Raw genomic sequence first — 141,211 nt, forward strand, 5'->3', positions numbered from 1 at the left:
AAACTTGAGTAAAGCTAAAAACAAAAACAAAAAAAGTATTTTTTTTCCAGGTAACACAGCTAATTATTTTCTTCATGATCATCACCTACCCGGGAGTTGATAATAAACACACGCACAGTTTTTATAGGAAACTGACCTTGCACAATGTGAAGACAAATATTGGCAAACACCACATCTCAAGTTATATTCTAAGAAATCATACAAGCTGTAATATTTCATAAAGTTGTTTATTCTTGTTATTAAAACTTGGACTCAAGTAATCCGGGTTATTCTGGAAAAAGCACCTTGTTTGCAGGGATCACTTAATCATCCTTTTCTACAATCACCTCTCCATGAAGCACCTTTCTTCTTTGGCGTAACATGTGAAAATAGAGTTGTGGAAACACTGATTGAAAAAAAAGAAAACAAAAGAAGGTATTGTTGAAAATTATTCATACTAGAAAGTTCTTCCCAGTAGCAAGCTTCGAGGGCAAGCACATCATCCACCACCTCGGCCTTCCCAAATATTCACAGAGCTCGGGGAAAGAGTAGAAATGTGGGCCTCCACATACCATATGCCTACATGTTTTACAGGCTCACCTCCTTTGATTGCATTTTTTACACATTGAAGGTCTGTGGTAACCTCACCTCGAGCGAGTCTGTTGGCACCATTTTTCCAACAGCATCTGCTCATTTTGTGCCCCTGTGCCACATTTTGGTAATTCTCACAAGACTTCAACCTTTCTCATTATTATTATTATTATCGTACTTGTCATGGCCATCTGTGATCAGTGGTTAGGACTCGCTGAAAGCTCAGCTGACGGGGAGCATGTTCTAGCAACAAGGTATTTTTAAATTAAGATGTGAACATTGATGCTATTGCACACTTAACAGACTACAGCATAATGCAAACCTAACTTTGGTATGCACTGGGAAACCAAAAAATTCATCTGACTCACTTCATGGCAGTAATAGCTTTACGGCAGTGGCCTGGAACTGGACCCACAGTATCTCCAGGGTATGGCTGTAAAGCCATGAACTGCTGGGGATTCTGGAGCAAAGTTAAATATCTTGATAAATGTACCTTTGTAATGACCTGGAAGGCCACGTTTGAATTTAGAACTCTGTAACTCTTTGGAATCCTGTGCTAGAACGTTCCAGCACAAGGAAAACTGCCCCCACCTGGCCCCCTTTTCTCTGGTCCACTGGCTATCCTGTACCACTCGGGGTCTCGTGAACATGTATGGACATCTACGCCCACACGACCCAACTGTATCCATACCCTTCATACACAGCTGCCCTTCGGCCACCCCTTGATCTCAGGACTGTTTTCACTGGTGACATGGTTTATCCCTCAGGAGAACAGACTGGGGAAGAGGCCTATCCGTGCAGTCCCTAGGTGCATGCACACTCAGCACCACTTGGGTCACAAATTCCATGATCCCAGGTTTCTAGAAAGCGGTCTAGAAGGGGAGGGGAGGCCTGTGTGGAGAATGATCAGTGGAGGGCCAGAACGCCGAGAGCAGAAGCCTCTCTTGGTTGGGTATATGGCTATTCTGCTATATACACATTTATGTATATGTATTAAGTCCGTTAGACAAAGGGTCATCTGCCCTTCCAAATTTGAAGAATTACTTTTAGCTCATTTGAACCAGGGCTTTTAAACCATAGTGTAAATGTTAGTGGGTATACAAATTAACATCAGCTATAAACAACATAAATATTTGTAAAAACATCTCTGAAAACGATGAACTGAATTATTAAAATCAATTAACTAACGACAAAAAAAAAAGCTTTGAATATCTTGCTCAGGCAACTTTAGTTAACTATTTTTAGAACTTAGCCCACATAGAAGAAAAATACACAACGGATTTTATTCTTTTTAATTTAGGTATCACCCATCTTGATAAATGTAATCATCGTATCATACCCAGGGGCCTGAACATATTCAGGTAAAATATACTTAAACCTAACTGACCAGTTATTGAAAATACTTCTATCACATTCTGAGTAGTGTAGTGGAAGGGCAGGCTTGAGTTCAAACCCTAGCCTTATTTACTACCTGGGTGATTTGTAAGCCATGTCTGTAATGTCCTCATTGCGATGTCCTCCAATCTGTAATGTCATTATTGAAAAATGAGAGTAGCACTTCTTTTGAGTACTATTCGCAGGACTGTTAATACAGTCAATGAACAAAGTAAAACTAGCTGTATTACAGCTAATATTAACGATCCAGTGGAAAACATCCCCCTGGCTGACGGATGCTCCAGCAAGTGGGACCCTCACGGAACCATCAGCATCGCGAACGGAGCTCCTAGTGACACGGGCCAGAGTCTACGTCTCTCAGGACACCACTAAACACACAACCAACAGTTACTAGTTTGATGGTTTCCAGCCATGACCTGTTGGGCCTCGGGTTTCTGTGGAGATGCCTCCGCAGTTACAAGGAAGAGGAGGACCCAATTCCCAAACCTGTAACTAGGATATAAACGGAAGCAGGCCGTGGCCTGCGCCAGGCATGGTGCCATTCACCAGACGCTGCGGAAGCAGAGGGCGCACACGGGTGCCGCAGACATTCCATCCCTCAGCCCTCCCGAACGGCCACTGGTGGATAATCTGATGACAGTTAGGCCCAACTGACAGAAGATGAGGGGAATAAATGCACTGTGTGACCATCAAGTCAATGCCAATTTTGAAAAAGTTTCAAAGTTAGAGGCCTCAAGGGGCTGGCCAAGTTTTATGTGCACCCCCATTACATAAAATATTTTATATCGTGTTGATGCAGATTTTAGATGCTATAAACTCTGCTTATTTCCTTGGCTCCCTCATGGACTTTAGAGTCTCTAATTTTATTGAGAAAAGTAAATAATGGTCTTGTTTTACTTGTGTATTTCCTGCTGGTGACTATCAAAATTTGACCGAAAAACATTAACCCTGTGGGTATTTACATGAAGTGAGTAAAGCCTCACCAATTCACTGCAACCTACTGAAAGGGGACAAGAAATTAGTGAAGAGGCTGAATTATTCAAAATATTTTAATGGGGCACCTAGATGGCTCAGTCTGTTAAGCATCCAAGTCTTGATTTCAACTTAGGTCATGATCTTGAAGTTCATGGGTTCAAGCCCCACTTTGGGCTCTCTGCTGTCAGTGCAGAGCCCGCTTGGGATTCTCCCTCCCTCCCTCAGCTCCTCTCCCGCTCGTGCATGCTTGCACTCTCTCTCTCTCAAAAATAAATAAAGATTAAAAAAAATATTTTTAAAAAAGCACCTTCGTTATTTTCTAGTACATAGAGCGACACACACAAGACTAAAAAGTAATCTTGAATAACTTTTCCAAGTATATGCTCGAGGAATAGATAGAAATGACCCGACATTTTCTTGGATAAAATGTTTCTCTTCAGAGAAATAATTCTAAATGCTGGCAAATAGTTCACTGATGGGGGCTCTATCTTTTCTTTAAAAAGAAAAAAAGTCGTATTAAGCTTCTCTTTAAATGATTTTGAGAAGGCAGTCATTTGTGTATCAATTTACCTACCTTTTTCCTTATAACTAGGAAACAGTCTTTTTTGACTCACTCACTCTTCAATTATTTAAAATTATGAATTTTAAATGTGGGGTTGAACAGAAGTTTTGATGTATTTGTAAGCCATTATGCTGCCTTGCTTATTAAGCTAGCATATCATGATACTTTACAAAAACTTTCACAGCATCTGCTAAACCAAAGTACTAATAACCACATACTTACGTGGTATATATGAGGCCATGGTTATAAGAAGAAAATAATAGTAGTCAAAAGAGACATTGTATTTATTAGGAAGCCTTATTGAAAACATTCCTGTCTTCTTCACGTAGGGTAAGGCAGCATATATTGTAAGAAGTTCACCAGCAACTCCAACAGGGTATAAGATGATAAAAAAATTGTATCTGGAGAAAAGAAAGACCTCAAGGAATTATTTTTCTAGGGCAATGACTGGATTTGACATCATCATTCTTTTGCTACTACTGTCTTTAAACCTAAAAATTCATCCTGCACATAGTTACAATGCCCCTCACGGGTTAGTTTTCTCTACTTTAATTATTTGCTTATAAATGTAATGATCTTCCTTTTTTCTCATAGCAGTTTCCATTTTAAGATGGCAAGATCTTAATAAAATAAGAAGTCAACTTATTTTACAGTACTGAAATAATGGTATACATGTTAAAAATATGTATGTAGTTTTGTATTGCAAAGCACGTAAGCGTTGTAAATACTATAAAGCACCTGTACGGATTATAAGGTATTGTAAAGGTAACTTCTTTGACACCTGAAATCAGAACTGAACGAGTCACTTACTGGTCAGGAGCAGTGCTTTAAAAGACCAGTTATGATCCTAACTTTACATCTACATCTTGAAATTACCAAAGGGGTTCTCTGGAGGCATTTGAAAACCCTGTTGTGGTTACTAATTAAAAGAGAATTAATTACCATTTCAGAAAACTGAAATAATACTACCTAAAGTTTCCATAACTACTAATGACTATATTGTCTAAAACTGCTTTCGTAACAAAACAAGAAAGACAAGTTGTTTCCAAAATTCCCACATTAAAGGAACAACTTGCTTAAAGCAGAACTGAGAAGGTTCTTTCCAAAACCCCAAATCACAAGCTTGTTCATTTGGGCTATGGCGGGGTCTCTAACACAGAGTAGCCAGCCGTCACTTCCACCTGCAGTGAGAGAAACATTCTGCAAGTGTCTGCGGGCCTCCAGCAGAAAGAGCAGCAAAGACCCAAGGCGACAACATTTCTCCATTAAAGAAAATCATTTTTCTCCAAGGCAGTTACCACAGAAAATAAAGGTCAAAATCTCGGTGGAAAAAGAAAGAAATCAAATCAATCCATATTTTATTTAATCATGTTGTTGGCATTAATATTTGTAGAGAAAAGTTAAAATCATCAGCATGACAGGAAACTGGTGATACCAAGTACGCCAAGGGCATACAAGGCTAAGAGATGGGAGAGGAACAGAATTATTTGCCAAAATAAACCAAGTGGTGAAAGAAAAGACCAATGATCCTTTTACTGTCCCTGTTTATCCCCTCCTTGCCTTGGATATATCATCTGCTTTCTTACTAGTCTTTGTAATTTGTATATTATTTAAATCACTCTTTTCCAGTCTTAATGTCCTAACTCAATTTAAAATCATATAACTGAACATTTTATAAGCCCTTCTCCAGTAAAACGTTCAAACTTATTTACGTGGTTCTTAAACTTTATGTGACTCTCCAATGAGTTTTTTGGAAGCATTGTTCTTCAACAACAACAAAAAACCCTATCAATCCTAGAGTGAACTAGTTTAAGGCCTTCGGCCACTGATTATTTTTAATGTAATGAGAAAGAATTATGTCATTTACTTTCTTTGCACTTTAAAAAGACTGCACATCACCAATTCTCTAAGTTCGGATGGCAGCATGAGAAATTTAACTCCTTATTGAGAAAAAGATATAATGCCTCCTTTAAAATTCCCAATTGGCACCTAAAATTTTTTTTGAAGGGAATGCATTTTCAAAATTAAAGTGGAAATTAACATAAAAACAACAATATACAAGTACCTATTCAGTGGACTTTTCTAGGAACACTTCTAACACATAAACAGCATCAAAGTATATTCAAACTGTCAGAGTAGGCCGGCTACTTATAAATAAGAAGCCATTCTTAAAGTGGAACTTTTATTTGAGAACAGAAGCTTCAACATTTGAACATAAATACAAATATTATTTTAGGTTTTTTAATGAGGTTGGCAAATACGCCTGGGAACTTAAGATTTTTGACATGAAATAAAATGATTCGTGATTACGGTTAACTGACATGTATCATGCTAACATGGACATTTCAAAGCTGAAAGATTTTATAGTACCTGGTTTAACATTAATGCAATTGAGGAAGGATTTCTGAACAGCAAATTTAAACATGCAATGGCAGAGCTTTGAACTTTTCTAGAAATTCGACACATGCAAAATGCATTCTAAAAGGCAGACAGACAAAACATTTAAGACATGTGCCTTTCACAAACAAACTGTATAAATATGGCAAGTGAAGAAACTATCTCATGAATTAGTATTTTCGAAGGTGCCAGAAGTCTGGAGGACTGGGATCGTGCAAGATGGCACTGAGGTATATTCTAGGATTAGTCTGGTGACACTCCAACCCGCCAACTGTGTGAAAGGCCCAACTGCTCAAAGCGGAAGAATGTTCAGTTACAGTAAGAATAAAACCAACAAACATACATCCATGGGAGCACAACCCTCTTACGATAGACAATATGTTTAAGTTCAAATGACAATTTTGAAGCATTTTCAAGAAACAAAATGGGTCAGCCACAAATGTCTAAAAGGAGCTGGGGCACATAAAAAAAAGTGTGAAAGAATATAAATCCAGTTAACGGTGAGTATCATGACAGAGGGGTATTATAAACAATTTAAAAGGTTTTTTTCCTTTATTTTTGATTTTTTATATATTCAACAGTTCATTATATTTGAACATGTGTAATACAGGAGTTAGGAAAAAGGAGTAACTACTTAAAAAAAAGTGTTAGGCTTTTAATATACGGGGATCAAAATCAAATCTGACGCTAGTTGTATGCTTACTTTCAAACTAGTTAGGAATGTGTTACTATAAATATCAGGGTTTTAAAAAATAGAAATAAGGGCACCTGGGTGGCTCAGTCGGTTAAGCATCTGACTTTGGTTCAGGTCATGATCTCATGGTTCATGGGTTCGAGCCCCACGTCGGGCTCTGTGCTGACAGCTAGGGGCCTGGAGCCTGCCTCGGATTCTGTGTCTCCCTCACTCTCTGCCCCTCACCCACTCATACTCTGTCTCTCTCTCTCAAAAATAAATAAACAAAAAAAACCTTTTTTATATAAAAAACAAAAATATGGGGGCACCTGTGTGGCTCAGTCACTTAAGTGTCTGACTCTTGATTTTGGCTCAGGCCATGATCTCACAGTTTGTGGGATCGAGCCTGAAGCTGGGCTCTGCACTGACAGCACAGAACCGGGAGCCTGCTTCGGATGCTGTGTCTCCCTCTCTTTCTACCCCTCCCCTGCTTATCTCTGTCTCTCAAATATTATAAATACATAAATAAATAAACATCAAAAAAAATTTTTTTAAATAGATATATGGATATAGCATTGTTTATGATAGCTCAAAGCAGGCCTTCTACTATTAGCAAACTGGAAATTATCTAAATTCTAGCAACAGAGAACTGGCCAGTCATACTACGGAATACTGCCCAGCATTAAGAGTTACAGCTAGATCTAAATATTCCTGTTTTGACTTAAAAAACAAAACAAAACAAAACAAAAACTCCAAGATATAAAAAGCAAATACAATGTCATTCTACTTCTGTTTTTAGAAACTCACATTTGAGTGTTCACATTTTCGTTAACATGAAAAAGTCTGGATGGGTACACTGCAAACATCTTCCCTCCAGAGGAAGCGAGCTCATGAGGTAGGTATAAGCAGGAACTTTCCGTGTTGATTCTACATACTTTGTACTTTTGAGTTTTTTACAACGAAAACATACTACTTCTGTTGTTTAACAGAAAATGTAAAGGATGCAAATATCGCCAAACTCTTGTACCCTACCTATGGAGAACAGACATAGAGGGGAACAGACGTATCTGGGATAGATCTCTTTCACTCCAGTTGTCCTTCCCACCATCTGGCATTTCACATATCTGTGAGTGGTTTCATTTTTTGTCTCCTAGGTCATGAGAGGACAGAGTTTTTCTTGTGTTCAAACCTGCATCTCAGGTATGGAGGACACACACAACACGTGTTACTCTTGTAGCAACTGTAAGTATGACACAGGGAAGGAAAAAAACAAATCTACGCTGGCTGGTATGATTTGTTCTCCAAAGAGCAGTCTTGTTTTTATAATAACTTTGTAAAATATCAGGTGCTCAAAGAATTCAAACTTAAAAAAAAAAAAACATAAAAGTTGTTGCTTTAGGATAGACATATTTAGAACCCTTGAAATATAAATTTTGTCACATTCCAAATAATACAGTTTAGGTAAGTATGACCTTTAAAAATTTCTGTCTCTGCTACTTAAAACGTACCAAAGAAGCTGACATTATAGGGGCACCTGGGTGGCTCAGTCCGTTAAGCATCCAACTCTTGATTTCGGATGAGGTCATAATCTCACAGTTTGGGAGTGTGAGCCCTGCATCGGGCTCTGCACTGGCAGCATGGAGCCTGCCTGCGATTCTCTCTCTCCCTCTCCCTACCCCTCCCCTGCTTGAGCTCTCTCTCTCTCTCAAAATAAATAAATAAACATTAAAAAAAAAGAAGTTGACATTGTATATATAAGATCCTAAAAATTATGGATGCCAGATTACTAAAATAATTTAAATCATTCAGACAAAAGGCCATATTTGTGGCACTGTGTTTATTTAATAAAATTCAAAAAACTGTACATTTTGCTTTTAAAGAAAAATAAATGGCCAATTCAGGTTATTTAAGGATACTGATATAATTTGCCCTGCATTGATTTTACTCCAAATATATGTCAATATGATTTTTCTCTGATCATTAAGTTAAGCCTTTAGAATGCAAGTTATTATACGGCTAACAGCCAAACAGCATCCTGGCATCACGGGGCTAAGGCACAAATTTCGGTTCGCTGATGTTAGCACACAAAATGCACATGCACAGGGCTGTGAGCAGTTAAACCGCAAGACATCGCCACCTGGCCCATTTAATGAAGTATGGCAAGTGGTCGAGAAGACTGAATGTGTAGAAGGAATAGCGAGTGATCTCTGTCACAGTCCACGCGACCAGAAAAAGCACCACGCTCTCCTCATTCTGGATCTGCAGAATCACAGAGAAATCCACAGTGTCGTTTCACCTTGAACATTTTCCTCCGTGAAGAGATTTCATTTTAGTTATTTACTATGTGTCTTTTATCGCATTGGAACGTTAGGGGTAGACCGAGGCAAGACAGCAAACTTCAGGCAGTCCCCATTACATAATCCCGTTATGATACACAACGCGACCGCATCCGGGGCGGGGGAAGAGTCAAATCTCTACTGCTTTCTCTTCCTCAGCCCTCATTCCAGCCGCTGACCGAACCACCCGAGGACGACATCACCCCCTCAAAACCAGCATGGGAACGATCTGACGCTCCAACTTTCCGGCGGTCACCTGATGACCCATCCTCCTGCAGCCCTGGCCCCTGCATCCGCCCCCCCGTTTCCTGCTTCCACCACTGTAATTCGGGGCTCTTCTCCCATCCAGACTCCCGTAACAGCCTCCCAGATACCCGTTCCACTCTACTCTCTTCGTGGATGGAAGTTTTCTCTCAAAAGCAAAACAAACAAAAACACATTTGGAAGTAGCTCATCTGTGACTTACAGGCTTCTTGGGCTCCCCATTGCTTCACAGGAGAAAGGGATAAAATCCTACCCCCTGTGCATGGTGATCAAGGTGTTTTTTACAATCTGAGCTCAGAAGTCTCTCCAACTTAACCTGCAATCTCTCAACACTCCACTACTACCTCTACCTCTCTCTCTCTCTCTCTCTCTCGTGATACCAATTTTGTATTATTTCCAGAACATGTTCTGAACATTTACATCTTAACACATCCCTCCATGAGAATGCTACTTACTCACTTATTGGCTCCCATAGAAAACCGTGTCATCCTTTAAGATCCAGCTACATCACGCCCTCTGGAAAACTTTTCCCAAACCCTTCCTTTCACCCCAAGCAGGTATTTGTCTACCTTCCTTGCTCAGATCTGTATCATAACACTTGCCAATTGGTTTTAAAGTCTGTCTGCCTAACCCTTGTGTATCCCTCACTGTGCTATTTATACACTCCTTCCTCAGGGAAGCCTTCCTTCCCCTCCATAGGTCAGACTAAGTCCCCAAGTATATTGTAATATAATGCACTCGTCTTGTTTCAAAGCACTAACACTAATATAATGAAACCATTACAGCTGACCCCTGCACAACGTGGGGGTTAGGGGCACCAACGCCCCCTGTGTAGTCAAGAAGCCTGTGTGTGTATAACTTTTGACTCCCCCAAAGCTTAGCTACTAAAAGCTTACTGGTGACCAGAAGCCTTACTGATAACATACAAACAGTTGATGAACACATTTGTATATCATATGTATTATATACTGTATTCTGACAAGAAAGTGAGCTAGAGAAAAGAAGACCCTATTAAGAAAAACTTAAGAGAAAATACACTGACAGTACTTTAGTATATTTGTCCAAAAAAAAAAAAAATCTGCGTATGAGTGAACACATGCAGTTAAATCGCATGTTGTTCAAGGTCAGCTGTATTTGCACATCTACTTGTCTACCATCTCTCCCAGCTACAGGCTCCACAAGGCAGGAACTGTACTTTTATTATGAACAGCCAGGTCCCCAGCACAGTCCCAGGCACAGAACAGATGTGTAGTCGGTATTTCTCAAATGATTCCACATCTGTATGACCACACCCCCACTTCCCAACAGCCAGGATGCATGACAGCTGGGACCGCCCCGTCCGTATTTGTAAATCCGGACATTAGCACAGTGTCAAGTGCATACAAGGCACTCAATAAATGTTGGCTAAGTTAATTAAAGAGTGGTGGAAAGGTGCCAGTGGGAAACTAATGTTGGAGATAATTAAATAGTAATATTCAGGCAGAGATCCTTTGGAGGATAAAAGAGAGCAGATGGGTCTTTTTTCTCTTGGGGGAGAGCAACCTGTTAGATTCTTTAACTTCTCTACAGTAACGTTGGCCATCCCATCTTGTCCTTCTTTCTCCTTGGTCTTCAGATTCTTTGTAGTTCTGGCCCAGCTCTTACATTCGCTCACTGTCTGGAATAGTCTCTCTTTTATTTTGTTAATGTTGGACTCCTGCTTTTAAACTGCATGGCAATCTGGATAAAAGGTCTGGCTCTCCATACGGCAGGCAGTCATTGCTAAGTGCATGGCGGGCACTGGCAAGGGCCCAGGTGGACTGAGTAAGGTGTGTGAAAGACACCGGTCGGAAGGGCTAACGTGCAGAGTGGTGAGAGGGCAGAAGGGCAGTGATCTGTCCCCATGCGGATGGGGGCCAGTAAGTCTGGCAGGCAAGGGAAGGGAGTTACGGTATCATTTCAAGCAGACTAGGGACAAGAAAGGCATCTCAGGAATGGAAAGGAGGCCAGAGATCTGTCCTCAAGTAGACAGGAGACGCTGGCGGCTGTCAGAAGGTCAGAAGGGTCCATCTGGGAAATGTTTCTGTCATGGGTTTATAAGGCCCAGTGTCTTGACATAGTGAGCATGGTGTTTGTTTGTCTAAAAGGGTTTAAGCCATTAATTAGATTTAGGTCTGTCTCCTGTCATGCCTCAGTAAATAATATGCTAATTTCCCCTAAGTTCCTCAGCCCTTCCAACTTTCATTTTGCCTTCCCCATTTGCTCAGATCTACAGAACTGCATTTGCTTTTTTATGCCTGTTGCTACACCACCCCATGGTGAATGAGAAACAATAAACTGTTGACACTGATGACTTCAATACAGGATCAAAGACAATACGCATCAATAGGAAATAGAATTTTCAGTTCGTTATTTGACAGAATATGAATATTAATTTTAAAAGCTGAGAAACATCAGAGAGTAGACTGTGGACATAAATATTTAGTTTTGCTTGTGTTACAAGGTCATTCTACTAATGCACTAAGTTAATGGACAATCACACTTAAATCCAAACCCAGCCCTTTTCTGTCTAGTGGTTCTGTTTCCTGAAATACAGCAATGTTAATATGTTAGACTCCTATTAATAAAAAGCTTTTCTACAGGCTCCTGAAGAGAACACGTTAGCATCACTTACCGGTTTTATACTGTGAGTAATGAGCCACACCATAAAGATTCTTGAACTCACTTGGACCCCAGCCACAATCACAGAAGTAGGTACAATTCCTTAAAGAGAAAAACAAGTCAGGGGTGCCTGGGTGGCTCAGTTGGTTAAGCATCTGAATTCGGCCCAGGTCACCATCTTGCAGTTTGTGATTTTGAGCCCCACAAGGGGCCCTGCGCTGATAACAGAGAGCCGGCTTGGGATCCTCTGTCCCCCTCTCTCTCTGCCCCTCCCCGGCTCTCACACTCTCCCTCTCCCAAAAATAAACATTAAAAAAACAAAAACAAGTCAACTGCTGCCCTGGAGGCAATTTATACCAACAATAAAAATTAAATCAGAAACTCACCAATTAAACAGTGGACTATCTGTAAACAAATAAAAAAAAAAACCACAAGTCAATAGCATGCAACATAAAATAAATCCCTGTGAACACTGGTTTTCTACAAATCCGTAGGTGGTATGTCATCAGCAAAATAAGACTGGCTTTGCTCAACAAACGATTTTTCAAATAAATATTACAACAACAGAAAAACAACATCATAGGAAACTTACCTCAAGCAAGGCAAATGTCTGGAAAAATTTAAGCGTCTTCTGAATACTTTTATATAAACCTTTGTGTGTTCCTTTTTCCATATAAAAACGTACCATGGCAATAGCTAGAACCAACCACCTAGAAGAAATAAAAGTATTTTATAAAGTTCTAACAAAATGAATACCACTGAGCTTCCTACAAGGAAATGGTGTAATTTAGAGTAACGATATATATGTTTTATTACGTCCTCAGTTCATTATTGTTTTTAACAAAACCCACAGGAAGAAATGACATTGTTTTCATATGGGCTCTTCAAGGGGATGTACACACATACTGGAGACCAACAAGACTCAAATGTCAAACAATATCCAGTTCGTGTTTGGTTTCAGCAGATAAACTGACACACTGAAGAAATTGGCTTTATGTACCAAGTGAGGTTATTGCCAAGCATTTCATAATTATAGAAATATGTCTCAAGGTAAAAAGCTGTGAGTATAAGCACATCCTTACACAATATACAGTATATACTTATATGTAAGTATTAGTAAAAATCTTTCATAATAATTATGTTTTTAACATTCTTATTTATTTTTGAGAGAGACAGATTGTGAGCGGGTGGGGGTGAGGGGCAGAGCAGAGACACAGACAGAGAGGCACAGAATCCGAAGCAGGCTCCAGGCTCCGAGCTGTCAGCACAGAGCCTGATGCGGGGCTCGAACTCACGAACTGTGAAATCATAACCTGAGCTGAAGTCGGACACTTAACTGATTGAGCCACCCGTTAAAAACAACTGTTGGGCCACTCAAGACATACATACAGAAGGCCATATTATGGGCCTGCCTTGAAAGAATTTGCTTTACAAAAAGGACAAAATACACATGCCTTCCCTTTTCAACTTGCATTTGTACATGAAACAGAGGTTCTGTGCTGTGAATCAAGGGTACTTCAAACACAAGCTACACCTGAGGAGACCAGCATTCTCACCCTATGCCCAATCTGCTAGAGACACTCATGAGAGTTAATTTTTTTTCCAGTTCCCCTCACAATTACAAGAGCACGTTTAGGTTTGAAAAAGTTGCACCATCTATAACTTTTTAAAATCTTTACTAACACACCCATGGAAATGAGTATTTAAAAACCCCAGGCTTCTAATTCAGTGGTCTCCAAAGTGTCTAGTTAAATGGGTTTGTGAATGACAACATTTTGATACGGTTTTAACTTTTTAATTTAAGAACACTCATAAAATGGACAAACGGCTTAAAGGTTCCCGCAAAGAAACTACTGGTTGAATATGATGAACATGGGCAACAAGGTCAACAGAAGAAGATGGCGGCGGGCACTTCCACTCCGGGCACTCATATTCCTCCTCAGCACACACCAGGCGAAAGCAGAGGTGTTCCTATGACAAGAAGTCAGGTAAAGTCTGGAACTATCAGCGAGACCTTCAAAATGGGGAACTGTTAATGATAACAGTGATGATAATGGTAAACTTTCAGAATGCTTTCATGTTCTAGACAATATTCTAAATGCATGTTTAACATACTAATATTTCATCCTCACAAAAGCCTTGTGAGGTAGGGACTGCTATTAACCTATTTTAATGCTGAGGAAATAGGCAGAAAAGGTCACAGAGCCAGGCAGCTGGGATGTAAACCCATCGCTGAGCTCAGAGTCTATGCTCTTGAACCACGATGCTATACTGGTCTGGCTCTAGGTAGATACTGTGTCTTGGGATACTAGTTAATCACAATATTTCATATACTTAAGTTACAAGTAAATTTTAAAATGTATACGAAGAGGGGTGGCCTGGGTGGCTCAGTTGGTTGAGTGTCCTACTCTTGGTTTCGGCTCAGGTCATAATCTCATGGTTTGTGAGTTTGAGCCCCACATTGGGCTCTGTGCTGGCAGCATGGAGCCTGCTTGGGATTCTCTCTTTCCTTCTCTCTCTGCCCCTCCCCTGCTCACGCTGTCTCTGCCTCTCTCAAATAAATAAATAAACTTAAAATAAATAACTTATTTATTTAAATAACAAACTTAACAAAAGTTATAAGGAGAATTATGCTCAAATATTTTCACTGATAGTAGTGTACTATCAAAAAGGTTGGAAGGCCACTGTTGTAGATGAGATAGTCACCAGGCAGAGATGTCAAGTGACTTACCCTAAGTATTAAGGTCAGGGGTCTAGTTAGACATAGAACCCTTGAGGTCTCCTAATCCCCCATGCTATTCTGTCTCCACAATACCTCAGCTTTCCTATATTCAACTGATGGCTTCATCCCATAGTGAACCAATGTTGAATTCGGTGCTGGGCTAATCTGGGTGATGTTTTAGGTGCCTTCCAGGTTTAAAATGTTATGATTTCATTATCTCCAATTCTAAGTCCCTATATACTAACAATAAGAAAACAAACAGCTTAGTAAAATATTTAAATTTACATTTTCCATCCACTGTCCTTTTTTTTCTTTAGGAAAATCCAAATTAGATTTTTATAAAAGATCATTCTGAGACGTAATTACTAACGTACCAAAACATTCATCCAAGGATTCGTTTAGATGGCAAGTTCTCTATGATGTTAAATAGCATGATATAAAAAGCCCTGGGTAAGAACTTGGTAACAAATTCTACTGTTGTTCCATAGGTGGCAGTATTGTACCACCTAGTGTGGTATTAGAACACCAATAACTAACTTGTTTGAAATAAAAAAAAAAAAAAATTAATACTCTGGGTGGGGTTAGAAAGGACCACCTCTCATCTATTTTTCAGTCAATATGGCCAAGAGCTAATCCGACCTAATCAGTGCTCACTTTCTAAGCCCACCATCACAAGGGAGTGATAATCAAAGTCTCCCATAAAGGCCCTACATTTAACTAACTGTGGACTTCCTATATTCACTGGTTTAGTAATTGCGATTCAAAGAAAAAAAAAATTCAAAAGCGATTAGAGCCTCTGCAACTGGGAATTCTTTTCCGGAAAGTTCTGTTTTTAAAAAATATGCTAGACCTACTGATTACCCAAATATGAACCCAGATAGATATGCTGAGTCCTTGAGAAAAATACTCATTTTGTGAAATATACAAACATGTGCTCTATATGTAGGAGATTGCTTCATTCATTTCTTTATCCATTCATCTTCACATTCAGCACTTGTTGCTAAGCCAGGGAGAGTGCTATATGCTGGGAAATTAGAAATACATAAGACATAGGCCTTGCCTCAAGAAACATTTAAATTAGTAAGTGGAGAAAACAAAACAACGCTGTAACAGGAGGTATGTGCCATAACTCACTCAACACACGGCCTTCTCACCATGCCAGTATGCTACCATGACCCTGAAAAATCTTATCTAAGGAGTTCTTCTGCTTCTGGTGCTTCGTTTTCTACCGAGATTTCTTGGAGACAACCTGCTCCGTAAGGAACTTGGTTACCTAAACCTGCATCTTCTTTTCTTATTTCAATACTTCTTTCAAAATTTTAATTATGAACAACTTCAAATATATACAACAATACAGAAAATGGTATAACGAACCCCCGTGTGCCCACTGTCCAGCTTCCATCGTTATCTTACGGACAATCCTGTATTATCCAAACCTCTATTCACTTCTCTCCTCACCATCCCCCTCCCTCATTATTTTAAAGGAACTCTAATAGATTCTATAGTTTGATTCATAATAAAAGGATTGCTTTCAATAAACATTACCATAATACCATCATCCCATGTGAAAAATTTTAACGATAACATCTTAGATCACAAAATGTAGAGTCAGGATACAAATTTCCTCAATTGTCTCTCAACTTTAAAAAATCATGATTGAAAAAAGGTTCGTAATTAGTTGCTTTGTCTTTCATGATTTATTTAATCTATAGGCTTCCTCTCCCTTCCTCTATCCACTCATTTCTCCCTCTCTTTCTTGTGAAACTTGTCTGTTGAGGACACCGAGTGGTTTATTCTGCAGAGTCATCCTACATCTGGGTTTTGCTAATCACACACCCACGTGCCATTTATTACGTTCTTCTGTCCCCTGTATTCCCTGTTGACAGTTCCAGGGGCTTGATCAGACAGATTCACACTGGAGGCTAATTTCTAAGTTATGCTGTGCCCTTCCCTAAAGAGCACATAATTCGTGGCTGTCCCTCTTGTCTGTAATGTTAGCAGTCATTGCTGATCATTGCCCAGATCCATTAGTTCAGCAGTTATGGGGAAGTGATGATATTCTAATTTTATCATTTCTTCTTGACACCTCCTATAAAGTAGCCATTTGGAGACTTGCGCCCCTGGGCTTTGACACATTGTTCATTGACACCACTAAACTTCCTTTCCTAAACTAAAATGAAACTTTTATTTCCCAGCCAACACGTGTGTCAACTTACTGCACGTAGATACTCATGCCAATGGAATTAAGCTGAAAGGTTCACAAAAGAAAAAAAAAACACAGATAAACTAGACACTGTCAAGATTAAGGCCTTCCACTCTTTGAGAGACACTGTGAGGAGAATGAAAAACCAAGCCACAACTAGGAGAAAGTATTTGAAACATATATTGGAGAAAAGACTTCTATCCATACTATATTAAAAAAAAATCTTGGAATTCAGTAATGGAAAATTAAACAACATCATTAAAAAAGTAGGTATAAGGGGCGCTTGGGTGGCTCAGTCAGTTAAGCGTCCAACTCTGGCTCAGGTCATGATCTCGCGGTTTGTGAGTTTTTGTGAGTTCAAGCTCCGCGTCAGGCTCTGTGCTGACAGCTCAGAGCCTGGAGCCTGCTTCGGATTCTGTGTCTCCCTCTCTCACTCTGCCCCTCCTCTGCTCTCTCTCAAAAATAAATAAACATTTAAAAAAAATTTTTAAAAACAGGCGTAAGATTTGAACAGACACTATTACCAAAAAAGATATACAATTGGTAAGTAAATGCATGAAAAGATGTTCCATGTCATTAGTCACTAGGGAAATGCAAAATAAAATCACATTGCGATAACACAATACACCCATTAGAATGTCTAAAATTACAATGACTGACCCTAACAAGTGTTGGTGAGGATGTACAGAAGCTGGAACTCTCATTCATTGCCCATCAGGATGTAAAATGGTACAATCACTCCCGAAAAGTTTGGCAGTCCCATATGACCCAGTCATTCCACCCACAGGTATCCACCCATGAAAAATGAAAGCGTATGTTCAAAGACTTGTGCATGAATGCTCATGGTAGCGTCACAGCCAAAAACTGGGAAGAACCGAAATGTCCATCAACAGATGAATGGATCAACAATTTGTGGTAGATCCATTGTATGGGATAAAATATATGTCTGTTACTTAACATTTGTGGAAATGGATATGCCTGAACTGTGGGTTTGGTACTCTAATAACTCACACAATTTATACTCTGAAACTATCTTAAATAGTTTCTCTTTCTGTGTCGAACACCCCGCTGATCATATCCATGATCTTTTTATTCCTTGTAATACTCTCACAAAGTAGTTGTGTTGTTCCAATTTACAGATAAGAAAACTTAGGGGCAGAGAGGTTAAGTAACTTATCTGAGGCTACCTGGCTAAAAAGGAGAGAAGCACAGCCTTTAACCAACACCTTATTGTGCTATTTACAGGTTAAAACCTAAATATGTTAGCAAGGTGTTTAAGGCCCTGTGCAATGATCCAGGCTCCCTATCCAGTTTCATTCCTCCTCTCCCGCCCCCCCACCACACACACACACACACACACACACACACACACACACACACACACACTTCAGGCCCACTTGTTATTGCTTCAATAACATGTCTAGGAATGTCACATCTGTGTACTCTAATTCACGGTTTCCTCATCCATGCCTATGAAATCCCACTGATCTTTCAAAGCTCAGTTGAAATGCTATGATCTCCACCACAAAGCTTTCTCTGATTCCCACTACCTGTCTGACCTGTCACCTCTGCTGAGCACCTATTTCACTGTCTTTTATTGCAATATATAAATGCCCCAGGTTACACTTCTTCAAGGACAGAGCTTAAAATATTTATCTCATGTCTCTCATTTGACCAAGGAAAAGGCACTTAACATGCCTGGGCTCAAAAGTCCTGAAAAGGAAAACAAAACAAAACAAAACCAGAGAGAGAGAGAGAGAGAGAGAGAGAGAGAGAGAGAGAGAGAGAGAGAGAGAATACATCCACTTCTCTGGTCAAGTATCTATTATGAACAAGTACCATAAAAATCCTCACATCCTTTAAAGGTGTAATTCTACTCCTGGGAACTCATCTGAAGCTACTGACTTAACAGAAACAAAAGCAAATTGTCATTAGGAGAATGATTTAAGCCATTATACACTCTGATGGAACCATGAAAGAATATATTTATGAAAACCACACAGAAATATCTAGTAGAATATTACGTGAAAATAAACTATATAATAGAGCAGATACTATAACCACAATGCTCTATAAGATGCATTTTGGAGCTTACACTGTAATGGGGAGGGGGGAGAGATAATGGACAATAACAACAAGCCGAATTAGTAAAATACGCTATACAGTTATACGGCAATAAGTGCAATGAGAAAAATCAGGCATGCAAGAGGAATAATAGCATAATGGGGACATGTGCTATTTGAATGAAGATAGCTAGGAAAGGCATCCCTGAAAATGGAGATTTGAATGAAATTCTGAAGGAAATTAGATACTCACATGAAAGCTAAGAAAAAAAACAGAAGATCGTGCTAAGCTCAGAGAATTAGGCAAGTTTTTTTTATTATTATTTTTTTTTAACGTTTATTTATTTGTGAGAGAGAGAGAGGGACAGAGTGTGAGCAGGGGAGGGGCGGAGAGAGAGGGAGACACAGAATCTGAAGCAGGCTTCAGGCTCTGAGCTGTGAGCTCAGAGGCTGACACGGGGCTGGAACTCACACACTGTGAGATCATGACCTGAGCCGAAGTCATTGGACACTTAACCGACTGAGCCATCCAGGTGTCCCTAGGCAAGTTCTTTTTTACCGTTATGTAAATACTTCTTATCTCTTTGTTGTTTTCAAAAGTATTACAAAAAATTGATGAATTTCAAAGTTCTGCTGAAAGAGAAAAACAAAATAAGTTAAATGGATAAAAAGAACCTCAGCTAACCCCTCTGCTACCCATACTATTCGACGTCTACCTTTGTGTCTCATTTTCCACACCACAACCTTATTTGCCTCTATTCCCCCGATGCCACCCTTCAATTAGATCAAGACAATATGCCAGGCTTTCCTGCACCTCATGCCTATTTCTAGACTTTATCTCACTCGAAATATCTATCCTCCATATATGCCAATCCTATTCCCTCTTCAAATCTCAATGTCTCTAGAAAGCCTGCAAAGAGTTACATGGATTATTCCATTTTGGTGTCCTTGGCTTTTAAACAGAGATGAAAATGACAAAACAACCTTCTCAATATAGGCAGGAGACAGATACAAGTTTCAGATACACAGTAATAGGCTGGGCAGGTAGGAAAGAGAGGAACGAAGTGTGAGAACACAAAGGACAACGGCATTTAATTCTGCTCCAGATGGGGTGGGAGACCTAGAAAACGTCAAAGAGGATGGCTTGACTTAGAAATCATATGAGGAATAAGGAAGATATGCAAACAGTGAACAGCCTGAGCAATAAAGGAGAGCTGTGAATATAAAAATGCATGGTGCTTTGCCAGCATTAGGAGTTAGAGTTGATTTCAAATGCCACCAAACTGGAAATGAGAATCAGAGAGCATATTGCAAAGGCCCTTGAATGACAAACAGCCTAAATCCCTTAGGTTACAGTGAGGGGTAACGGGGAGTCACCGGAGGCTTTAAACTAGTTATGTTAGTTTTAAGGTTAACCCTGTTTTCAAAAGGGAGAGTGGATTGGAAAGGGAAGGGACAGCAGACCAGTGAACCAACAGCAGGTATTCCAAAAATGTTTATTAACTGGGTGAGGCTATCACAGGAGAGAAAATTCTTTCAGCTTCCACTCTATCTAAAGACAGCAGATATAGTGGGTACTCGATTGTTCTCCAGTTGCTCTGAATATATTATTTTTCTCTTTCAAGATTATAAAGCTTACTAAAGCGTAAAGGCAAAGAAGCAGCACATCTCTGAAGTCAGACTGTCTAGGCTGAAATCCAAGTCTGACCCCTGCTGGTTGTCTGATCTTGAGCAAATGACTTAACCACTCTGTGCCTCGGTTTCCTAATCTGTCAAATGTAGTATCTCATACCCCTCACAGAATGGTAGGGGACTAAAAACGACATAGTACATCTAAAGTAACCAACACAGTATTTGGCACATAGTAAATCATCAATAAATATATGTTTCATCAACTGTATTTGGTATTCAGGATCACTCTAAACACATAATGAGCACTCAGTACTGGGTCACAGCATTTATTCTTTGTCAATACCATTTTTCTAGGAGCCCTGGAGAAAGTTTAAGATATTGAGCTTTCCCCCACACTTACATAGGTTAATACTTCACGTGCTAGTGGGAAAATCACTTCTTAAAAAGGCAATGCAATTCAGATACGGAAGAGCATTTTCTCAACAGGTCTTGAGAAGCAGTCGACACAGCAGTCACTTTGACAGCTCTCTGACGAGCGATAGTCATTGTGTAACCTTAACTTGTAAGTCACACTCCAAGCCAGAAATAAAAGTAAGTACGGGGTATCAGTCGTCAAGTACGGGGCCATAAAGATGCTGGACACGAGTGCCGCACTCTGATAAGGCAGGCTTTCTAAACTATCGTCCCAAGCAAGTAGCTCTGGGGCTCAAAAATATGAAAATCGTGGTGACATTAACAGTGAAGAAGACTCTGCCCAGCGACCTGCAGCACGAGGAAACGCACGGTGGGGGCCACCGGCCGGACAGCTCCGGGCTCGGGGGGCGGCCGGACCCGGGCGTTTCTTCAACAGCAGCAGCAGCAGCCGGTAGCGGCGCCCGGGGCGGCCGGGCCGAAGCCGCCTCCCCCGCGGGTCGGCCCCGCATTCCTGCCCGGGTCTATACTTAACCTCCGGCCCGCGCCCCGGGCCGCCGCGCCACGCCGTGCACCGTATTAGGCAATGCCGGGCGAGCAGGGCCCCGGCCCCCCCCCCCCCCCCCCCGCTCCATTCAACGCCCGCGGCCGCGGCGGCGCCCGCGCCCCTCCCCCACGGCCGCCGCCCGCGCCCCCTCCCCGCCGCCCCGCGCCCCCCCCCTCCCCGCCGCCCCGCGCCGCACGCGCCCCGCGCGCCCGGCCCGCTCGCCCCTCGCCGCCCCGCCGGCGCCCCGAGCGCTGAGCGTCCCGGGACGGCGGCGCGGGGGTGGGGGGCGGAGGGAGACGAGGGCCCCTCGCGGCGCACGTACCCCGCGGTCATGGCGATGTTGTAGAAGGTGAGCCAGACGGTGGCCAGCAAGCCGAGGCGCCTCCTCTTGCCGGGGGCCTCCCGCTCCTCGCCGGCCTCCGAGGCGCCGCCGTTGGCGCCGTCCTCCTCGCTGGACGCCATGGTGGCCGTGCACCCGGGGGAAGTGGAAGACAGGGGAAGGGGAGCGGGAGGGGGCCCGGCCGAGCGCGCCGCTGAAGCGCCGCCGCCCGCTGCCGCCGCCTCCGTCAGGCGCCCCATGTGCCGCGCGCAGGGGGCTCGGCGCCTACTGCCCTGCCGCCCGCGGGGGGAGGAGCGGGCGCCCCCCGCCGCCGCCGCCGCCCCGGCCGCCCCGCCCCCGGCCCTCGGGAGCGCGCGCGGCACGGGGGACCTGGCCGCCGGGCCTGGGAGCCCGGGCTCGGGGTCCCGCGAGCCCCCGGGTACGGTTTCGAGGCGGCCGTGTGGCTTCCGCTCCCACAGAAACCTGTCCGCTTCTCCAGCTGGGGGAACCTCCTCTTAGAGAGACGCCCCACATGTCTCGGGAGCTGGCGCCGTGTCCCTTGCTAGTGCATTTAGTCGGGACGCACGGAACACACCTGACTTGCCGTGGTCCTGCCCCGCCCAACCTTTGGGAAGGTAGTTTCTGGGCGCTGGGACGGGCACTAGGATCTTCCCGCCAAGGGCTCCTGCAAACCCTCTGAGGAAGACGCGCCCACTTGAGCCTGTTTCACTTCACTTGAGCGGGCCAGTGGGTCACGCACAGGGGGAATATAGTAGGATTGCCTCACTTGTGTGGATTCCCCTGGAGCCAGTGTTTTAAAGGCATTGACTCCAATGCAGTGCAGTGTTGGGTGTTAGAAGCTGGAGGAAAGAAGACATGACAAGATACCAAAGGAGAAAAGTCGGAGCGGATACAGGCAAGCTACAGATGCAGGGCTAAGCAGAACCTTTCCCCGCAGTAAAGAGTATCTCACTGTTCCCCACTCTATCCCTTTCCTTTTTGTATCTTCCTCCAGAGACCCGTGCTTTCTCCGAACAGCTCTTTGCTCTTTCCCCTTAAAGCACACGGTTGGGAAGGCAGGCTCTGGAGTCAGATTACTGAAATCCAAACCCCAAATTCTTGGCTCCACCAGTCTTATTAGCTTGTGGACTTGGGCACCTAAACTTCTTTATGCCTCAGTTTCCTCAATGGGAATAATTTATAAACCTGTGTCATGGGTCTTTGTGAGATACAAGTGAAATCACTCATGTAGACCACTTACAGTTGTGAAACAGGTTGAGTCACCCCAAATCGGCGTGCGATCACCATTCTGGCCACTCGGATCTTTGTTGATCCAGCGAAAGAAATTCTGGGCCGGCCTGTGGAAACGATCTGCCTGTTAGGCTGTGCTCTGGAACCTGAGCCTGGCCCCGGGCAGGGGACAACCACCAGAAGACCACAGAGCCACGGGAGTCTGGTAGCGCCTCAGGGTACGGAGTCATTCTGACACGGAGGAAAGCATGAAAGAAGTCACCAAACTAGAGAAAAGAGGACACAACCCTGTCCATCCTTGTGATCTGGCCTCTGGGCGCCCGATCTGATCCGGGCAGCACCACCGGCCTGCTTGGGAAACTTAGATACTTTTGAGGAAGACATTCCAGTAGGGGAGGAGTCTGAGATGTTTCCGGAAAGAAATAAAGGCCGGAAAATGTTCAAATTGGATGAAACTACAAACGACTGTTTTTTAAGACATTTAAATTGGAAAGGATGAAGTAAAACTATTTGCAAATGACAACATCGTATAATTAGAAAAGCCTAAGGAAAGAAAACCAGTGTAAACAAAACAAAACAAAACCTAATTGTTTTTTACCTATTAGAAGAGAAAACTGGAAATTGAAATTTAAAATAAAACCATATAATGCTCATCAGCATTCCAACGAAATATATAAGGATACATTTAACACAACGCTCAAGTCCTATACACTGAAAGCCACATAAATCACTGCCAAGAGAAATTAAAGACTTAAATAGCTATCCATGTTCACGAATTGGAAGATGACAAGGTTAAAATGTCAGTTCTCCCCAAATCCCAGCAGAATACATATATATTTTTTTCAATTTGGCAAGGTAACTCTAAAATTTATACAGAAATGCATAGGAAAAGCAATGTTGAGGCACATACATACTTGTTTTCAAGATAGCATGAAACTACAGTTTATAAGACGGCATGGTAGACATAAGGAGAGACAAATCAGTGAAAAAGAATAGAGTCCAGACCCGTAAATACGTGGTCAACTGATTTTCAACAAAGATGTCAACATGTATCTTATCAACAAATAGTGCTGAATTAACTGGATAGCCACATGGAAAAATGAACCCTGACACTTGTCTCGCACCATAGGCCAAGTATTAATTTGATATGGATCATAGACCTAGAGACAAATGCTAAAACTATAAAACTTACAGAAAAAAAAAAAAAGAATCATTGTGACCTTGGGGAAGGCAAAGATTTCTTGGATCCAATAACAAAGCATTACTCATAAAGGAAAAGAAAAGACAGATGGCACGTCATCAAAATATAAAACCTCTGTTATTTCAAAGACACCATTTAAAAGGTGAAGATTTTTACAACACACAATATCTAAAGAATCTTTACATATAATATATAAAGAATCTTACAACTCAATAATATATATACAAAGAATCTTATAAATATATATAATATATAAAGAATATATAAAGAATCTTACAACTCAATAATATAACAAACTGATTTGGGGCACCTGGGTGACTCAGTTGGTTAAGCATCCGACTCTTCAACCCAGCTCAGGTATGATTTCATGGTTCCTAGGATCAAGCCCCCATTGGGCTCTGGGCTGGCAGCATGGAGCCTGCTTGGGATTCTCTCTCTCTCCCCATCTTTGTCTGCACCTCCCCTGCTTGTGCTGTCTCTCTCTCTCTCAAAATAACTAAATAAAATACTTTTAAAAAATAACAGGGGCGCCTGGGTGGCTCAGTCAGTTAAGCATCTGACTCTTGGTTTCAGCTCAGGTCATGGTCTCACACGTTTTGTGGGTTCAAGCCCACATTGGGCCCTGTGCTGACAGTGCAGAGCCTGCTTGGGATTTTCTCTCTCTCTCTTTCTCTGCTCCTCCCCTGCTTGCTTTCTCTGTCTCTCTCGAAATGAATAAACTTCAAAAAAAATTAAAAAATAACAAACCAGGGCACCCAGGTGGCTCCGTTGGTTGAGCGTCCAACTTTGGCTCAGGTCATGATGTCGTGGTTTGTGGGTTCAAGCCCCACGTCAGGCTCTGTGCTGACAGCTCTGGAGCCTGCTTCGGATTCTGTCTTCCTCTCTGTCGCCACTCCCCTGTTCGTGCTCTCTCTCTCTAAAATAAACATTTAAAAATTAAAAAAATAATAAACTGAGTTTTTTTTAATGAACAAAAGATGTGAACAGATTCTTTGCAGAAAAGATATATAAATAACAATAGTATGCACAAAGACACCCAATCTTATTAGTCATCAGGGAAATGCAAATCAAACCCACAGTAAGGTATCACTACTATTTTAAATGTTGACAAGGATGTGGAGCAATTGGCATTCTCATACGTGGCTAAAGAGAATAACACTTGGGAAAACAGTTTGGTAATTTCTTTAAAAAGATCAACACACTCTTGGTTACCATATGACCCAACAATCTCATTACTAGTTATTTAACCAAGAGAACAAAAACAGGTCCCCACAGACTTCGACACAAACGTTCATAACAGCTTTATTCATAGTAACCCCAAACTGAAAATAATCCACATGTCCATCAACAGACAAAATAAAATAAATCACAAAGTGCTACAAGAGTTAAAGAGCCGTCAGAAAACATACCTTGTTTGGGGGATCCAAAAAGGCTTTGTGCAAGAAACCACCATTGAATACTTGAAAAATGAGGGTGATTCCGACAAATTGCAAGAGGATATTGCAGGCTGAGGGCTCACCATGAACATGGAGGCAGGACAAAACAAACCTGAGGAAAAGTGAATTGCACATTTTGACTAAACCTTAAAAATATCAGGAGAAAGAATAGAAGAAACATGTTGAGAAACACACTATTTGAAAAGGCAGCAGTGACCTTCTGAAGACTTGTGAAAAGGAAAATCATGTTAAAGAAACCTCTTTTCAAAAGATGAATTAGGCGGCAGGAGATGAAATCAATCATCTTCTAGGAGGGAAATAACAAAGGCCAAAACTAGGTTGGTGTCGTCAGTTTCAGCATGAAGACAAGAATGACTGAGGAGACTTCTTGAGACACAATAGAGTCAGGGAAAGATTTTTGTTTATTTGCTGAAGTGAAGGTGCCAGAAAACAGGGAGAGATGGTCTATGCGAAATGGGCTATTTATGAAGCAAGATCCTCTGACTGTGGGGAGATGAGAGATTAAGATAGATGGAGGAATTAGGTTTTGAAAAGAGAAAAGACACTTCTTTCTCAGGAATGAAGGAAATGGAGGTGGAGGTATTCTGAGGTAGGGAACAGAAAGTTGAGGTAGGGAACCTAATTGAAAGTGAGATGTCTTGACAGCAAAGAAGGTTTGGAAAAGCACTTAACATACAACCTTGTGTGATTTATCAAAACATCTTTGATTTTATCAATCCCTGGATTAGTCCTTGCCTTTAGGATAAAAACTGATGACTTAGCTTGATTTTAGAGCTCTCTACCATAACCTGAGCCCAAGGGAGCCAATCAAACATTATCTCTTAGTAGGTATCTGTTCCCAAAATACTGTGATCCAACTAAGCAGGTCTATTCATTGTCCGTAAACTGATCTGGATAAACTTTAATCAAATTTTGCATTCTTTTCATCCTACAAAAGTGCTATTTCCACTCTCCAAGGCTGCATTTAATACCAGTTCTTTCAAGTGGCTTTCCCTGACCACTTCAACTTATATTGAACCCTTTGTTCTTTCCCAGCTAAAACAGTTTGTGTTGATAATGCATCATTCATTTTAGCAGTAAATTATATATTGTCTTCTGTTTTTACTAAGCTTATGCTTGCATGTATTTTGTCTGGGAGCAGAATTGCATATCAGAGATCATGAACTCTATTTTTTAAAATCCTTTTCAAAGGCCAATTAGTTTTGCAATTTTTAGTAGCTTTATTGAGATATAACTGACATATAGTATAGTGCATGTATTTAAAGTGTACAACTTCATAAACTTTGACCTACGTATTGTCAATGAAACCTTGATCACAGACAAGATAGTGAACATATCCATCATCTCAAAAAGTTTCCCTGTGTTCCTTTTTCAATGTCCCCCTCCTATCACACCCCACATTGTCCCCAGGCAACCACTGATCAGCTTTCCTTCATTACAGATTAGTTTGCATTTTCACGAATTTTCTATAAATGAAATCATACATTATATACTCTTTTCTGTCTGGCTTATTTTACTCAGAATAATTATTTTGAGCAGGTCCAGCTTCATGGGCATGCAGCTTCTGCAGTCCCATGGGGTCCTGTGCTCAAAAGGGCCTGGTGCTTGATTTAATGCTGTTTTAATTGAATGCTCTTCTTTCTGTTTTGAAATTCTTAATAATTTGTGAATAAGAGGGACTATATTTTCACTTTGCACTGTGTCCCACAAATTCTGTAGCGGAACCCTAATTTGAGATTCGGGTGATGTATGTCAGTAATTCATTCTCTCATTGCTGAGCAGTATACCTCTGTATGGATATACCACAATTTATTAATCCATTCACCACGTAATTTATTTATCCATTCATGTTTAGATGTTTGGTTCTTTTTTCCCTGTTACAAATAAAGAGGCATGAACATCTGTTAACAAGTCTTTCGTGGAGATACGTTTTCATTTTTCTTAGGTATATACTTAGCAGTGCAGTGACCAGTTCACATATGTATGTCTAACTTTTTAAGAAAACTGCTAAAGTGTTTTCAAAAGTGGTTGTACTATTTTACGTTCCGAATAGCAATATTTAAGAGTTTCAGTTGCTCCATATCCTGGCCAATACTTGGTATGGTCAGTCTTCGATTTTTACATACTTTAATAGATGTGTTGTGCTGTCTTACTGTGTTTTTTTAAAGATAGTTTTATTTATTTGTCTTTAATTTAAAATTGTTTTAATTAATTTTTTTTTGAGAGAGAGAGCATGAGCAGGGGAGAGGGGTAATAGGGAGAGACAGAGAAAGAGAGTGAGAGAGAGAGAGAATCTTAAGCAAGCTTCATGCTCAGTGTGAAGCTTGACACAGGGCTTGATCCCACAACCCTGGGCATGATCCCACGACCCTGGGCATGACCTGAGCTGAAATCGAGTCAGACATTCAACCAACTGAGCCCCCCTGGTATCCCTATTTTATTGTGGTTTAAAATTTTTTTTATTAGTTTTCTTTATTTTTGAGAGGCAGAGAGAGACAGAGCACGTGTGGGGGAGGGGCAGAGAGAGAGAGGGAGACACAGAATCAGAAGCAGGCTCCAGGCTCTGAGCGGTCAGCACAAAGACTGATGTGGGGCTTGAACTCATGAACCGTGAGATCATGACCTGAGCCGAAGTTGGTCGCTCAACCATCTGAGCCACCCAGGCGCCCCTTTATTGTGGTTTTAATTTTTCATTTCCCTAGTGACTAATGGTGCTGAGCTTCTTTTCACATGCTTATTTTTCAATTGTATATTTCTTAGCTTTAGAGACTTTTCAAATCTATTCCCCATTTTCTTAGTGGTAAGTTTTGAGAGTACTTTATAAATTCTGGATATAAGTCTTTTATCAGATATATGATGGGCTAATATTTTCTCCCATTTATGGTTTGCTTTTCATTCTCGTAACAGTGTCTTTCAAACACTACAAAGTTTTAACTTTGACAGGGTTCTATTTACCAAGTTTTTTCTTTGATTGTGTTTTTTGGGGTCATATCTAAGAATCTTTGCCTGACCCAAGGTCACAAGAGACTTTGTGCAGTTTTGTTGTGGAAGATTAGCAGTTTGAAATTCTACAGTTAAGCTTTTAATCTACTTTGAGTTAATTTTTGTATATGGTGTAAGATATAGATTGAAGTTCATATTTTTGCTTATTGATAATGTTCAGCACCATTTATTGAGAATCTATCCTTTCTCCACTGAGTTGCCTTTGTACCTTTGTCAAAAATGTGTTGTCTATATATGTATAGTTATATTTCTGAAATGTCTGTTCAGTTCCATAGATTTGTCTATCCTTACACAAGTACCATATTATCTTGCCTAGCATAGCTCTTTAATTATTATCATAGCTTTATAACAAATCTTAAAATCAGATAGAGTTAGTGACAGTGTTAGTGATGTTAGTGATCTGTCATGCATGTCTTTAGCATTTAGTGATAAAATCTGACTAGGCTTGGTGTGGTTATTTCAATAGGATAAAGGGCAATGATATCATTAATGGGAAGTGATATCCTTTTTTTTTTAAATTTTTTTTTCAACGTTTTTATTTATTTTTGGGACAGAGAGAGACAGAGCATGAACGGGGGAGGGGCAGAGAGAGAGGGAGACACAGAATCGGAAACAGGCTCCAGGCTCCGAGCCATCAGCCCAGAGCCTGACGCGGGGCTCGAACTCAAGGACCGCGAGATCGTGACCTGGCTGAAGTCGGACGCTTAACCGACTGCGCCACCCAGGCACCCCAATGATATCCTTAATTCAAGAGAAAAAAGAATTTCAAATTTTAACCAGTTTTTCTATTTGTAGGTATCACAATAGGAATGGCTACAAGAGGGAAGAAGGTAGTTGGATTCAAGAGTAGAGTATTTGTAAAGCACTACCTAAGTGAGTAATGAATGGAAGGATAGTTAAAAGCAAATACAAAGAAAGAGAATGAGAACTGAAATGTGAAGAATGAGAAACCTCTTCAACACAGAGGTATTAATGTAGAAAATGATAAATTGAGCAATGTAGTTTGGATGGAATATTGGAGTTCATTTGATTTTTTTGATGTGAAAACTGAGGCATCAGTGTTGTTTGTACCTAGAGCTTACCTAGAATCTCCTCAAAAGTAGAATCAATTGTACAAACTTGGTTCTAGGCCATCAGCTGAAAGTCAAATCTTAAGTAAAATCCTTCTGTTCAATAGGTTTACTATTTTACATGAGAACTTCATTCCTGAAGAATTATTTCATACCTGACAGAACTGATCATGAAAATGAAACTAAACACATATGCTATTACAAATATTAATTATGTCAGACTAAACATAATATAAAAATAGTATTTTAATTGTTCCTTTGGGGAACATGTTCTACATATACACAGATATAGTACAGGGAACTTAGGACGAAGATGCCTTTTTTTCTTCCTATCAATGTCCCTAGACATTCTAGTTCCCAGAAATGAACTACCTTCAAAATTGGAGTCACTTGTTTTAAAAGTCTGTGCCTGATTTAAAAAAAAAAAATCTGTGTCTTACTTTAATAGGCATGAAAGCCTCTGAAAATTCTTTAAATGGTAAATGCTGGAGAGGAGCAGATTCCTTAGTGAGGATCTTTTCAAAGATCCTTCAGTATACACCAGCTGCAAACAGAGTCAGCGGAATCACCATAAACCCAGACCAGCTGGTGAGTGTTACTAATCTAGTTACCCAGTCTTGGCAGTTATTTGGTTAAAGAAAATATATGATCTTTGTAATAGGAAATGGGGCAAAAGTGGAAATGACAAGCTGAGGTATAATAAATCAAGGGAGTTTATATTTACTATAAAACTAGGGTTTGTTGTGAAAATGTTATTTATAGACCATGGCATTAGACAGATTGGTCTAATTTGCTCAAAAAGATGTTAAACGAAGAGGCAGCTGTTCCAGAATTATCTATAAGGAGAGACTGGGGCAATCTGGTTGTTGGAGAATGGGTTGAGGCCTTGGTTTTCAAACATTTTTACCTTCACTCATATTTTAAATGATACTCTGAAACTTTTCATCAAAACTATAAATTGTCATGAAGGATAAATTTCTGGTAATTAAAAAAATATTTTTTAATGTTTATTTGTTTTTTTGAGAGAGACTGAGAGAGAGCACAAGTAGGGGAAGGGCATAGAGGGAGACCCAGAATCTGAAATAGGCTCCAGGCTCTGAGCTGTCAGCACACACTCCGACGCAGGGCTTGAACTCACGAACCACAAGATCATGACCTGAGCTGATTAGACACTTAACTCACTGAGCCACCCAGGGGCCCCATTTCTGGTAATCTTCATTGCTTTATTGAGGTCTAATTAACATACAATATCTGTACATATTTAAAATGTGCAATTCAATAAGTATTGACATATATGTGCATCAATGAAACTATTACTACTCTCAAAATAATGAAAATAGCTTATCAACCTCCAACTCCCAATTTCCTCATACTCCTTTGTAATCCACAGTGAATTTATGTAGGCCTGAAATTAATTTTGTTGAAGGTTTTTAACAAGCAATTACCTTTCTTTACTAGAAAAAGATCTATTCAAGTTAACTATTTCTTTTTGAGCGTTAGTCATCTGTGCCTTTGAAGGAATTTGTCATTTCCTCTAAGTTACTCAATTTATAGGTATAAAATTCCATTATTATCCTAATATCTGTAGTGTAGTCATTTCCCTCACTCCTGAAATTGGTAATTTGTATCTTTTCATTTTCCTCATCAGTCTGACTATAGTTTTATCAGTTTTATCTCCAAAAAAACCCTAGTTTTTAGTTTTATTTTTCCTATTGTTTTCCTCTTTGATGTTTATTATTTCCTTTCTCTGCTTACTTTAGGTTTCATTTGCTATTTTTACTAGATTCTTAAAATGAAAGCTGAGATAATTGATGAGACCTTTCTTCTTTTCTAGTAAAAATGCTATATTATAAATATCCCTCTAAGTATTGCTTTAAGTGCTTTCCACAAATTTGGATAGGTTTTCATTTTCATGACATTCAAAATACTTTCTCATTTCCAGTTTTATTTCTCCTTTGACCAACGGTTATTTAGAAGGGTGTTATTTTGTTTCCAAATATTTGGTGACTTTTAAGTATTCTTCTATTATTTATTTTTAATTCAATTCCATTGTAGTCAGAGAATATACTTGTTTGACTTGAATGCTTTCAGATTTATTGAGATTTGTTTTTTGTATGTCATGGGCACTTGAAAAGAATATTCAGCTCTCGCTGGATGTGGTGTTTGATCAGTTTCAATTAGGTTAAGTTGGTTGATAGTATTGTTCCAAGTCTTTACAGCCTTACCCATTTTCTGTCTACTTGTCCTATCACTGTTGGAACAAGAGAGTTGTAATTTCCCACTATAATTGTGGAATTGTCTGTTTTTCCTTGAAGTTCCATCAGTTTTTGTTTTACGTTCTTTGAAGTTCTTTTATTATATGCAAAACCATAGAGGGATGTTCTATTATTAACCCCTTTTTCATTATAAAATGACATTCTGTATCTCTGGTAATCTCTGATATGAAACCTACTTTGTCTGATATTAATATAGATATCTCAGCTCTCTTTTGATTAGTGTTAGCATGGTATATCTTTATATGCCATGATATACTCTTATATTTAAAGGAGTTTTCTTATGCACAGCTAGCTAATTTTGTATTGAATGTTAGACATGGTGTATTTTATCTGGTCCAGTGATGGAATCTTCTGTGTTCCAGCCATGTCTCCAGTAGTCTTCCTTGCAAACTTTTTTAGCCTTGGCCCCTCTCAGCTGTTTCCTCATCTCAAGAAGACTAATGCTGTATGTGATGGCCTGAAAAATCAGTCTAGTAAGCTAGGGCAATCATAAGGCTTTCTTCATTTGTGTCCCATCTCCCACTGATCATTGCCCTTTGTTGTTTGATGTCCAGTGTCATAAGAACTGTTGTTCATACATTTTGTCCAGTTGTTCAGTTGTTTCAGGCAGGAAGATAAATCTAGCCTGTGTTACTCCATCTAGACCAAAGGTGAAGTCTGAGATCTATATTCTTTTTATTTTTTTCTTGACTTTAGTACTAACGCCACCATAATATTTACTGTAGTATGAAATGGATATTCTTGTATTGTTTATCATAGAAACACCATTTTCCTTCACCATTAGGTAAGATGTTAGCTCTAAGTTTTTCAAAGATGCCCTTTGTCAGGTTGAGAAAGGTTTCTTCTATTCTTTGCTGAGTTTTTATCACAAAGGCTTTTGAATTTCCTCAGATATTTTCCTGTGTCTATTATCTCATATGGTTTTTCTCTTACATTCTGTTAAAATGGTGAACCGTGTTGATTTTCAAAAGCTGAAGTAACTTTGTATTCCTTGGATACACTCTGGTAATGATACATTTTTGTTTCTATATGTTGCTGTAAATCTCTATTTTTAAAGAATTATTATATTATGTTAATGAAAGATATTGAAGTTTTCTTATGTCGTTTGATTTTGGTATCAGGATAATGTTGGTCTCATAAAATAAGTATGAAACTGTCCTTCATGTGTATTTTCTAAAGATTTTGTATAGATTTGAGATTATTTCTCCCTAACAAGTTTAATGAATTAGGATTAACTACTGAATTCATGGGACTGAAGATTTTTGTGGAGAGTTTTTAAGAATTTAATTTCTATTATTGATATATATCTTTTCAGGTTTGCTGTTTCTTTTTGACCCAGTTGTGACCATTTGTATCTCTCAAGGGTTTTTTGTTTTGTTTTGTTTTGTTTTTTTCCATTCAAACTATGTTCTCAAATGTATTGGCATAGAGTTTAAGAATATTCCTTTATGGGTGTTTTAATTTAATATCACTTAATTCCTGTGATGTTTTAATTACAGGATATGTAGTCGTGTTGCTTCTTTCAATCCGTATACTGGTAATTTGCATGTTCCCTCTTTATCCTTTGATCTAGGTAGAGTTTTATCCATTTTATTAACCTTTTTAGAGGCTTAAGTTTTTGGTTTTATTGATTTTCCCTTTGTGTTTTATTTCATTGGTTCCTGGTTTTATCTTTATTATTTCCTTTTTTCTAATTAGTTTGACTTCTTCTTTACCTTAAGGGATTAATGTTGGATTTTCTTTTCTATTATATAATGCTTAAAGTATTCCTCTAAACAACATAACTGCATCGCACAATTTTGACATGTTGTGTTTTCACTTTCATCCAGTTCAAAATATTTTCTGATTTTTCTGATTTTCTGATTTTTCTTTATAACTGCATGGGTCAATTTCTACATAAGTTGCAATTTTCCAGGTAACTTTGTCTTATAATCCTAAATTAATTCTGTTTTAGTCAAGGAACAAAATCTATATGATTTTATCTTTTAAATTATATGGAGTCATTTTAAGGCCCAGCACATTGTTAATGTTCAGTGTCCACTTGACAAAAATGCTTGACTTGCAGGGCCATTATAAAAGTCACTTAGGTCAAGTTAATTGATAAAGTTGAGTAATTAATGAGTAAGTAATTACTAATTTTCTATTTGTTCTATCTTTATCTGAGAGGAGTGTTGAAATAGCCAACAGATACTATGGATGTATCTATTTTTCCTTTCAGTTTTGTAAGTTTTGTTTCCTTTTTTTCCCCAAATTCTGTCATTATGTTGATACATATTTAATGCAATTATGTCTTCTTGGTTAACTGATCCCTTCATCCCTATGAAATGTCATTCATTATCCCTGGGAAGTTTCTGGTTTTCAGTTTATTTGGTCAGATATTAATACAACCAGAGATTTCTTTAGTATTTTCAAAATACATCATTTTCCATTCATTTACTTTTAACCTACCTTTGTCTTTATTTTTAAAGCAAGTTTCTTATATCATACATCATATAGTTGGATCTTGCTTTTTTTTAAATCCACTCTGACAATTTCTATATTTTAATTGGAACATTTTGATCTTTTTATATTTAGTGTAGTTATTTATATGGTTGGATTTAAACTATTTGTTTTCTATTTGTCCCATTTGGGTTTTTTTCCCTTCCTTTACTGCCTTTTAAAAAATTATTTGAATTAAAAATTTTTCATTTATTTCTATCATTGTCTATATTCTTTTGCTTTATTTTCTCTGGCGGGGGGGCTATGGCTCTAGGACTTAAGGTATGTTTTAATGTTTTTTATTTATTTTTGAGAGAGAGAGAGAAAGAGAAGAGTGTGAGCAGGGGAAGGTCAGAGAGAGAGGGAGACACAGAATCTGGGCTGTCTGCACAGACCCCAATGCAGGGCTTGAACTCATGAACTGCAAGATCATGACCTGAGCAAAGTTGGACGCTTAACTGAATGAGCTAGCCAGGTGCTTCCCCCCGCCCCCAAGGTATGTGTTTTTAACTTTTCACAATCTCTTTTCAAATAATATTTATACTTTATATGTAACATAAGGACTCTTTCAACACTACATTTCTATTTTCCTCCTGCCATCCTTTGCGCTATTTTCATTTATTTTATTTCTACCTGTGTTATCGACTCCAAAATATACAGTTGATATTTTTGTTTTCAAAGAAATTTTTAAAAAGTAGAAATATCCTTTATATTTATTCACACATGACCATTCTGATGTTCTATGAAGATTTAGATCATAGATACCATACTCCTTTTGCCTAAAATTATTTTCATTTGTACGTTTTAACACTTTTCATTGTGTAGGTCTGCTGGTGATGAGGGTTTTTTAACGTAAGTATTTATTTCACCTATATTTTTGAAAAACATTTTTGTTGACAGAATTCTAGGTTGACAATTTTAAATTTCAGGACTTTAAAGGTACTGTTCCACTGTTTTGTTTTTTTTTTTATCTTGCATGGTTTGATTAGAAGTCTACTATAATTTTTTTATTCCTTTTTATGTCTTTTTGTTTTCCACACACTTTTAAGATTTTCTCTTTATCACCGATTTTCACTAATTTGATCATGTTGTACCTTGGTGTCATTTTTTACTATTGTTAGTTATGATTGGGATTCACTCATATTCTCAGATCTGTGGAGATATAATTTTCATTAATTTAGAGGAAAATTGGACATTTGAAAAATTTTCCCCCTTTTTCTTACTTGCTATGAGACTATACACCTTGTACTTTCATATAATACTTTCATATTTTCATATACTTTCATACTGAGGTTCTGTTAATATTTTTTTGTCTTTTTCTTCTATGTACTTCAATTTGTATCCTTTCTGTTGATCTGTCTTTAAATTTCTGTATCTTTTCTTCTGCAGTGTCTAATCTGTTAATCCTGAGTTTCATCTTGGTATTATATTTTTGTAGAATTTCCATTTGCTTCTTTTTGATATCTGATAACTTTTATTTTCTCTCACTATGTTCATCTGTTTTTAAATCATTAAATTTATTGACCATAGTTATAATAGTTCTTTAAACATTTCCATGTGTTAGTTCAATTGTCTATTTAATTTCTGGATCTGTTTCTATGGACTGATTGCCCCTACTGGTTATTAGTCACATTGGACTGGGCCTTCATGTGTCCAGTAGGTTTTCTTGGAGTCTAGCCATTTTATATATTTGAATGTTGTATTTTAGAAGGGGGGGAGCATTCCTTTTAATTTCATACTTTGTTTTATCCTTCATTTAGGTCATGTCTTGATCTTTTCAAGAAGTACTATTTAAGCTTTTTTGGAGCAGATAAAGAGTAGCCTTTTCTTTCAGACTACTACCCATTACTAAGACATTACTTTTTTGTGGTTATTTATTAAATACTCAATATATTCAATTGGGTTTCTTCAGACTTTGAGAACCCAAATGCTTCCCATACTTGTACAAACTCTTGGGATTTTTCAGATTTTGGTTCCCTGGAAATAGCTTTTTCCTTGAAAGTTCCAGCATACAGCTAGACTTGTAGAGCTCTACCTGACCCATGACTAGATCAGCATTCAACCATAATCTCAAGGGGACTCCTGTGAAGATTTCTAGAGCTCTTTTTCTACATAGTACCCTCCTAGTATTCTGTCCTCCAAACTCTAGCCCCTTAGCCTACGTAAACTCAGATTTTTCTCTTTTTAATACAATAAGACTATTTGGTTCCTTTTGGGTTCCCTTTCCTATAGCGTAGTCCAGAAACTGACTCTAGGCAGAAAGCTGTAGCAATTGCAGGGCTCATGCATGTTCCCTTTTTCCTTGGGATTATAGTCTGTTGTCTCATGTTTGAAATCAATTGTTTCATATATTTTATTCAGTGTTCTGTTTGGTTATGGTAAAAAGATTAAGTCCACGTCCTGTTACTCCCTCATGGCTGATGAGCATACCATTGGAAATATGCTACTCTAATCATGACAAATTTTATTTCTTTAGTATATTTAACATGTATTTATGGGACACCTACCATGGAAATCTAGAGATAAGTAAGTCACAGACGAAAGCTATACAAACAAGTAAAATGTTACACTATTGTGGTAGCTTTCAAATATATTCCCTGAATTCTTAAATAGACCTTCCATCAAGAATTGGGTTTCGGGCACCTGGGTGGCTCAGTCAGTTAAGCATCTGACTTCGGCTCAGGTCACGATCTCACTCATGGCTCATGAGTTTGAGCCTTGTGTCAGGCTCTGTGCTGACAGCTCAGAGTCTGGAGCCTGCCCTAGATTCTGCATCTCCCTCTCTCTCTGCCCCTCTCCTGATCATGCTCTGTCTCTCTTTGTCTCTCTCTCAAAAGTAAATAGATATCTTTGAAAAAATTAAAAAAAAATTGGGTTTTATATCCTGTGCCCTTTACTATAGACATTGTGACTGTTTGTCCAATAGAATATGACTGATATGATGCTGTGCCCCTTACCTACCTCAGGTCTTCGTATCTCTTGGAATGCTTGGTCCAATATGTTGGGGGAAACCAAGGAGACACATAGAAGGTCCCATGTAGTTCTAGCTTACAGCCCCAGTGACCTAGCCAACTGCCAGCATCAATTGCCAGACATGTAAGTGCAAAAGCTTTCCAGTGATTGCAACCCCAAGGTGTAGAATCATTCCAGACTTTGAGGCACCCCTGCTGACACTGTGTGGAAGAGAAGGAATCTGTGCCTGCAGAACACTGACTACATTTCTGATTTGTAATCAAAGAAAGGATTATTGTTGCCTTAACATGACTTTGGAGTGGTTTTTATATAAAGACACCTGGAATAAATATAATACCACTAAGTGCTGTGACAGAGGTCGCCAATAACCAACTAATTAACATGTATTTATCATGTGCCTATTATTGGTCAGGTACTGAGTAGAGAAAGCCCAGAAAGGGCAGTGAAATCTGAGAAGAGGTTTAGAGAAGTTATAGAATCAGAGCGGAAAAGGCAGAAAAACTTGCTTGTTTGAAGATAGGGAAACCATGGAACATCAGAAATGTTAGAGGAGAGGCTATGAAAAAAGACTGAAGAGATGAGATACTCAGGGGCCACTTCAGTAAGGGTATACTTACTAAAGAATCAGAATTTAATCCTGAAGGTAGGAGACTACTCTGCATACCTGTAATCATGGAATTATTAATGACTATTCTCCAAACAGGAGATACTCCAAATAGCAGATACTCCAAAAGAGATTATCTCATATACAGCATTTATCCTTATGTTATTTCCAGCATACAGAATGGTACCTTGCACACATAAAGTGTTAATAAATATGTACTGAACGACTGAAGAACGGATATGAGAATTCCATAGGAATGACACAATCAGATTTGTGTGTTCGAAAAAATCATTCCAGCAGGGGTTTGGAGAATGGTTTGGAGATAGGTAGGTGTATCAGTCAACTCTGGTGCTGTAAGAAATGATCATAGATTGGGAAGCTTAAACAACAAATTTGTTTTTGGAGGCTGGAAATCTGAGATCAGGAGGCCAGCATGCTCAGGTTCTGGTGAGAACTCTGCTTCCGGCTTCCCTTCCGTGTCCTCACAAGACAGAGGAAGCTCCCTCTTGCCTATTCTTAAAAAGGGCACTAATCCCTTGGGGCACCTGGGGGCGCTCAGTCGGTTAAGCGTCCAACTTCCGCTCGGGTCATGAGCTCACGGTTCTTGAGTTCAAGCTCCGTGTCCAGCTCTGTGCTGACAGCTCAGAGCCTGGAGCCTGCTTCGGATTCTGTGTCTCCCCCTCTCTCTGCCCCTCCCCCTGCTCGCACTATCTCTCTCCCTCAAAATAAACGAAAATTTAAAAAAAATTTTTTTTAAAAAGGGCACTAATCCCATCATGAGGGCCCCACCCTCAGGACCTCATCTAAACCTAATTACTGAATTATCTACCAAAGGCTTCATCTCCAAATGCCATCACATTTGGGGGTAGGACTTTAACATGAATTTGGGTGGGATGCAAATCAGTCCGTAACAGTAAGAAAGTAGAAAAACATAGGAGGTGGATGTAATAATTCATTTAAGAGATGATGAGGGTGTGAACTAGTGTGAATAATCTTCCTGGGATATTTCTTTTCCTAAACTTTAAAATTATAGATATCCCCTGGAACAACTCCATTTGCACATTGCTATCATTTTTTACTGTAGAAGAATTTTCAATGTCACACCAAAAAGAAAAGGAACTAATATTTTAAAATTAACCACAGAATTTATTAAACCCATGTATTATAGAAATTATATGTAGTCTCTAGATTTTAAAAATTTTGGTAATCTTAAAAGTGCCAACTCCTGCAGTTTCAATGTTTTAAGGGATAACAACAGAAAGCTAACCTCAAAATACAATCCCATTTAACTTTTTATATTGGACTTTTATGTTAAGCATGACAATATTAAAATTTCTACATTTAAAAATGTCTATTATCTATAGCATATAAATTATAAAGGTCCCAAATAGCTGAAGGAATTCTTTTAGGTCGGAAGACAAGGATAATGGCATCAAGACTAACTAATTCCTTCACTATTCCCAGTGCTTTCACACACTGATGATCAAGGCTCGCACAATTTGATCACTAGCTTATTGCCAGCAACACGGCAACTCAGTCTCCTTATTGGAGCACAAAGCACGTCCAAACGCATTTTTATAAATATTTGACTTTGATGCAGGGCGATTATGATAATGTGCCCCAGATACTGCTCAGGACCTTAAGATGGACAAGCTGTCACTTGATTCTATCAGATTAGTCACCAAGAACCGGTTTTAGAGAGAATGTTCTGCTTTTCCTATCAATAGTGATGTTTTAGAAAAATTTTATACTTGCCATCATGAAACACAAACAAGCTTTCGGCACTGGCTCCTCAAGATGTTAAGAAGTGGTATTACTAATATGCTACATTTTTTACACTGTTGTTTTAACTCTTTTTCTGCTTCTGAAAGAAATAGAGGCTCATCGTGAAAATATTTGGAAAATATAACATGCACAAAGAACAAAATATCATCTCAAATCTTACCACTCAGAGACAGCCCTGTCATAATAGTCTCATGTATTTCAGGCTTTAAAAATTGGGAGTATTCTGTAATTTAACGCGTTTTTGTAACCCGCTTTTAAGAACTTATGTATCTGGATGTCTTTCTACGTAAATACACGTCTACATCATCACCTCGGACAGCTGCGGAGTTTCTACATCGTGTGTACTATGATTTGCTTGGCCAATATTAATTATAATGATTACTTACATTTATTTAGTGCTTACTACATGCTAGGCACCTAAGGGTTTGGTTTGTATTCATCCATTCCATCCTCACAACCCTATGATTGTTCCTGCTTCTCACAGATGAGAAAATAAAATTGAAGCACCAGGAGGTGATGTGATTTATATTGGGCATTTTAGTGGTGAACGACGCTTTGATATTAGAAGCCACGTTGCCACGAACACCGTTGTTCGTGTTCTTCAAGACTGTCTTTAGGATAAATTCCAAAAAGTAGAATTGCTGGGTCCAAAGGTGTTCCTACTTTTTGTAACATCCTTTCAAATAGTTCCTTTAGGAAGACTATATTAATTTAGCCTTCAGTCCCCGTCTGAATGGGCGCAAGGTATCCAGACGCTACTTGAATTTGCGTTTTTCACTTTCAGAAGTGAGATTTCATTCCCCATGGATTTTTGTAAGCCTGCCTTGCATAGTGATCCCGTCGCCGACAAGTTGGAAATATTTGTTTACACGCTACGTGTGTTAAGTGCTCTAACCGGAGGTACGATTCACATAATTCCAATTTATGCGCAAGCTGCTCTGAAGTTGGTTCCAAGTGGGACACAAAACCCCCGGAAGCTGCTTAAAATTTCTACGTGACATAAACGCAATTTGTTAAAGACTTAAAAATAAAGTTACCAAGTCAACATTCTGAGGTGCTAGGAATCCCTCATCAATTTCTAGCTCCATTTCTCAGTTGGTTTTGCTTTGGATTTTTTTTTTTTTTTTGGCTGGATCTGGGAAGCGGGGCGGGGACGGCTCTCGCAGACATTCCTAGGGCGTGAAACTGATTTTCCAATCGCCACAACTGCTCAGTGACTGCACAGTTCGTCAGGCGCGCCAACGCCCAGCGAGAAGTGCTTTCCACAGAGACTCAGAAGCCAGGCGTCCGGGGACTCCCGGGAAGGTGCCAGCGTTACCTCAGCCTCTCCGAGGGAGCCGCGCGCCCTGACACTCCCCTCTTTGAGGATTCGGGCCAATCGGTTCAGCTCACATGACTTCATCCAAGCAAGTTTCTTGTCACCTCGGGCAGCGAACTGAACTCACGGCTTTTTGACTTAGCTGACCCGCAACGAAGGAGTTTCCGTCCCCCCTCAAGAGGGACTATAAAATCATGACAACTGACTGAGCCAGGGCCGAACACGGGGTCTGGCTCAAGCCTCACGCGACCCTTTTTCTTTCTCGGTCTCTGATTCACGCCTGGGCTCGGTAGTCGTCTTCGGCGCGCCTGGAGGACCCCGTCCTCCGGAGACTCCTGGCCAAAGCAAAAGCAGAAAACACAGGCATTATTCCTACTCTCGCGCACGACCGATCGAAAGTGGGGGTCCGGGAGAGGGGACTCTTTGGTGGGGCCTGATTTGGCGGGGCAGGTTCCGGGCAGGTCCTGAGCAGGCAGCGCCGAGGTCGCCTAGGTTCCCGACAGGCTCCGCGCGGCGGGGGCCTTGCCTGCGCCTCCGCTGTTGCCGCCGCCGCCGCCGCCGCTGCCGCGGTTGCTGGGGGTCGGTGAGAGGTGGAGCTGTCGCCAAGCCCGTGGAGTCTGTCTGTGTTGCTGTTTTTGCCTGAGGAGTCTTCCTTCCGAGGTCGCTCCCCGACTCCCGTGGTGTCGAGGGGGAGTCCCTGCGGACGCCTGGGCACGCAGCGGAGATGCCTCTCTTTGCCACCAATCCCTTCGATCAGGATGTTGGTGAGTGCTTTTGCCGCTCCCTGTCCGCCCCGCGCCGGAGTGCAAGCCCACCCTGCCTGCCGTGTGCGGGTGCCCCGACCCGCTGGCCGGGGCTGAGTGCTTCTCCTTTCCCGAAGCTCCTTCTTAAAGAGTTTGGAGGAGGTTGGGGGCTTGGCTCACCCTCTTTGAAAGAAATGGGACTCAGAGAGCCTGCGAAATGGGCCTTGGACTAGCACTGTGGGTTTCACAAGAACTGCTTCTGATGTAGAGGGCCTCGGAGGAACAGCTGGTGTAGCATCTGGTGCTGGGACAGTGCTTCTGGAAGAAGAGAGTTTGAGAGCCGAGCAGTATGTCACCTAGGGTAGCATGATAAGCCCTCCAATAAAGTGTTTTCCCTGGACAAATGTTAAACGTTTGGAATAGGAGAATGTTTTGGGTTAGTTTCCTTAGGGGACTTAAAAAACATTTTTGTTGACTGTAGCGAGAGGAGAGAGCTTCTGGTGCAGGGTTGATTCTCAAAAATGTTAGGAGAGATGCAAATGGAATGCTTGGAAACGACTGAAACCGAATTTAGGACCGGAACCACTGTGCTGCATTTTTTAGCCTGGCTCTCAGTACTTTAAGAGGCGTGGAAGAGAACCTTAAATCTGAGAATGTTAATTCGTTTTGATTTTGAAATGCCTTTTTTGTTTTGTTTTTCTGTTTTCTGAATCGTTGGTCTTAGGTCCTGATCGTACCGACTCAACAGGTTAGTTTTTTGTTTGTTTCTGGTCTGAGGGTAATAATTACAGGACTTTGAGTTTCCTGGAGAAGAATTTTGGGGTGATTTGAATGCACTTAGGAACCAGTTTGGTATATAAGTGTGGAATGAAAGCAAGCCGTATACCATGACGAACTCCGTAGTAAAGAAATATAAGGACACCCTTTTAGACTTGTTTTTTATTTTTTAGTATAATTTAGTTACAAAAGGTAGGTGTTGAATTTTGCTTTTTAACTCTTCCTTAGAGTATGTCACTGAGTCTTGGAGGTTTGGGTTAAGACTAGAAAGGAGTTCACTTGGCCACTGCCTAGCTTGTAGTGAAATCATAGGCAAGTCACTTAAGCTCTCTGAGTCCCAGGGTGCTCATCTTTAAAGAGTGGAAAAACACATTATTTTTGTGATCAATGAAATAACATGTGTAGAGGGTCTACTACGGTGCCTTTCTATAGTAGTCGCCTACCAAATGATAGCTCTTTTTGGTTCCAGTTTCAATGAATGTCCTAAATCAGCAGTGGGTGGAACTTTAGAGATAGCCAATAATACTTAATAAATAATTGGAAAATCGCGTTTAATTCAGTAGGCACTTAGCACACAGTCAGATCCCTGACTCACAGTAGTTCAACTTAACGATTTTCAAATTTAGGATGGTATGATAGCGATATGCATTCAGTAGAAACTGTACTTTGAATTTTGAATTTGGATCTTTTCCCGGGAGAGCCAGATGCAGTCGGTATGATCCCCTCTCGTGATGCGAGGCAGTGGCTCCCATCTGCAGCTCCCAGTTAGCTGTGCAACCATGAGGGTAAACTCCCCGTATACTTAGAACCATTCTGCATCCTTACAACCATTCTGTTTTTCACTTTCAGTACAGTATGCAATAAATTACGTGAGATAGTCAACATTTTAGTATAAAATAGGCTTTGTATTACATGATTTTGCCCAACTGTAGGCTAATGTAAGTTTTCTGAGTACATTTAAGGTAGGCTAAGCTAAGCTGTGATGTTTGGTAGGTTAGGTATATTAAATGCATTTTTGACTTAGGATATTTTCAGCTTACTGTGGGTTGAGAGCTAACCCCTCATAAGTCTAGGAAGATCTGTATTTACAGGACACTGCCTCGGTGACATAAGAGAGTGATGAATAAGACATGGTTGCTGCTCTCAAGCAGTTTTATAACATTATTTCTAGGGCAAATTATTTCTAGGGCAAATGTTCAAAATAATTTTTTTTAAGTTTATTTATTTTGACAGAGAGAGAGAGATGGGGGAAGGGTAGGGAGGGACAGAGAGAGAATCCCAAGCAGGCTCTGTGCTGTCAAAGCAGAGCCTGAAGGAGGGCTTGAACTCACAAACCTTGAGATCATGACCTCAATCAAGAGTCAGATGCTTAACTCCTGAAACAATTTCTTAATATCTGCTTCTTTGGTTTCCAGAACTTTTATCTAGTTTTCATGGCTGTATATAATCTAGTTTTCAACTACATTCACTTTTATATCCTACTGACTTTTTGAACACACGCTTATATTGGGGTTAAACAAATTTCTTAAAGTCAGACTCTTTCCCAGTACCTTTACCACCTTATTCAAACACAGGCTCTGTCAGCCTTTATACTTTCACTTGTATTATTATGGCTTCCAAATTGCTGCACGTGCTCATGATTAGAGGCCAGCTCTGGGTCCAACTCGTTTTTGAATCATTTCCTGATTACTCTAGCGTAAAGTTTCTTAGTGACACTTGACATTGTGGACCAGATAAATGTCTTTCTTTTGCAAGCCTATCCTGTGCAATGTAGGGAAGCCTATCCTGTGCAATGGAGGATGTTTAGCAGCATGCCTGACCTCTACCCAGTAGAGACCAGTGCGCCTACCCGCCGTCCCACCCCTCCCCACACATGATTTTAAAAGTTTTCTGACATTACTAAATGTCTCCTGGGGGCACAAAATAGCTCCCAGCTGAGAACCACTCTTTCAGCCTACTGGAATCTTTGCCCTTTTCCAAACTCCTGCAATGCTTTCTGTCTTCACCAAATTATTTAGTATAAAAGATAGTTATATTCTGTACTATGTTTCTTAATTATTTTATTAGTTGCAACATATTAGGTGCCTAATGTTCAATTGAGAATGTCTCACTTGAGCTTACTAGATAGTAAGCTTCTTGAGTGTAGGAACATTCCTTTGCTCCAGGAAAGCTTACTTTTTTTTAAATTATATTTTACAGAGAGAGAGAGAATGTGTGCGGGGGAGAGGGGTGGGTTGGGGGGGGAGAGAGAGAGAGAGAGAGAGAATGAGAATCGTAAGCAGTCTCCAGTGTCCGCACGGAGCTCCACTGTGGGACTCCATCGCGTAATCACGGGATCGTGAACTGAGCTGAAATCAAGAGTTGGCTGCCCAACCGACCAAACCACCCAGGTACCCCTGGGGAAGCTTACTTTTTTTTTTTTTTAATTTTTTTTTTCAACGTTTATTTATTTTTGGGACAGAGAGAGACAGAGCATGAACGGGGGAGGGGCAGAGAGAGAGGGAGACACAGAATCGGAAACAGGCTCCAGGCTCTGAGCCATCAGCCCAGAGCCCGACGCGGGGCCCGAACCCACGGACCGCGAGATCGTGACCTGGCTGAAGTCGGACGCCTAACCGACTGCGCCACCCAGGCGCCCCGGAAGCTTACTTTTTAAAGTTAGTCCGGTTCTGTATTTGGATTAATTTGCTCCACATGATCCATATATCAAAATATCATGAAAAGTTACCTAAGGAGACCTGTCAGAGACTCCCAGTAAGTAATTCTTGGAAAGAGTCCTTTAGACTCCCATGTTAACTTTTTTACTAGTATGATATGTAGAATACTGTGTGTAGAATAAATTTAACAACATTCCTTCTTCTTTGTCCATCAATGAGTATGTGACATTAAAGTAGTCCTACTAACTCACTTGATTTAATTATAACTTAATGTTGTATTTGTACTTCTTCAAAATTAACTGTCTTTAGCTTTATTTATAAACTGAAATGGTGAATCAGAAATTCACTATCTGATTTATGTAATGTAACATTTTATACAAAGAGGCAAAATACTGGTCATAGCTTTTTCCTGGAAGAAATGCTGAAATGTGTTGTTAGAATGTGAGCTCTAAGAGGACAGAGATTTTTGGTTTGCTCAGTACTGTATCCCAAGCATGTAGGCCACTGTCTGCACTAATAAAACATTCAGCAAACATTTATTGAATAAATTAATTTTATTTTGGATGTTGTGTTTCTTGCTCAGTTCAACTGTTGAATTACAACGATAACTTATTCTATTGAGCTTTTATTTCAAAGTCCCTAGTGACTTCCATCTTGCCAAATCTAATGGTCAATTCCTAGTCTCTTTGTTGATCTCTTAATTTTTGTCTTTGATATACTTTATTCAGTTGGTTTCCAGGACACCAAACTTTTTCTAATTTGCTGCTTAGCTCCATTTTAGTCTTTTTGGCTTTTCCTTTTGTGACCTTCAAATGTTGAACCAAACTTTAGGCTCAGTTCTAGAAATTCTTTTGACATTTTTCTTCTTGCAGTCTTACTAGACAATTTAACTTAGCATTAAGAATTCAGACCTTGGGGGGCGCCTGGGTGGCTCAGTCGGTTAAGCGTCCCACTTCAGCTAAGGTCACCATCTCACAGTCTGTGAGTTCGAGCCCCGTGTCGGGCTCTGGGTTGATGGCTCAGAGCCTGGAGCCTGCTTCTGATTCTGTGTCTCCCTCTCTCTCTGCCCCTCCCCGTTCATGCTCTGTCTCTCTCTGTCTCAAAAATAAATAAACATTAAAAAAAATTTTTTAAGAATTGAGACCTTGGAACTATACTGCTTGAATTCAATTCCTAACTTTGCTGCTTACCAGCAGTGACCGTGGGCTAGTTGCTTAGATGTTCTGTGCATCAGTTTCTTTATCTTTAATATGGGCTACTGAGGTAAATGGTTCTTGGTTTTCTTACCTAAACCTTCTCTTTTCTTCATTCTTGCCTGTTTCAGTAGATGGCACCATCGATATTCCTGTCACTCATCTCTAATGTCTAGCTAGGAGTCATCATTGATTCTTCTTTTTTCACATTCCACATACATTCTGTCAGTAAGATCTTTGGCTCTACGTTAATCACTTCTCCTTTCCTTACCATTATTATCTTACTAGTCCAGTCATTGATATCTCTTTCATAGACTATGGCATGAGCCTTCTAGTTGGGCTGCACAATTGCCCCCTACAGTCAATTCTTGTACAAAAAAGTCAGTGATCTTTTAAAAATCTTAGATAATGTCATTTACTTGCTCAGAACCCTCCAGTAGCTTCCCATCGACTTACAGGGAAATGCAAATTCCTTATTGTGGGCTACATTTAGGCTCCTTCCTGTGTCTCTGATATGATTTTGATCTCCAGACTCTATCATTCTAAGCCTCTTGGGTCAGAACACTCTGAACTCTTCCCTGCCTCTGTCTCTGTATTGTGCTGTCTTTTTTGCTTACAATGCCTTCCCCCCCAATATTTGAAGATCTTGATGTCCATTACATCCTTTAAGACTGTGTTCAAATGAGTTTCGAAGAGAAGCTTTCCCTAATTACTTTCTATAAAAAAAAATCCATTTCTACCCTCTCATTCTGTTTCCTTGTTCCATTTTATTTTTCTTTATGGTATTCAACTACTTGACATTAATTGATTGTTCCCTGTATAAAATACAAACTCCACAGAATGAGAAAATTTCATTTCTAATTTTTTTTTAATGTTTATTTATTTTTAAGACAGAGACAGAGCATGAATGGGGGAGGGTCAGAGAGGGAGACACAGAATCTGAAACAGGCTCCAGGCTCTGAGCTGTCAGCACAGAGCCCGATGTAGGGCTCAAACTCACGGACTGCGAGATCATGACCTGAGCCAAAGTCGGATGCTTAACTGACTGAGCCACCCAGACGCCCCGAGAAAATTTCATTTCTATCCCTAGTATCTTAGGGACAGTATCTGATACATAGTAAGCAGTCAATAAGTATTTATCTAATAATGAAATTACTGATTTTTTTTTTTCATCTCCAGTCTTGTATTTCTATTGGGTATTTTGTTATCACCTAGAAATCAATCTATCAGAAAACTGAACTTATTTTCCAGTCTGGTTCTACCTTCATTATATGGTAAATATTTTACACTGTATTAGTTGTCTTGATTTGAAACCCTAGAGGCATCTCTGAATTATTACCCTGCCTCTTCTAAACCATATCTTTGTTTTTGTGATAGTACTTTTGCATTCCTAATCAGAGTACTTTGGACCAGTTCATATCCTATAGACTTGGACATGGTTTTAGTCTGTTTTGTTAGTCCATTCAGGATCATAAATCACAGCCAGTTTAATTTTCATAAATGTTAATGCTACATTATTCTCCTGCAGTATGGTGTGATGGAAAGACCTTGGGCTCTGGGTTTAAATGGCAGCTGCAGCATTTGCTGTTAATAAATGGGCACGGTATGGACATGAACAAGTACAGAAGCCCTCTGCGTTCACTTTCCACCTTTGTAAATAGGGATAAAAATATCTACCTCATGGAGTTGTTATTAGGAATATTTATAAAAATACATGATGTTCTGATTCTTTTTTAAAAATTTTTTTTAACATTTATTCATTTTTGAGAATGAGAGAGACAGAGCATAAGCGGGGGAGGGGCCAAAAGAGAGGGAGACATAGAATCTGAAGCAGGCTCCAGGCTCCGAGCTGTCAGCACAGGGCCTGATGTGGGGCTTGAACTCATGGACTGCGAGATCATGACCTGAGCTGAGAGCTGAAGTCGGACGCTTAACCGACTGAGCCACCCAGGTGCCCATGATATTCTGATTCTTTACTGGAAATGAATATGCTTGAAATCGGGCTTGTTCAAAATCATATTTAAACTTGCCTTAAGTATTCTTTTCTTCTGTGCTGATGACTGGTACTTCAGTTTAGTCATGTATGTCTAGATTCTTGGGAGTCATTCTTGACTTCTGTAGTTGTAATTTTCTACGTTCCAGACAACAGACACATATGATCTACTCTGTGCCAGTACACGGATCATGCCCTTAAGGATTCTGGTGTTGCTATAATCTCTGAGCTTTATCTTCCTAACAGGTCTTGAATCCACATTCATTTTCCCTCCATTCATTCTTCCCCTCCTTTCTATTCTCATTGCCACTGCTAGGGCTGGTTTGGGTCACTGAGCTCTTAGGTGAGTACATTAGCCTCCAACTGTTATCCCTGCCTCCAGTCTGTCCCCAGGAATTTTCTAGGTGGTTGATCGTGATATTTCGAAAATACAATATAATCATATGGCTCCAGTGATTATGGCATTTCAGTAAATCTACAGCTTTCACAGGAATTTGACTTTTCAGCCTAGAATGTAAAACTTGTTAGCATTTAGCTCCTTTCTTACCTCTTCATCCTCACGTTCCACTTTTGTTTCTCATGGCATGTTTCTTTGTTGGTTTTATACCACTGCTTTTTCAGGTGTGGATCCTCTGGCCTCGCATAGCCTTCTCTTCATTAGTTTTCATTAGGGTTGTTTTAAGGATATGATACATGTAAAGCACTTAACACAGTACTTGCTATAGTAAGTAATGGACAAATTTTAGCTTCTCTCATGATAAAGTTAGAAATAGCTGTGGAGCCTCTAGAGACTACTCAGATTCTAAGGGATGGGATTAGTTACTGTGAAAACATGCTTGAGGAGAAATGTGAAAATTTAGAATACAGATCTATTAAAGGTCTGATAACCACTGGGTTAAGAAATTATACTCATTGTTTCTTCTGTTTTAATTTTATTTATCCTGTAAGGTTTTCTTTGTATAGCTTTTTAGGTTTTCATTTCTATTTTGTGCTTTTCTCTGAGATGCTTCCATGCTGTTCTTTTGACGCCTACTGATTCCTTTCTGGTTAGTAGAGCTTCAGATTGCTTTCCTTGTAAACACAGTTTCTAGTGGTCATCGGGACTAGGGACATAAGATGAAACATTTTGAAAAATTGATAACCATAATCTCAAAAAGACAATAATTTCTTTAAGTCTTGCTTTTTCCATTAGCTCTTTTTGATGAACTATTACGTCTCCAAACTGATTGACCTTTTTTTCCCCCCATAGCCTGAACATGATGGGCAATCATCCTGTCAGCATTTCTTACCTCCCCAAATCTTTCATTAAATTTTCAAAAATGTTTATTTTAGAGAGAGAGAGAGAGCAAGCACACACAAGTGGGGGAGAAGGGCAGAGGAAGAGAGAGAGAATCTTAAGCAGACTCCATGCTCAGTGTGGAGCCTGACGTGGGGCTCCATCCCACGGCTCTGGGATCAAGACCTAAGCTGAAATCGGGAGTTGGACGTTCAACTGACTGAGCCACCCAGGCGCCCCGATTTAGCATAGTTCTTAAGGGCCCTAGGATTTCCATAATGATGAACGAGCATTGGCTTCAATTTAGACACCAGCTGCATTAGCCTCCAACAGGATGGTCAGCCTGTCTTTCAAAGCTTTGAAGCTAAGCATTGACTTCACTCTAGCTATGAAAGTCGGAATTGGCATCTTCTGCCATAAGGCTGTTTTGTCTACGTTGAAAATCTGTTTAGTGTAGCCACCTCCGTTATCTTAGTTACATCTTCTGGATAACTTGCTGCAGCTTAAACTTCAGCACTTGCTGTTTCACCTTGCACTTTTGTCTTATGGACATGGCTTCTTTCCTTAAACCTCATGAAAACTCTGCTATCTTCTAACTTCTGCAGCTTCCTTACCTTTATCAGCCTTAATAGAATTTGAAGAGAGGACATTCCTCGGGGTGAGGCTTTGACTTAAGGGAGTGTTGTGGCTGATTTGATACTCTCTCCAGCCACTAAAACTTTCTCCATATCAGCAATAAAGCTGCTTCAGTTTCTTATCATTTGTGTGCTGGAGTACTAGAGTAGCATTTTCAATTTCTGTCAAGAACTTTTCCTTTGCATTCACAACTTGGTTAGCTGTTTGGTTCAAGACACCTAGCTTTTGACCTTTCTCAGCTTTTGACATACCTTCCTCACTAAGTTGAATCATATCTAGTTTTTTATTTAAAGTAAGAGATGTGGCTCTTCCTGTTACTTGAATACTTAGAGGTGATTGTTGAGTTATTAATTGGCCTAATTTCAATATTTTGTGTCTCAGGGAATAGGGAGGCCCCAGAAGAGAGAGAGAGAGAGAGAGCGAGCGACGGAGAGAGGGGGGGAAGGAGGGAGAGAGATGGGGGAATGGCCATTCAGTGGACAGAACATACACATTTATCTATTAAATTCATTGTCTTACTATGGACGTGATTTGTGATGATCCAAAACAGTTAACATTTGCAACATCAAAGATCACTAATCTTTGTATTCAGGCATACCTTGAAGGTATTGTGGGCTGGGTTACAGACCACTGTAATAGAGTGAACATATCAATAAAGTGAGTCAAATGAATTTTTTTTGTTTCCTGGTGCATGTACAAGTTATGTTTATACCATACCATAGTCTATTAAATGTGCAATAGCATCACTCCTAGAAAGTAGTGCATACATCTTTTTTTTTTTACAAATTTTTTTTAATGTTTATTTTTGAGAGAGAGAGAGAGAGAGAGAGCGAGAGCAAGCAGGGGAGGGGCAGAGAGAGAGGGAGACACAGAGTCTGAAGCAGGCTCCAGGCTCTGAGCTGTCAGCACAGAGCCTGATGTGGGGCTCGAACTCAGGAACTGTGAGATCATGACCCGAGCCGAAGTTGGACACTCAACCGACTGAGTAACCCAGGCACCCCAGTGCACACATTTTAATTAAAAAGTGCTTTATTACTAAAAAATGCTCACCATCATTTGAGCTTTTAGCAAATCATAATCACTAATCACAGATCACTGTAACAAATATAATAAAGAGTTTGAAATATTGCAAGAATTATCAAAATGTGACACATGGAAAAATGGTGCTGATAGACTTGCTCGAAGCTTGGTTGTCACAAACCTTCAATTTGTAGAAAAAGCATTATCTGCAGAGTGCAATGAAGTGAAGTGCAATTAAACAAGCTTTGTATTAGGGTAAGGATAATCTGAGGATAAAGTGAGATCATTATGAAGCTTTGAATTCTTTAGAAGCAAGTCTCTGTTTTTGCTTGTCACTTTTACCTTGCCTACAAACCCTGTTTTTGTCTTAGAAAATAGTTTTGATTTTGCTGTTCACAAAACCATGTTGAATTGTTACTAATAGTTTTTGTTCATCCGATTTAAAAATATTCGCTGTTTTTGTCACTGACAAAGAACTGTGCTATTGCTCTTGTTGATTGTGAGGCAGCATCGATAAAGAATTTGAATAGTTCTAGAGTTCTGACATGGGTTGCGTTTCTGATCTGTAGAAGTTTGAGTCAGATCCTGATCCTGTTTATACATTGGAGAGTAAGAAGGTAGGTAGTTCACGAGTTTTCAGCAATCTGCTGACATACTCCTGGGTACAACTTAATTCAGAACTGTAAGATCATACTCTGTTAATGGTTATAAGCAGTTTATATTTGATCAGACATAAAAATATAATTTCTAGTTAACTATTGAAGTTTTAGTAAGTTTTTTTTTTAAGTTTATTTATTTTGAAAGAGAGAAAGAGCACGCTTGCATATGAGAAGGGAAGGGGCAGAGAGAGAGAGAGAGAGAAGGAGAGAGAGAGAATCCCAAGTAGGCTCCACACTGATGCAGAGCTTGAACTCACGAACTGAGATCATCACCTGAGCCGAAATCAAGAGTCAGATGCTTAACTGACTGAGCCACTCAGGCATCCATAAGTTAAGTTTTAATAAGCTTAGCTATTATATTTTTAAATAAGATGGTAGAATTTAAGTGTTTTCTTGTTTTTGCACTATGTTTTTAAATGCATAAATGCACTATGTTTTTTAAAAGGCTTGGCTACCAGTCAGTAAGGATGGTGAATAAATTATTTAAATACACTATCAGATCAAAGTAATGACTTGATTTCCTTTTCTAAGATGAAGTAAATATTAGACTGGAGGATATTGATCAGGATGAGTCACTCAGTTTTCTTTGGTTTCATAGGGGTTGGGGATCCATAGGGTCTGCTCAATTAGAGGAGGGTCTAATAGAGGTTGGGTCTCGCTGGGTCTCCTCAATTAGAGCAGTTCTACTTGGATTTGGTTTACAACTGAGTTTCTTCGAAGGTAAGATTTTCTTATAAAAGAATATTGAATGAGAGTGTGTGATCTTTGTCTATGTTAATGAGATGACTCAGCATGGAAGCTGGTCACTCTAGCTTAACCTTGTGATTAGATGGTTGAGACTTTGAATCATATGATATTAGCCAGATCCCCAGGGAGGAGTAGGAGGCCTGGAGATTGAGTTCCAGGAGGTGGCTTCATAACTTCGGAACGAAATGCCAATAAATGCTCTCGACACCAAATCTTGGTTGAGCCTCCTTGTTGGTGATGCACATTTATGTTCCAGGAGGATGATGTGTCCTGAGGGTACAGAGGCGTTGGGTTTGGGGTTGTTCCAGACCTTACCCTGTGCAAGAATCTCTTCACTGGCTGGTACAGATTTGTATCTGTTGTAATAAAACTGTAATCATAAGTACTTTTCTGAGTTCTGAGTTGTTACAGTGAATTAATGAACCCGAGGGGGATAATGGGAACCCTTGAATTTGTAGCCAGTTGATCAGAAGTGCATTTGACCTGGGAACCCCTTGCGCTTGTTGCTTGTGTGTGAAGTGCGGGGAAACTTGTGGAGTTCTGTGCCCACAACTCTGAACAGAACAGAAGGTAGCATCACAGTTACATTGTGGAGGGTTTCCTGTACTGAAAAGTAAAATTTGAAAATTATTGAGGTAGATGCTATTAAAGGTCTCTGTGTTTCTGTGACTTTTATGGATTCATATTGTGATTGCGTAAGCTTAGTATTTATTAATTACTTAGGCTGAGAACATGAATATTGAAAAAACTGCCCAAAATAGAAATGGTTGTTGTTTTCAAGGGATTTATAGTATATTATGTAAGCTTGAACAGTGACAGGTAAATTTGACTCAGTTATCCTCTTGGCATACCCGCAGCCCAAATGAAATTAAATAGCATTTCAACATTTGCTTTCTAAATAACCTGTTTAGTTTCCAAAGTACTGTTCATTTCTCATTCTATTTTCTTCTTTTCCCCTTTCAAACTATTTTCACATGTGGGTAGTATTCATTTTTGTCTGAAAGTCCAGCTCTGGTTAGGTTATTTATTTGCTGGAAATTTTATTGGCTTTCTGTTTCTTGAATTAAGACAAACACAACATCTTGTATTTTAGGTTTTTGAGTGATTCCAACCTTTCACAACATAGTCTCTATTGTATCTAGCCTAGATTCTTTGTTATGCTTCTCTTCTGTTTTTATAACTTCACTCTTTACTGTATTTACTGTATATTTACTATACTTAAATAGAAACAAAAGAGTTTCCTATTAATCCTGTTCTCTTCTTAGTTTCTAAGTATATCAAGAAGCCTTTCCGGTTTCTCTTTCTCTCTCCCCCCCCAGGTCTTTACCTTTTTTTAAGCTTGCTTGGGCTTTCCATTTTTTTCTGTGACACTTTTTCTGTTATCTATTTAGGTCTCTATCGGCTGGTTTCATTTCTTTTTTTAGAGTCGAAGCTACTTCAGATGGAGCCTGGCATAGATTAGAAACTTATTCCATTTTGTTGAATGTCTGTCCAAATTTTGTAATTTCCTGCAAATAAGTTACCTAACCAAGATCTCAGATGTATTAGACATTTGTATTCTTATACAAGGAATTCATTTGTGTGAATAACCTGCTTATGTTATTTTCCCTATTCGAAGTTGGTAGGATGATTAGGTATATAGGTACCCACTACTCGTTGGTGACAACTCACTGCCTGCGTCTGGTGGCAGTGACTGACTAGTAGGTGTTGCTCTATCCCTTGGGGCTGTGCTGTGGATCAGAAGTTGTAAGCCTGCAAAGAATTTGGACAGAGTTGGCTGCTTTCTCTTTTCTGCTTTAAACCAACTCTGACCTCCACCTCTCAGTAGTAGATCAAAATGGAGGAAATGAGTATCATTGTTGAACCAGGCTGCAGGGCATTGAGGGGATGTGGAGAGCAGGAATTTCACTGTCATCACCAAGACCAACCCTTGCAGGTAAGAATCTTGGTGTGGATCAGGCCTCTCACTCCTAACCCATCTTAGGTTAAAAAAAATGAAAATGTTAGTTGGGATCATGATGATGCTGTCTTTTAAACTATCTGTTCTTAAATTAGAGTGCTCCCGTCAAGACAGATTATGTCTACTTCTGTACAGATTTTGTTTCAGATTTCTTTTGAAATTTTTTCCCTCCTACATAGGCTCTTGTTTATTCTAACTTGCCTTATTCTGTTTTTTTCTCTTTTTCTTTTTTCTTTCTTTTTTTTTTTTTTGTTTTCTGTATTTGTTTTGTCTTTTCTTGTATCTTCTATGTGAGAAGATTCTCTCAGATACGTGATAATCCTTGGTTGTTTGCCCATGGTTAATACCAGAGAAATAGAAAACACTTCAGAAGCCGTAATCATGTGGTTAGGCCTTATAAACTGAACTTCATTATAGGTTGCTGTGGTATGCCATTTACTGTGGAACTTCCCTCTACCCCTTCATATCATGATCTTGAGTGTGTTTAGGTGTTTCCTCTTGGGCTGACCTGGAATCCCCAGAGAGCAGTCCTGTAAGGTGAAGGTACAAATGAAGGTGAGGGGGTAGAATAGAATAATTTCTCAGAGGGCAGATATTTGATGCAGGGCGGGGGTAGGATTCAAGACCACCCACTCCCAGCCCCCCAGGTCTAGAATTCACCAGGACTCATAGGACTCAACATAGAACAGCTACGATTTATTACAGTGAAAGGACCCAAAGTTCAGTCAGCAGAGGGAAAGGGCACATGAATGAAGTCCGGGAAAAGCAGACACAGGCTTCCTTGGGTCCTCTGCATAGGATATAGTTAATTGCCCCAGCAGTGAGTTGTGACAACATGTATGAAATGTTGCATCCAGGGACGTTCATCAGAGACTCAGTGCTTGGGCTTTTATTGGGAGCTGATCTTGTAGGCACACTCTACTTGGCACGTAACCCAAACTCCCACAAGGAAAGCAGGTATTCAGCAAAAACCATAGTGTTTGTACGTTTGTACAACCAGTTTAGACATAAGGAGTCAGTCTTCTCAGTTCTGTGAATGGTGGGAACTTTCCCTAAACCCAAGTTCCTGTACACAGACGATGCTTGTAAGCAGGCCCTTTAAAGGATACCAGTCAGGAAGGCTTCTGTGTTAAAGTCCTTTTTTCACAGCAAGTATCAGCATTCATGCAGTTGCTTAATTCATCTATTTATTAATTTTTTAAAAATGGACTTTATTTTTTAGAGTGGTTTTAGATTCACAGAAAAATTCAGCAGGTCAAGAAATTTCCTATATCCCTCCTGCCCCCACATACACACAGCCTCCCCAACTATCAGCATCTTGCAGCAAAGTGGTATATTTGTTGTAGTCTCTTAACCCACATACGCCTGTCATCATCACCCCGATTCCACAGCTTACATTAGCATTCACTTTTGGTGTTGTATCTGCCAAGGGTTTTGACAAATACATAATAACATGTGTCTACCGTTGTGCAGAGTAGTTCACTGCCCCACACAACCTGTGTGCTCCCCCCGTTTCTCTTCCCCTCCCTCCAGCTCCTGGCAACCACTGATTTTTTTTTTACTGTCTCCATAATTTTGCCTTCTTTCGAACGTCATATAGTTAAAAACATGCAGTATCTGGTTTTTTCACACTGGCTCCTTTCACTTAGTAGTACGCCTTTAAAGTTTGTTGTGTTTTTTAATGGCTCGTTAGTTCATTTTTATTTTTTACCACTGAATAATATTTCATTGTTCTAATGTACCTTATTTTATCCATTCATCTACTGAAGGATGTCATGGTTGTTTCCCAAGTTTTGGGAATTATGAATAAATCTGCTGTAAATATCCCTGAACATGGAATATCTTTCCGTTTATTTAATTCTTTGATTTCTTTCATCATAGTTTTGTAGTTTTTCTCATATAGATCTTACACGTATTCTGTAGATTTATACTCATTTTTATTTTATTATTTTTTTAATGTTTATTTGTGAGAGAGTGAGATAGAGTGTGAAAAGGGGAGGGGCAGAGAGAGAGGGAGACAGGCTCTGAGCTATCAGAAGCAGGCTCCAGGCTCTGAGCTATCAGCCCAGAGCCTGATGCGGGGCTCAAACTCATGGAACGAGAGATCATGACCTGAGCCGAAGTTAGACACGTAACCAATGACTGAGCCACCTAGGCACCCCAAGTATTTTATTTTTTTGAGTGCTAATATAAATGGTATTGTGTTTTTAATTTAAACTGACACTTGTTTGTTGCTCTTGTGTAGGAAAGCTATTGACTTTTCTGTAATTAACCTTGTATCCTACAGTTTTGCCAAAATCATTTATTATTTCTAGGAATTTTTGTTGTTGATGATGTTTTTGGATTTTCTACATAGATGAACATGTCATCTGTGAGGAAAGACAAGTTTATTTGTTCCTTCTTAATCTGAGTACTTGATGTGTGTGTGTGTGTGTGTGTGTGTGTGTGTGTGTGTGTGTATGTATGTATGTGATGTATCTGGTTTTTTTTTTTTTTTTGCATTAGCTAGGACTTCCAGTATGGTGGCAGAAACATATGGTGAGAGAAGACATCCTTGCCTTATTTCTGATCTTAGTGGTAAAGCTACTAGTGTCTCACCATGAAATATATTAACTATAGATGTTTTTGTAGATGTTCTTTATCAAGTTGAGGAAGTACCCTTTATTCCTAGTTGGCTGAGAATTTTTATCCTGAGTTGTTAGACTTTGTCAGATGCTTTTTCTGAGTTTATTGATAAGATCATGTGATTTTTTTCTTCTTTAGTTGTCAGTGAGATGGATTACATTTATTGATTTTTGAATACTGACCCAGCATTGCATACCTGGGATAAATTCCATTTGATTGTGAAGTGTAATTCTTTTTTATATATTGTTGGATTTGATTTGCTAATATCTTGTTAAGAATTTTTGCATCTATGTTCATAAGAGATTCTAGTCTATAGTTCTTTTTCCTAGTAATGTCTTTGTCTGGTTTGGTAGTAGGGTAGTATTGTTTTCATAGAATGATTTCCTGTTTCTGTCTTCCAGATGAGATTGGAGATAATTGGTATAATTTTTTCTTTAAATGTCTGGTAGAATTTAACATTAACTTCTCTGTGCCTGATGCTCTCTGTTTTGTAAGGTTATTGATTATTGGTTCAATTTTTTTTTTTTTTTTTTGGTGAGAGAGAGAGTGCAAGTGGGAGAAGGAGACACAGAATCCAGGCTCCAGGCTCTGAGCTCTGAGCCTGATGCAGGACTCGAACTCACAAACCATGAGCTCATAACCTGAGCTGAAGTTGGACACTTAACTGACTGAGCCACTCAGGCACCCCTATTGGTTCAGTTTTTTAAATGTGGTATTCAGATTGTCTTTTTTTTTGTATGTGTATACTGTGACAGATGTGTCTTTGAAGGAATTGATCCACTTTATCTGAGTTATTAAATTTGTGGGCCTAGAGTTATTCATAATTCTCATTTGTGGTTTTCCAACACTGCTGAGCAGCTCTCTGCTTCTCAGTGGATAACTGACCAGTGTCCCACTAATTTAACTCAATTCTGACACTATCTATCTGCCTGGAAATAATGTCAGATCCCACAGGTTAAGGGCTCGGTCCCACAAGACTGTCCTCACTCTCCACTTCAGATGCCAATCAAAGTCTAGGATATGACCTGTGCTTCTTACTGATTGGCTATAAATTGGAGGTTCCCATGATCCTCTCAATATTATTGAGCCATAGTAATGTTCGTATTACTTTAATGTTTGTGAGATCTGTAGTAACATCTCCTTCATTTCTGATATTAGTTATTTGTATCTTCTCTTTATTTTTTTCTTTTTCAACTATCAATTTTATTGATCTTTTCAAAGAACCAACTTTTGGTTGTATTGATTTTTCTCTATTTTCTTTTTTCAGTTTCATTGATTTCTGCTCTAATTCTTTTCTTCTGCTTACTTTGGATTTAATTTGCTCTTCTGGTTTTCTAAAGTGGAAGCTTATGTTAGTGATTTTAGATTTCTTTTTCTAATGTATGCATTCAAAGCTGTAAACTTTTCCAGTATGCATAGATTTCAACTGTATCATACGAATTTGGTATGTCGTACTTTCATTTTCATTTAGTTGAAAATATTTTAAAATTCTCTTGAGATTTCTTCCTTGACTGTGTATTACTTCGAAGCATGTTATTTAATCTCCATATATTTTGTGATTTTCTAGCTATTTTTTTTGTTAATTTTTCATTTAATTCCATTGTGGTCCTTGAGCAGACATTGTAAGATATCTAATCTTTTAACATTTATTATCGTGTGTTTTATGGCCATGCAGTATATTTTGGTGAATATTTCATGTAAGCTTGAGAAGAATGTGTATTCTGCTGTTGTTGTATAGTCTGTAGATGCCAATTATGTTCAATTGTCTGATGGTATTGTTGAATTCAACTTTGTCCTTACTGATTTTCTGCCTGTTGGATTTGTCCATTTTTTTTTTATAGAGGGCTGTTGAACTCTCCAATTATATTAGTGACTTCATTTATTTACCTTTGCAGTTCTGTTACTTTTTGACATTGTTATTTTAACATTCTGTAATTAGGCATGTACATAGTAAGGATGTTAGGTCTTTTTTGGAGAATTAAACCCTTTACCTTATGTAATGCCTCTATCCCTGGTAACTTTACTTGCTCCCAAATCTGCTCTGTCTAAAATTAATGTAGCTACTCCCACTTTCTTTTAATTGATGTTAGCATAGTATCTCTTTCTCCATCTCTTTATTTTTAATGTTTATGTGTCTTTGTATTTAAAGTGGGCTTCCAGTAGACAAAATATGTTGCATCTTGTTTTTTTTATCACTTTGATAATATTTGTATTTAGACCATTAACATTTAGACCATTAATGTGGTATTGTTGGATTAATATCTACCATATCTGTTACAGTTTTCTAGTTGTAGCCCTTGTTATTTTTTTCTATTTTTTCTTCCACTTTTTCTTTTTTTTTTTTGCCTTTTGTGACTTTAAGGCAACATTTCATATGATTCAGTCTTCTCACTTTTGTAGCATATTAATTAACTTCTATTTTTGCTATTTTTAGTGGTTGCTCTTTCAAATAACATACCACTTCACTGGTAGTGCAGGCAAGTGAAACGAATAATGAAATATTCATAGTTCCTCTCTCCTTTTCCTGATATCCTTGCTGTCATTTATTTCACTTTTATGGAAACACACATACACCCTATCCTATATCATTTTCTTCTCTCTGAAGAGCTCTTTTTTTAAACATTTTTTTTGCAAGGTGAGTTTATTGGCAACAAATTTCTTTAATGATTCTTTGAGAAAGTCTTTATTTCTGCTTTCCTCTTGAAGAATAATTTCACAGGGTACATAATAGGTTGATGGTTATTTTCTCTCATTGCTAACTATTTCACTCCATTTCCTCCTTGTTTGCAGGGTTTCTGAGATGTCAGATGTAATTCTTATGTTCACTCCTGTTTAGACAAGGTATTTTTTTCTGCTGATTTCTTTTTATATTTGTTTCTTTATCATTGATTTTTTGCAGCTTGAAAATGATATAACTAGGTGTAGTTTTTTGATATTTATTGTGCTTGGTGTTCTTGGAGCTTCCTGGACCTGTGGTTTGATGTCTGACATTGGTTTGGGGAAATGTTGAGTTGTTTTTGCTTCAAGTATTGTTTCTTTCCTCTCTGCTATTTCTTTATTTCTAATGTTTATTTTGGGGTGGGGGCTGACATGGGGCTCAAACTCACAAACCTTGAGATCATGACCTGAGCCCAAGTTGGACGTCTAATCAACTGAGCCACCAGGCACCCCTCCTCTCTGCTGTTTCAATTATGTCTACGTTTGACTTTTTGTAGTTTCCTACAGTTCTTGGATGATCTGTTGCAGGTTTTTGTTTTTTTTTTTTTTCTTCCAGTCATCTTTTTTTTTTCTCTTGCTTTTCAGTTTTGGAAGTTCTTCTTGACATATGTGCAAGTCCAGAGATTCATTCTTCAGCCATGTCCAAGTCTGCTGATGAGTCCCATCACAGGCATTCATTTCTATTAGACTGTTTTTGGTCTCTAGCATTTCTTTTTGATTCTTTCTTAGAATTTCCTTTTTTTTTTTTTTTTTTGCTTTTTTTCCATTTCTTTGCTTACAATATGTTCTTGCATATTGTCTCCTTTTTCCTTTAGAGCTCTTAGCATATTAATCAGAGCTTTTAAAATTCCTTTTCTGATAATTCCAACATTTCCTGTCATGTGTGAATCTGGTTCTAATATTTACTCTTCAAACTGTGATTTTTGTTTTATACGGTGGCTTGCTGAAAGCTAGACCAGTTGTAATGGTAAGATGTTAGGTAAGAAGAAGTGTTCTGTAGTCTGGTGGGTAGGTAGTCTTTTAAAATGAGCCTTTGCCCCTGAGGTGTGAATTTCTCCCATGCTCAGCTTTTTCTTCCCTCTTAGGTGAGAAAGGATTGCCAGATGGGCTGCAATTGGGTAATCCCCTTACAAACATGAAGGCTGGAGCAGACTGGAGTTGGGAATTTCCTTTACCCTAGGTGGGTTAATCTCTGGTAAAACACTAGTGGGTTAGGTGCTAGTTAAAATAATTAACAGGTAGGCCTTGTTAAGAAGAGAATGCTCTGGTGTATCTCACAGTGGTTATCGTCTCCCTTCCTCTGCTGAAAAATAGAAAATTTTCTCTGGTGTTCACCTTGAGATCCTGGGAGAGCTTATGGAAGTAAAATTTGCAAAAATGCAGTAACTCTCTTGTGTCCAGGCCCCTTTGGATTTTAACTCAGAATTGTGCACATTTAGCTTCTAGCAATTTGGCTGTTAAAATTTAGATCTATGGTACTGGTTTCTGGTGACGTTTCTGCTCATGGGTTTCTGCTTTGTTGTTTTTCTATGTATCCATCTATCTGTGTGTCTCAGATTTTTGGGACAGCATTTGTCCTGTGATCCCACTTCTGAGGGATCTAAGAAGAGTTGTTTTCACTTTATTTAATAGCTTTTTACTTGGTTGGTTGGAGTGGTAACTTCCAAGTTCCTTAAGTGCTGTACTGGAAACTAGAAGTAATTCCTTATTTTTGGTGCTTATGTGTCAACTGTGCCTGATGTCTCTTTATCAAGGAAACCTTTCTTTATCTTCAGAAAGCAAATCATTCATTTACTCAGGTGGGTGGGAGAGAAGTGGTTGCAAGAGCTTTCGAATAAGGAAGGCAAAGTAGGTACCTATCTACATTTCCCAGAGCATTAACCCATTCTCCCTAAGTCCTTTCTTCTCCACTGTCAGCTGTAGGCATTACCTTCTGCTACTAGGACATGACTTTTCTGAGAATTCGGTGGTGGAAAACAGGCTGGTTCTTAAGCTCTTTTGTTACTGCCAGTATATGACGCACCTTTTTTGGGTCTTCTAAGTAGGTGCCACATGCTTATATTGTTATATAGTTTTTGAGGAATTGTTGCTCATGTTTTTCTTGTCATTGTGTGTTTGCTTCAAAAATCCTTTTGCTGTAATTAAGGGAGGGAGCTTAGTGAGATGATGGACTCAATGTATAGGGTACCTCTGTTGATGATTTAATTTAGTTTGTCAAGTTTTTATTTAATGGAAAATACTCAGTTAAAGCTTGGTTTTCTTTTGTTCATTTTTCCCCCCTTCCCCATGTCAGACACGAAAATCAACAAAATCATATAATTTAATTACCTGAAACATTTTGGTAGAGATTTGTCATGTTTCTTCACTGGCAAGTAAAGCTAAGAATTATTTGATAATGAAGGTATTTCTTATTTTAGTCTTTCTGTGTGTGGAAAAGGGTAGACCTGTATGTAGTTTTTTTTATAAATAAGCATCAGTGGCCTATTTATTATATTAAGTAACAAGCAACTGAAGTGTTTATCAGGAAAATGGTTGTAATAGACAGTAAGGTGCTCCTACCCCCTTTTAAAGATGGACTTGAACATTTCATTGAACACACTCCTGGCAGCCATTCCTATTTGTTGCTGATACTTGATTTTATCACAGTTTATTAATTTGTGATCATTTACCTCTTAAAGATTTTTTAAAATGATATGTCTATGCTTTCTTTCCATAATACACAGAGAAAGCAACCAGTGAGATGAATACTGCTGAGGATTGGGGCCTCATTTTGGATATTTGTGACAAAGTCGGTCAGTCTCGCACTGGGTAAGTGTTGCAGAGTTTCAAAGGAGCTTTATTTATTCTCTTTATTAACGTGAATAAAATGAGAGCCACAAGGTAAAGCATATTACAAATTAGTTTGAGAATTTTTGGCCGGCAAGATTTGAGGAATCATCCCATTTAAGTTACTCTTTATGACCATTTAGGGTAACATGACTGGTAACAATGTTGCTATTTTAATTACCCTTGTCCATAGTTGCTTCCTGAAGTCTAGCTTTTTCCACTGATTTTTAAAACCATTAGTGATTTCTCAGCTATCAAGTTTCATGGTTATTTTTCAGTTCTTTTCTTCTTTGTCATATCTGCAACATTGCACCTAATTGAAAAGAGTGGCTATGAAAGAGAGTTTTAGGACAGTATAATCCTAAACTTTTTGGTGTAAAGCCTAATACAGAGCTTTCAATACAGCAAATGGATTAACAACTGGTATACAGATTAATAGTTTCCTTAATTCCTGGGCTAATAATGTGAGGTTATTAGTAGCCTCATTTACCCCTTTGTGCCACAAAAATACTGTCTTGTTTATGTACTTGGTTGTGAAAAATGTCAGAGAGCATTGCTGTATTATACTTGATTCTTGTGGTGCTAATCTTAACCCTCTGATGATGCTTTCTTTGGCTCTCCTTCCTTCCCTTCTAAATATATGCTTCCTTAAACTTTCTTTGATCCATTTTTTCCCTAATACTTTTTTCTTTTCTAGTACTTTTTTGTTTTAAATCTTACAACTTCTTTATATCTTTATATGGGTGACATCTCTATTTTCAGTTGTGATTTTTCTCACTCTAGCACTAGTCTTGAGGACACATCATTGTTTCTGGACATGATACTGTATAAGCTTTCATCTCAACATGTAGAAACCTGAAGTCATGTCTCTTTTTGCTTTAAACCTTTTTTCCCCTCGTTTGTTCTCTGTCTCTGTTAATGACAAGATTATTTCATTTGTTCTTAAAACCTCAGAGTCACCTCCACGTTAATATTGTTGAGAAATTCTGTCAGTCTGCCTCCATAGTATCTCTCAAAAGTGTTGATATTTTGAAGTTTCCTCAGTTAACTTCTTGAGCATAGCCAAACCAGGCAGGGGCAGTTTGTCCTCAAGGTCTTTCTACCCCTTCAGTCAAGCCCTTTTTGGCCCATAACATGCAGCCCTTGTCCCCAGAACAGCCAAGTTCCCCAAAGCGTGGCCTCCACATGTGGCCTCATCCATATCCCCTTTGTTGTTATTACATATTAGCATGCTGAGTCCTTTTCTGACCTGAGTCCTGACCCTGTTAGTTCCTTAATTTAATTGGAATTGGAGTAGCTACTGTTTGCTACGGATCTATTCCTTTTTCTCTATTTCTGTTGGTCCCATTTTACGTGAGACATTCGCTACCGTGCCTGGACTAGTGAATTAACCTTCTGATGTTTCTTTCTATTTCCATTTTTTTCTGTCCGCTTCTTATATCTCGTTACCATATAACAACTCCTCCCATGTTACTCCCCTCCCTTCTGCACTCAGTTAAGTCTGACCTCCCTCTAGGCATCTGGCTCTCTTATTTTCCATTTATTTTTCCCCTGGGTACCATTTTTTTCAACTCAAGCTTTTCAGTTGCCAGTGCTTTTCTACCTTAGTTTAATGCTTTTGGTCATTCTATTCCTTTAGTGTGAAATATTTTATTCTCCCATTTTCTGTCTCTGTGTCTCATATCCTTGCAGGCCCAATGTAGATACCATTTCTCCTAGAAGCTTTCTTTATCCCCTTTGCTGCAGATCATATCACGGTCCTGTGAATCCTCAAAACACTCTATCAAAATCACTCTTATTTTTGTTTTGTTTGTGTTGTAGTAACTTATATCTATCTGGTAGGCTTAGATTTGTAGAGTAGACAGGTCCGTGAATTTTTGTTGTGCAGAGGAAAGAAGCAGCAAGCTGAGTGGTTGAGAGCATGGACTTTGGAGTGACACTGCCTGGGTTCACATCTGAGCTCTGACCACTTTCCTTGTTTGCTATGGAGGATTAAAAATAGCATCTTCTATGTAGGGGGCAAATTGTTAGTGTGAGATTGGTTAACATGTGTAAAATGTTTATAGTCGTACCTGGCATGTGGTTAACTGGGTGCAACTTTACCTCTTTTTGATTCAAGTTCCAGTTTTCTGACAGTTTGTCCCTTAAACACTAGGTATCAACCTAGCTGCATCCCTGTATATTTTGGAGATACAAGTTTTATCTGGTATTTCAGTTACTAAGTCCCTCTTCTCTTCATTCTGTCAGTTTTCTTTTTATGTTGATAAAGATAAAATTGATATTCCATTTTGTAGTCACCTTTTATAATGGGTTAGTTGCTTGAAATGCAAAGATTAAACTCCCTGTCATTACTAGAAATATTTCATATTTTTCCAATTAAATAATTTATAATCTATCTGAAATTCTGTGTAATGTACAATGAAGCTGAAGAGATCAGTTTGTTTTTCTTCATGTTAACATTATTTTCCTAGTAACATTTATTTGTTATTCTTTCCCCTATTTTTTTCTTGTAGTGAGAACTTTTAAGTCTACTCCCTTTGCAACTTTAAAATTACGATAAAGTGTTGTAACTGTACTCTCCATGCTGTAATTGCATCCTCAGAACTTACTTGTAACTGGAACTTTGTACCTTTTGACCACCTTCACCTTCACCTCACCCCCATTCCCCACCTCTGGAAACCATGAACCTGTTCTCTATTGCTGTGAGTTCAGTTTTATTAGATGTCACATATCGGTGAGATCATATAGTATTTGTCTTTCTCTGACTTATTTCACTTAGCATAATGCCCTCAAGGTCCATCTATGTTGTCCTTATATATTTAATATGTCTTAATTTAATGGCAACCCTCTTGCACTGCTGGTGGGAATGCAAACTGGTGCAGCCGGTCTGCAAAACAGCATGGAGATTCCTCAAAAAATTAAAAATAGATCTACCCTCTGACCCAGCAATAGCACTGCTAGGAATTTACCCAAGGGATTCAGGAGTGTTGATGCATAGGGGCACTTGTACCCCAATGTTTATAGCAGCACTCGCAACAAGAGCCAAATTATGGAAAGAGCCTAAATGTCCATCAACTGATGAATGGATAAAGAAATTGTGGTTTGTTTACACAATGGAATACTACTTGGCAAGGAGAAAGAATGAAATCTGGCCATTTGCAGCAATGTGGATGGAACTGGAAGGTATCATGCTAAGTGAAGTAAGTCAGTCAGAGAAGAACAGATACCATATGTTTTCATTCATATGTGGATCTAGAGAAAGTTAACGAAGACCATGGGGGAGGGGAAGGGGAAAAAAAGTTAGAGAGAGGGAGGGAGGCAAATAATAAGAGACTTGTAAACACTGAGAATAAGGGTTGATGGGGGGTGGGAGAGAGGGGAAAGTGGGTGATGGGCATTGAGAAGGGCACCTGTTGGGATGAGCACTGGGTGTTGTGTGGAAACCAATTTGACAATAAATTATGTTAAAAAATAAATACATAAAAATAATTCATAGAATTCAAAAAAGGTCTTAGTTTGTAACTTTAAAAGCTGTGTTCCATTTGTGTGTTTTAAATATAATATCAATAGTTTAGACACATGCTCATTTTTTTTTCGTATTTATTTTAGATAGCTGTCATTATATTCCTGAATATTTCAGCTATCTTTTGGGCATTTAAAAAAAGTGTTTACGTATTTTGAGAGAGAGAGAGAGTACTAGAGCTAGCGGGAGAGGAGCAGAGAGAGAGAGGGAGACAGAATCCCAAGCAGGCTCTGTGCTGTCAGCACAATGCCTGACGTGGGGCTCGATCCCACAAAGAGATCATGACCTGAGCCACAATCAAGATATGCTTAACTGACTGAGCCACCCACACGCTCCTCTTTTGGGCATTTTAATTGACATTGTGCAATTTTTATGAATTTACTTAGGGAGTATTTTCAACTTTGCTAATTTAAACAATGAAGTGTAGCTCTGTGTGTGCTTTTTATTTTTTTGTTTATTTTTGAGAGAGAGACAGAGCACAAGTTGGGGAGGGGCAGAGAGAGCAAGGGAGACACAGAATCGGAAGCAGGCTCCTGACTCTGAGCTGTCAGCACAGAGCCCAACGCAGGGCTCAAAACCATGAACCTTGAGATTGTGACCTGAGCCGAAGTCAGACAACTGAGTCACCAACTGAGATCAACTCAGTCAACCAACTGAGCCACCCAGGCGTCCCTAGTTCTGTTTGTCCTTTCAAGTAGTCTTTTCTCCTTTCCTCTTCTCTCTTTTCCTTCCACTTGTATTTCCTCCCTTAACATTTATTTCTTTCTGATTCCTTTAAATCCTCATTAAGTTAATTTCCAAGCATTTGTTTATTTATATGAATGTAATATGTCTTCACAGCTCTCATTAATAAAGAATTGTTTGAAAAGGATTAAATAGTAATTGAGATGCTATTCTGATATTATTGAGCTTTAAAAAAATTTTCAAACTCTTAATATTTGTTCATGTGTGATTTCTCTTTAAGAATAATGTTTTATATTTATCCAGGTGCATTTCACTTTTTGTTGTAACTTGGTAATTTCATAATAGGAAGTGGTAACCATTAGGGCCACCTATTAGGACTTTTCACAGGCCCTGGGCACTTTTGCCTTCATGGGTCCATTTCTCCCTGAAAATTAATAAAACTATTTTATGACTGTGTTGTTATCAAGACAATATATTATTACACATCGAAACATTTTCTTTGCCTCAGAAGTTCATTTTTTTCCTTTTCTTTTAAAATAAAACATTTTTGTGGGCCCCTGAAATTATTGTGTTGTACCTACATGCCTAAGAAGGATTGTTACAAATTGTGTCAGATAGTCTCAGATCGACTTCGTAGTAGAAAATTATTCAAGTTCTTCTCAGGTGAGTAGTAAACTATGGGATACTTACGGTGGTGTTCATACTTCTTTTGTTTGCTTGTCTGCTTTTATTGTGTGTGGTAAAGTACATACAGTGTACCATAAAATTTATAAGTTTAACTGTTTTGTGGCATTCAGTACATTCACGTTGTTATGGGGTCAGCGTCACTATCCATCTCCAGTACTCTTTGTCATGCCCAGCTGAAACTGTTTACTAGAAAACTCCTCATAGCCCTCTCCCCCAAGCATCTGGTAACCACTTAAAATTTGTTTTTAATCTCTGAAATCATTTTGTAGTTAGTGTATATGAAGAACTTGAGATCTGGTTTACGTTTACTTTAGTTTAATCATATGTTTAGTTATGATTGCTGATGGTAGCATAAGAATATTGGATATTACTGTGGGTTGTCAGTGAGGTATTCTGGATACCTGGTTGCGCTTTACAGAAGATTGGTGTGAGAGGGGCGTTCCTGAAACTACACCCATGTGATGTGACATTTCCTGAGACAAATTTAGGTAGGGTAGGTTGAAGTAGAGGGTAGTTATGGATTGGAATGCATTTCATAAGCTTTTTTGTGTACTAGGCAACAGTCTGGATTTTTTAAGGAAGCATTGCCATTTGGTGTTAATCTAATTTTATAAAATATACAGATCTATTTAAGAGGGTGGATTTGGGGATTTGTGCAGGGAACTTGAGGGAAAGTTTTTTTTTCTGTAAGCTTTGATATTTTTATCAAAATGATTTATAACCATCAGTATATTGTAGAATTATTTAGTGCACAAATAAAATAATTTATATCAAGTCTTTCTTCCCCCACCTACCCCCCACAAATCCTTTTCTTCTTCTTCTTTTATTTTTAACCAAAAAAATCTATCTATTCAAATAGATTGCATCTATCTATTCAAATAGATGAATAGATAACTTTTCATCTATTTTAAAGTTACGGCAGTTTGGAAAATAGTTTCAAGTCTTAAGGGGAAGAAAAAGAGCTGTCGTTGTGAAATTGTCTTTAGTCAGAACTGTGACCCAGAAACACAGCTTCCAATGTTTTGAAAAATCTTCCGTAATGATTTCTCTTTTAAAAGTCCTGTTGTTCTATCCTTTAAACCATAGGTATATATGTGTGAGTGTATTTATGTGTGTTGGTTTCAGGAAATACATATGCTCGTATAAAATACATACTTTTTTTGTTTTAAGTTTATTTACTTATTTTGAGGGGAAGAGAGAGAGAGTACACAAGCAGGGGAGGGGCAGAGAGAGAGGGAAAGAATCCCAAGCAGGCTCCAAGCTGTCAGCGTGGAGCCTGATGCGGGGCTCTACCCCATGAACCATGAGATCATGACCTGAGCTGAAATCCAGTGTCGGTTGCTTAGCCGACTGAGCCATGCAGGTGTCCCTGTACTTTTTTCTTTTAAAAATAGATCTATTTTGGCTCAAAAATTAAAACTTAAAAAGATGACATTGATAAGTCTAATGGCCATCCCTGTTTTTCTCCCCATCTTCCATAGGTACCACTTTTGTTTCTTTTGTATCTTTCTGTTGTTTCTTTCCTGAAATATGAATTTATTTCCCATTTATATGTAATGAGCATATTGTATATACTATTCGACATTTTTAGTTAATTCATTAACATATCCTGGTAGCCTTAGAAATGTGTTTCTTTTAATGTTTGTTAGTAATGCATTGCTTGTTAAATAGACAAATTTAGAAATCATTTTCTAGTTTAACATCAATTTTTGATTAGTGATATGTAGAATATTTAACACACTTTAGTAATTGCTAACTAAAATTATCTAATTAACGATTGTAAATAATTGTATCAATCTCAGGAAGCCTAGTAGATGTTATTACTGTTTGCTTCATATAAGGTTATTGAAGGTTTTTTTAAGCCTGAAATGTTTGAATATGCTGGACTTAAAACCTTAAAGAACATTTTTAAAGTTTTTTCTGACTTCCTAAGATATTCACATGATTTTTAGTGTGCGGTTCCAGTGTATGAGTAAGTACTGAAAAATGCCTAGCCATTGAGGTCATATGATGGACTGAAAGGTCATTTCAGAATCAAGAGAACTTGAATGATGGTAGCAGTTTTCCTTAACATGTCTTCACATAATGAACAGCTTTTGTCTATTAGTTTTAATTGATTTGTCTATATTCTCATGTGAAAAATAAATGTGAAGGGTAGGTCTTGATTACCCCCAATAACAAGTTAAAATTAAAGTTCAGAAATTGACATCCAGATTGATTTCCGCTATTATTTTATGTCTGAACTGTTTTTGCTTGGCTTTAGACAAAGATACAGTTGACTGAATGTGGAAAACATGATACAGATTTTCTCTTTACTTGGCTAAGGGGTCTATTTAGGTAGTAAATCATTGATTTATTCCTATAGAATTAGAAGGGTAATGGTAGTCTTTACTGACATTTTGTGAAAAATACAAATAGGGGCCTTTGGAAAAGAATTTGCTAAAATTTTTATGCTTTTCATTTTGTCTGTATCATCTTGACTTGGGCTGTGACTATTTCTGTTTTTCAACTGGGAATTGATAGAATATTTCCTGATATTTTTAAGGAAAAAATAATCTCTGACTCACACATTTTCAGTCCGGTAGAGAAACAGATGTCTTTCAATACCCTTAATTTTCAAGGTCTTTTAAGTGCTTTTTTTAAGAATGGTAGCCAACTGTTGTTGATGGCATCACTCATTTTTTCTTTTATTTGACAAAACAGTGAGTACTGGCCAGGTATCATGCTTCAAGTATGCAGTGGTAAATAAAGCAATATAGCCTTTGTCATCAGCTGTGGTGACAGTCTACTTGTGGAAGGTAGAAATAGACAACAAGTGAAGGAGATAGTGATCAGAGTGCTTTAGTGGAGAATAAAAGGGGAGACCTACTTAGATTTTTTAGGAAAGCTCTAGTGTGAAGGGGTAACATTTACGTTACTTTAAAGCTGAGAAGAAGCAAAGAGCTGAAAGCAAGAAGTCCCAGGCAGAGGGAGTAACATCTACATGAATCCTGCAAGCTTAGTGCTTTTTAAGAACTTGAAAGGTACAGGGTAGCTGGAGAAGAGGTGATTTGCCCTAAATGAGTACAGAGTTGGATATAAGAGAAGGAGTGAGTTAGAAAAATAGAAGTGCTAGTTGGAATGCTTGAAATTGAGATTATAGAGGGTTTTCATTTATTGGCAATAATATGGTCTAGGATTATGACCATGGTAGTTAATAATAATAAAGTGGGATAGAAGTTGAAAAGACAAGATATTGGGAACAGCACCTGTGTAGTAATGAACATCTCTGCGAATTAAGACAGGAGTGATGTTGGAGAGAGTAGTAGGGAGCCAGGAGTTAAAATCATTGAGGGATGAGGGGGTAATTGAGGTTTTTTAAATAATTGCATTAAGAAGATAGTCTGACCTGATGAAAACTGGACTGTTTTAGGAAAGAGGGAGGGAGAATGATTTGGAAGTAGTAAAGGGGGCAAAGAAGGCCCATATATAGTAAGAGTAGTGTCGTCCCTAGCCAGATTTCTATAGAGCAAAAGGCCTGAGGAGCAGGGCTTTTGTTGACAACAGACTGTGAATTCTAGAGGACAGAGTGGAGAAGTTTCAGAAGGTGGAAAGTAATGCATAGGCAGAGCTGTTTAATGATGAAAAGAATAGTCTGGAGCTTCTCTTTAGGCACTGGGAAATAGGAATAATAGACATGTGTTCTCAAATTCTCAATTATTGTTTAGTAGAGAAAGTTGAGTGCCTAAGACTTGCTCTAGACCTTTGCAGATGGAACCTTTGAGACCTGGGAAGGAGTGGTTGGGGCTCTCTTTTGACCCCTGTCCATAAAGGTGAAGAGGCTTCAGATGGGATAGTCTTTTTTTTTTTTTTTTTTTTTTAACTAAATTTCACTTAGCATACAGTGTAATATAAATTTCAGATGTACAATATAGTAATTCATCCCTTCCATATACATCACTGTGGGCTCATCATGGGATAGTCTTCCATAGAGTTGAAGGTTTCACTCTTATCATTTGCAAAGTTGAATGTCCTTTTCTATGTTTAAGAGCTTTTTATGTTTCCTTTTCTGTGAACTGTCTGTACATATCCTTTCATTTCTTATAGTTTTTGATACATTAGGGACAGACCTTGTCTATAATTTGAGTTATGTGTATATATGTGTATATGTATGTTACATTGTTCTTTTGACTTTGTTGTTTTTCCATTTAGAAGATTTTAATTTTATATGGTTATTATGGTTTGTAGAATTATGAATTGTATAGGACTTTCCCTCTCTCAGGCTTTACTGGAATTAACTCATTTTTTCTTTGTGGTTTCATTTTTTTGTTTGTTTGTTTGTTTGTTTCGTAATTAATAGACTTTGGTTTTTAAATGCAGTTTAAAAAAACTTTAATGTTTATTTTTTTGAGGAAGGGAGAGAGAAAGAGCACAAGCAGGGGAGGGGCAGAGAGAAAGGGAGACACAGAATCTGAACTAAAGTAGGCTCCAGGCTCTGAGCTGTCAGACAGCCCCAATACAGTTTTAGATTTGCAGAAAAAGTGAGCATACAGAACAAAGAATTCTGTATACCCACTCTATCCCTTACGTGAAGCTACCCCTATTATTAACATCTTGCATTGTGTGGGACATATGTTATAAGTAGTGAATCAGTAATGGTACATTATTATTAACTAAGGTCCACAGTTTCCATAAAGTCTCATTTTGTGCTGTACACTTTTATGGATTTTGACAAATCTTTAATGATATGTATCTGTCATTACAATATCACACAATAGCTTCACCATCTTGAAAAGGTCCTTTGCTCCACCTGTTCATTCCTTTTTTCCCTTTTTCTGAACCTTTGACAACCATTGTTTTGGTTTGGGTTTTTTACTGCTTTTATAATGCTGCCTTTACTAAAATATCATATAATTGAGGTGATATAATATATAGCTTTTCATACTGGCTTCTTTTATTTAGCAAAAGGCATTTAAGTTTCATCTGTGTCTTTTCATGGCTTGATAGCTCACTTCCTTTTATTTCTGAATAATGATTCCTTCCAGTTTTTGGTAACTGTGAATAAAGCCAGTATGAAATATATTCAGGTACAGGTGTTTTGTGTGTGGACGCAGGCTTTCAAATTCAGTTGGGTAAATACCTAGGAGCATGGTTGCTGGATCATTTGGAAGACTATGATTGGCTTTGTAAGAAACTGCCAAATTGTCTTCCAAAGTCTCTGTACTGGTGGTTTCGGTTTTTACATTTAAATCTTTGATCTATTTGGAATATCCTCTTATGTAGTATAAGGTATGGCTCTAACTTTATTCTTTTCTGTTTGGGTACCTAAAATTCCAGCGCCATTTTTTTTGTATAATCCATGTTTTTCCTGTCTGATTTGAAATACTGCCTTTATAATATTATGCTCCTTTACATATATATACACTGTGTATATTACCCCAACTATTTTAGAACTTTATCTTTTGTTTCATTCGTGCTGCTACCACCTGATTTCAATTGTTAAAGCCTTAGACTACATTTCAGTAATTGACAGGGCTAGATTTCCTTTTCTGCCCCCCCCCCCCCTGAAGTTTTTCTAAATACTCCTTCCCCTTCCTCCTGTCCCCATATAAACCTTGGGATTGGCTTGACTAGTTTAAAAACAAAACTGTTTCTTTTTAAATTGGCTTTGTTTTGAATTAATAAATTGTCTCTATGATACTAAATCTTCCTATCCAAGAACATAGCATATCTTTGTATTTTTTAGTAGTGTTGCAAAGTTTTCCTCTTACAGTCTTGAACATTTTTGGTGAAGTGTCTTATATTTTGTCCTTTTGGCTACTGTTTAAGTGGAGTCTTTCTTTAACTGGCTGTTTGATAGGAATTTTCTCTTTTTAATGGTGGACTGTATTAAATATAACATCTGTTTATCCCGAAGAGAATGACCCATTGTAAGGGGCAAAAGAAGATGATGATTGAGGAAGTGGGGATAGTAGCAGGAGCCAAGTCCTTGACTAGCATAGGGTTCTGATTCAATCTCATTTTTTCATCTTTATTTGTCCTAGACAATGATTTTACTTTTGTATTTTACTGCAGTTTTTAAAACACCATATATTTTATAGCTAGGACCTGTAGAATCCTCGAGACTGTAGAGATCGTTTCATAGATGAGGAAGCTAAAGCCCTGAGATTTTATTTTTTATTTATATAAAAGAATTAAAATTTATTTTAGAGAGTAAGCATTGCATGCAAGTGGTGGGGGAGGGGGAGAGGGGGAGAGAGAGAATCTTGGGCTCCATGCTAAGCATGGATCCCACGACGCTGGGATCATGACCTGAGTCAAAATCAAGAGTTGGACACTCAGCTGACTGAGCCACCCAGGCACCGCAAGCACTGAGATTTTTAATGTGACTTTTCCAAAAGTAGTAGCAGAGGCAAAATTCAAAATTGGGTTTTTACTCCCAATTTTATTTTTTCTCACTTCTTTGTGCTGTGTTCTTAGGCACTTAAAACGAACAGTTATTTGAAAGTTAAAGTCATGAATCAAGACATGCCAATCTGATATTGAAGTATCAATATGTATTGATATACATGTATTATATATTATAATATATGTATTATATATTGTATTGTATAGTATATGTATTATGTATTGCACATATTTTGCATTACGTGTATTATATGTCATGGATCTGTGGGTTAACAGCTGGGCACTTCTTGCTTGAGGTCGCTCATGAACTTGCAGTCACCTGATGGCTGGGACTGGAGTCATCTGAAGGCCTGAGTGGGATGATGCTCAATATGGCTGGCACTTGATGGCTGGCAGTCAGTTAGGACCTCAGCTGGAGCTATCACTTGAAACACTAACCAAAACCTATACATGTGGCTTGAGTTTCTCACTGAATAGTAGCTGGGATCTCAGAGGGAGCTTCCTAAGAGCAAATGTTCTAAGATGTAGGTGAAGTCTGCACAGCTTTTTATGAACTATTATGTCTCACAGTATTACTTTTACTACATTATGTTGATCAAGCAAGTCACTGAGGTCAGCCCAGATTCAGGAGGAGGGTTAGTAAACTACCTCTTGATAGGAAATGTCATAGTCACTTCATACAAGAGCATGTGGGAAGGGAGTTACTATTGTGGGTATCTTTGGAATACATAATTTGCTACAGAGGCCAGCTCTAAATATTGAATGCGAGCTTTGACCTAGATAACAAAACAATGAATATATCATTAGAGTAAAACAGTGGATTTTAGTAAACAAAATTGTAAATTCCAGTTTTTCATACCTGAGACACACAGTCATTAAGAGCATGAATGACAAATGTGATGTAAGTGTCTCTTACTATTTTTATCTAATATTTATGACTTTTTACATAGAAAGTTGTTCTGTGTTCAGAGTTCTACCCATTTGTAGATATTTGTAAATAAAAACAACTAACATGTGAAAGCTGATTTGGTAGTCATAAAGATTTAGTTTGATGGTGACCTTTTGTGGCTTTGTTTTATATATGACTTGGTAAAACTTAGCTTATGAAAATTCATAAAAGCCAAAGTGAAAATGATGGCATAACATTAGTTAATGAAAACATTATCAGCAGAGTTACTTGCTACCTGTTGAACTTTTTTTCCATAGTGTCATTGTAATATACATGGAGATGGTGATTGAGTCTGACAGTATTGGTGACAGGATTAATCGTAAGGGTCGGCATTGTTCAGCACTCCATATGAACATATGGCACTGTAGGTAGAGGGCTTTTGCTTTCTGGATACTTTTTCAATAAGATGAATGAGCAAGAATGAAACATTTTATTAATTCACTTAGGTTAGGTTAGGTTGAAGAGTGACTGCTGATACAATGTATTTAAAGAATGTGTCTTTCCAGAATTGCCTTAAGAGCTTCATTTCTGCAGTCTGTGTTTTCTGTGGGAAACTGGAAAAGTCTGAATTGCAAAAGAAAGCACGGTAGCATGGCCCTGTGATATTTGTGTCTGAAGATTAAGGAGATTTCACACCTTAGTTTTTCACTTACCTTCGAGCCTAAGATAGTTTATTTTTAGCGGTTGTAACTTCACATAGAAACTGAATGGCTGAGAGTGGTATGATGGGAGATGAGTGGGAGTAGAGAGGATTTGATAGAAAAGAGCCCCCTCTTAAAGCTTTGTCTTGCTTTCTTTGAAGCCCACAGTAGTTTGTTGAGGTGGGTTGGAATAATAACTTGTGAATGGTGAAATTGACTTCAATGCTTTAGTTCATCAGAACTAACATTTGCTAAGGCAGCTGTGTACATTCCTGACAAATCTGTCCATTCTGGCTAGTCTGTGATTTGAGAAAAAGTCGTTAGAAGCCCCAGCTACATGAAAGTACAGGTATCCCCTGCTTTTGGAAGGTTTGTTTTATGCCACTTCGCAGTTACAGAAAGACCTGTTTACTTTAAAAGAAATTTGAAGAGGTTTTTCACTTTTACAAAAAAAGGCCCCAAGTGACTTTCTTTTAATTAATATTGATATTCTCTTTTCTTATCTTGTTTCTGTCTTTTAATCTGTCTATATTTAAAGTAGATTTTCCTGTAGATAGTTTATAGCCAGCATATACCTGGTCCTTTTTTATCCAATTTGAGTCTCTGCCTAGTAATTGGAGTGTTTAGGTTATTTATATTTAATGTAGTTATTGATATGGTTGGATTTAAAGCTACCATTTTGCTGTTAGTTTTCAGTATGTTTTATTTGTTCTTTGTTCCCTTTGTTTTCTATTTTTTTTTCCTTTTCATTTTTTTATGATCATATTTTATCTCCATTTTGGGCCATAACCTGTGGCTCAAAGAGGAAATCACAACAGCATTTGGAAAATATTTTCAGTGAAATGAAAGTGAAAATGAAATATATCAACACTTGGAGGATGTAGCTATAGCTACCCATAGAGGTAAATTTATAGAATTAAATGTTTATATTTGAAGAAGAAATGTCCCAAGTCCATGATCTAAATTTTTATCTTAAGAAACAAGAAGAGCAAACGTAAAGGAAGCAGAAGAAAGGAAATGATGAAAATAAGAGCAGAGACCTATGAAACTGGAAAGAGAAAAACAATAGGGAAAATTCAGAAGTAAAGCTGGTTCTTTGAAAAAAATCTTGTGGATTTTATCCCAGGCATGCAAGCCTGGTTCACCCTTGAAAATAAATCAGTGTAACTTACTGTCTGAAAGCCTGAAGAAAAAACATATAATCATCTCAATAAATGTGGAAAGTTCCTTTGAAAAAAATTCAATTTACATTTGTAACAAAAACTTTAAGAACTAAAGGAAATTTCCTCAACCTGATAAAGGACATCTACAAAAAAATTGTGTATTCAGCACAATAGCAATTATTTGATAGAATTCACTACTGAAGTCATCCGGACTTAGAATTTTCTTTCTTGGAACTCATTTTATAAGCCCTTCAATAGGTCAGTACCAAAAACAAAGAAAAGCACAGACCGGTTATGTACAAAGGTACAAAAATCCTCAGCAATATTGTAATCAAAGCCAATAACATATAAAAAGGATAATGTATTATGACCAACTGTGGTCCAATTTTCTTTTTTTTTTTTTTAATGTTTATATTTGAGAGAGATGGAGAGAGAGACAGAAAGACAGACAGACAGAGACAGTACATGAGCAGGGGAGGAATGGAGAGAGGTGGAGACAATCTGAGGCAGGCTCTAGACTGTGAGCTGTCAGCTCAGAACCCAATGTAGGACTTGAACTCACAAGCTGTTGTATCATGACCTGAGCCAAAGTCGGACACTTAACCAACTGAGCCACCCAGGCACCCCCAATTTTCTTTACGTTATTCATCTATAGTATAATTTTATCGTGGTCTAAAGACATAGCATATTATCATTTCAATTTTTAAAAAGTTAAGTTTTTTTTAATGGTTCAATATATGGTCTATCTTGGTTAGTATTCTGTGTGCACCAGAAGTAATATGTATCCCGCTATTGTAGAGTGCAATGTTCCTTACCTATTTTTCTGTTTGTTTTATCTATTTCTAAGAAAGGAATGAAGTCTCCAACTAAATTGTGGATTTGTCTCTCTTTTCAGTTTTATCAATTTTTGCTTCATGTATTTCGAAGCTCTGTTTTTGGATAAGAATACACATCTAGATCTTTTATGTCTTCTTGGAGAATTGATCCCCTTATCATTATGTAATTTTCCTCTATATCCCTGGTAATGTTACTTAAAGTGCAATTTGTCTGATACTAGTACAGCTACTTCAACTTTCTTGTTTGCAAATCTTTCTTTCCTCCATCCTTTTACTTTTAACTTCTGTAAGTCTTTATATTTAAACAGTTTCTTATAGGGAGCATTTAGGTGGGCCCTGCTTTTTTTAATCCATTCTAGCAATCTCTCTTTTATTCGGTGTGCTTAGACCATTTGCATTTAATATAAATGTTGATATGGTTGGATTAAAATGTCAAAATTTGCTATTTTTCTGGATAATATCTGCAAGGTTGAACTTATGCTTTTTTATTGTCTTTATATACCAATTGAATATTTTTATGATTTTCTTTTATTTCCATTTCTCTTTTAAAAATATTTTTAGTGATGATCTCTATTAAATTTATTTGGTCTTTTTTCCCCTCTGTACTTAAGTTCATGTACCTAAGCATGTCTTCAAGTTTACTGATCTTTTAGAAAATCAAAATTCAGGGAGGCCAAGGGAGACAGAATTTATAAGACACAGTAGAAGGAGCTATATGTAGAAATAGTTCTGGTCTGAATTTTGATTTCTGTTCCCTCAACTCAGATCACCATTCACTTCTTAGGATCATCTTCTCTGCCCTGAGATCCAGAAATTGCCTTTAGGCAGAAAGCCTGTACCGATATTTGAGAAGTGCCTCTGAGTGGAAAGTTGAGGCAAATGTCTGTCTTAATCTAATTGTATTCCTTCTTAGAAACTATTCAACACTGCCTATGGCCTGATGTCCCAAACAGTTACCTGAGTATATATTTTAAGTATATTTTTCTACTTTTCTCATTGTTTACAACAGGAATATAAGTCTGGGTCCAGTTATTCCATCATGACCAGAAGTGGAAGTTTTGGTCTACCATTTTATTTCCAGAACTTTTTTTTCATCCAGAAGCAGTACGGAATGCCTAATGTATGATTGCTAAGGAAGAGAGCCTGTTAATTTTGTTTGAAAAATTTAAAGGAACTTGTTAGTATACAGTTGAATTGTGTCATTAATAAGAATTAAACTTCTCTACCATATTCTGCCTTTTGTATGGTACAGTCTATTACCTATTATGTTAAGGGGGAAAATGGCTGGATGTACTACTAATTGTTACATTTCTCATTTTTTAGACCTAAAGATTGTCTTCGGTCTATTATGAGAAGGGTGAACCATAAAGATCCTCATGTTGCTATGCAGGCTCTGACTGTGAGTGATATCATTTTAAGTTTTACCACAAAAGTTTCTGCTAAAACAGAGCCTTTTTAACTTGCTATTTTATGCTTTTAGCTTCTAGGAGCGTGTGTATCAAACTGTGGCAAAATTTTTCATTTAGAAGTATGTTCAAGAGATTTTGCCAGTGAAGTAAGCAACGTATTAAACAAGGTAAGGGACATTATACAGTCTTTTTCTTTCATGTATTTTATTCAGTTCTTTACATTTTAAATCACAAAGGACTGGTCTGTGCTTTCTTTCTTTTTTTAAAAACGCTTCCTAGGCTATGTCTATTCAGTATGTCAGTATGTAAGTTATTTTGCTGAAGAGACTATAGATTTATGTACTTAGATAATTTTTTTTTCCAAACCAGATTAGACTATATTTAACCTGTTTTCTTCATCATTCCTTTCATCTGATAAGAAAATATGTGTATTTTTTTTATCTGTTAAGTAATACCAGTGTGTTTTGGGCACAGTTTATATAACCATTTGTGTAGCCACAGAGGTATTTTCCCAGTGTAGAAGTGTTCAGAAATACTGCCAAAATATGGCACTGTTTTCATTGTGACATGAGTAAGGCCACTACCTGACCATGATAGGATTTTAATACTATACTCTTTATTTAACTGAATGTATCATAAAAAATTCACTTTAAGCAGTTTAAAAAATTTAAGTTAGTAATATGTGAATTTTCCTAGTAAAAATTTGTGCCTTCTAAAGGTAATTATTTTTTATTTTTTTCAGTGGGGGGAGGGGGAGGATGGAGTGTTATATAATCAAGAAAAATTTTAAGATGTGAAAAGGGAAAATGCCTCATATTTTTTGGGGGAAGATGAGTATTTCTCGGTTTTAGTAGAAAACAGTTCAGAAATAAGATAAAAATTTGTTTCCATAATTCTTTACAGAATTTCTGTACCTTGTTTTCAAACATGATCATGTGTTAATTCTTTTCATGTTTTGCTTTATTCTTTATTTATATTTAGGTGTCTTCTAATTAATAACCATTCTTTTAATGTCCTGAGTGTCCATCAAAATGTATGGTTGTTTATGAATAGATTCTAGTGTATTCTATAATTTAATTGAAGATGTGATATGCAGATTTGTGTTTAGTAGCAAGAACAACTATTTTGAAAAGCAAACAGCTACATACAGGAAAAAGGACTACTTTATTTTCCAAATACATATTGATTTTATACTTAAGGGGGAGGTGTTATTTTGAAGAAATGAGGTTTCTAGGAATATTGACATGCAGTGGACCTCAAACCAGCCTCTGATAATTAAACAACTTGGGGAAAAGACACAGTCAGGCATATTAAAAGTCAGGGATTAGGAATAAAGGAACTATCATTTTTTTCTCTTCCCAGCTTATTTTTTACTGGTCTGCAAAATTACCAAAACAAAACAGACTACTTTTCTGTGTCTTCCTGATGTACAAAGCTCGCTTAGTTGCGAAATACTCTAAAAAGTTCTGTCTCTCTGACCTCCAGTATAAGTTAGTACACACTGTTTTACTTTGATATGAGGGATGTATGTTGGTATCACCTATTGTTTTTTCATAATGTGAAAAAATATTTGATTACTTCTAGTAACCAACTATATTTTTCTTATGTATTATCTATAGCTAGGGATAATTTGTGATTCAAAAAAATGTCTACAGCACTTTTATAATATTTATATTTAATGTATCTGTGTTAAATTACCCAGGCAATTAGTACCTTTTAATTCAATTTTTTCTCTATTTTCAGGGTCATCCTAAAGTCTGTGAAAAATTAAAGGCTCTTATGGTCGAATGGACAGATGAATTTAAGAATGATCCACAGCTTAGTCTAATATCAGCAATGATTAAGAACCTTAAGGAGCAAGGAGTTACATTTCCAGCTATTGGCTCTCAGGTATTTTGTAAAGTTGCATGTGTGCTATAGTTGGTTTCTCTAAAGTAGCCACATTTATATGAAGTTTTCTTTTTTTCTACCAAACCAGGTAGTTTTTACTACCCCAAAGGAATTTTTGTTATTAAGTCCTGCGTTCAGTGATGCCAGAAAAATTCAGGGGAATATTTATTTGTTCCAACTTCCACTTTCCCACTGTTTCTCCTTCTTTATAAATAAAGTAAATTAGCTTTTTGCAATTAAAAAATTTTTGAGTTTTTAATAATACAGACAAAACTGCGGTATGGTATCAGCTAATACTGACAGTCTTCTTAAATGCTCTTAATGCTTTAATTTTATCTACAAAGAATGACAGCTTAAAAGTTGGCTGTCCTTAAAATTTAAGGGTGAGTTTAGAGTTTGGTTTGATAGTGAAATTTATGAATACTTGTATTGAAAGTGAGACGGAGATAAGGGAGTCGATGAGAAGAGAAGCGCATGAAATAGCTTTTCACTTAATTAGAACTGACCAGTGCATAAATATGATTGAGTGAAAGGCTGAAATTTCCTTTCTGCCTCTCCCTTCCCCAGTTTATATAGTGGGATCAATCTCTAATTTATGTCACGAAGAAAGCATTTTTGAAAAGGTATCTTTTATTTTTTTTCTATTCTGAGTAAGCATCCTTTGAGATGCCCAGCGAATCTAGGGGGCCTTAACATGTGTGATAATTTATTATACTGTCTTTCCCTACGGCATGGACTGGGGTGAAATATGACAAGTGGTGTCAAAGCATGCACAGAAAACTCTCAAGCTGTGGAGTGCTCGGGGTTTTGAGCACTTCACTGAATTATGAAGTGATTTATCCAGACTTAACTGAACTTTCTTCCCAAAGTACTCTTTTAGTGTGTCTGAATAGTCTTGAGATGTGAAGATGCAGAAATATATTTGGGAGATACGGGAAGGGCAGTATATTTTTCTTCTTACTTGAAATTTGACTTATGAATAGTTTTACAATGATAAATTATGTCTTTAAGAAGTATTTATTCATAATTTGTAGCTGGCTTTTACTACTCTCAGAATGTTTTCTAACATCTGTGTAATTAGGGAATAATTTTATGCAGAGCAACAACAACCTATCTTATAATTAAGTTCCTTGACAAGACAGGCGATGTTTAATTACCAAAGGGTAGACTCCCTATAGAAAACTAGAGTATAGATGCTTACTGAAATTACAGTTTCTGTGGCCTGAGAAGCTATTCTAGAGCTTGTTACTTAAAATGTAGCTTGTTGATCGTCATCATCACCACATGGAAGCTTGTTAGAAATGAAGTATCTTAGGTGCCACTCCAGACCTATGGATTTATTATCTCTATTTTAGCAAGATCTCCAGATGATTCTGTGCGCACGTTAAAGTTTGGGAAGCACTGCTCTTGATCTTGAGTACGGCTTTCAGTACAAGTGAAAACTATTTTTCAGTCCACGATGGAATTTGTTCCAGTTAGAGAAGGAAGGACTAACGATCTATGTGTCATGTAGCTTTGTTCCGTTAACCTAGAATCTCAGGTAGTTGTGTGAACAACTTTAGGGATTCTCTAATCTAATCCCCTCATTTTACAGATGAGGAAACTGAGACCCAGAATGGTTAAGTGACTTCCCCAGGGCCACAGCTCGTAGTTGACAGAGCTGGAAGTAGAACACAGGCCTCCTGACTCTCAGTCCAGTGTTCTTTCCACTACACGATCCTGCCTTCCGGTTGATATAGAGGTTAGTGGATATGTGTCTGTCCGGACTAGGCTTCACAGGACAGGAAGTGGAGTGAACACTGGCAAGAGCACTTATTTATTGACTGGCACAGAAGTTAGGTTCCTCTCCTGTTCAAGAGGTTCAGGACATACATCAGTAATAGTAAAGTTAAGAGTTACTTTTCTTTTTTTCATCTAGATGTTCTAAAGCATATGAAAGCTAATTTTGTTGTAGTTACTATCTTTAGCCACAAGAAATACATAAAATGCGTATAAAGTAAAATATAATCAGCTAGAATGGTGATTTTATTTAACAGTTGTGTCTGATAGCTGATTATTGGAAACCCTGTTTGTGAAGAACTTCATATTTACTAAAAAAAGATCAGGTAGGATCATCTACACAAGTCCCTCGAGATTTTAAACTCACTTAGTTGCCTAATCATTATTACATTTTAATCAGACTAGATCTTTGTCAGCGTACTTAACAAAAGCCTCTGAAAATATTAGGATTTTTAAAGTGTATTTTTTCATCCAAGTACAGAAGAAAATAATCTAAAAATATTAAGAAAAGTCATACTTCAGTCACTTAGCTCATTCCGCTGCAGTTCTCGTAGCACTAACTTTTGACATAGAGATAAAAGTAACGGTAGCCTGCGACTGTACTCGACAAATGAGTAGCAGGAATCATTGCAACACCTAGAACCTGATGATCGGAAAGAACTTTGAAAAGTGTGCAGCTCAGGAGTATAGGGCTTAAATATAGCTTGTTTCTGCACGTCCGTCTCTGTTTTCTTTAATTGAAGAATATTTGACATACAGTATTGTATTAGCTTCAGGTGTACAACATAATTATTGACTGTTTATACACATTATGAAATGGTCACTTTAATAAGTCTAGTTACCATCTGCCACAATACAGAGTTGTTACGATGTTATTGATTCTCTATGCTGTATATTATATCCCCCCTCTTACTTATTTTATAACCGGAAGATTGTATCTCTTAATCCCCTTTACCTGTTTTGTCCATTCCCCTCACCTGCCTCCTGTTTGGCAGCCACCGGTTTCTTTTCCAGATCTGTGAGTCTGTTTCTGTTTCTGTTTTGTTTGTTAGATTTCACATATAAGTGAAATCATACCATGTGTCTTTCTCTGGCTAACGTAATTTCACTTAGCATACCCTCTAGGCCCATCCATGTTGTTGCAAATGGCAAGATATTACTCTTTTATTATGGCTGAGTAATGTGTGTGTGTGTGTGTGTGCGTGTGCGTGCATGCATGTAGCGTGCGCGTGCACATAAACCATATCTTTATCCATTCATCTTTCAGCAGACATTTAGGTTACTTCTAGTCTTGGCTGTTGTACTGCAGTGAACACTAGGGTATATATGTCTTTTTGGAATGAGTGGGTTTTTTGTCCGTTGGATAAAAACCTGGAAGTTTTTTCACACAAAAACCAGAACTGCTGGCTTTTAATTTGTTAAATTAAACAAATTGCTGGATCTTTAATCTGTTGAGGAGGACTCTCCATAGTGTTTTCAGTAGTGGCTGTACCAGTTTACATTTCCAGCAACAATGTGAGGGTTCTCTTTTCTCCACTTCCTTGCCAATACTTGTAATTTATTTACTTTTGATACTAGCCATTCTGTCAGATGTGAAGTAGTTATCTCATCATGATCCTGATTTTCATTTCCCTGATCGTTAGTAATGTTGAATATCTTTTTATATACCTGTTAGTCATCTGTATGTCTTCTTTGGAGACATGTCTATTCAGGTTCCCTGCCCATGTTTAAATTGTAGAACTTGTTTTTTAAATATATATTTCATATATTTTTATGTTATATCTTTGTATATATTTTTATAAATTTTGGACGTTAACTTCTTAGGGGATATGTCACTTATGAATATTTTCTCCCATTCAGTAGGTTGCCGTTTTGTTTTGTTGATGTTTTCTTTGCTGTGCAAAAACTTCTTAGTTTGATGTAGTCCCGTTTGGGTGTTTTTGCTTTTGTTGTCCTTGCCTGAGGAGTTAGAGTCAAAGAAATATTGCTAAGACAGATGTCAGAGAGCTTACTGCCTGTGTTTTCCTCTATGAATTGTATGGTTTGGGTTTTACATTTAAGTCTTTAGTCCATTTTGAGTTTATTTTTGTATATGGTGTAAGAAGGTGGTCCGGTTTCATTCTTGTGCATGTGGTTGTCCAGTTTTCTCAACACTGTTGAAGACACTCTTCTTCCCATTGTATATTCTTGCTTCCTTTGTCATAGATTAATTGACCAAATAAGTGTTGTTTTATTTCTGAGTTGTCTTTTATGTTCCATTGATCTGTGTGTCTGTTTTTTGTGCCAGTACCATACTGTTTTGATTATATGATAGCTTTATAGTATATTTTGAAATCCAAAAGTGTGATATGCCTAGCTTTGTTTTTCTTTCTCAGGATTGCTTTGGCTATTTGGCATCTTTTATGGTTCCATACAAATTTTAGAACTATTTATTCTAGTTCTGTGAATAATATTCTGTGAAAAATTAATATTTTGATATGGATTGCATTGAGTCTGGATCTGTAGATTTAGGTAGTATGGACATCTTAACAATATTAATTCTCCTAGTTCATGATATTGGCATATCTTTTCGTTTATTTGTGTCATCTTCATTTGTTTTCATCAGTGTCTTACAGTTTTCAGGGTACGGGTCTTTCATCTTCTTGATTAAATTTATTCCTAGGTATTTTTTGCATTTTGATGGGATTGTAAATGGGATTGTATTCTTAATTTCTCTCTCTGGTAGCTTGTCGTTAGTGTATAGAAATGCAAGAGATTTCTGTAAATTGAATTTGTGTCCCACAGTTTTACTGGAGGAATGTAGTAGTTCTGATAGTTTTTCAGAGAAGTCTGAGGTTTTCTTTTTAATTTTTTTTTAACATTTATTCATTTTCGAGAGAGACAGAGCATGAGTGGGGGAAGGGCAGAGAGAGAGGGAGACACAGAATCCTAAGCAGGCTCCAGGCTCTAGGCTCTGAGCTGTCAGCACAGAGCCTGCCATGAGGCTTGAACCCACAAACTGCGAGATCATGACCTGAGCCAAAGTCGGACACAACCGACTGAGCCACCCAGGTGCCCCAAGGGGTTTTCTATATATGGTATCATGTCACCTGCAAATAGTGACAGTTTTACTTCTTCCTTTACAATTTGGATGTCTTTTCCTTTTTCTTCCTTTTTTTTTCTTTTTCTTTTCTTTTTTTTTTTTTTGGGCCTGGTACAGTGTACTTTATTGATGGTTCAAGACAAGGCAGGGCTCCTCTTCTTCATGGTGTCTGGGATGGAAACTGTGTCGAGGTTGGGAGGTTCTCAGTGTGTTGGGGATGAGCTGGGGCAAGGATTCCCTAACAGCTCAAGGCTTCTCTCTTCCTCTTGTGCTCTGGCAGGGGCTGGTGGTGCAGGGGGCTCTTACCCAGTTCACCACCCAGTTGCTTTTGGCCAAATTCATTATCATAACAGGAAATGAACTTGACAAAGTGGTCATTGAGGGCAATGCCAGCCCCAGCATTAAAGGTAGAAGAGTAGGCGTCTACTGTTAAAGTGTCAGGAGACCACCTGCTACTCAGTCCAGCATGCCCTTGAGGGGTCCCGCTAATTCCTGCTTCACCACCATCTTGATATCGTCCTATTTGGTACCTTTCTCCAGGTGGCAGACATAATCCACAACTGACACACTCGAGAATGGGGACATGGCAGGCGTGCCAGTGACCTTCCCATTCATTTCAGGGATGACCTTGGTTACAGCCTTGGTAGTGCCAGTAGAAACAGATGCTGTTCTGGGCAGCCTCTTGACCATCATGCCACAGCTTCATAGAGGGCCATCCGTGGTCTTCTGGCTGGCACTGACGGCATGGACTATAGTTATGAGTCCCTTCAGGATGCCAGAGTTGTCATAGATGATGTTGGTCAGAGTGACCAGGCAGTTGGTGGTGCAGGAGGCATTGTTGACAATCCTGAGGGAGTTGTCATCTTTCTCATGGTTCATGCACATCACGAACATGGGGGAATCAGCAGAAAGGGCACAGGATGACCTTCTTGGCTCTACCCTTCAAGTGAGCCCCAAGCCTTCTCCATAGTAGTGAAGACCCCAGGTGACTCCACAACGTATTCAGTACCAGTATCGTCCCATTTGATGTTGGTGGGATCTTGCTCCTAGGAGATGGGCTTTCCATTGATGACAGGTTTCCTGTTCTCAGCTGTGACTGTGCCTTTGAATTTGTCATAGGTGGAATCATGCTGGAACATGTATACCACTTGGTTGAATTCAGTGAAGGGGTCAGTGATGGCAACAGTATCCACTTTGCCAGAGTTAAAAGTAGCTCTGGTGACCAGAAGCCTAATACAGCCAAATTCATTTACTCCAACATTCACCATCATGTCTCAGGGTTGTGGTTGGCAAATCATAAGAAGATGCAACTGTGCCAAATGAGAAGGTGCAGAGCACCCCCCCCCCTTTTTTTTTTCCTTGCCTAATTGCTGTGGCTAGGACTTCCAACAATACGTTGAATAATAAAGTGGCAAGAGTGGGCTTCCTTATCTAGTTCTTGATCCTAGAGGAAATATTTTCAGCTTTTCAGCACTAAGTATGGTGTCAGTCATGGGTTTGTCATATATGATCTTTATTATGTTAGGGTATGTTCCCTCTATACCCACTTTGCTGAAAGTTTTTATCTTAAAAGAATGTTGAATTTTGTCAGATGCTTTCACTGCTACTGTTGAGATGATCATGTGGTTGTTATCCTTTATTGTATTAATGTGGTGTATCATGTTGATTGATTTGCAGATATTGAACTATCCTTGCATCCCTGGAGTAAAGCCCGCATGATCGTGGTGTATGATACTAATAATGTATTGTTGAATTGATTTGCCAATATTTTCTTGAGGATTTTTGCAGGCTTATCGAGGATATTGGCTTTTTTTTTTTTTGGTAGTGTCTTTGGTTTTGCTATCAGGGGTAATGCTGGCCTTGTGAAATGAGTTTGGAAGCATTCCTTAGTCTTCAGTGTTTTGGAATGGTTTCTGAAGGACGCTGTTAACTCTGAGTGTGTGATAGACATTCAGCTGTGGAAGTCTGGTCCTGGATTTTGTGTGTTGAGAGGCTTTTGATTACTGACTCATTTTCATTACTAGTAATCATTTTTTGAGATTTTGTTTCTTCTTCTTGTACTTTTGAAAGACTGTATGTTTCTTAGAATTTAACCATTTCTTCTGGCTTGTCCACCTTGTTGACATGTGCTTGTTCATAGTAGTCTCTTAGGATCCTTTGTCTTTCTCTGATATGGGTTGTAACTTCTCTTTCATTTCTGATTTTATTTATTTGAGTCCTCTCTTTTTTTCTTGATGATTCTGAATAATGGTTTATCAATTTTGTAATCTTTTCAAAGTACCAGCTCTTAGTTTCTTTGATCATTTTTATTGTTTTAGTGTCTACTTCTTTGATTTCTGCTCTGCTCTTTTTTTTCCTTCCTTCTACTGACTTTGGGTTTTATTCTTTTTGTAGTTCCTTTAGATGTAAAGTTAGTTTCTTTGGGACTTTTCTTGTTTCTTGAGGTAGTCCTGTATTATTGCAAACTTTCCTCTTGGTATTGCTTTTGCTGAGTCCCACAGATCTTGGAACATTGTATTTTCATTTTCATTTGTCTCAAGGTGTTTTTTTATTTTCTCTTTGATATCTTTATTGACCCATTGGTTGTTTAGTAGCATGTTGTATAGTCTTCACTTGTTTGTTTTTTACGGTTTTTTCCTAGCAATTGATCTCTAGTTTCCAATCATTATGGTTAGAAAAGGTGCTTGAGAAAATTTCATGCGTTTTAAATTTACAGAGACTTATTTTGTGACCTAACATGATCTCTCCTGCAGAATGTTTCGTGTGTACTTGAAAGGATCTGTATTCTGCTGTTTGAAGATGGAATGTTCTGTGTATATCTATTTAGTCCATCTGGCCTAATGTGTTGTTTAAGGCCATTGTTTCTTTATTAAATTTTCTATCTGGATGATCTGTCCATTAATGTAAGTGGGTATTTAAAGCCCCCTACTATTACTGTGTTACTGTCATTTTCTTCCAATTTGCGTGTTAATACTCATTTTATGTATTTAGGTGCATCTATGTTGGGTGCATAAATATTTATAAGTGTTTTTCTGTTGCATTGATCTCATCATCATTATGTAATGCCTTTTTTTTCCTCTTCTTACAGTCTTTGTTTTAAAGCCTATTTTGTCTGATATAATTAATGCTGCCCCAGGTTTCTTTTCATTTCCATTCACGTGGAAAAAAATTTTTCTGTCCCTTCATTTTCATTGTATATACCTTTAGTTTTCAAGTGAGTCTATTAATGAGTTTTGGTTTTTTATTCATTTAACCTCCCTTTGTGTTTTGATTGAAGACTTCAGTCCATTTACTTTTAAAGTAGTTGTTGATAGGTATGTGTTTATTGCCATTTTGTTCATTGTTTTCTGGTTATTTTTGTGGTTCTGTAGTTTTCTTCTCTTGGTCTCTTTCCTTGTGATTTGATGACTTTATTTAGTGTTGTTTGGATTGCTTTCTCTTTACTTTTTGTGTATCTGTTAATAGGATTTTGGTTTGTGGTTACCATGAGGTTCATTTATGACAACCTGTGTATTTATGGCAGATTATTTTAAGTTGGTGGTTGCTTATGCTCAAACACATTCTAAAAGCGCTACATTTTTATTCCTCTCACCTCACATTTTGTTTTTGATGTCATGTTTTGCATCTTTTTATATGTGTGTCCCTTAAGTAATTATTATGAATATAGTTGACTTTATTACTCTTGTCTTATAATCTTCATACTAGCTTTATTAGCAGTTTGTCAGTAACCCATGCTATGTGTTTTCCTTTATCATTGTAATTTTTCCTTCACATATTTTCTTATTTCTAGTTATGGTCTTTTCCCCATAAAGCAGTCTTTCTAATATTTCTTTGAAACCCTTGTTTCAAGTTATGAAACTCCCATCGCTTTTTGCTTATTTGAGAAACTCATCATTTCTGCAGTTCTGAATGATAATCTTGCCAAGTACAGTATACTTAGCTGTATTTTGTTTCCTTTTAGCACTTTGAATCTATTGTCTGCACTTTCTTCTTGATTGGTAGAGATTACTTCACAGACAATAAAAGATCAATAGGTCTATTTTGTGAAATTCACCAAACTGAAAAAAATTCATATGCAATTGAAAAGGACATTCTGAGGAAGCATACCTTTAATTTTCAGAGATGTGTGTTGATTAAAACCTTAATATCTAAAAAAAATTCCATGGAGAGATGGATCAGAATTGAGTGCTTGAAGTTGCATTCAGTGAACTACAAAAAGCTTTTTAGTATCCGCTTTTCTAAAAATAAATGCTTTGTGCATTTGTTTTACAGTATAAAATACAGTTATGTATATATGGAACTGTATAACTATATATCTATAACTGTATTTTACCCATTATATTGAATATTTTGCCTTTCATTTACTAAACAAATGTTTCTTTATTGTCATCAGTATTTAGGCACATATATTCTCAGGGAATATATAGCATGGTTATGGAGACAGATATAAGCAGATAATTACAATAGAAGCTGAGATTTACTAACTGTTACTAGTGCCAGGCACTAATCTATGTGCTGTACATGTGTTAATTTGAATACTTATAAGAATTCCATTTTTGTTGGTGGTGGTTCCTTTGGGTATTCTAATATACCTTTATAACTGTTCACAGTGTATTTTGAGTAAACATTGTATTATTTCATGTAAACTAGAAATGTTGCATCTGTGGAGGGTTTATCCTTCATTTCATCATTCTTTATGCAATAATTACCATAGCGTGACCTAGATTACCTCTATGTACATTATAAATCCCAAGAGAGAATGTTATACTTTTTTTTTTTTTTTTCAACGTTTATTTATTTTTGGGACAGAGAGAGACAGAGCATGAACGGGGGAGGGGCAGAGAGAGAGAGGGAGACACAGAATCGGAAACAGTCTCCAGGCTCTGAGCCATCAGTCCAGAGCCCGACGCGGGGCTCGAACTCACGGACCGTGAGATTGTGACCTGGCTGAAGTCGGACGCTTAACCGACTGCGCCACCCAGGCGCCCCTATACTTTTTGTTTTAAACCATCATTGGTGGCCCTCATCCTATCTGAGTTTGGAAGCTACATGTTACTTTATTCTCTCAAACCTATCTAGTTGCTATTATTACCCTCATTTTGTAGATGAGGAACTTGAGATACAAAGAGTTTAATGTACCCCAGGTCATTCATTAGAACCTCGTGGATTTAGAATTTGAACCCATGTTTCCCTGACTCCAAAATTTACATTCTTAACTACCTATAGCATAGTACCTTGGTAAAAATACTATCAGAGGAACAGAGAAGAGGATGCTGAATTTAGCAGTTTAGGAATGTTTCATCGAGAAAGGGATTATTTTAGCTGTTTACGGACTGGTAAGTTAAAACTCAATAGGAAAAATGTTGATCAAGTAAAAGGAGCCAGAGGGGAGGACGTTATAAGCAGAAACAAATCTTTGTCAAAGGCCTGTAAGTGTGTGTGTGTGTGTGTGTGTGTGTGTATGCTGGCAGTTCCTGGTAACTGATATGCTGTCAGAATTAACTACTTGTATTTTAGTTTACAAAAAAGTATAATTTTATGAGCATTATATTGTTACATGTAAATTTCTATTCCTAAGGATAACATCCTGCCTTTTAACTGGGCAGGAAGCCATAAAATATAACTGTAAAATAGCTTAAAATTTTAAAAACTATTTGTTTTCAAAATAGACGTCTCCTTCCCTTTCTCAACCCATTTTCTGGTTTCAGAATTTTTCTAAAAAATTTTAAATCTCCTCTGGTCTTTCTTGGCTCGTTGGCATCCTGTCTGCTTTTAGCAGCCCTCAGTATCCCGTTGCTCTCCATTTCTTTCCTCCAGTTCCACATCTTCTCCTTTCAAAGTGGAGGCTGCTACGGTTTGGATTATTTTCTTCTTCCTTTTTTTTTTATTTAAATCTTCTTTAATGTTTGTTCATTTTTTGAGAGAGAGCAGGAGCAGAGGAAGGGCAGAGAGAGAGGAGAGAGAAGAGAGAATCCCAAGCAGGCTTTGTGCTGTCGAGCACAGAGCCTGACACAGGGTTCGGATCGCACAAACTGCGAGGTCATGGACCTGAGCCAAAACCAAAAGTCAGATGCTTAACCGACTAAGCCACCCAGGTGCCTCTGGATTATTTTCTTCTTCAGAAGTCTGTGGTAGATTGATAAGAATGGTCTTGCAAGTTCTTAGATTAAGTGTAGGTAGGAAAATTCGAGAACATCCTGCAAACATTGTCTTCCTTTTTTTGTGTTAGGCTGCAGAACAAGCAAAAGCAAGCCCAGCCCTGGTTGCCAAAGACCCTGGTACTGTGGCTAACAAAAAAGAAGAAGAAGATTTAGCAAAAGGTATGTTTTTTAAGTCTCTGGTGTTGGAAAGGTGGGAAGAAGATGGGCCCTGAATATTTTTTTCCTGAGATATTTAAAAATAAAAGAAATAGGATTTTACAGCTCACACTGAAAGAAATCCGTTTTGTTCCCCTTTGCAGTATCAACTGATACTCTTTTGAGACAACTACTCTTCATATGTGTCCTTTCAGTCTTTCTTTTTTATTAATATTTTTATCACACCATATATCCATAAACAATGCCAAATACTTTATGTGTCCAACAAATTCTTTACTTTTTTAAGTTTATTTATTTATTTTGAGAGAGAGGAAGAACAAGCACATGAGGGGCAGAGAGAGAGGGAGAGAAAGAATCCCAAGCAGGCTCCACGCCATTAGCCCAGAGCACAACATGGGACTCAGTCTCACAACTGTGAGATCATGACTCGAGCCGAACCGAAGAGTTGGACGCTCAACTGACAGAGCCACCCAGGTGCCCCACAAATTGTTTTTTCATAGGGTACATAACATGTACAGTTTGTTTTTTTTCATGCGACAGTACGTCTAAGATCTATTCATAATAAAATATGTAAGTCAAGTTCATTTAACTATTGTGTAATATTTCATTGTACTAAAAAAATGTATATGGCAATTTTCTGTCCTGCTACTGATGGGCATTTGGGTTTTCTGATTTTTTTTTTTTTTTTACTATAATAATAGGCTGCATTGAGAATCTTTGTAATATCTATTGTAGAGATCTACTCTTGATTTGTGGCATTTACTTTCACTTTGATAGTGGTGTATTTTATCTAAAGTTTTAAATTTTGATATAGTCAAAGTTTTTGCTTTTTTGTTATGATTTTGCATTTTTTATATCTTAAGATATTTTTCCCCCAATCCTAAAAGGTACTTTCCTGTATTTTCTTAGGATAGTTTTAAAGTTTGCTTTTTCCTGTTAGGTCTTTTATCAATGTAGAACAGAAGTAGCAGGGATGAAGGGGTTATGGTTTGAGTTGAAGCAGGGTTCTCAGTCTGTTCAGGTTGTATTACAGAGCCTGAGTGACACATGGTGATGACTTCCATTGGGGGAGGAGGGAAGCAATACAAGAGACACATTTGAAATCTCTTTGAGGGAATTTGATAGGTGAGACTTCATTGTAGTTATTTCCTAGTTCTACTTCTTAGACTGATCACAAAGATTTACCTTTGGAGCAGTAAAATGCAGGTTCCCATATACTACCTCTGACATTCTGATTTAGTAAGTCTTCATTGAGATTTGGGACTCTTGGCAAGTGATTGTGATTATCATTTTTGGGAATTGAAGCTATAGAAATATATTGAAAAGATGAAAGAAAATTAAAATATCTGCAGCTAAATAAAAACATTGGATTTGAGAGATAATATCTTTTTATTACCCAGAATAATTTAAATTTTATCCATTCAGTAAAAATAGTCATTAATGGCTGTTCAACTTTTTAACAGTTTATTCTTTAAACTTTCGGTTGTGAATGAATGAATTAAATTGATGAAATGATCTTTATTCAGTATGTAATAATATATCCTAGTTTCCAGCTCCACATTTAAAAGAATGCATTTTTACCTTCAGATATTTTTTTATACTTTGGATTGTTGGATATATTAACATTTGGAGTCTTTTTAACTCATTATTTTCTAGCTATTGAGTTGTCCTTGAAGGAGCAAAGGCAGCAGTCAACCACACTTTCTACTTTGTACCCAAGCACATCCAATCTCTTAACTAACCACCAACATGAAGGCCGAAAAGTTCGTGCTATATATGACTTTGAAGCTGCTGAAGATAATGAGCTTACTTTTAAAGCCGGAGAAATTATTACAGTTCTTGATGACAGGTGATGGATAATATCAAATTGATATTAACTTGACATTCATATGAAAACATGTATTACTTCTGTGTTTCATATTATTCCTGTTGAATGCCATTACCAAAGGTAATAAGAAAAATATTGATGTAGATATTTTCTGTGTCACATTTGGTTGCTTTGCTTGTGTCATATTGTCTGTATTCTTATTTTGTAGTTTAATTTTTTTCTTATTTCTTGTTTAAATTGTTTTTATTTGATTTGGAAGACTAGTTTATTCATTTTTTTTCATCTCATAAGATCGATTTTTAAATTAGTAAGTTAAAATTTTAGAAATTAAATTAGTATAGTTAAAATGTTAGAAAATACACCAAATATGTATGTGTATTTACGGAATTTGTAAGAAATATGCAATATATTGAATTTATTTATTCACAAAAAATAGTATATCTATGTAGGACAAATTCATTTCATGTGCAATTATATACGTTTATATTACTATGGGAGATGATTCAATATATCTGGTTTTTGGCTGTAGCTTTATTTTTACTTGAAAATTGTTACTGATGATGGTTATTGATAATGAAGTACTAAAATTTGCAAGCAGTTTTAAAGAATAAATTCAAAAATATTTAGGTTATTCCTATAGTAGCACATTTACATTCTCTTCTCTTGAGTGAAAGAAAATGAATTAAATTTTGGGCTGGTTAGCTGGAAATTGCACAAAACCTTGATCATTGATTCATTCAAAAAATGTTTATTGAGAGCTTGCTAGCTTTTCTCATACTAGGCACCCAAGATAAAACAGTGAACATGGAGTTGTACCTGGAAGTGTGTTCCTTGTGAATGCTTTGTTCTATAAACAGTGTCATCTGTCATGTTGTCTCTTGTGGGGGGAGAAATGTGCATTTTTGTACAAGAAAAATGTGCATTTTGTATGTACAAGAGAGAGCACTAATTTAGGAATGGATCTGAATTAAGTGCCTACCATTTATTTTATCACAAAAGAGCCTTATAGACAGTGGAGCTCATGAACTACCTGAAGTTGACAGTCAAATGCAGAGACCTCTGTTTTGGAGAGAGAGTTCAGACCTTTTATTAAATCCTCAGAGCATTCGCCAGCCTTCCAAAAGATAAAGAACTGTGTTTAACAGCCCTTTATCTTCTCTGAGGGTTCATCTTCTGTTCGTAGTAATAATATATTCATTTCTTCCCTCATTGGATTGTTGTGGGATTCAGATCTGATAATAATGTAAGTTAAACACTATTAAGGTAGAGATTCATAGAGATAAAAATATTTTTTATTTCTCATTAGTGATCCCAACTGGTGGAAAGGTGAAACCCATCAAGGCATGGGGTTATTTCCCTCTAATTTTGTGACTGCTGATCTTACTGCTGAACCAGAAATGAGTAAGTATTTTCCAGTCTGTAAGTGGATGATAATCCATAATTTTCTTCTTAATAAAAGTTGAGTAAATTCAATTTAATGGAGCTGGGACTCTCAGACATTAGTGCCTCCGAGGTGTTTATTAAAAATGCAGCTTGCTAGTGAGATTATTTACCGAAAATCATCTAATTATCTACAAATTGAAATTATATTTCTACCAAGATTATCCTTAATCAGGTAATTGTGCAGCCTATGGATTTTTCTTTTAAAACATTATATATATATATACCATTGTAAAAACGCAGATTAAGAAGTGTTATGAAATTTATGCATTAGGTATTTTCATTATCGGTTCCTGAAGTGTGACAAATGCAGTGTAATCTCATAGGAATTCTTTCTGTTCAAAGATTAAAGCCATTTCTTTAGCATCTAGCCCCAAACTTGGAGGCACTGGCCTGTAAGTAATATAATGAATGGCTTTCCTAAGACCTCATGTCAGATAGTCAGAAGGAGCCATAACTAATCTTACGAAAACTTTCTCTTTACTTTCCAAACCTGTGCTACCAAGGGAAGTAAACTAGAAAGTGGGGCCTAGCAGGAAAAGTGATGTTACTGGCAGGCATAATAGTTGCAGGAGATGTAAGTATTGGTAGCCCGCCAAAATGTTTGTAGGCAGTTCACTATATTTCTACATAATACGATAGTTCACTGAATCTTCATAATGATGAGTTGGGGTCACCAAGATTAGGTCATAAATGAGAAATATATTCTAGTGTAGAAAGGTTTCTATTAGTGGTTGAAAGGTTTAGAATTTTAAAAGAGCTTTTGTATATAAGTTGGTAGGCTATAGTTAGCTGGCAAAATATCTCATCTTTCTATAATGTGAGTACGAGGGGTCAAAGAAAGTTACAAATTGCAAGATGCTTAGGTCTTTTTTAGTTTACAAGAATTTAAAGAAGGATCTTTGTCTTAGTCACCTTTTCATTTCCAGCAACTGGAATGAATCTTACCCAAACTAGTACTGAATCTTACCCAAAATATAGACTATATAAATATTTATGCAATAAATGATACATAAGTGTGTGTGTATATACGTACATATATACATATATATGTATACATAAAACAACACATATACTTTTCTTCAAAAAATACAGGAACACTTTTCTTTCAAGAGAAGGCTTTAACAGCAAATCAGATACTACTTTTATCTGTGATGAAACGAGGCTGTCTTCTGATGATTGCCAGGTTATCTTGTGTCATTTCATGACAGATTTACAGCGGAGACAGATTCCTGCTACCCGTCCTAATAATGTCGTTCTTTTTTGTTAGAACCCAAGAAATATGTCGTAGGACCTATTTAAGATGGCAGTGTATTGTGTGCCGGCTTTTTAACCTGGGTTTATGGTGGTGGTTTTTTTAATTTGTTTTTTGGGTGTTTGGGTTTTTTGTTTTTGTCCTGAATCAGCTGTTGGAAAGGATAGAATGGTCTTGGACTTGTGTTCAATCTGAGATCCAAGATCTTATATCGATCATGTAGCCGTCTCATCTTGTCCCCCATCGTGTAGAGTGCAGCGTTAAAATGAATACTCTAGCTCTTCTTCCTGTGTTTCTCTCCGGACTTCTGTAAAGAGGAGAACTGGAACAGCAGAGCTTCTGTCATAGAAATGTAGTTATTGAACTTGGGAAAGCAATGTTAGCATGATCGTCATCATGCTATTCTTTGTGAGGAATCAGAACCCCACTTTACTTAATGGCAAGGAGAAGTACCCACCCTGCTTAGCTTGTTTTTTCTTTGGAAGTGTGGTAGATACTGTGAAAACAGTTTGTTTCGTGCACATGTGTATACACGTACACACATACGCACGTGCACACACGCTATACGCAGACGTGCACACGTGCGTAGTAATAGTATTGGTGCCTGTGAGAAAAACACTGACAACTTGTACATGGTCGGCTGGCACGATGTCGAGTCCTCCGTGTGTTCTCTTATGGGTAGCAGCCAATGCATGCTTTCCCAGCTTCCTACTTGTTAATAGCTCAAGATATAAAAAGCAAAAATATCTCTAGCACATGTCTCTTTTACCCCCAAGGGAAAATGAAACCAGCTGAAAGTGTTTTGTATAGAATTTTGCTTTATGGTGACTTACGTGGAATGAATGTATTCCTTACGTTGGAGATTACATTATCTGCATTTTATACAGAAGCACACAATACAGAATACATGAGTGATAGGAGCTTCTGTTCTCAGAGTAAAATCATTGGCCAGATTCCAGCATGCGGACTGGTAGAGCCAGATAGGCTGGCATTCAGATCCAGGCTGTGTCATACATCAGCTTTCTCCTGTGCACGAACTTTTAATATTACTGTGCTGCTGTTAACCTCATTTTAAAATGGGCGTATTTCCTAGTATAAGAGAGTCACTGGGGGGAAATGTAATATTCTATTACACACATTAAATAGTTTAATAATATATTTCCTTTCGTTACTTCTGCTCTGTTCCCAATCCCCTTTTTATAGTTTCTTCTTAACATTGTTATGAATACCAATTGACCACATTGATACAAGGATGAAAAATATAGAAAGTTCATTCCTTTAAAGCTGTATGGACCTCTCAGGATTTGTGGGGAGAAGGTTAATTGCTCTATTAATCATAACCTTGTATTTACTAGTTAATGATACATTGAATAGTTTTTAAAGATTGCTTTGTTGAGCAAGAGAAATAATGTGCGTCTGGTCAGTGGTTTGCAGGTCCCTTCATAACCACAGTGTTATTTCAGAGAGTAATGCAACTAAAAAATGTAGGCCGATTTAGTGGAAAATTCAGATCATTGCCAGTGCTACTTGTAAAGTCCTCCACTGACCTGGATGTCATTGATTCTCCTAGTAAAAACACTGAATGGCATGCCAAAAAACATATGCCTAACTTTCCAGTTCACTACAATGAAATAGTGTGGTCTTTCAAATGAGATTTTTCTTTGAAAGGACTGGTAATTTAAAAGAGAGTTTCTTTTGATCGCAGAGTTCATTTATGTAAAACTTTACTTGTAAAAGAACTTTACTTCTAAAACTTAACTTTGCCCACCAGTTCACTAAATTCTCATATGTAGTAAGTGATTAATCTTTGCTTTGGAAATATCCCTTTTATTTTTAGTGAAGTGTCTTTCCAGGAAAATGTAAAATCTTAGAAGAGAAAATTAAGAAATCTTCACGGAATTCCACAAAATAATGTTCTTTCATTTTTGTCTAAATCTGTTGTCTTAATGACCCCTTAAACTACGTCTCCCAGATCGAAGGGAATATTAAGAAAAATCCAGATTCTCTCATAGAATTTGAAGTGCTTTGAAATAGAATTTTAAATTTCTTATAAGGAAAAGGTGAATATTACATGTTTTGCAGTTAAAACGGAGAAGAAGACGGTACAATTTAGTGATGATGTTCAGGTAGAAACAATAGAGCCAGAACCGGAACAAGCCTTTATTGATGAAGTAAGTGATTTCTTCTGTGAAAGTGGTTCGTACTTGGTATTGAAGTTGAAATACTTGTCTTGTTTTAAAAAAAATGATTACTTGATTAATGCATGTATTTTATGTTATAAAAATTCAGGCAATATAGACAAAGCAAAGATTCTCCTTGAAACTGTCTCTATAGTCTTATTCTGTACCTCATTATTTAAAATTTCTGCTTAATATTCCATAGAATGGACTTGGCATGATTTAATTATTCTTCTATTGGACCCTTAGGTTGTTTGCAGTTTTTTGAGGTTTTTTGATTATTACAAACACTATTGTAGTGAATTTTTTTTTGGATTGAATATAGTTAATAGAATATATGACTGTTTCATTTACAAAGATCATTATTTAATGCTCTGGAAATTACATCCTTTGTAATATCTTAAACTTATGAAAAATGATATGTCATCTTTAAAATAAGTGAAGGGATTTTATAGGTTTTTAGCCTTCTTCTGGAGGGAACCGGAAACAAAGTTTGAAGAGTGCTCTTTTAGAGAAACCGACTGGAGATTGTGCTGAGAGCCAGGGAATTTGACGGGTTCAGGGAAACTTAACATTTGGCCAGTTGCATTACATAAGAAAATGCGTGTAGAGTCAGCCTGGTCGTCCGTATAATAAACCTCATGTCTTGGATTCTAGGTAATTTCAAATAGAGTATAGTGTTTAAAACAAAAATTATCCACATGTTAGTTACCCCCCTTCTCCCCCCACTTTTTTTTTTTTGCTATAAGCAATCTTTTCTGTAGCATGCCTTCTGTTTTAGACTATTTAAAATTAAAATTGTGAATCTTTTACATTAAAAACTGGTAACCATTTCAAAATACAAAATTCTTGTGACTTTAGAAGTTTTTTATGTACTTGTGCGACTTTCACCATCCAGTGATTAGTTCATCTCTCAGTCTGTTCTTTGCAGAAACAGCATTTATTTATTTTTAAAAATAATTTGCTTATTTTTGAGAGAGAGCACAAACAGGGGAGGAGCAGAGAGAGAGAGAGAGAGAGATAAAGAGAGAGACAGAATCTGAAGCAGGCTCCAGGCTCTGAGCTGTCAGCACAGAGCCCGATGCGAAGCTCAAACCTATGGACTGTGAGGTCATGACCTGAGCTGAAGTCGGACGTTTAACCGACTGAGCCACCCAGGCGCCCCAGAAATAGCATTTTGGTTTTAGTTTAAATGACTGCTTAGAATTGGTAGTCTTTTACAGTGTTTACCTAATGTACCTGTGTTTAGTAATACCACCATGTAAGAACCATGCATGGAGAGAAGTTCGTAATTATTACACTATCATTCTTTGGTACATGAGATCAGTATTTTGATTTTTAAAAATTTAAATTTAAGTACATATGTACTTGCGTAATATATAGATGTGTTTATGTAATGATGGTTTCATTAGGTCCATTGGTTTTTGCAAGGGAATATTCTGTGATAGATCTGAGTCCTTGCTTTGAGATCCTTCCAGCCTTTCCCTACATAGGAAAGGAGAGAAGCCACAATCTTACTGCTTCCTTTATGACAGACTGAAACATTGGTGGGAAGAAAATATAGAATAAGATCTTATGACCCTACTTAGAAGAAGAGCTGTACTATAGCTGAGCTGTGCCTTGCTAAAGCAGCTGCTGGATTCGCCATGGTGGAGAAGTAATAACTGAGCTGTTAGTCATAGGTAACGCCATCTTGAGAGCGAAGTTACACCTGTCAGCATGGCAAGGGTACCAGCTGCTCCAAAACAAAGTGACACGGAAATCCACAACCATGACATAACAGATCGAAGAACTCACACGTTGTAAGTTGAAATATGGCTCTCTTCTTCTCATATAAGAGAGTCTCCGTGAGCAGTTTGAAAAATAAGTAGGAAGAGCTTTCAAGGCTCTGACTTCACTTGGTACTAAAGAGAATACGTGGATAGTAAATAACATAAAAGCAAAATTGGAGTCTCTGTATGAAATATAAAAGTTTTTCATCCATTATCTAATTAATGAAATGAGAACATATTGTTGCATAATGATTTGTTGCTTTTTGTATTAACTATTTAATTCTTGTAGGACAAAATGGACCAGTTGCTACAGATGTTGCAGAGTACAGATCCCAGTGATGACCAACCAGATCTTCCAGAGTTACTTCATCTTGAAGGTAAACTTTGTTTTCCATTAACCTTGCACGTAAAGAATAATTAGAGCTTGTCTGTAGTGTTCTGTTACAGAATGGTTTTATATTTAAATAAAATTTAAAATGATATAAAAAAATGTGAACACTTCTCATTCTTCTATGACCCAGTCTTGCTTATATGAGTATCTATCACAGATAAGCTTTTCTTTGCTGTGTTTTCTTATATTTCTTTAAATCTTGTTATCTTAGCAATGTGTCACCAGATGGGACCTCTCATTGATGAAAAGCTGGAAGATATTGATAGGTAAAAGAACATGTGCTATATCTATATTGTGTGTCTTCTTTGCTGAAGTTCTAAGTGTATGCTGGGATAGAGCTGCCTTTTAATTTTATTTATTTTTATTTAAAAAATATGCCAAAGATCTGCCAGAGGTACCAGTTCTCATTCAGTTGTTTTCCACTAGATGTGGGAATTAGAATTGGACCCATCTACCTGCGTTTTTTTTTTTTTTTAAGGGAGAATTTATTTGATCTTAATTATATTAGTCTTTTTAAAAAATAATACTTAGCTGTTCTTATCATTGTAATGCCATAAGTGACATTACCAGAGCCCACAGATGACTCACCCATCTGTTATTTATTAGGGATACCTAGTTATTTCAAGATAAAGTCAAGTACAATAAGCTAGAGTTCTCCCAGCACTGTACCTTAGATAGTTTTGGTTGCCCTGGAGCTAGAATACAGGATATTTTCTGTCATAAGGTTAAAGTAATGTCTACTTATATTACTTTTTGCTATTTTTGTGTGTGGTCGTATTTAGAACATTGTGTCATTTAATTAGCAATTGTATTTGAAATTACTCTGTAATATTTCAGAAAGCATTCAGAACTCTCAGAACTTAATGTTAAAGTGATGGAAGCACTTTCATTGTATACCAAGTTAATGAATGAAGATCCAATGTATTCCATGTATGCAAAATTACAGAATCAGCAGTATTATATGCAGTCATCTGGTGTTTCTGGTTCTCAGGTAAGCTTTTAAAAATTCAAGTATATCATTTTAAATTCTCAACTGTGTTTGAGATTATTTGGAATAGCTGTGTTTTGTAAGATTTGAAACTTTCTAAAAGTAATGCTTAGAGCAAAGTTTAAAAGAATTTTTTACTTGACAAATACAGTGTATAATATACTAATTATTCCAGTAATTCTTTTCACAATATTATTTTTCTTCAAAGGTGTGCATCAGAATCAAACATTTAAAAAAAAATACAGGTTGCTTCTCCCCACCCCAGACTACTGAATCAGAATGTTCAAGAGAAAGGCCGAAACATCTGTATATTTTTAAAGCTTCATATATAATTATCTGGTTAAGAACCATGTCTTCTGTCTGAGTAAATTGTCTAATTACTACGAATTTTTTTGAGAATCTACAGTTTTGGGTTTTATAGTAAGTGGCTTTAATCTGAATGTTTCCATCTTCCTTTACATGAGAAGGCATAGAATTCATCCTCCTTATTCACCTTAAGTGACTATTTCAAGAGCCCTTTTCCCACAAACTCAGTATGGTCACTGTATAGGGACCTAGCCAAGCATTCCATTTTATTTATGTGGGTGGCATAAACTTTGTGCAAATTAATTTTTTATATAATTATAACATGGCCCACTTTCCTTGAAATGAGGGACCAGATCCCTGGAGTGGACCAGCCACACTTGTCCAGTGTGAGGCTAGATGACACCTACTCACGGCTCTTGATACCGGTTTTAGCAAAAAAATTCCTCTTCATGTTTCATTTGCAAATACAAAAAAAAATGCTTTTAAGAGGACTGGAATACCTCTGTTCATAGTGAAGACCTTCTGTATTCTGATTTATGTATGGTCAGTCTCTTAGGGCTTAAACGAAGTGCTAAGATGATTGTCTTCTCTCCTGATGACTGTGTTACTATCTTAACAGCTGGCAAAAATCTCACCACATAGACAGTTCTCTTTTCAAACATGTGAAATGGAAAGATTGAATGAATACTACAGAAAATTAGAGTATTTTGTGTGCTTTAGATTTTGGGCATTTAAGAGATCAATCCCATTAGATTAAAATGCTCTTTCTGGATGCATAGCCCAAGGGCCAAATCCAACCTCCCACCTGTTTTTTGTGTTTGTTTTTGTTTTTGAATAAACCTTTGCTATAACAGCCATTCTCATTTGTTTTTACATTGTTTCCGGCTACTTTCTATATGGGCGGTTCAGTAGTTGTGACAGAAAGGCCCACAAGGCCTAAAATATTTACTATCTGGACTTTTGCAAAAATGTTTTTGCTCATCGCTGCTTTAGAAAGTTAGCTTGCCCTGTGTTCACTAAACTGTAATTTAGGAAATACAAATTGTATCTATAAGCACATGCAGTCTATTGATATAAAACTGAATTCAAAGAGACTTCTTAAACATTTTTTGAGATTCCTTTTATGAAAGTACTTAAAATATCAGTATGGAAAGAGAGAGAATATTAGTTTCAAGATAAGTTCCTTTATTGTTTCTGTATGAAACAAACCTGAGTGTAGCTCATGGTTTGTTTACCTAAGAACAAAAATGATCAGAAAGCCCACTTCACTGAAAAGTATTCTTTAAAATACCTGTCAAAAGAAGTAACTTTTAAAAAGATTTTGGAGCTTTCATTGTTCACTTTATAACTGAATGCCTCTACAAAGAAATTTTGGCACACCTGTTAAAATCTTAGAAAGTCTAATTTTTTTTTTTTTTTTAATCATGACCTGTTCTAGGTGTACCCAGGGCCGCCTCAGAGTGGTGCTTACCTGGTTGCAGGGAGCGCACAGATGAGCCATCTCAGGAGCTACAGTCTTCCCCCAGAGCAGCTGTCTTCTCTCAGCCAAGGAGCTGTTCCGCCATCTGTAAACCCAGCCCTTCCCAGTCAGCAGACTCAGGCTTCTTACCCTAAGTAATTTGAGTTTTGACTGTTATTTGACTACTGTTTGGAGTCAGTGCTGTTATAACTCTTAAATGCCTCCACTCATCTGTAACCGTAAGAACTGCATGAGAACAACCTAGGATAGATGGATGCCATCACCAATATCAGATGGTCAGCCCTGTTTACGGTGATGAGTGGGTCCTACAGGACCCCTTGCAGTATTGCATTACTAGCCAGAAGGCTATTCCTCTGTCCTACTGACTCATTGAACGGCTGTATTCAGGTCTTGGTTCTGTCTTTTTTAAATTTCCTATCATTTTTCTTTTTATCGAAGTAAAATTGTCCGTATAACATTATGTGAAGTTTCAGATATACGTTATAATTGTACATCTGTATGCACTGCCAAGTGATCACCACTAAAAGTCCAGTTACCATCCATCACCCTTCTTCATACATTCCAGCTACCCCGTCACCCCCTTCCTCTCTGGTAAACCACCAGTCTGTTCTCTTTTAAGTTTGGTTTCGTTGTTTGTTTGTTTTTTAGATTCCACCTATGGGTGAAATCATATTGTCTATTTGTCTTTTTCTGACTTATTTCACTTAGCATAACATATTTCTAAGGTCCATGCATGTTGTCTCAAATGGCAAGATTTAATTTTTTTTTTTAGGGCTGTAGTATATGTACACTATACATACTACTACACAGGCACACGCACCCCACGTACATCTTCTTTATCCATTAATTTATCGGTGGACATTTAGGTTATTTCCATTTCTTAGCTATTATGAATAATCCTGCAGTGAACAAAAGGGGGGCTATACCTTTTCGAATCAATGTTTCTGTATTCTTCAGGTAATTACCACATCCAGAAGTGGAAGAGATGGATCATAGAGTAGTTCTGTTCTTAATTTTTTGAGGGATCTCCAAATGTTGGCTGCACCACTTTGCGTTCCCACCAACAGTATGTGATGGTTCCCTTCTTTGTACTGCCTCATCGGCACTTGGTATTTCTTGTCTTTTTTGATAATACCCATTTTAATTGGTGTAAGATAATATCTCATTGTAGTTTTGATTTGTATTTCCATGATAATTACAGATGTTGAGCGTCTTTCCTGTGCCTCTTGGCCATCTTGTATGTCTTCTTTGGAAAAATGTTTATTCATATCACCTGCCCACTTTTTAAATTGGATGGTTTGTATTCTTTGTTGTTGAGTTGTGTGAATTCTTTATGTATTTTGGATAAATCCTTGTCAGATACATGATTTGCAAAAACTTTCTCCCATTCAGTAGGTTGCTTTTCATTTTGATGATGGTATCTTTTGGTGAGGAGAAGCTTTTTATTTTGATATAATTTGTTTATTTTTTTCTTTTGTTTCTCTGTCTTTGGAGTCCGAGCCATACAGATATCGCTAAGACTGATGTCAGGGAGCTTATTACCACTTGTGTTTTCTTCTAGGAAATTTGTGGCATCAAGTTTTACATTCAAGTCTTTAATCCATTTTGTATATATTTTTGTAGTTTTTATTTTTGAGAGAGAGAGAGAGAGAGAGAGAGCAAGGGAGGGGCAAAGAGAGAGAGGGAGACACAGAATCTGAAGCAGGCTCCAGGCTCCGATCTGTCAGCACAAACCCTGACGCGGGGCTCAAACTCACGAACTGTGAGATCATGACCTGAACCGAAGTTGGACACTTAACTGACTGAGCCACCCAGGCACCCTCTTTACTCCATTTTGAATTCATTTTTGTGTATGGTGTAAGCTCGTAGTCCAGTTTCATTCTTTTCTATTTGGCTGTTCAGTATTTCCAAGACCATTTATTAAAGATACAGTCCTTTCTTCATTGCATGTTCTCGGCTCCTCTGTTGTAAAATAATTGTCCATATAGGTGTGGGTGTAACTCTGAGCTCCCAATTCTGTTCCACTGATCAGTGTGTTTCTTTTTATGCTGATACCATACTGTTTTGATTACCATAGCTTTGTAGTATACTTTGAAATCAGGGAGCATGATACCTCCAACTTTGTCATTTCTTCTCAAGATTGCTTTTACTATTTGGGTTTTTTTTTTTTTTTTTTTTTTTTTTTTGGGTTCCATGCAAAATTTAGAACTATTTTTTCTAGTTCTTGGAATTTTGATAGAGATTGCAATGAATCTGTAGATTGATTTGGATAGTATGGAGACTTGAACAGCATTAATTCTTCTATACCATGAGTACAAAATATTTTTCTTTTTTGTGTGTCATCTTCAGTTTTTTTCATTAGTGTCTTACAGTTTTCAGTGTACAGGTCTTTCACTTCCTTCGTTAAATCTATTTCTAGGTGTTTTATTCTTTTTGATGCAGCTGTAAATGGGATCATTTTCTTAGTTCCTCTTTCTAATAAGTCATTATGAGTATATAAGAAATGCTACAATTCTATATATTGATTTTGTGTGTTTATAAAATCTTTGTCAAGTATCTTTACCGAATTCATGTATTCTGACAATTGTTTTGGTGGTGTCTTTTGGCTTATCGCCATGTACTCTCCTGTAATCTGGAAATAGTGACAGTTTTACTTCTTCCTTTCCAGTTTGGATACATTCTCTTCCCCCCTCCTTCCCTCCCTTCCTTCCATCCTTGCTTCTTTTTATTTTTTTGGCCTAATTGCTGTAGCTAGGACTTCTAATATTATGCTTACTAAAAGTGGCAAGAGTGGACATTCTTGTCTTCTTACTGATCTTAGAAGAAAAGCTTTCAGCTCTTTACCATCGAGTATAACGTTAGCTGTGCCTATGTCATTATCTTTTCTTATGTTGACTAATGGTGCCTCTGTACCCGTGGTGCCTCTGTACCTCAACCCTCTGTTGAGGGTTTTTATCAGAAGTAGATGTTAGATTTCGTCAAATGCTTTTTCGGTATCTGTTGAAATATGATCTTTGTCCTTAGTTTTGTTAATGTGGTGTATCACATTGTTTGATTTGTGGATGTTGAGGCATCCTTGCATCCCTGTAATAAATGTCATTTGATATCATAGTGTTTGATCCTCTTAATGTACTGTTGAATTTGATTTGCTAATGTTTTGTTGATTTTTGAATCAATGTTCATCAACGATAGGTTTATAATGACATTTTTTGTGATTTCCACATTTGGTTTTGGTATCAGGGTAAGGCTGGCCTCATGAAATGATTTTGGAATTAGTCTCTCCATTTTTTGGAAGAGTTTGAAAAAGATAGTTATTAAATCTTTGAATATTTGGTAGAATTCACCAGTGAAGCTGTTCAGTCCTGAATTTTGTTCATTGATAGATTTTTGATTACCGATTCAATCTTATAGTAACTGGTCTATTCAGATTTTCTATTTCTCTGTGATTTAGCCTTGGAAGATTGTTTCTAGTAATTTTTCCATTGTTTCTACCTTTTCCAATTTGTTGGCGTATATTTGTAGTAGTTGCTCCTCATCCTTTGTATTTCTGTGGGGTCAGTTAAAACTTTTTTCATTTCTGATTTTGTTTACTAGAACCCTCTCTTTCTCATAAAGGTTTGAGTTTCTTTATCTTTTCAAAGAACCAGGTCTTAGTTTTATTTATGTATGTATGTATTTTATGTGTCTCTGTTATTTACTTCTCTGATTTTATTATCTCCTTATTTTTCTTGACTTTGGGCTTCATTTGTTCTTCTTTTTCCAGGTCCTTTATGTGGAAAGTTAGATTGAGATTTTCTGGTTTCTTGAGGTAGGCCTATATTGCTCTGATCTTCCCTCTTAGAACTACATTTGCTGAATCCTATAGATTGTACTATGTCATATTTCTGTTCATTTGTCTCTAGGTGTTTTGTTTTGTTTTTTATTTCTCTTTCTTTCTTGATTCAGTGGTGTTCAGTAGCGTAGTATTTAATCTCCAAATATTTATAGTTTTCCCAGTTTTCTTCTTGTAATTGATTTCTAGTTTTTATAGCATTGTGGCCATAGTGGATGCGTGATATGATTTCAGTTTTCTTGAATGTATTGAGTCTTATTTTGTAGTGTAACATATGGTCTGTTCTGGAAAATATTCCATGTGCATTTGAGAAGAATGTGTATTCTGTTCCTTTTGCATGGTGTGTTCTATAAATATCTAAGTTCGTCAGGTCTAATGTGTTGTTTAAGGCTGATGTTTTTTATTGATTTTCTGTTGGGATGATCTATCCATTGATGTAAGTAGGGTGTTAAAGTCCCTTACTATCACTGTATTACTGTCCATTCCTGTCTTTTGGTCTGTTAATGTTTACTTTATCTATCTTGTTGCTTCTATGTTAGATGCATATATATTTTTAAACGTTATGTGTTTTTGGGATTGGACCTTTTTATCATTGTGTAATGCTCTTTGTCTGTTATTACAGTCTTTTAAGGTCTGTTTTGTCTAATGTGAGTACAGCTACTTCAGCTTTATTTTTGTTTCCATTTGCATGGAATATCTTTCTCTAGCCCATCACTTTCAGTCTGTTTCTGGACTTGCTTCTGAAGTAAGTCTTCTGTAGGCTGCATATAGATGGGTCATTTTTTTAAGTCTATTCATTTATTTCATCTTTTTTTCATTAGAGAGTTTAGTCCATTTACATTTAATTATTGATAGGTATATATTTACTACTATTTTGTTAATTGTTTTCAAAGCTCTTTTCTGTTCCTTTTCTTTGTCTACTCTCTTGTGGTTTGATGGCTTTCTTCATTGTATGTTTAGATTTTTTTTTACATTTTCTCTTGTGTACTTATTAGAAGTTTTTGCTTTGTGGTTACCATGACATTCACATATAACTTACTATGTATATAACAGTCCGTTTTGAGTTGATAGTAACTTAAATTTGAACACATTCCAAAACTTTACATTTTTCCCACTACCCCCAGTTTTTATATTTTTGATGTGTCATTTTGCACTTTTATTTTAGCATCCCTTAACTAATTATTGCATTTTAATTAATTTTATTTTTTTTTGTTTTTAATCTTCATACTTGCTTTATAAGTGAGTGATCTACCTTTACTATGTTTTTACCTTTCCCAATGAGATTTTTGCTTTTGTATGTTTTCTTATTATTAATTGGTGCCATTTCTTTGCATGTTAAAGTCATCCCTTTAGCATTTCTTGAAAAGCCAGGTTTAGTGGTGATTAACTCCTTTAGCATTTGTTTATCTGGAACACTCTTAATCTCTCCTTCAATTTTCAGTGATGATCTTGCTTGATGATTCTTTGTTGGAGGTTTTTTCTTTTAGCACTATAAATACTGTCTTCTGACCTTCAGTTTCTACAGAAAAATCTGCTGATAGCCTTATGGGGTTTTTCTTGTATGTAATAAGTTGTTTTTCTCTTACTGCTTTTAAGATTTTCTCTTTAACTTTCACTGTTGTAGTTATAATGTGTCCTGGTGTAGATCTTTTGGGTTCATGTCTTTTGAAGCTCTCTGAGCTTCCTGGACCTGTATGTTCATTTCATTCTCCAGATAAGGGCAAATTTTCAGCTATTACTTCTTCAGAGTAAGTTTTTTGGTCTTTTCTTTCTATCTTCTCCTTCTGGGACCCTGTAATGGGAATGCTGTTCTGCTTGATATTTTATTAAAGGTCTTCATTTGTTTCATTTATTTTTTCTTTTTTTCTTTTCTGTTCCTTCTGGATGAGTGCTGTTGCTTTGAATTCCAGTTTGCTGATCAAACTTTGGATTCATCCAGCCTGCTGTTGTACCTGCCTTGTATATCTTCCAGTTCACTTATTGTATTTTTCAGTTGTATAACTTTTGTTGGGTACTTTCTTATATTTTCTCTCTCTTTGTTCAAGATAAAACTGTTCATCCATTTTTCTTCAAAGTGTGATCAGCTTCTGAGCTTCTTTATGATCATTACTTTGAACTCTATGAGGTTGCTTGTAACAGTTTTATTAATGTCTTTTTCTGATTTTTTTTCTTGTTCTTTCATTGGAACATACTCGTCTGTTTCTTCATTTTGCCTGACTTTCCGTGTTTGTTTCTTTGTGTTAGGTAGATTAACTACCTCTCTGTCTTGAAGGAGTGGCCTTGTGTGGAGCACAAGAAGCATAATCCCTTCTGAGCAGAGCTTGGTGCTCACAGGGTGTCCCCTGTGTGGATTGTGCATGCTTGTCTGCTGTGTCAGGGCCCAGTCTGTGGTGTGGGAGTGGGTAGGGCTGGTGCCTGATTGGGCCGTGACTCACAGATGTGCTGCGACATGGCGGCAGGCATGGCTCTTGCCCTCACCTGACCATTTCTCATGGCTGTGCTGGGTGTGGGCAAAGTTCTTCACTGTGGCTCTAGCTAGCAGTAGGCTAGATAGCTCCAGAATGGTAGTTGTAACCCTGACATTCTCAGGGTAGGGTGAGGTCACCAATATGGCTCCTACCAGTTTCTCTGTCCCTGGAGAAAGTCCCAACAGTTTCCTGCCTCTCTGGTGGGCACTTCAAGATTAGTAAATATTTCTTGTTTACATAGAGTCCAGGCGCTTTTCAAACTGTTGTTTTAGTGTTGGGTTTTGAGTGAGTCTCCATCTCTAGCTCTTCCAAGAACAAGTTCCCTGAAGTCTGTGGCTTTCCTTGATTAAATCACCATTGTTTTTCCAAAACCCAGCATATTTGGAGCTCTTCTCATGCAGGATCTGAAGGTTGGGGTGCCTGAGCACAGACCCCTCACTATCCAGGGAAAATGTGTGTATATTTGAGATCTCTCCCAGTTGTAGATCACAGTGCCTGGGATGGGGTTCTTTGTCCAGATGGTATCTCTGCCTCTCCTGCCTATCTCAGTGGTATCCTTTTTGTCCTTTGTTGCAGAGGCTTTATCCAGTTTTCTGGTCTTTTTCAGAGTAAATTATTTCATGGGTTTCATCTTAAACCCAGCCCATAATTTGGTTTTGTTTTTATTTGAGTATGTGATGATACTTGCCAAGGACTTTAATGAAACTTAAATTCGGTAACTATAATTTATTATCTTCCACAAATTTCATATGAAATCTAAATGTTTTTATCATTACTGTTATAGAATTTATAGTTCTGGGATGTGTCTTAAGACAAATATTTCCTTCTTTTTGCCCTACATTGGAATTTAGTATATATCACGGCAAGATAAACCATTTGAAAGGAGAGATACAAGAAGCTATATGCCTCTATGGTTTATGCATCAAGTAGCTGAATATGAAAAGACAGGCCCATGTTTTGGCTATTTATTTCTAATGCCTATTCACGTAGTTAAATGATTATATATGATGAGATTTATAATGATATGTTTTTGCTGCTTCAATGGGAACCTAAACTGAAGTCTTTCTTTTAAAGTGAATAAAAGATAGGCAGTAAGAGTTCAGCAGTGTGTCATTCTAGAAGTCACGATATTCTTCTGACTCACAGCTGAAGTTTCTTGTTGGCACAGGCACAATTTGTAGAAACCTTTCCATTAGTGTTGGAAGTTTCCCAGGAATGCTGCTCTACTAACATCACTGTGTTATTCATTCTCAAGAGTCATGCAGGGGATGCTTAGGGATCTTCACATGTCATTTTGTGAGCACATCTAGTATTCTGAAGTGACCATAAGAAAATGGGTAATGGGGAGGCCTATTATAGCCATTAAAAAAAAGGAATTTACTACTGGGTAATATAGGTTAGGAAAAAAATGTTATGTGTAGCTCTTTCTGTTCTAAGACTTTTTTTTTTTTTTTTTTAAAGTTGAGATTGGAGGAATATGAATACCCTTAGGTGGGACATAAGCAAATTGGTAGTGAGCAGCTGTTCTTGGAAGAGTAACATCCTTTTTTTTAAAAAACTAGATACAAGGTAGGTAGGTATTGTTGAGAATGTACATAAGGTAACTAGGAACTTCTTCGATACTTTACTATGGAGCCAGAAGTGCTGCCTCTTTTCCAGCTAGTCCTCTGTTACTGTGTCACATACTGCTCTAGCAACCTTGTTACTAGAGATTGCTTGGGAACAGTTCTTAGGTCAGGGCCTGGAGAAATTGTCCTTGTAAATGAACTAATCTGTTGGTAGGTGCTTGAACTTACATTGTGCTTTAGAGCTGCAGTGTCTTGTTGACTTTTGTCCTCTGTTGCTGTGTCTCCTTCTGCAGTCAGGTCATGGAAATCCCTGGTGCAGGTCCTTCTCTGTAGTCTGGGCCTCATCTTCTGATACATTGTGGCTGTTAATATCATCTCTCAAGAGATACATGCACATTTCAGTAGGTGCTTTTTGTAGAACATTTCCTTAAAATATTTAGCCCTTTTTAAAAACCTGGCTAATTCTGTTTATTCTTTAGTTCTTAGAACTTTGTCTTTACTAGACCACCTGTTTTGCCTTCCCTCCTCTCCAGCACTGTTCCTCTTCTGTTGCTGTCACAGGACCCCAGCACACGGTGTACTGTTTTACTGTCACTTTTTAATTTGCTTATATCCCTAAACTATATCCCTAAACTATAAACTTGCTTATATCCCTAAGCTAAACTATTGAATATGGAGAGCTGGAGCTAAGTCTCTTTCACTTTTTTTTTTTTTTGTAATGTTTTAATAGGGGGCAGGTGGAGATCGAGAGCAGGGGAGGGGCAGAGAGTGGGAGACAGAGAATCCCAAGTAGGCTCTGCACTGTTAGCACAGAACCCAAATGCAAGTCTTGAACTCATGAACTGTGGAATCATGACCTGAGCCGAAATCAAGAGTAGGACGCTTAACTGACTGAGCCACCCAGGCCCCTCTTTCACCTTTGTATGCATACTGTGCAGCCCAGAGTTTTACACCTGGTAGGAACTTGGTAAATATTTGATAAATATTTAGCGTTGATGGGAATTTCAGGTGCTGTGTTAGGGCCAATGAGATAAATTTTTTAATTTCTTGCAAAGGCTTCACAAAGGTACATACACATATATACACCCATGTATACCATATATTTATAAATAGGTAAGAAAATTTGTGGGGTGCCTGGGTGGCTCAGTTGGTTAAGCATCTGACTTCAGCTCAGGTCTTGATCTTGCAGTTTGTGAGTTCAAGCCCTGCGTTGGGCTGTGCGCTGACAGCTTGGAGCCCGAGGCAGCTTCTGATGCTGTGTCTCCCTCTCCCTTTCTGCCCCTCCACCGCTCATGCTCGCTCGCTCTCTCTCTCTCTCTCTCTCTCTCTCTCTCTCAAAAATAAATAAACATTAAAAAAAACTTTAAGAAAACTTGTGTTGTGTGTTTAAATGAGGAAATTGATGACAAAGTAAATGTAGGATAACAAAATTGGGAAGAGCAAGAATTGGGATTGGAAGTACACCTGATAGAGGTGTACTGCTTTGTCATTACGAGTCATGGTCCATGAGCAATTATTTTGTCTTCTTTTTTTTGGTGGACAGGTTTTTAAGTGTCCCTCAGTTCATACCTAAAGGCAGTTTCTTATTCTTTTACATACACTTTTGGTTCGTGGACCATCACTTGTCCAGATCTCTGTCATCCTAGGACGATCTTACTGGTAATTGGGTAAGGTAGTACTGATGCACTTTCCTAAACCACAGGATTATTAGCTAGAACTACCATGTTGTACATTAGATGACAGCTTGTTCAATCTTACAACTGAAAGTATATACCCTTCATTCAGGATTCCCTCATTTTCCTCAACTCCCAAGCCTTAGTAACCACACCTGTCCTCTGAGATTGACTCTTTTGATTTCTACATATAAGTGAAATAATATGGTATTTGTCTTTCTGTGTTTTATTTCACTTAGCATAATGTCTTCAGGTCTCATCCAAGTTGTCACAAATGGCTGAATTTCCTTCTTTCTTGGGCCTGAATAGTATTCCATTTGTGTGTACGTGTGCGTGTGTGCGTGCACGCACATGCGTGTGTATAAACCCCATATCTGTATCCATTCATCCACTGATGGACACTTAGGTTGTTTCCATACCTTGGCTACTGTGAGTAATGCTGCAGGGTAGGTGGGAGTGCAGATGTCTCTGTGAGGTCCCGACTTCAGTTTCTTTAGATATATATCCAGAAATGAGATTGCTGGGTCATATGGTAGTTCCATTTTTCATTTTGGGAGGAACCTTCATACTGTTTTCCAGAGTGGCTGTACCAGTTTACATACCCAACAACACTGCACAAGGATTCCCTTTTCTCCACCTTCTTGCTAATACTTATCTTCTTTTTAATGATCGCCCTTTTAACATGTGTGAGGCAGTATCTTATTATAGTTTTCATTACCATTTCTCTGATGATTAGTGACATTGAGCACTTTTCATGTACGTATTGATCATTTTATGTTTTCTTTGGAAACTGTATATTCAGTTCCTCTGCCCATTTTCTAATTGGGCTGTTAGGGTTTTTTGTTTTTTTCTTCTTTTTTTTTTGCTGTTGAGTTATAGGAGTTCTTTATATATTGTGGGTATTAACCCCTTATTAGATAGTGATTTAAAACATTTTTTCCCATTCTGTATGTTGCCTTTTCATTTTGTTGATTGGTTTTTTTTTTTGCTGCACTTTGTAATTTGATGTAGTCCCACTTGTTGATTTTTATTTTTGTTGCCTACACTTTTGTTATCATCCAAGAAATTGCTGCCAAGACCACTGTCAAAGAGCTTTTTCTCTGTTTTATTCTAGGAGTTTCAAGTCTTTTTTTTGTTTGTTTTTTAATGTCTATTTATTTTTGAGACAGAGAGAGAGACAGAGTGCGAGCAGGGGAAGGGCAGAGAGAGAGGGAGATAGAGAATCGGAAGCAGGCTCCCTGCTCTGAGCTGTCAGCACAGAGCCCGATGTGGGGCTCAAACTCACAGACCACGAGATCATGACCTGAGCCAAAGTCAGCTGCTTAGCTGACTGAGCCACACAGGCACCCCTAGGAGTTTCAGGGCTTAAATACAAATCTTTAATCTGTTTCAAGTTCATTTTTATGAATGGTATAAGACAGAGGTGCAATTTCATTTTTCTGCATGTGGTTATCCAACTCTCCCAACACCATTTATGAGGGAGGCTATCCTTTTTTTATTGAACATTCTTGACTCCCTGGTCAAATGTTAGGTGACCATTGATTTTAGTTTCTTAGCCTCAAGGTGCTTACTGGTTATTAGAGGCAAACACATACAGATTATGTAACGATCACATAAATTACAAATAGAGGTACTTGCAGGGTGCTTTAGGAGCCTTGTGGTTCGGGGAATGTTTACAAGAAAATATGCTCAAGCTTGTTATTCTTAGCCTGGAGGAAAAAAGTAAGAAAGATTTTCTGTCATGAGCAAAGACTTTGGTAGTATGAAATGGCTTGGTATCCATGGAAGGAGTAAACCAAGGAGTTATAAAAACGTGTGGTACATTTTAAGCATTATCAAATAGTACAGTTTTACTAAAGGATTCAACTCTGGTCGGACAGGGGAGAGATAGGCTTGGAGTTACTGACAAGGACAGTGAATGGTCCTAGATATGTTAAGGAGGTTGGGTCCTGTGTGGGAAAGCTCGTTAAACGGCTTCAAGTGGCAATAATATAGATGAATTCTTAGGGGCTAGGTAAGAAGCTGGGTGACTGTATATATTAGACAAAAAATGATTGTCTAAAGGATAAAATGATAAGAGATGGGGAAAGTTATTTAGGAGATTGACAAATGATTGCATATGGGTGACAAGGTAGGGAGCTAGGGCAGAGCAGTGATATGAAAGGGAAGTATTGGGTGAATTGCTGGGATCTGCCCTTGGGTGGATGGTGGAACTGTAAATTGAGGTAAAGAATATAATACAAAGCAGGAATGATTACAGTAATAGCTGGCATTTATGGGGAGTTTCAGTAAGTACCAGGCACTGTACTTTGTGCTTTACATGTGTTAACTATTTACTCTAATAACCTATGAAGAAGGTACACTGTCACCCCTCTTTTATAGATGAGGAGACTGAGGCATGGTGGGTAAGACTAAGGTCCCACTTAGATAGGACACAAAACCAGGCATTTTGGCTCCAGAGCTTACCGCTTCGTCTCAACATTTTATCGTACAGGTATTGTGACCCTTACTAATATAAGTAATGACATCAGATCTGACTTCTTCCAGTACTTTATATCTCACAACACAACACATAGATGATAAAGGTTAATGCCTTTAATCATTACTTGAGTGGTTACATTAGTTGGTGGAACGTGGCAGTAAGCGGATTATCTATGATCATAATGAATTGGTTTAATTTGTGCCAAGTACAAGAGCATTGAATTTACAAATGACTGATTTGTAAACAGTGTAACGATTGAAAAGTTTAGAAATAGGCAACATTTTGAAAATTTTGGGCAGTTGCCCAGTGCATAGATTGTTTTACATTTTTCATAGAAAGGGTGGGGGAAGAAATCTCAGTATTAAAGCCCTGAGTATTTCTCTTTGTATAGCTAACCTAGTGCCTTGCACATAGTTGAAACTCAGATAGCAGGTTGGGAACGGGGAGAGAGGAAGCAGAGGCAGCAAACAGTTTGAAGGAATGTTTTGGTGGATTAGGAGCCACGCACAGTGGAGGGTGCCTTGGATGGGAGCACTGACCCTGATCGTTTTCAGCGAGACGGAAGGCTGAATCTGACAGTGGCATGGTACCGATACTAACTGTGGTCAGGGTAGATCGAAGGCTTCTTTCAGTGCTCCTATATTTCCAGGGAAGTAAGGGAAACAAGGGTATTAAGCTTTCATCTCCCCCACTGCACTGGAACTACTCTTGTCAAGCACTGGTGATTTCTCTATTGTCAGATCCAGTGGTCCCGTCCTTTTTGAAATACTGTCTCCACTTGGCCAGGACCATTCTCTCTTCGTTTTCCTTCCACCTTATTGCCACTCCTCAGTCTTCTTTGCCTAGTGCCTCTTTATCTTTCTTGTTTCTAGGTCTAGGGTTCAAATAAGAAGTATTCACTTAAGTGTTGAGTGAATGATTTATTTCTCAGTAGTCACTCCCCAGGGGATCTCATTCAGGCCTGTGATTCTGAACACGCTGTGTATGCCAATAACTGTTTGATGTATTTCTAGTCCTGACCTCTCATTGGACTCCAGACCCGTCTGTTATCTTTTGTGAATCTTCTAGGTCTCTCACTTGATGTGTTTACAACTGTACTTTGATTCTCCCTCCCCAAATCTACTGTGATGCTTATCTGTAGTCTTCCTTTCAGTGAGCGGCCACTCTACCAGGTACTCCATTCTAAAACCTCAGGCATTCTTGACCACTTCCCATTAGCAAACGTTGATGGCACTACCTTCAAAATCTGCCCTTTCCTCCCCTCTTGACCATGTCCACCATGGCTCTAGCTGACTGTCATCTCTCACGTGGACAGCCTCCTTTCAGGTATCCTTGTATCTATCATTGGCGCAAAGTGAGTCTGTTAAAACCTAAGTCAAATTACATCACTCTTCTGTCCAAACCAACCAGTCCGTGTCTTCATCTCACTCAAACAGAATCCTTGCTGTGGTCTCTAAGGCACTATGTATTCAAAGGCTGTCCTCGCCCTTCCTTCTGCCACTTAATGTTATACTGTTCTCCCCTTTGCTCACTCTGCCTCCATCATGGCCTCCTCTCTGTTCCTTGAACATGGCTGGCATTTTTCTCTTCTCTAAGGCTTCTGTATTTGCTCTTCACTTTGCCTGGTACACTTTTCCCCTCCTAGATAATCAGTATGACTCCCTCTCCCACTTTTTTCAGCTCTCTTTTTATTTTTTTTTAATTTATTTTAATTTATTATTTGTTTTTTTTTTAATTTTTTTATATGAAATTTATTGTCAAATTGGTTTCTATACAACACCCAGGGCTCATCCCAACAGGTGCCCTCCTCAGTGCCCATCACCCACTTTCCCCTCCCCCCACCCCCCATCAACCCTCACTTTGTTTTCAGTATTTAAGAGTCTCTTATGGTTTGCCTCCTTACCTCTCTGTAACTTTTTTTCCCCCTTCCGCTCCCCACTGGTCTCCTGTTGAGTTTCTCAGGATCCATATATGAGTGAAAACATATGGTATCTGTCTTTCTCTGTATGGCTTATGTCACTTAGCTTAACACTCTCCAGTTCCATCCACGTTGCTACAAATGGCCAGATTTCATTCTTTCTCATTGCCAAGTAGTATTCCATTGTATATGTAAACCGCGTCTTCTTTATCCATTCATCAGTTGATGGACATTTAGGCTCTTTCCATAATTTGGCTGTCTTTTTAAACGTTGCCTTCCCCTACCACTCTTCTAGACTGGAATCTCTTGTCCCAGGTACCCTTGGTCCTCCTACTTTGCTTTATTTTTCTTCATACCCATTATTACCACTTGACATATTATAAATTTATTACCTTTTTTCTCCTACTAGAATTTAAGCTTCATGATGAGCTCCAAGCTCTTTTTCCTTCTTTCTTTATGATATCCCAGTGCCTAAAATAACAGTGTTTGGCTCTTAGAGGTGTTTAATAAATATTTATGGAATGGATTGATTGATTGAGTGAATGAATGAATGAATGAAAGTTTAATGAATAGCTTTCCTGTTTATCTCTATCTACATGGCTGTGTAAGTCAGTATTGATCTAATCGAGTGTTTTTTCCCCCTCCACAGCACAATGGTCAGTTCTGTTCAAGGAAATACATACCCCACCCAGGCTTCAGTATATAGTCCTCCTCCTGCCGCTGCTGCTGCTACTGCCGATGTCACTATATACCAGAATGCAGGAACTAATATGTCCCAGGTGCCAAACTATAATTTAACATCATCATCGTTGCCTCAACCCGGAGGCAGTCAACAGCCACCTCAGCCACAGCAACCATATTCTCAGAAGGCTCTGCTATAGGACTTGGGATTCCTCTTTGTGGCAAATACCTGCTAAAAGCCGCTGACAATGTTATGAGATTCTTTAATATCTTAAGGTTTGTTTATCCTCAGCTTATAGGAATCTATCTTGGTCTACAAGTTCCAATATTCAAGAAGGTAGAACTCTCTTCAATTTGCACTGACTTTTTAGAGGTTCTCCCTTCCCCCGCCCCCTAGAGGAATGAAACTACTTACAACATTTAATTCCTTTCATAATATGAAAGAATTGATACAAGATTATTTGTCTCATGAAATTACCTGGTCTGCAAAAAGTCAAACTTAAAAACACTGTTGTGGCAAACGTTATGTACATATACTGCTGTGTGACTTCATTAGTGGCCATTTTGAATCACAATGGTGATCATGTGAATATATTTAACACTGTTAAATTAATTTACATTGCTATTTTATTTTAATCATGAACAACTACCATGTTTCATAATGTTTTGTGTAAATTTAAGGTAATTACACTATCCCTTTAAACTGCAAGAGAACAAAGCTGTAGCATATTTACGTGAAGGCATTATGCTGTCCATGTTCCAGTTTCACATTAAACTGAACCTTCCTTTGACTACTTGTGAGCTAAACATACGTATTTTACGTCTTTCTGTAGCCTCTGTGTACTACTAGCTGTCATCACACCAGCGTACAGGAGCTAAATTTTTGGTGCAATTATAGCAAATGATGTTCCCTTTTACACTTTGACATTTCGGCATGACATTTCAGGATATTGTGGGACCATGAGACAAAATTAAGTAGGATCACATTCTTTATATCTTATTTTTAAAGGAATAATGTTGGTTTACTTTTTCCTAGTTGAAGATAGAAATTAGATTTCTGAGCTGTATACTGTGTTTCTTGGTGGCAGTGACACCAAAGATAGAGGCAATGGATAGAAATTTTTAAACTGGAAAGAAAACATGAATTACACTACATTTTCAAAGTCTCTTGTAATTATTTAGGATATAAACAAAATTTGACTCATCTGTCTTTTCCCACTAGTAGTCTTTTAAATATGTCTTTAACACATTGTATCCTTTAATTGTTCATTAAAATGGATATAAGTAGATGTTTCAAAGTCTTCTATATTCCTGGTTTTGCTTCATAGTTTGTATATTTATTCTTCTCTTTCAGACTGGACTTTTGGGGCTCTTCTCTCGTAAAGTTCTAATGGGATTATTTTGGCTTCCTATTCAGGAGTATTTGTGAGCAAAGGCTTTCCTTTTGATCTGTATGAAATACGTTTTCCACCGACATTTTAATCTTAAATATTTATCATTTCCGTAGTTGTGCTATACTGTTATTTAACACTGTGTAAACAACTGAAAAATTGAGTTCAGGATTGTATTAAATGAATTGACCTAACATGCTTCATACCATAAGTGAAAATTTAATGTGTATTTTCGAAGATCACAGTCAGGTAGCTTGTTCCTTTCCTTTTTGACAAACGATCCCATCTGTGGCAAGTAATCTCAATGGTGACTCATGTTGGAGGTTCACGTTTACAGCATCATCTTCACCTCCAATATGTCATCCTAGTGGTTTGTTTTCCTCAGTTTATTTGTTTGTTTTATTTTTTGTGTTTTCCTGCGTGTAGAGTATGTTGCCCTCAAATAGTAATTTTAAAACTTGAATTCATATTTTCCATTAAAATTTTTAATATATTGCTTCTTGATAAACATTATCAAACAGATTATAATCTTTTTCATTCCAACTTGAATATTCTAACTGATAGACCTTTTCCCAAGTCACATTGTATTTTTCTGTCTTTTGATGAATTTCTCTTTACCAAACTGGCACATGTATCATTTTCCCAGTTTATCTTGAGATCCTTCATGCTGTAACATCATTTACGTAGTTTCTGGTATACTTTTTGCCCTGTAAAAGTGAATGAATGGTGAAATGAAAAAAAGCTGCCCTTATTGCAGTGTATATACATTTTTCTTATTACATTACTAGGCTTCAAAGAATACTTAAAAACTGATACTATGTTAGTTTGTGCTTTACGTTTATTTGGTATAAAAATACCAGATGGAAAAATTCCAGTGGAGAGGAGCCCCAGGATTTGCCGTCATTCAGATGACATGGCAAGGATAGAAATAGGAAAGGACCAGTTAGGAGCATAAATAAATGATTTTGTTCTGAAACCAGCGTATGTATCATACTTTCAAAAAGTCTTTTTAAAATATGACTGTCTCCCCCTTTTTAAGGAAGAGAATTATTTATACAATGAATTGACTATAATGTTGACTTCTGTGAAGCAAATTTTACTTCTCAGTTTATTGCCTTTATAAAATTTGAGTGTGTATGCGTAAACAGTGACATCTAAATGGAAAAATTCAGCCAGTTACTGCCTAGTATAAGTAACTGACAAACCCCACAGCCAGTTGGATGTGATAATGTATCAGTGCCATAAACCTGCTAGGACTCATGTATAGTGTGTACTTACTGTGATTTTATAGTCTTTCCAACTCAAGGATCGTCCCTCTCTGCAAGGGACCATATTAGGGATGTAAGAGATTCCCATCATTGTGTTCATAACTTCTGGAACTTTTGTTTCTATACCTTTTAATTTTTGTATTTAAAATGCTTAATAGGCCACTAACATTACTTTTAGTACAGTTTTCATGTATATATCACATGTATAATTCATCTCAGGATACCTTTAGTCCAAAGCTTTAAGTTTATATAAGACAAATTAGTGTCCTATGTGATAAACTATGCAACTATAAAAACTATATATTATTTTCTAAAATGAGGTCCATTAGTATTGCTGGTCAAATTTTCATCTGTTTAATACTTTAAAATCACTGTTTTCTTTTTCTCATCTTTTTCCTTACCAGTTGTACTAGTAATTTTAGCTTTCTGTTACATTACTTTTTAAATATTTAATAACAAAACCATAAAGTTTTCATTCTTACATCATTTTCTTTTCCTTTTTTTTTAAATCATTTAACTGCCTGTACCCCTTAGAATAAAATATATAGAAGAAACTTACCTAAATATTTTCTGAGGCCTTTATGTTCAGTTATCTTTTACTTGAGAATCATGTTTCGATTAAGTATTCTTGTCAAGTGTCTAGATTACTTTGTATACTATTTATGATGACATCTTCTCCCCCCAGTTTTTATGTATTCTTTTGTAGTGTGATCTTCATTTGAAATTATAAAACTTCAGTAATTTTTTCTGAAGTTTTCCTAGATTCAACATTTTGTTTTCTTATGTTCTAGAGCATTTTGAATCTCAGTATTTAAAATCTTAGATTCCCTTGCTGAACAAAATCTAGCATTTTATTTGTGATAACTTGGGGTCATTCTTTCCTTTGCTGATTTTCTGACTCTAGCGTATCCTAATACTTCTCACTACCACGATTGTCTGTTTGCTGCTGCTTGTAGACTCACAGAATTTCTGATGAGGATTACATATTAAATTATTGAGTCAGCATTCTCTCAGATAAAAGCAAAGGGATCGGTTTTAATGATCTTCGGGTGGTCAGAAACTTAAAAAAAAAAAAAAGTAGTTATGTCTATTTGAAAGAAGAATTGTACCCCAATTTTTTTTATCTGATAACTCTCATCAGTAACAAATATTTTTAAGTATAAAGCTTCAGGATACATATGTATATATATTTACAAGTTGTACAGGTTCTATTGTTGTACCTTATACAGCACTTTGAAAAAATAGACATCTTAGAAAGGTGAGGGAAGAAATATTAATAGAAATTCTAGTGGTTTCTTCCTGTATCTCTGGTTCATTTTGTCTGTGTCCTAGGTTGAAGGAAATTTGCGCCTTTACAAAAAATAGCCTCCTTTCCCCCTCATTCAAGCCAAAATAACAACTTTGTAAGTAGTTTTTAGAAACGTAATCAGTAATTAAAGGACTTTATGTTTCTGGATGCATGCATTTTGGCATGTTTATTTTAAAAGACTTCTCGTAACCTTATAGTCATATCTTAAAATATTGAAATCACTGAAGAGAAAGGAAAATCCTTTCTTCTTGAAAATTCTAATTGTTAATTATTTTTCTCAAGTTGGTTACCAAATTGGAATAAGACCAAATAAAATTGATAACCACAGCCACGTTAGAAGTATGTGCCAGTTACAGTAATGTAACTATCAGATTATTAAATAGCTTGTTTATGGCCTTACATTATTTTGGTTGGTTCATGGCTTTTAAAAAACAGAGTAAATGTAATCCATTGTTTTCTGTGGCAGGATATAGGAAGTTTTTTAAGTGAAAGATCATGACGTATCTTGTTACTTTAAAAAGAGATATGGTATATAAACAGTTGAGAAGGTTTTCAGTTAATTATGTGTAATAGCTAGCCAGTTTAGATGCCAGATAGGATGAAAGATCCACGTGATAGGGTTGTTTTCCTCAGAATCAGAAGCACACAAAAATACCCATATACTGTTTTAGTTAGAATTTGTCCCTCTTCCCTCAGAGAATGGAATGTTTAAATATAAGTATCTTTGATATTCTGTAATTTAAAAATACAGTGATGACACACTTCAAATGTGTTGCTGAAAACGACTGAAGAAGTTGGAATCAAGTGTACAGGTAAATGCACTTACTTTTTACCAAAGAGTCTTCACTGTCAAAGTTCGTTTCTATAAAGGGTGGATGGCACATGATAAAACAGTTCGGTTAATTTGCGTTGTGAAATGTCTCCGTCTGTGACCACGTGGATTTCTTATGAAGAAAGTGGTGGTACTTTTTGATTGAGAAGAGTAAGGATAAGAACTAAATTAGATTGTAGTTTACTGGAGTTCTTTTCTGCTCTCAAGTGGAAATTTCAGTTCATTGCCCTAGGAAATCAGAGGACTGGATTTTAACCCGGATATATATCTTTTGTCAAAAGAAGATCTTACTAGATAGGTGATCTTGGGCAGTTCCGTGAATCTCTCTGGGCAGCCTTCTTGTTTATAAACTGTGGTGTTCGTGTAACTACAGAAGCCTTTGAAGCTTGCAGAAATCCTGTGCTTTAGGTCCTCTGCTTCTGCCTACCTTGAATATCCCTGCCTTTCAGCCTGAATAACACCTGTGCCAGCGCAGTTACCCTGTCATAGTAGAGAAGGAAACAGGATGGGATGGGGTAGCATACTGTGGTACTGACACTTGGGGACGTGATTTCTGGCATTTGTGATATACTTCCTGAAGGTAATTGGGTATGTTATTTCTATTAGCAAATTCTTGAGGCTTTTGGTTATGTTTGAGTGACCTCACCAGGAACATCTGCATTCCAGGTAGAAGTGCTTTTATTTAATGGTACTTTCATTTTCACTGGTGCTGGTTTGGGGGTTGGGGGATTAATAATTACAGCTCTGAAGCCTATACTGTTTTTGTATATTGCTTCAGCCTGAATAAGATACAGGTATCATCAGACTAAATAAAGTGTTGCTGTTCTCGACGTCCTCATAGACACAGTAGTACCATTGGTCTCAATGACTGAAAATGATGGAGGCCACATGCTACACTTGCCATCCTTCAGCTGTTTTGTTTACTTAGTAAGCAGATTGCTTGAGACGTTAAAGTGCTTGGCTGAGAGCCTGTTTCTAATATTCCAAGTAAGATGCAGAATCAGCAGTGGCATTTTTTTTGTATCACAAATATTTGGCCTAGAAAAATGCCATTATACATTGTTTTGTTACAAGTTATCATTATAAACAAACATTAGCTGTTAAAGGTTGTTTTTTTTTTCCCTAGTCAACCTTTTTCTTGTGTGTCAGTTACATGTGTCCTTTTATGTAGTTCTATAAGACATTTCTTTCTTTTTTTTTAATTTTTTTTTTATTTCAGAGTTTATTTTTGCAGAGGAATATAAGTATAATAGAATAATATCCCCCAACCAACCCCATCTTCATGCTGGGAAAGATGGCTGTGCCTCCTGACAAATGGACTTACATTGAAGTCACAAACAAAAAAGTTATCTCTGAGGTATAGGAATGTGCAGTTCCTGGCCTCCCCCAAAATCCCCACTGGGACAATTTTTTTCTGTAGGACATTTCTAAGAATAACATGTTTTAGCTTTCTTGTACTTTAGAAGACTAGATACCTTGCTAGTATTAGAAAAGTCTGTTTACTAAATTAGTTTATGCTATTTAATGGAATCTGGTAAAGAAGGCCTAAACCAAGTATTTAATAAAGTGGAAAAGAAATAAGCTTTGTAGAGCTCTTTTTTGTAGAAGGGGAATTACAGTTTTCCAGTTGATTATCACTGATTGTGTCAGAGGGAATAGTCGCTGCCCTGTGTAGAGCCTTTTTTGCTGTCTCATGCTAATTTTTTCAAGAATAGTCTCAGAAATGAATACTTCTTGGGATTTACCAAAAAAATGTTCTTTATCTTACATCACAGTAGAGGTTAATTTTGTCTTTGTACAGTTAATATATTTTTCTTCTTTATAAAAGCTTACTTAGATTCTGATTGGTTTTAGTGAAGTGTTTTGAAATCAAAACATCAGGACAATTTCATTTCATTCATGTGGTTGCCAAACATTGATTTACATGGAGGGGGGCATTTAGGCCAATGTACTTGAAATGAGAAGACTCCCAGTGCCTGGAACGGAAATACATCAGGCTGCAGGCTAAATTACTGTGCTTTTGTTTACTCCATTAAACCAGGAGTATTTCTTCCCTGCGTGCCTTTCATGTATTTGAAAGATGATAATTTCCTTCAGGTTTTTAGCATGATAGGAGCAAAAATGTTTTTATTTAACTTTGATCCAGCATTTGTTTGTATGTAACTCTTCTGACTGGTATATTTGAATGGCAGAAAATCCCGCCAGATTTTTATTTGCTGAAGAATACTCACTCGAACATGGTCCTGTTTATGCCTTCGGTAGGGAAAATTTTAAATTAAGCAGTGTCCAGTGTATGCTCAGGTTTGTTTTATGTATAATTCTGAATGGTCAGAGAAATTGTTTTCAAAAATTAAGCAGAAGAGGGTAATGAGAATAATAGCTAAAGAAGCTGAGTTTAGGTCCTATGTTTTAGCACTTTTGTCAAAAGTAAACATTTTGAGATTAAAAACTTTGAAGTGCTATTTTCCATATTTGACCAAGAGATAAGCATCACTAAATTAAAACTGAGTAGCATGATCTAAATACTATGTTTAATATCTTTTAAAAGTAACATCTCTAAAATTTTTTTCCCACTAATTCATGGCTTATTAATCAAATGTTGTTTATAACTCATTGTTTTCTAGATATTTATTCCAGGAGCTGTGGTTTGAGAAATATAAATTCTCTGCAGAATGCTTAAAATCCCCTTAAGAGAAACCTGAACATGGGCATTTGTTTCTAAGAGTTGACTCTTGTATATTGGGCTTTGTTGTAATTAATTTGAACTAGGGTTCGTAATAGCATATAGTGGATTCTGCTGTAATGCAAATATGTTTTCTAAAAATCATGTTTGGCATCATTGGGCAATGAAAAAGCCTTAGCATTTATGCGAAAAACAGGATTAGAGGCACAACACTCCAAAATTTCAGCACTGACACACTTAAGAATAAAGATAGGGATCTGATTAAAAAAAAAAAAAAACAGCACAGTTTTACATGTTTAATGGTTAATAAATATGTAAGTATTACAGTATGGCACTTTACTTTGAAAAAGACCTGGAGTGTACCTGTGGAAGTAGGTGTCAGAAGGGTCGTGGCCTGTGGGTTTTGGGAAGGTGGGAGGCAGGGCTGCTGGAATCTGAGGGCATGATGTGACCCCACGTGCTGGGGCGGGGGAGTGAGACTCAGCCCTGGCAGTGAACTGGGGACACAGCTGCTGGTGGCAGGGGTGTATGTGTCTTCTGTGGATTCCTGCATGGCTCCACTCAAGGGGCGTGGTTTTCTCTGTTTCATTTCATGTTTCTTCTGGATGAAATCCTGCAGGAGCCAACTGAAATTTGCATTTTGCTCATATTGTTTCTTAGCGTACCACTCTGCAACAAGTAAGTGTTTTCCAAATCATCATTATGTCAGAACTGACTCTGAAAGTGATGTAGAGATGGAAAATGAATGGCTAGTAGCCATTTATTTCTAACTTTAGAAATATTCCTTTTAAACTCTGAAGTGATTGGTAAGAATTATGGACATCTAGGATACAAAGCTTTCTTCCTCCTTGGCAGATCAGAAAGTATCCCAGTTGAAGATGTGAGCGTGTTTAGATGCAAAGAATTAGGTATTTTGCTTAATACAATCTGTGAGAAATTGTATGCCCTACATACATAATCCTGCCCTTTCTCCCCACCCCCTCAAAAGAGGGAAAGAAAAGAAAATTAAGGATAACCATCTGCATTAACTGGGCATAGCCATTATATCGTTTTCACTGATTTTTGCTTATTAAATATTGATTTGCTTTTCATTTAGTTGACTTTTCAGTATATACAAGATTTTCAAGTTTTACTAACTGCTTTTTAAATTTTTACGTGTCAGCACTAAATATGGTAGGTATTTAAACATTTACCTTAAATACTTTAGTACCTTTACAAATCCACAAATGTGGATGCAGGTTATCTACAAATTTATTTTCATATCAACAGATAAACTTACTAAAAAATGAGCAATAAAAAAAGCACACTAGTGGTTTCATTCTGTCAGAACTTGATTGTTACACAGTATGTTATGAGGTCTTTTGACCTTCATCATTCCTAATTGTTCCCCTAAAGCTTATTTGTAACCTGGTACTAGGACACATTTGAGGAACAATGTTGAACCTGGTGGTTAGGGTGCTGGGCTAGGATCTAAACCCTGTCAAAGCCATGATGTAACCAAAGGATAGCATTGTGTTAATGGTGTTTTGAAGTTCTGTACCCCCGATGCTTCCCCAGGAAAACGTACTCAAGAGTCCAAACGTGGATGCCAGAAGCGTATCTCCCAGCTCTGCTGGGTTCAGAGACGTGCAGCTGCCCATAAACCATGGCACTTACCTCATTTCCACCCTCAAAGTACCCAGTTTGCACCAGTTTTCACTATTTTCACAGCCTGCAGCGTCAGATCTCGTTTTCGCCCTACCCAATCCATTGGAGGACTAAGGACAGTCCCGTGGCTCCTTTCTCTCCCCAGAACAACTTTCTGTGGTTTTCTAATTGCAGGTGTAAGCACCAGGCCTGAACTGAAACAGAGGCCCCAGGCAGGCTGATTTGATGTCTATTCCCATATGATAATTCCAAAATTTGTTTACCTTTATTTCACAGAAAGGCTACAAGTTATATACTCACCCAGGGAATCCAGAGCCCTGTTCCCATCATTGGAGTGGTTTAGCTTCTGTTGTTGGTACTTGGCCCTCCAGGGGGAGGAGAGGAGGAGGGAGGTGGAAAGGGGTGGGCTTTCTCCTCACCCCCACACCAGTCTTCCCCTATAATACCCTCTCTTGTGGGTTTCAAAAGTTAATGCAATATTTTCATTTCCTTGATGACTCCAGCAATTTGAGGGCATTTTCTATCTTAATTCACCTCTAGGGAGCACTGAGGTAAAGTAGTTCCCATTTGTGCCCTTTCTTGCTTTTCATTCATACTTGGGGAAGATAGCAGATGTATGAGAGGATGAAGTAAAATGATCAGAAGAACATACACATTTTCTTCCTGACATTTAAGCGTTGCGGGAAGAGAGTAAAGAAAAAGAGGCAATCTTCCCTGCTTCCTTCTCAGACTGTCCTTTAGTGAGACAAAAGGTGGGCATGGCGTGGGGTTGAAAGGAAAGGCTTGGAGGGGAGATTCTTGGACCCCAAGAAAAGCCTTTTTTCCCTGGTCAGTCCAGAACGTGGTCAGTTCTGAAGAAGTACAGTGATGGAGCTCCCGAAAACTTAGAAAGTAAAGGAAATAAGATTACCCTTTGTGTTCAAACAGGACAATTGATACAGAATGAAGCACAATAGAAGAATAGGCACCTTAAAGCAGAGGTTAAAAACTGACGGCTCAGCCAGATCCTGCCAGCATGTTTTATTTGGCCTGCATGGAGTTAGTTTCTTTAAAAATGGATGTTAAATTAAGACTAGGTGATTTCCCATGTAAAAGATTTTTGGCTCCTTAGGGGGAAAAAATGATCTAACCCCATGAGGCCTATATTATCCCATGGCTGGCCATTCAATCTCTGGTTTGCCACTGAGCCCTCCATTTCTTAAAACTTGTGCCCTTTTAATTGTCAGAACTAGAGCCAGGTATTTAGTTAATAGGACACAGATTTTAATCAGAAACTTGCAGTCTAGGAAAAGTGACCGCAGTTTAAAACTGGGCTCAATTCAGAATACAATAAGGACAACTAGGGAGTTATAGCTGACGAGTAGGGGTAGGGGAGACCCATAGATGGAAAATTTCTGGGAAATGACATCAAGGATACGGGGGATTGTTGCTGAGGGAAGGTCCTTGCGATCAGATCTCAAGGAGGAAGAGGTAGATTCTCTCTGAACTGATTTAGCAGAATTCTTGCTAAAATGGGGCCATTGAAGGCTGGCAAGGACGGGGACCACGTCAAGACCTAGTCAAGAAGAGGGCTTAGAGGAGCCTGACTGAAGTTTGATCAAACAGCATCTTGTTGCCACAGAACTCATTTTTGCCTGACACCTGGGGATACTTGAGGCTCTCATTCTTGCTTTCAAGAGAGAGAATGGATCCAAGGATGCATTGTCCAGGGAGACTCTTGAGCACTTGTAATGGGCTAATGCAATTGAGGAACTGAATTTTAAATCCTGATTCTAATCAATTTAAATTTAAAACCGGAAGCAGTTTAAAAATATTTTTCCCAATAACATAACTTTATCATTTCAGTAGGACTATATTTCCCTATAACCATTGGGTCACATTAAAGTGGTGTTGTAGTGCTTGTATCCTTAAAAACACTTTTGAATGCAGGTATTAGAAAGCTTAAATTAAATATGGGGCTCACTGTCTACTGGACAGTGCTGATCTAAGCCTTCTAAGACCTGACCATGTAATTCTGAAGAATATGTCTGATGTGATGAGGCAAATCCACTCTAGAGTGGATTCCCTCATGATCGTTTCCTGATGATGATCATGCTTTTATTTAATCCCTTCCCTTTAAGAGTGGGTGGGACCTATAACTTTGTAATAACTAGCAGACTATGGAAAGGTGAGGGGATGTTCCTTCTGCAATTATGTTATGTTACATGAGACTCCATGTTGCTTCCTGTCGAGTCTCCAGATGAGAACCGGGCTCTGGCCAGCATCTCATGTGCAGCCTTGATGCGGACCCCAATTAGCCATGCCCAGGATCCTGACCCACAGAAACTGTGAGATCATAAATGTATGTTATCTTAAGCCACTAAATGTGTGGTAACAAAACATGTAACCTGGGCAAAGGGGGGGTGGTGGTGGTGGACAGTGTAGAACTATAGTCTAGCAAAAGGGGATCTACAGGGAAGAGTGAATCTTAGCTGGTTACTTTGAGTGTCCTCACCCTTTAGATAAGCAGTTCTCCAGGTGGTAATACATAAGGCTTTTGGTTCAGGTGAGCTTAACTTCCCTGGTTTTTATTTCATGCTCAGGAAACCTTGTTCATTATTATGCGCCCCCTGTGTAGGTCCACTTCAGGGAGAAGAAGTTCAGGTCCATCTGACTTGTGAAGGTGAATTTGGATGCCTTGTGGGATTTGTTTAATTGGCTGGATCCAGGCCACTGGGGCCTGATCCTGCTGCTTGACCTGATCCTGCTGCTTGGAGGCCTGTTGGCTGTAGTTTTAGTGGATTGCTGTGTGAGACAAATTAAACAGCTGATCCCAGCCTCTGTCAGATTGATCAGTGATCAGTGGAATGAATGGTGCATTCATGAAAATTTCTCCAAGACTAAGATGGTGTAGAAACGAAGGGTAGAAATTGTGGAGAGATACTTTTCCAAAGTTCTTTGGTGTTTCTGCACATCGTGAAAGCAGAGGCACTGACTGTGCCCTTTCTAGACCATCTTTCCAAGGGTGTTTGTGCAGTGAACAGCTTTGCTAAAGATAGAGGGGATATCTCCCTTTGGAGCAAAAAGCAGTATTGCTTAAAGCCTTGGAAGATAGACTTAGTGTCTCCCTTTGGAGTAAGGGACACTAGTAGTATAAAAAATTGGGGTTCCCTAAACTCTCTCCCTCTTTTGTTCTGCAACTTTCTGCATGTGCTGTTATTACCTGACCTGCTTCTCTCCTTGTGTTCGGGGAACTGGCCCAAGAAAATGCTAACATTCTGCCTCTTGCTAGTGTTTTAAATGATGCAGTCCTTTGTCTTAGACCCATGGATCTTGTGTCTTCTTTCAGCATTCATGGAACGGTGCAGATTAACTTGTTAGCTTGCCAGCAAGGTAAAATCTGCGAGCCTTCATAGGTCTTGAAATTTGTGTTGGATAACAGTAATAGAGTCAAGATTTTCTTTCTTATGCAACAGAAGTTAATCTATTCATGATTAAACCTTTTCCAGAATGGATTGGGTGCCCATATGTGCTTCTACTCCCTGGAAAAAAATATTGTTATTTGTTTTGTTGGATAAAACTGCTCCATTTATGTCTGAAGCTTGTATCAATGAGTGGATCTTCCTAGGAGTGAAGTTATCTAAGACCGTCACATCTTTTACGCTAGCTTATTGTATTAACTTTTCCAGGGCTTCAGTTCTGTCACCTACAAATGAGAGAATCATATTTTCTAAGGTCCTTTCCAACTACAGTACTTCTAGGGAATATAAAAAACAGCATCACTTTAATTTTATTTATTTGATAAGTCCTTACATTGTTTTTGTTACGGGACAGGTACCAGTCTTAAGTGCTTTTCAAATAACTCATTTAAACAAGGCTAATGTTGTAGGTAAGGAAACTGAGGCAGAGAGTTAAGTAATTTACTCAGGGTCATCCAGCTGGAAAGTGACATAGCTGGGGTTCAAACCCTGGTAAAGTTTGTACGCTTTCCTACAACGCTGTGCTGCTCCCAGCTTTTCATTGAAAAAATGATTCACTTTCTGCCCTGTGAGAACTCAGGAAGCCACAGGAGAGAATGAAACAGGTCCCTGCTCTTCAGAATCTGCACACAAAGTGAGAATTTTATGCTCTGTGTGTTTGTCCCACAGAAGGTCTCCAAGGTAATCATTTGCCTAGAAGAATACCTCTTTAGAATGTAAAAGTGTACATTTTTAGGTTGAGTAGTTGGCTCCAGGTTTTTAAATGCCTTATTTAAGATTGTTCACATAAACCTTACGGTTCTAATCTGTTGGTAGTAAACTAGGTTAGACTTCAGGGAACTATGGAGACATAATTGGCCAAAAGGCTTACCTAGTTAATACCTAAAATAAGATTAATAAAATTATGTATAGAAATTAAAATAGTTACACTGAATCATTTTCTTTGAAAGTTTTTCATCAACCCACATCTCATTTATGTATGCTAATATGAGCTTCTTGAGGATAGTAGTAGAATCTTTCTCATCTTTGTGTCTGTATCTGTATTATACCTAAGACAATATTTCTCACTGTATTCATTTAAGTGTTGAGTGAATGATCATTTCATTTTTATAGTATACAAGATGATTCTACGTATCTGGCAGGGGCCTGGCAGGAAGCAAAATTACACTCAGGTGGTCCAACCGAACAGGCTTGCATGAAGGAACTACTTACTGAAGACTGAAGGGAACAAACTTACTGAAGGAAACAAACAAGGGATGCGGAGGCACCGTGCTGTCATGACTCCTAGGTCGAGAGGGGCAACTATTATACAGCAGCTGCATGGAGCCCAGGGACAGACTGACAGAGCTGTGACTGGCACAGCAGACAGGAAAGAGAGACAAAGAGGATCGATACCCCTGTGTCTCCAGATACCCCTGTGTCTCCTGCCACCCTCCAATCTCCTCCCAATAATCCTCTCGTTGGCCGAGCCCGACTGGAATACTGAATGATAAGGAGTGTATAAAGGAGGGAGGGGGACAAAGGGAAAATAGCATGCTAGAAACCTCTGGAGTTGTCTCAGTCCATTCAGCCTGCTATAACAGAATGCCATAGACCACGTAGTTTATAAACAACGCAAGTTTAGTTCTTAGTTTTGGAGACTGGGGAAGTCAAGAACAAGGTTCTGGCAAGATCCAGTGTCAGGTACAGACTCACTTGCTGGTTCATAGAAGGTTGTCTCCTCCTTACAGGTTCACATGGCCAGAAGAAAGGCGTAGGCAGCTCTCTGGGGTCTCTTGTAAGTACTAACCCATTCACGAGGGCTCTGCTCAGATGACCTACTCACTTCTTAAAGGCCCCACTGCCTCCTACCTTCACGTTACTGGTTAGGATTTCAAGATTAATTTTAGGGGGATGCACATTCATTCTATAGCAGGATTGAAGCATGCATTATCATTTAATGCAATTTGATTCACCACTTGCAAAAATATTAAATCTTCCCTCTATCAGTTATGTTGTCACGCATGTTTTATGAAAAGCCCAATGTGTCCTAGATGTTTTCCAGTTAATTGTTTAATATTCGCTTTGCTAAGAATTTACATAAAGTACTGAATCTAAATCATCAGTAGGTGGTGCTGCTGAGATTGAATCCTGAAAAATCTAAAATAGACATTTAACTGAAGATTATCTAGTATTCAGATAGGTTATTTGGGAAAGAATGTTACAAGTCAGTCAGTTTCTGATTCATTGTTTTTTCACAACATCTGTAAAGCATTGGTTTTTACAATTTTGATTTACTAACAGTGTGGAATAATATTCTGGATTTGCCCAACAATCAAAGGAGCAGCACCTAAGTATCTCCACAAAATCTGGAGGATGGGCGTGATCTAGAACATTGATCATGTTCTGACCTGCTGTACTGGCAGTGAGGAAGGTAACTATTGCCTTCTTGTTCTAATTTACTTTTAGAGGCATAAGCGATAAAGCATAATGTGTACCAAGATATTTTAAGTGATTCAGTTAAAATTTTCTGGAGAAGAGAATTACTTGCAAGGGACTCCACAACTTTATCTCTGGCAGTATCATCTTATGAAACAAGTGTGAGCAATGATTAGTTGACCCACTGAGATACCATTTTCCTGTCACCCCTCAGGAAACAGTATTACGGGCCTTGACCGATAGCAATAGGCCCGTAAGAACCATGGAGTTGTAAAATGTCTTACCTGCCATGGATTTTTAACATGCTGAAGTCTTTTGTCACTCGAATTAGGTAGTTGGTAAAATATAGATTCTCAGGCCATTTTCCTGGAGATTCTGATTTAGTGGATCTGAGGTAGGCTGGAAATCTATAGTAAGTGTCCCAAGTGATCCTTATGGCCACACTAGTTCGGAAAACACGGATATTCTGTAGCTTGCTTTTGACCTAAGTTTTCTTACACACTTGGCCCGAGGCTTCACAAATATTTTAGGGTCACCATCACCTTTGAGAAGTTGAAGAAAGCTCTGGACCTCTCCCAGAAAAATACTTCTACCCAGAGTTTTACGTGTAATTTCAGATGCTTTCAGAGATTTTCACAGTACATCTGTATCGCCTATCTTACAAAACCCCATCATACAGAATCAGCTCAAAATTCCCCAACCTAGATTCCAAGCTTCCTGTAACCTTGGTCTACCCTACTGGTTGAGCCTTGTGCCACATTATTCCCATCATACTCAGGAGCTATAAAGATGAGCAGATTTTTTCAGATCATATTCCTGGACACATGAAAAAAATTAAAATCAAAGGAACCAGTATGGTTTTCTTAAAGTCTATATGAATTTGTCAAAATACAGAATATAATCTATTAAGGAAATGCTCTAGGTAGGATTTTATAGTTTGCAATCATTGGCTTTTTCTGATAAAGTAGACTGTGTTGATCCATCAAGATATATGTATCCATTTATTCTCTTCTCAAAGACTGGCCTCTTGTTTAGAGCATAAGTTGGGCTGGCCATGCCATACCACAACAAAAATCATTCTGCTTCATTCTAGTGGTGAAGCTCACGAGAGCTTGGAACTCACATTGATTTCTCCCATCTTTTAACCAAAAAAATCAGTGTGAGCAGACCTGGATTCTACCAGCAGTTAGACTTGTGAAGTCACTCAAAGTTTTTAAATTATTGAAACTAATAGGTTTATTATTCATCTGAATCAATTTATTAGCAGTCTCATTCTGACTTTGATATAAATTCAGAGTATTACTGATTCTGACTGTGATATAAATTCAGAGTATGACTGTCATTGCAGAGGAAAATCATACAGATTAAATACCTTGGTCACATCTCCCAAATAGATGTTTAAAATAGAAATTATATCTGGGCCATTATCTCTGGTGGTGATTTAACCATTACATCTTGTTTATTTCTATATTTATTATCATGATTAGCTAGATGTTTACATGAAATTGGTTTATCCAAGTTTAGGTAATATAGGAAAAAAAACAACTTATGTAGCAAGACACAGTTTTTTAAAAACGCTTGCAGACAGTTTTAAGATATAAACGTAGTTCTTTGTATGTACGAGATTTTTATTTCTTTAACTCCCATTGTCTCATTTTATCAATAGCATAAGGTTGAAAATGGAATTCAGATATTTGAGCACTAGTGGGATTCAACAGTGACCAAGTGGACAGAAAAAAACTGCCTGACTGCCTGACTGCCATCTTTTGAAAGTCCCATTTACAAGGTTGGCCCTCGACTTGCATCTGGGAACTTGTATTTGGGGAGGGTTCCCATCACTCCCAGAATTGATGGGTGGCTCACTGTGCCCAAACTATTTGCACAAATGGTGTGGTTTTGCGGAATACCTGCCTTCCTTTAGGGAGTCTGGAATTTGGGGATATGCCAGGCAGAGGGCATGATCCCCCTCCAGTAAAAAGCCCCAGGCACTAAGTCCAATGAGTTTTCCTAGTTGGCAACATTTCACACATGTCACAACTTGTTGCTGGGGGGGAATTAAACTCATCCTGTATTACTCTACTGAGAGGAGGCCGTTGGAAGCTTGTAGCCAGTATACAAATAATTACACACAATATATACAATTTTGTGAGTTTGGATATGTGAATACACTCATATTAACCATCACCATAATCAAGGTACTGAACATATCCATCACTGCCCAAGTCTCCTGGTGTTGTTTTGTTGTTTTTGTAGTAACAACACTTAACATGAGATCTGTCCTCTTAACAAATTTTTAAGCACATTACTTTACTGCTAACTACTGGCACAATGTAGTATAGCAGATCTCTGGAACTTACCTTGTAGAACTGTAACTTTATCCCCATTAAAGAAGAACTCCCCATATCTCCCTCCATTCCCTGGCAACCACCATTCTATTTTCTACTTGTATAATTTGACTTTTTAAAATTTATTTATTTTTTCTCTGTTTTTTTTTTAAATTGAAGTTTAATTAACATACAGTATGATATTAGTTTAAGACATACAACATAATGATTTAACAACTGTATACATTACTTTGCACTCACCACAAGTGTAGTCACCATCTGTTACTGAACGATGTTACAATATTAATGACTGTATTGCCTATGCTGGACTTTCCTGTGGGCTTATTGAATATTTTATGACTAGAAATTTGTACCTCTTAATCCTCCTTATCTATTTCACCCATCCCCTGCTACACCTACCCTCTGCAATTACCAGTCTAGTTTTTTGTTGTTTCTGTTTTTTTAGATTCCACATATAAATGAAATTACACAGTCTTTCTCTGATTTATTTCACTTAGCATAATACCCTCTAGGTCTATCCATGTTGTTGCAAATGGCAGGATCCCATCTTTTTTATGGCCGAGTACTATTCTGTTGTGTGTATGTATGCACATCTTTATCCACTTATCTATGGATGGATACTTGGGTTGCTTCCATATTTTGGCTATTGTAAATAATCCTGCAACAAATGTTTATAAGGGAATGGTCTAGTTTCATTCTTTTGCATGTAGGTATCCAGTTTTCCCAACACCATTTGTTGAAGAGACTGTCCTTTCCCCGTTGTATATTCTTGCCTCCTTTGTTGTAGATTAATTGACCATATATGCATAGGTTTATTGCTGGGTTTTCCATTTTGTTCCATTGATCTATGTGTCTGTTTGGGGGGCAGTAGTGTCTTGTTTAGATTACTACAGCTTTGTCATGTGTCTTGAAATCTGGGATCGTGATACCTCTACTTCTATTCTTTCTCAAGATTGCTTTGACTGCTTGGAGTCTTTTGTGGCTCCATACAGATTTTAATATTATTTGTCCTAGTTCTGTGAAGAATACTTTTGGTGTTTTGATGGAGATTGCATTGAATCTGTAGAATGCTTTGGGTAGTGTGGGCATTTCAACAACGTTAATGCTTCTAATCCTTGAGCATGGAATATCTTTACATTTGTTTGTGTCATCTTCAGTTTCTTTCATCAGTGTCTTATAGTTTTCAGAGTACAGATCTTTCATTTCCTTGGTTAAGTTTATTCCTATGTATTTTATTCTTTTTGGTGGATTGTTTTCTTAACTTCTCTTTCTGGTAGTTCATTATTAGTGTATACAAATACAACAGATTCCTGCATATTATTTTGTATCCTACAACCGAATTCATTTTATAAGTGTTTTGGTAGAGTCTTTAGGGTTTTCTGTATACATTATCATCTCATCTGCAAATAGTGGCGGTTTTACTTCTTCCTTACCAATTTGGATGCTATCTATCTATCTATCTATCTATCTATCTATCTATCTATCTGATTGCTGCAGCTAGGACTTCCAGTACTCTATTGAATAAAAGTTCAAGAGTGGGCATCCTTGTCTTATTCCTGATCTTAGAGGAAAAGCTCTCAGTTTTTCACCACTGAGTATGATGTTAGCTGTGGGTTTTTCATATACAGCCTTTCTTATGTTGAGGTACGGTCCCTCTGAACCTATTTCATTGAGAGTTTTTATCATGAGTGAATGTTGTACTTTGTCACATGCTTTTTCCACATCTGTTGAGATCATATGATTTTTCTTCTTCGCTTTGTCTGTGTGGTGTATCACACTGGTTGATTTGCAAATACTGAACCACCCTTGCATCCCAGAAATAAATACTACTTGATCATGGTGAATGATTCTTTTAAATGTATTGGTGGATTTAGTTTGCTATTATTTTCTTGAGGATTGTGCATCTATGTTCATCAGAGATATTGGCCTGTAGTTTTTTTGGATTTTGTTTTGTTTTTGTTGTTTGTTTGTTTGTTTGTTTTTTGTAGTGTTTTTATCTGGTTTTGGTATCAGGATAATGCTAGTCTCATAGAATGACTTTGGAAGTTTTTCTTACTCTTCTATTTTTTGGAATAGTTTGAGAATAGGTATTACTTCTTTTTTAAATGTTTGGTAGAATTTACCTATGAAGCCATCTGGTTCTGGACTTCTGCTTGTTCAGAATTTTTTGATTACTCGTTTAGTTTCATTGCTAGTAATTGGTTTGTTCAAATTTTCTGTTTCTTCCTGATTCAGTTTTGGAAGATTGTATGTTTCTAGGAATTTATCCATTTCTTCCATATTGTCCAATTTGTGGGTATATAATTCTTCATAATATTCTCTTAAAAGTCTTTGTATTTCTGTGGTGATAGTTATTATTTCTCTTTCCCTTCTGATTTTATTTATTTGAGTCCTCTCTTTTTTCCTGATGAGTCTCTCAAAAGTTTCATCAGTTTTGTTTATCTTTTTGAAGAACCAGCTCTGGTTTCATTGATCTTTTTTATTGTTTGTTTGTTTTTGTCTCTATTTCATTTATTTCTGCTCTAATCTTTGTTATTTCTATCCTTCTATTAGCTTTGGGCCTTATTTTTCTTTTTCTGGCTCCTTTAGGTGTAAGATTAGGTTGCTTATTTTAGATTTTTCTTGTTTTTTGAGGTAGGTAGACCTGTATTGCTATAAACTTTTCTCTCAGGACTGCTTTTTGTTGCAGATTTTGGACTGTTAGTTTTTGATTTTCATTTATCTCTATGTATTATTTTCTTTTCTTTTTTATTTCTTGGTTGATTCATTCATTTATTAGTAGCATGTTTTATGCCTTCCATGTATTTCTGTTATTTCGATTTTTTTCTTGTAACTGATTTCTGGTTTCATACCACTGTGGTCAGAAAAAATGCTTGATATGATTTCAGTCTTCTTGAATTTATTGAGACTTTGTTCTAGTTTAGCATGTAATCTGTCATAGAGAATGTTCCATGTGCACTTGAAAGGAATGTATTCTGTTTTCTGTTTTCACTGGACTGTTCTGTATATATCTGTTAGGTCCATCTGGTCTCTAATGTGTCATTCAGAGCCACTGTCTCCTTGTTGATTTTCTGTCTGGATGATCTGTCCATCAGTGTAAGTGAGCTGTTAAGGCGCCCCACTATTATTATTGCATTATTGTCAATTTCTCCCTTTATGTTTGTTCATAATTGCCTTATTTAGGTGCTTCTCTGTTGAGTGCATAGATATTTACAATTTTATATCCTTTTGTTGGATCGTTCCCTTTATCATAATAGAGTGCCCCACTTTGTGTCTTGCCACAATCTTTGTTTTAAAGCCTGCTTTGTCTGATATAAATATTGCTGCCTCATTTGTTTTTGTTTTGTTTTTGTTTTGCATTCATTTGCATGGTATGTGTTTTTCCATCCCTTCACTTTCAATCTGCATGTATCTTTAGGTCTGAAGTGAGTCTTATAGACAGCACATAGAGGGATCTTGTTTTCTATATCCATTCAGTCACCCTATGTCTTTTGATTGAAGCATTTAGTCCATTTACATTTAAAGTAATTATTGATAGGTGTGTACTTATTGCCACTTTGTTTCTTGTTTTTTAGTTATTTTTGTAATTCTCTCTTCTTCTCTTGCTCTTTTCCCTTGTGATGTGATGGTTTTCTTTAGTGATATGCTTAGATTCCTTTCTCTTTGTTGTTTCTGTATCTATTACAGGTTTTTGATTTGTGGTTACCATTAGGTTTCTATATAACATCTTATGCATATGGCAGTCATTGTTAAGTTGATGATTACTTAAGTTTAAACCCGTTCTTAAAGTATTAAATTATAATCCCTCCACATTTTATGTATGTGTTATGATATTGTACATCCTTATTCTGATTTTTGTAGAGGTAATTGATTTTACTACTTTTATGTTTTAACCTCCATACTGGTTTTGTAAGTGATTGATCTAGTACTTTTATTATATGTTTGCATTCACCTGTGAGTTTTTTCTCTTTCACAATTTTCTTCTAGTTACTGCCTTTTCTTTCCACCCAAGCAAGCCTTTAATATTTCTTGTAATGCTGCTTTATTGGTGATGAACTCCTTTAACTTTTGTTTGTTGGGGAACTCTTTATCTCTTTTTCTATTCTAAATAATAACCTTTCTGGGTAGATTGTTCTTGATTGCAGGTTTTTTTCCTTTGAATATATCATGCCACTCCTTTCTGGCTTGTAAAGTTTCTGCTGAAAAATCAACTGATAGCCTTATGGGATTTTCCTTGTAGGTACTTGTTTTATTTTCTCTTGTTGCTTATGAAATTCTCTATCACTATTTTTTTTTTTTTTTTTTGCCATTTTAATTAAATCTGTCTGGGTGTGGCTCTCCTTGGGTTAATTTTGTTAGGAGTTTTTCCAGAATCTGGATGTTTATTTCCTTCCCCAGATTAGGGAAGTTTTCAGCTACTATTTCTTTAGAAGAGTTGTTTGCTCCCTTCTCTCTTCCTTCTCCTTCTGGGATCTCTATAATGTCATGCTGTTATGCTTGATGATGTCACTGAGTTCCCTTAACCTATTCTCATTTTTCATTATTCTATGTTCTTTTTGTTCTTCAGCTTGGTTGCTTTCCATTACTCTGTCTTCCAGATTGCCCACCTGTTCTTCTGCATCCTCCAGTCTGCTCTTGATTCCCTCTACCATATGTTTTGTTTGTTCATCAGTTCTACGTCTCTAACGGGTTCCTTTTTATATTTTTCTATCTCTTTGTTAAAGGTCTCCCTGAGATCCTCCACTCTTTTCTCAAGTCTAGTGAGTATCTTTATGATCATTACTTCCAATTGTTTATCAGGTATTCCTAATCTCCATTTCATTTAGCTCTTTTGCTGTTATTTGACATATTCCTTCATTTGGGACCTATTCCACTGTCTCATTTTTCCTTACTCTCTGTTTTCTATGTATTAGGAAGGTCGGTTATATTTCCTGGTCTTGAAAGTAGTAGTCTTGTAAAGAAGAGGTCCAGTGGTGCCCTATAGCACAATGCCCTCTGGTCATCAGAACCCGGCATCCCAAGTGCATCTCCTCTGTGCACTACACATGTTCTACTATTGTGGCTGAACCCTATTTGCTCAGTCCAGTCAACTGCAATGACCTACTTTGCCTGCTGTGAGTGCACTGGGCAGGGTTTGATCTCTCACTGTTGAGTAGCCTTTTTGCGGTCACCATGGGCTTGTAGATGGGTGATGTCAGTAGTCAGACTAGCTGTCCACACTCAGTTTGTCTGCTGCAGCTTCTTGTGCACTGAACAGCTGGGCCATCTCCCTGCATAGCCAGCTAAAAGCCTCACCTGC

At 37.7% G+C, this 141,211-nt stretch overlaps 2 protein-coding genes and 1 long non-coding RNA gene across 7 annotated transcripts; 1 reads left to right on the forward strand and 2 right to left on the reverse strand.

Moving 5' to 3' along the window:
• Positions 1–208: 208 nt before the first annotated feature.
• HACD1 (3-hydroxyacyl-CoA dehydratase 1) lies at positions 209–23,032 on the reverse strand. Of its 3 annotated transcripts, none has more exons than XM_015077842.3 (7): positions 22,971–23,032; positions 12,405–12,522; positions 12,199–12,217; positions 11,826–11,914; positions 8,710–8,831; positions 3,725–3,903; positions 209–385 (listed from the first exon to the last, which is right to left on the reverse strand). In XM_015077842.3, the coding sequence occupies exons 1-7, from the start codon at positions 23,015–23,017 to the stop codon at positions 303–305; spliced, it is 657 nt and encodes a 218-aa protein (XP_014933328.1). In that variant the 5' UTR covers positions 23,018–23,032; the 3' UTR covers positions 209–302. The 3 variants fall into 3 exon arrangements, with proteins under 3 accessions (XP_014933328.1, XP_026929341.1, XP_053081333.1); XM_027073540.2 differs by lacking the exon at positions 22,971–23,032 and adding an exon at positions 21,713–22,164; XM_053225358.1 differs by lacking the exon at positions 22,971–23,032 and adding an exon at positions 20,833–21,034.
• Positions 23,033–24,423: 1,391 nt separating this feature from the next.
• Positions 24,424–41,481, reverse strand: LOC128316291 (uncharacterized). Its single transcript, XR_008299937.1, has 3 exons — positions 40,194–41,481; positions 25,571–25,709; positions 24,424–25,077 (listed from the first exon to the last, which is right to left on the reverse strand). It is a non-coding gene; the product is annotated as an uncharacterized LOC128316291 (long non-coding RNA).
• A 177-nt stretch (positions 41,482–41,658) lies between these two features.
• STAM (signal transducing adaptor molecule) lies at positions 41,659–119,850 on the forward strand. 3 transcript variants are annotated; one of them, XM_027073542.2, is made up of 14 exons: positions 41,659–41,889; positions 62,853–62,937; positions 79,149–79,224; positions 79,306–79,401; positions 80,978–81,124; positions 92,215–92,305; positions 93,959–94,151; positions 95,437–95,531; positions 98,908–98,996; positions 101,064–101,151; positions 101,377–101,431; positions 102,003–102,156; positions 103,898–104,073; positions 118,530–119,850. In XM_027073542.2, the coding sequence occupies exons 1-14, from the start codon at positions 41,850–41,852 to the stop codon at positions 118,759–118,761; spliced, it is 1,617 nt and encodes a 538-aa protein (XP_026929343.1). In that variant the 5' UTR covers positions 41,659–41,849; the 3' UTR covers positions 118,762–119,850. The 3 variants fall into 3 exon arrangements, with proteins under 3 accessions (XP_026929343.1, XP_053081335.1, XP_053081334.1); XM_053225359.1 differs by lacking the exon at positions 41,659–41,889 and adding an exon at positions 59,769–61,309; XM_053225360.1 differs by lacking the exon at positions 62,853–62,937 and having other exon boundaries at positions 41,667–41,889.
• The last annotated feature ends 21,361 nt before the right edge of the window (positions 119,851–141,211 follow it).

Source organism: Acinonyx jubatus, chromosome B4, assembly GCF_027475565.1.
Source record: "Acinonyx jubatus isolate Ajub_Pintada_27869175 chromosome B4, VMU_Ajub_asm_v1.0, whole genome shotgun sequence".
Lineage (NCBI taxonomy): Eukaryota > Metazoa > Chordata > Mammalia > Carnivora > Felidae > Acinonyx > Acinonyx jubatus.

Bases quoted from the DNA above. Each gene is read 5' to 3' on its own strand.
- STAM (XM_027073542.2), top strand. From the start codon at position 41,850: ATGCCTCTCTTTGCCACCAATCCCTTCGATCAGGATGTTG. The intron at 81,125-92,214 runs GTATTTTGTAAA...TTTTTGTGTTAG, and splicing joins TTCCAGCTATTGGCTCTCAG to GCTGCAGAACAAGCAAAAGC. The intron at 94,152-95,436 runs GTGATGGATAAT...ATTTCTCATTAG, and splicing joins ATTACAGTTCTTGATGACAG to TGATCCCAACTGGTGGAAAG.
- HACD1 (XM_027073540.2), bottom strand. From the start codon at position 21,969: ATGGGGCGCCTGACGGAGGCGGCGGCAGCGGGCGGCGGCGCTTCAGCG. The intron at 3,904-8,709 runs GTGGCGATGTCT...TCTTTTCTCCAG, and splicing joins TACTTCATTAAATGGGCCAG to ATACAATTTTTTTATCATCT. The intron at 386-3,724 runs GTAAGTATGTGG...TTTTTCAATCAG, and splicing joins CATGGCCTCATATATACCAC to TGTTTCCACAACTCTATTTT.